Here is a 142,426-nt window from a genome sequence, read left to right as displayed (position 1 = left end):
TTTGCCTTTAGGCACCATACATGTTTCTGGACATGACGTGTAGGCAAATAAATTACTCAAACTCTTTACAGCGGCTTTAATTAATATTTGTATATTAACAATGGATCACGTGACAATGTGTAATGTGAGAGGGATCACTCTTAATGACAAACCCACAGAGAATTATCACCAGATGCAGTTAACCCTCTGCTCTACAGTTTCGTTTAATTGCTCACAACTTTGTTTGGGGTGGCAGTAGCTCAGTGTGTAGGGACTTGGCTTGGGAACTAGAGGGTTGCTGGTTCAAGTCCCACAGACCACAGAATATGGAGTAGAGACTGGTAGCTGGAGAGGTGCCAGTTTCACCTCCTGAGCACTGCAGGGCCAATCCTGCTCATGGCGCGCTGTTAACGTGGCAGGCCCATCACTCCACCATCTCTCACCCTGTTTGCATGTCCACATATTTCAGTGTGTGTGTGTATAAAAAAGAGTGAAAAGAACAATTTCCCCTTCTTCTTATTATTATTGTTTGGCTCTAACTGTTGATGACGCGGCAGCTGTTGTCAAAAACCCACTGTACACTACCTGCTCAGCACCTCAACAGCAGGCAGTGGAGCATTTAGCAGCTAAAGCACCAGATATTTCCCTAATGAGTTGGTGGAGACCAAATATTAGACTTACATCCACTGGGTGGCCAGAAACACGACTCCAAAAGAATGACAATGTTGTTCTGGATGTGTAAATAAGCAAGTGATTGCTAACAAGCCCTATCAACTTAAAAGGTGAGAACACAGTATCAGTGTTGTGTTCACTGCTTGTTTCTGAAAGAATATTGCAGGTTTAAGTTCATGCAGGCAAGCATAGTTGCACAAAAATGTGGACTATGATGAATAGTTATTCCACCATTTCTGGATTATTTTCTGAGATTCCCCCAAGAAATTGTTTAGCAGTTATATTAGCGATTATAAGTACACATGAACGGCCTACCTCTGCATAGCATTACTATAATTACCCAAAAATGAGACAATTAAACACAAATGAACAACAATAAATACAAAGAGTTATACGGACCCCACAACAAGTGCAACAAGCAACATTAGGCTACATAATTCAAATAACTGCCACTTAGCAGAATAAAACATCACCAAAAGCAGATAACACAGAGATGTAGTAACAATATAAACTCCACAGCAGTTGCAGCCACACACCCACATATTAAAGTAAAGAGAGCTGCACACTACCGCACAAACAATGCTATGTTGCTTGGCAATGTTGTTGCAGTACTCATCTGTCTGAATGCCATTCTGTGAGTCTTGCGCGCCACAAAGTCACCGGTCACACAGTTTAAGATTAAGGCAGATGCAACCTTTTTTTAACTATGCTGAGGTAATCATTGAGCTGACTTTGGAAAAATCTATGTTTTCATTGCATTATTTATGCTTTCTGAATTGTATATTTGGATTCGGGTACATCACCAAATGTTAGCAGGTGTATACTTTACTTCACCTCCACTGTAAAGCTGACAGTGGGTCTTGGGATAATTCAAATATTAAGGTGACTCTACTCAAGATTTTCTACCCTGATGAAAAAAGAAAATGACTTTGTTGCATCAACATCTAATGTACTGTACTCTTTCAGAAGCTTTAATCCAGATATATTAAAAAGTCCAGACCAGCTGAACCCTGTGCATATGTGTGTGTGTGATTAATCCTTCATGTTTGCACTGACAGCTACATGTTTCATAAAAGAGCAACAGATAAAAGCATTGAGGAAGGCTGTGTTGTTGTGAAGTCATGTTTTGTTCTGAAAATCTGGCAACTCTTCAGCCTGACCGCTGTCTACACCTCTCCCAGCTGAGAACACAGTAACACACTGACACACACACACACACACACACACACACACACACACACACACACACACACACACAGAGACACACACACACACACACACACACACACACACACACACACACACACACACACACACACACACACACGCACACTCACACACACTTGCTTTTAGAAAAGGTGTAATAAAACTTCCCTGTCAGTCTTTCATGTGTGAGGCTTAAGAGCTGTCACACTAACAGGAGGAAACCACCAAGGCTTGAAAGGCTCTCCACACTGAACAGAAATCAACACACAGCATGCACGGACGTGTGTTGGTGTGTGTGTGTGTGTGTTTGTGTGTCGGTGGGCAGAATATTCTCTGGTTTCATTGCTCAATAAGGTCACTTGATATATAAATATATATAAATATATATAAGACAGTGGTGAGGCTAAACAGCACCGACTGTTTGAGCTCTGCACGACACTATCAGTGTATCAAATTATCAGTTGCCTTAAAGCCATTTACATATCATATAGACACTGTTCATACAAGTCATAGACAGAGAAATCCCTAAAATTGCCATGATTCTTAGTTTTTAAAGGCCCCCCAGCCTTTTTTTTTATACCTTTGGTGGCGCTATAGTGGTTAGGGGTTAGGGTTACGCATGTTGTGCTCTACTAGCATGCACATGTATGTATGTGCTAAGTATACAGGATGACATGATTCACATTCCAGATGAATGCAAAGTGCAGTAATGCAAATGTGCAGTTCATGCAAGTCACAGTATTCCACTGACTGACAGCTGGTGGCAGTAACACGATTCAAAATGTAGAAATGCATCATCCTTTTCCAGGATGGAGAGGTGGTTGTATGGTTCAGGTCCCACTTGGTGATGCCTGAATTTGTTTCAGTGTTCTCCTTGATCCACATTCTTTACATATGTTTTATATTACATGTATCTGAAATTGTTACTGTGGTTTCTTCCACTTTTTCCCTGTTAAAAGGTTTACTTTGCCTGAATTGATGGTCTATAGACAGAGTGTGTTGTATGCTGTACAGATTGTAAAGTCCACTAGAGGCAAATTTTGCAATTTTATAAAATACTAATATAAAATGTTTTCATGACTTGACTTTGTTTTAATTGGCCATCCATCCTGTTTTGCTTATATGGGACATTTCATTTGATTATATATTGTATAAATCCATACAAATCAAAAAGAGACTCTCACCTATGTTTTATGTTATTACTCAGCCTTTTAAATTTATCCATCACACCAAACACAACTAAATCAACACATATATAGAGAGAGAGGGATGGAGAATGTCGGCAAACAGAATAAATGGAGGTTAAAAATGTTCAGAGGAGCACAGCACAGTCACACAATAGGAAGACCGAGCCACTAGATGCAAACCCACTTAGGATTGATCACAAATAGGAGATAATCAATTCAACTCCAATTGAATTCACATCAAGCAGAGGGGAAAGGCATTTCAACAGAGCAGCAGAGGCGTTCTTCTCCTCCACCATTGATGGTGTGTTTGACACACATTTGTCATGTCGAGACCTTGTGGAGAATTCCTACCGATTATTCAGTAAAAATCCATAGCTTCCTACTCCCCTGCTGTTTCTGGAAAATCTCTGCTGTAATTTCTTTCTTGTTGTTTCTCATCTGCAGGGCTTTGTCCTCTGTGCAGTGCAGAGTCACCTAGGATATTGGGTATTTATGATGACTAAAGTCTGTGTGGACTGAACAACACACACACACACACACACACACACACACACACACACACACACACACACACACACACACACACACACACACACAAACAGGCATCTCCCCCCTGATGAACACACAAACGCTGTTCCATTGATCCGCTAATCTAGTGGGGTGGGGAAGTGCAAGACTCTCATTTAGTTAAAATCATTACCCCACCCACAAGATAGATAAAGATAAAGGGATTTTAGAGAGAAAGGAAAAAACAGGGAGGTGGAAAGAGAGAGCAGGGAAGATGAGCTGACAGGAAAATATTAGAAACAGAGTGAGAGGTTGAAAATGAGGGATGAAGAGAGAGAAGAGCATGAAGGGCAATCCTAAAATTAGTTTTTGCAAATTCTGCTGCACAGGGCATCACTTTCTGTCTCTCTAAACTCTCCTGTCCTCTCTGCCTCTGTCCCTTTCTATCATTCACTAACTCACATCACACACACACACACACACACACGCTCATGCACACACACTGCAGAGAAGTGTTTTGCAGAGGGAAGTCTTTGCAGAGGTCGATAGCACTTGGCGAGTGATCTATCGACAGAGCGGGAGCGTGTGAGAGATGAGTTCAATATACTTCAATTTAGCTCCACTTGCTTTAATTACTTCCACCCTCTGTGTGTGTGTGTGTGTGTGTGTGTGTGTGTGTGTGTGTGTGTGTGTGTGTATGTATGTGTGTGTGTGTGTGTGTGTGTGTGTGTGTGTGTGTGTGTGTGTGTGTGTGTGTGTGTGTGTGTGTATGTGTGTGTGTGTGTGTGTACCCCCAGAGGCTGAGTGGTGTTAGACTACCCGTGAAGGCTGATAATAAAAATACAGCTTTGGCCATTATTGAATTCAGGGTCTGCTGAGTATTTAGGAGGGTCCCGGGGGTTATGAACCCTCAAGGTGTGAATTTATTTGAAGAATGTGGTACATTTTTGATCATTATGTCCATTTCATATTGTTTTGTGATTTATAATATTTTGTTGTAAAATAATGCATTTTTGCAGCTGCTAGAGTTCCTCCTGGGAATAAGGAAATGTGTCTCAGTTCAGGTGCTGTGGCTCAGGAGGTAGAGCAGGTAATCCACTGATCAGAAGGTTGTTTGTTCGATCCCTGGTTCCTCGTCCTACATGTCAAAGTGTCCTTGAGCAAGATACTGAGCTCCAGACTTTTTTGTTCAGGCAGGCGTTCTTAAGTTGTCCTTAGATTTTTCTAATTTCACTATGCACTTCAACTCCTCTTTTAGCTGTTTTTCTTAATGTATTTCATCACTTGTATTATTATTGGTTGCTGATTTTAATGTGTTATTGCCCTTAGTGTTTTTTGTTATTTTGTTTTTTTCTTAGTTTCTGTAGCACTTTGAGATTCTTTTATGAAAAGTGCTTTACAAATAAAATGTATTATTATTATTATTAAATTACCCCTGATGCTGTACCACCGGTTAATGTGTGTAAATGGGGATTAGTTTCTCTTTCTAGTGAGCAGTTGTATGGCACCACTGCGTTAATGTGACAAGTAATGTGAAGAGCTTTGAATGGTTGAACGACTAGAAAGGCGCTATAGAGGTGCAGTCCATTTACCATTTAGGTTCAGGCCGGCCTACCTAAATAAATAGCAGCTTTTTTTCTATTGTTGAGCCCAGAAGAGTTAATAATAATGAAACACACTAATTTCACTGACTTTATTGTAACCATTTAAGAAATCTGCAAAGTTTAAATTTCACAGTTAACAGTTACATAAATACAACATAAAATATGCTGTATTCAGAATATGTGCAGTATATGCACTGATTGTTCTTAACAGTATCTTTCACTGAATCTCTCAAACTTCCCTTCTGTCTTTACTGTAGAAGAATTTACCCCTCCCTCTCTCCCCCTGTCACCCTCTCCCTCCCTCTCTCCCCCTGTCACCCTCTCCCTCCCTATACCCTCTTTGTCTGACATGTTAATGGATGTTTCCGCTCCTATTAAGAATTTAAGAGTGAATTTGTCTGTGAATCTATACCATTGAGCGAAACATGTCCACCTTAAGCCACATGAATGATTTTACACCAGAAGGGTGGAGAACCACAGGGGAATAAGTGTCTGCTGTCTCATCTCTAATCCCTTCTTTTCCCTTCTATCGGTTCAGTTCCCAATGTCTCTTTCTCTGCACCTCTACAGATAAATGACAGGAAGTTTGGTCCAGACTGCAATATCTCAACAACTATTTATACAACTATTTATTTGATATTGAATTGTCATGAATGAATATTCTGACTTATGCTCTAGGGCCACCATCAGATCAAAGTTTTCACTCATCCTGTGGAATACCTCAACATCTAAGACTGATTAGCGCAACATGTTTACAGCCCCTGCTCTGTAGCTCTTCGTTAGGGTTAGGGTAAGAATGTCAGAGTAAGCCAATCAGAGGTAGAGTATGGCAGGTCATGACCATTATACCGGCCTAGTAGACAGCATTAAAAAAGGTTTTAAAAAAAGTAGTAAAGTAGTAAAGCACGCCTCTGCTTGATTTGATTGGCTGTCTGGGCCAAGTGTGACATTGACGACACTGACAGTGGGGTCAGTATGCATTTAAAGATTTGTCTACACATTTACAAATATTCCATTTCTGCCAATAGATCCTCATAAATGTTACACACCTTTAAAGGACATGTGGCTGCAGTAATTCTTTCTTACTTGACTGCTTTCTTTCCTTAGTCCTCATTTGACGTTCAGGAATAAGAACCCGGAGATTTCACACAGTACAACTAAAAGGAGGAAATTAACTTAAATTCCTTTAGTCTTCTATAGAAGATGTCCAGCTTCCGCTAACTTAGGTGGTTATTCTGCTTGATTTCATTGTCATAATGAGCATTTTCTTTTTTGAGCAAAAGTGTTTTTTTTGTAATCAGCTTCTGCCAAGATCACACATGCAGGTTCAACTGAGTTTTATGTTTACTTTATGTCCATGTGAACTGGCAAATGTGCATTATGGGGCACCCAGGAGCATGATTCAGTCAGCTAAATTAATTAAAGGTATAGTGTAGAAACTGTGGTTAAACCATTGATTGAATTATGAATTATGTCTTATGAGCTGGCACTGTTTTCTGACCTTAGGGCCAATGACATTATTGGCAACATCCATTGTAAACTAACAAAATACATTGTGATTGTCATTATCATCTAAGGAATACAGTTGTTTTTTAAACTCTTCATTCTCTGCCCAATTTAATTCCATGTTGTGTGTAATTTGTGGTTTGTGGATATGAGCTGAAGACAGTGGTTAGATGGGTATTTGACATGGAATCTGCACAGTGCCCTCTGCTCAACAACATGTGCACCGCCTGCTTCAGAACTGTTGTTGATAACAGGGTTGAAAATATGTGCACCGGTGTGAATCTTTCATCTGCAATATGTCAGGTAACACTCTTTCATTGAAAACAGACAGAAAGAAAACAGCATGAAGGTGTGGAGGTGCACATCAGTTAAACTTAGTTTATTTTAGCTTGTGATGTGGTTTGACTGTGTATTGTTGTGTCTCCTGAGATAATTTAACACTTATTTTGTCCGACTTCTTCACACTGTTTAGACTGTACTTTCTATCATTGCTACTCAAATACAGCTTTGCTAAAGTAATAGTTTGCATTTAAATTCACTATATAGTAGGTAGAGCATGTATCCAGGTTATTTTAAATGCTTAAAGAGGTACTGCACACTGTAAACTTATTATTACTATTACTAAGACTATGATATTATATGACTGTTCTGTGATGAAACACATCAATGCTGGTGTCGCGTGCTGGTATTGACAGATATTCTTCTTCCTACATTTATGAAAATCTGTATTTCATGGGTTGAAAATGCCTCAACACGCCATCTGCTGTTTTAAATCACCCTGAAACTTAGGCTAATGCTGACATTGAGTCGACGTTTGGTCATAAAAGTCATATATAAAAATCTTATCAGTGGAGGCTGGCCCACCTTCCCCAGGCAGTCCACTTTGAGTGGGAGTCTGTGAAACCGCCGAGCTCATTTTCAAGTATATGCAGATCGAGACGCATCATTGATAGGACTTCCTTCCTTTCTTCCTTTCGGTAGCTAAAGTGAAAATGACGTTATACTGCTGCAGAAAGTATGATTTTTTGGGTGATCTTTCCCTTCAACTTTGCCCATGATCATGAGCTTTCAAAAACAAAAAACAAAACACACATGGGTTACCTTTTTTAAGCTTGATTACATGTTTCAGTTCAGACATAATTAAATATCATGTATTTCAATTGTAGGATGCAACCCCAGGATACTGTACTTCTTATCTTTGGAATTTATAGGATATTCAATAGAATTTATGTTTTGTGGGTTTCAACAACGTGTTGCTGCACAACCAAGTTTCTTAAGATGGAGCCACTGGTGGGTACGTCAGAGGTTAAGTCATTTGTTAGTCAAACGATAGATGAGTTCATAGCTGTCTAATATGTCTAAGAATTTGGGAAGGATACTTTTTTGTGTGTGTCTGAATTCAACACAGCTGAGTCACTGCTAGCACCATTAATCTCACACACAGAGAGGTGATGACAGACAGTGTGCGTGTTGACGACTGCAGGAAGAACACCTGTGTGGACTCCGCTAGCCGTAGATACGTACCAGCAGAGATCACTGACTTCTACACCTGCCTGTTGGGAAAAACAAAACACACACACACACACACACACACACACACACACACACACACACAATTGTATGACACATGAAAGGGACAGTGGCTGAAAAGTGACTCTATAATATTACATTTAAATGGCCATATTTTTTTTACTTTTAATTATCAGCCATGCATTACATGACATTTTTAACTTCAAACTGATTTCAGCCTTGCTTTCATAAACAAAAAGTGCATTTAAAGCAATCTTGTATCCTTGGTAAAGCATAGAGACAAACATGAGAAGACATTTGAAATTTTTATGGAGCTTTATTTGACAGCACGTTGAGGAGACAGACAGGTCAAATTCAAGGATGATGTGATTCCCCCCCCCCCTTTTCCCCCATTTTTCTACTTCTTTTGCTCTGGTTATCTCTGCATGGACCATTACCTGCTGGATCCAACAGTGGAGATCTAACCAGTCGATGGAAAACCCCACAGAGGACAGACAGAGAGTGAAGAGAGGGGGTGGGAGCACAGCACTACACACACACTTCACACATCAGTCAGACAGCCCTCTAGTCAGGAGAACCCCTGGCTCACCTTCACACAGATTCACAGATCACACACACACACACACACACACACACACACACACACACACACACACACAATAGAAGTTGTGCTGACATGAATCTACGCATTCACTTTGACTCACATAAACATGCCTCCCCCTCCATGCAAACACACACACACACACTTCAAAGGAAGATTGTAACCTGACAGGACGGCAACACCAAGAACCCACATACAGCTTTTTTCCTAATTCTTCTTCTCAGAAACCCACCTGTTTCTTACAAACTTTCATGTCACACCTCTCTCTCTCTTTCCTTGTTGTAAGATCTCTCTTTCTCTCTCTCTCTCTCTCTCTGTGTCTGACATACACTCTCAGTATGCTGGTACTCAGGCACTGTCTGTCTGATGTTCTCGCCATCTCATCCTACACTGTATGCCCTTATCAGAGGATTATACACACACTGAACCATGTCTTAACTAGACACAATGTAGCCATGCTCCTGCCTGTACAACTGGGCAGATGTGAACCGCAGCGCTCTGTAATCTTATCTGAAACATGCGGCTGAGCTGATGAGCCTGTATGCTGGCACCGATCTATACATGGCAATATCTCCTTGATGTGAAATGCAGCTGGAGACATAAAACAGTTTAAGACAAATCTGACAGAACTGGTGTTTCCCCAGTGTAAGGCAAACATAGGCCAGTTGAAGGGTACAGTCTGATTCAGTACTGTATAATGTCAATCAGGCATTGCTGAGCCATTTTTGCTCTATTCCCCAGCATGCACACAGTAGGGGGTTCAAGCACGTACCTCACTCACGTAACCTTATAGAGCCTGTTAGAGCACTTAACCTGTGTTAAGTAGAACAAAGGTTACTGCACATTTTGTATGGGGTAAATTCCTACATCACACGTGGTCCCCAGGTAATTCTAGTCTTGTGCAAAGAGGGCTTAAGGTGTGCCAAGTTAGTTCAAAAGACTGACAAGTTACTGAGCTAGGGTTACTGAATTATGTTCAAGTTTCACTCCACTTTCAGAGTATTAGCTTAATCTGATTACACTAGAATTATTAGAATACTTACAAAAAGACACACACGCAGATTGATCAAACAATCTCACCTAAAGGCACATTTGGTAGCTCTTCTGTACCTTTTGATCATACAACAAAATTATCCTCAGCAGATCAAGTTTGTCCAGTTGTCATGGAATTAACTATTCTAGGCCCCGCCCAATAGTTACTGTTGGTACGCCTGTCATTCTGTCAGTTCTCGCACCTCACATGTGTAGTGTACAATGATACTGGGGGCAGATATAGCTATACCTAACAAAGGGTCATAAATGTTACACAGAACTAAACAACAGCAGGCTTTACAATTGTAGCCGGCAACCAGCTGAAATCACAAAAACAGCTGGCATATTTTATCACACCTGGCTAGCTTATTATTCCTTCATGAATTGGTGGAAAAAATAAGGGACTTAACTATGCCCTTGATGGACCTACATTATATCATACTAAAAGACTGAGGAGCTGGAGGCGGGTTGCAAAGAGGCTTGCAGAGGAAGCAGCTTGAAATAAGGTGACCTGCATGATATTTACCAGTTGGATGCTTGAAGGGAATCAACTGAACCATCGGCTGATGTGGGTTGTCTACTTTGTGGCCTGCCTGAGCTACGCTGTGCTCAATATTTAAGATCACACAGTTATTTAGTTCTGACATTAGGCCTCCTTTGATGCTTGGCTTACAGAAAAAAAACGTAGGTTAAACTTAACCCAGCATTACAAGAGAAAATGCTTTGAGGGTAGGAACTAACCAATGTTTTTGGCTAACTTAATGCTTAATGCTATGGCTGGGGTTCCTGAGTGTAAACTACCCAAATTAGAACAGACTTGCTTACAGTGGATGTGCCAATTCTGAAAGAGGCTTTTTGTAACCTGTAACCCCACAAAATAATGTAGTTAGCCAAAAATATGCTGCTCAGTAGTAACTCGTACGTAGTAATCTAGTTAGATGGACAAAAATGTGCATAAAACACACGGTTTACTTCCTCCTTATACGTGTTTTTGGTTTTAGAAAGGCTACAAAATAAGACATTACCCTCCAAACTCTTTGTATGGCTAATACTGACTCTTACTACAGCCGCATGCACACCGGTTCAAGATGTGGAGAAAGCTTGACAGACCTCATAGGCCTCATAAGGGTTGCTATCAAGGTGAAGGGTTTAGCAAACATTCCACATTTTTCCATTTTTTTAATAAAATGTTCATGAAATGATCTTAAGCTCCAGAACAGCTGCTAATTGGACCTTGAGGTGATAATGTTTCGTTAACTGCTCCAATAGGATTCAAAACAATTTTCCCACACCTCCTTCGGTCTTATAGTTTTCCCTGCTTTCTTTAGCCCTCCTCTTTCTGTATCTGTAGCTTTCTTTCTCTCACCCATGCCAGAGTGACATCTGGTAAATTCAGTCTCAGGTGTCATAAGAACAAGGAATGACTCACCCAAGACAGGCGGATGAAGAGAGAGATAAAGGAATGATAAAGGGGAGGATGAAAGAGTGTAGCGGTGCACTCGGCCTGCCAGTCACTTGTCTAATTGCAGTGTCTGTCAGAGGAAGCGCGTGCTGTCTCTTCACACGGATGACTTGTTGTTATTTTTTCTCCTCCTTTCCCATTACTCCCATCGCTCTGCCTATCTCTTAACTGAACCATACTCGGAACCATTTGTCATGTCTCTCTCTCATTCTTGCTTTTCTTATGTCTGTCTTTCTTCTTTCTTTCTTTCTTTCTTTCTTTGTGTGGCACATTGTTTAGGTAAATTAAATTAAATTTACACGGTGAAAGTTATACCATATGATGTTTCCATAATAACAGTGGAAACAAGAACCCACAAGAACCATTTGAAAATACAAAAATGCATGAAACAACTTTTTTTTTTAAAAGAAACTAAGCTTTTATTGTTATTGTTGGAGTAAAAACTAGGTGTCTCTCACTAAAAGAATTTAAGTAATGTAGAAGCAAGCTTGAAAAAGTTTGACCTGAAATTTTAATGTCAGATATGTAAAACATGGAGGCTTTTGTAGTTTAATGATTGTTATCAGTATGGTTGTTTAGCAGTTAAAGGTCCAGCGTGTAACATTTATGAGGATCTACTGGCGGAAATGAAAATAATACTAATAGGTATGTTTTGTGTGCAATCACCTAAAAATAAGAATTTTATTTTTGTTATCTTAGAATGAGCAGTTTTTATCTACACAGGGAACAGGTCCTCTTCCACAGAGTCCGCCATCTTGAACCGCCATTTTTCTGTAGCCCCGAAAGCACAAACCAAACACTGGCTGTAGATAGGGCCTCTCACGTCACCACAGTTTCTCCTACACACTTAGAAGGTGAGCTATATTCAGTTGGTTGCACCACTAGATGCCTTTAAATCCTACACACTCGTCTTTTAAAAAAACTGAGTCTCTTACGGGCTTCAGAGGTGTGTAACTGTAATAGTGCCTGGATTCTTGCTCCCTGGATGGCATCAACTGAAAATAAACTTTGCTACAAGGATTGGTTCATAAAATGGTCTTTAGGGGAGAGAAAGCGAAGCATGCAACCTAGCTATTTTTGTTTTTAGGCAGCCATTTTTGTGGTCCACAGTCCTTGTCAGCAACAGCAAAGCAGTCATTTAGGATAACTGTACAGACATTCCCATTTTTTATTATTTGCTTAATTAAGGCTGTTATCTCCCTGCACACAAGTTGCTTTAGTATTCCGACAAGGCTATTCTTGCAGTATGGAGAAATGAACAGCAAATAGTGTTAGCTACAGCAGCTCATATCTTGTCTTAACAATCTCTTGATGTTGCTGCATGTTGCCATCTGCAGCTGCAAGTGCAAATGGAAAGTCACAGGTTGCATTGTGTCAGCTGCTTTATATGAATCAGCCGTTGCAAATCTTGTGATATGCGCCAGCCAGTCATACTACTCAACATATGCTTGACTTTGAAGTCTTGAAGTACAAACAAGATGTGAAATAATTTGACTGTCTGGTTCTGTTTTTAACAGACTTTAGGGGCTTTGTCAACCAGGACGACAATGCAATTGTTGGTTTCTCAATAACATTATATGAAGGGTCTGCAATGTGCATGTCTGTGCTATTGGATGGATGTTAAAGGGGCACTACTCTGTGTAAGCAATTGAGACCATCAGCAAGAAAATTGGCTATTTCTTATTGTTCATACCTACCACAGATTCTGTCAAATTCCCCTTGAAATCAATGAAACGAGACTGTGGAAGTACTACCACTTTCATCCACAGGGGCTGGCAGAATCAACACATAATTCCTTGTTGCTGCTTTAATTCAGTGAATCAATAATGATTCCATTGGTCTTTTAACACCCACAATCTTTTGGGTGAGTTTACTTCTTTTTGCTCACAGAATCTCAAACTATATTTTGCTGTATATTATCATTTTCATTATTATTAATGGTATCAATGGTGTATTATTAGTGATCTTTGTCATGATCCAGCTATCAATAAGCCTGCACTTTTGCAGATTTGGGTTTAAGGACTTGTTGCTCTAACAACAGTTCCAGATTCATTTTAAACCAGCTTCAACTGAACTGATTTATGTCAAATCATCAACTTTTTAGTCTCAATAACTTAGTTACCCACATAGAGAACGGGACTCTGATTAACAGACTAATGGCAATGCACTGTGTTTGACTAGGAAAAGATAGTTTCATCACCGACGCATAAGACACAAGGCCATTTTACAGTTCAATGCTTTACCCCTTGAATCAGACTGTGAGAACAGAAAACAGCACTTTATACTATGACAACACAATAAATAAGAAAAATCTTTGGTGGCTTGTTCTGGATATTTTTTTATTTTATCTCATACCTGTAAAAATATATTCTCAAAATAAATAAATATATGAAATAAATATACTGTATGTCCTAGGAAACAAAAACTCATAAATAAAAATAAAATCTGAAAAAGGTTTGTAAAGGTGTCTTTGTCAGTCCCGTGCTCGTTGTTTGACTGCAGTCAGCTGGAGAACAACACAATTCCTTCACTGGTTTCTAGAACAAGTCTCTAGTTCCAACAGAACAACCAGTAAGACGTCCTCATAAATCTCCATTGGATCCGTACTTCTTCTCTTGTTCCTCATGCACTTTGTAGAAAAGTAATATTTTCTGAGCAGCATGTGTCTTTGGAGCAGTTTCAAAGGGAATCCATCCATGCCATCAGTCTGATACAGGTGATGCCCCAAGCTCTCAGACCTGTTTCCCAGGACAGACATGGCTGCTTTCCAGTGCATAAAACTACCTTTTTTTGTGTAAACCAGCCACACTGTACAGTGGATTATGCATTCTAATAAATCATTTACTTAGCAGCCACAGTAGTGTTTCAAATAAAATTAAAAGGCCTACTGAAAACATTGAAATTGACAAGACTCACCAGCCACAGCAGTGAAAAGCTAGTAGCAGCCAGATGTTAATCTCACCTATTAGTTCCCACACTTTTGTCCTCTTGCACATGCAGTTTGGACTAGCAGGTAGTCGTATTTATTTGGTGGAAACTCAAATGAAATTCATTATTTATCTGTTTGGCCACCAGGGCCTCTGCATAGGCCAATAAAAGGGCAATACTAGGGGCCCAGCTACCCTCTGTGTCTGTCACGGGGACTTCACATCTTCCACAGAAGATCCCTGATGCTGTTCAATCAAACTCCCCGGCTAGTCTGCTTCTGAGAGGGTCTGTTTTCTTCCTCCATGCCAGTGTTGATTTGGTGCACTTTTTATGATCCTGTTTTGTCCAGACCAACAAGATTTTCCGTCTTCCTCAAGAAGGGGCTAGGTCTAGGCGTGTTGGGTTGCTTTTCAGCTCAGAAAGGCTCTGACAAGGTCAAGGTAACCTCCCTTCAGTCTCAGCTCTGACCCAGTATGTCCCTGTACAGCTCCGGTACTCTATCCGGGTCTACAGGCCTCGGTAGGAAGTGAGTGAACCTCTGATGTCGCCTCGATCTCGTTCCATCACGGGACGTCCCGTCTTTGTTCAGAGCAACAAAGTAAAATGCACCTTTTTCTCCATGCCGGTAGATGTTGGACGAGTAGGTGTTGTACCAGTTTTCTTCAAATTGCTCCCTAAAAACACATTCTGCAGACAGCTTCTCCTGCAAGAAGAAAGACAAGCAGAGGAAAATATGAGTTTAGTGATGCAGAATGTGCCACCTGCTGGCCATGGCTTACACATCAGATATTTTGAGAATTAACTGTGTGTTGTAGCGTGTGCACAAGAGTGCGTGTACTCACCGATCCGTACAGATCTCCCTTGCTGTTCATGGCGAGGTAGAGGCCACTGTCCACCCCTCTGATGCTAACCAGTCCCACAGCCAGACTGATGAACTCCAAAATACCTGCACACACATATTACATTACTTTACATTACATTTACTTGGCAGACACTTTTGTTCAACATGACTTAAAATAAGCACATACAACATCATTAAAGCATTTGATAACACACACAAACATGATTTTAAATAACATCTTTTACGCATAGGATACAATAAGGCATCAGTCCTGCTAAGGTTTTTACCACAATATCCTACAATTATATGTATGTGTGAAATGATTTACATATAAATTAAAATAATAACATATAAAAACATATCTGAACAAAGTTAACAGTAAGACCAAAATCCACACCAGCTGACTCTGACAAGCAAGACTGAGTGTCTGGAATGGCCTCTGGCATGAAGTTAGGTCCAAGTCTCAAATGGAATGAATCAAGTGCCAGAAGTGCTACAGCCTTGCACTGCAGCACTAAAGGAAATCTCCAAGAGATCTACTTTTGATCTTCTGTAAGCCTCAGCTGTTTAACTTGATAACTGAAGATAAGCTAGTAAAAGTAAAGAAAGGCTTTCAATCTAATCTCAAAGAGGAAATGTGGTGGAAATGTGCAAACATAAAATACTCAAAGTGTCACACCTGGAAAGCTTATTTATCTTGAAATAAATTATGTTTCTCTGGACACATTACAGCACCCACTGGTAGTACCACAGTCTGTAGGGTACTACATATACTATCAGCACTGTCTGTTGTAGTAACCTGTGTGGCTGGAGTAGTATGGGTCATCATCATATGACATTAATGGTTTTTATGGTTATATAAATTGGGTGATTCAGTGGATGGAAATGGTGCAGCTATGTTCCCCTATGCTGTGAGCTGGAACCTCCATCACCTCTTCTCTCATTTATTTACCATTTAAATCAAATTACTCTTCACTAACTACACCAAAATTAAGACATTACCGTGAACTTTCTCCTGTTTTTAATCTGTCTGTGTGTGTCTGTTTTCCAGTCCCTCCACAATAAGGATACCTGTCAGTCTATGATCTTACAATAGAGCCTAGAGCAGAAATCTCACAATAGACTACTCTTACTAACCCAGACCTACAGGCTACCACTAATAATAATGATGACTATGTGTATAAATGTGAAGGGGTCTGTACCGAATCTGCTGTGGTCCTTCCTGGTGCCCTGCACGGTGCCGTCGGGACGGATCTCCAGGTGGAAGCCGGTCCTGCAGTAGAGCTGCCGCCGCCTCAGAATCCCCTTTAGATGGCTGAGGTCCGCCAGGCTCCGGGACAGCCTCTCCGCGGACACCAGGTGCTCCTGCTGATGCCCCTGTCCCCCCATCATCAGTCCGGTTGCCGAGTTATAGTCCACCGCCCCGGCTGGGGTGAGAACGAAATGAGAGCCGACGGCAGCCGGAGCGGCACCCGTGTGGCCAAAGCTGTCCAGAAATCCGTTAGCGAAGGTTCCAACCTCCGCCGCCGCCCCCATCACAGATAAGACACCCGATCCGGTTTACAGCACACAGGAGATCCAAGTCGAGGTCCAAGTAATGTGCAGAGAGAGTCTCGGTACGAGCCAGTGAGCAAGGGGTCAGCCCGAGAAGCGGAGAAAAAGAAAAGTTGGACGTGCGGGCGGAGAAAATCTCCAATGAGTGCGCGTTTTTGCGCAGTCACCAGCACCGTTAATTAGACTGTCATCTAATTGGGATTGAACTCCCGCGTTATCTGGATGTATGCAGGTATCCCCGGTTACAGCCGCCCGTGTCCCTTCTTCTCTCCTCTCTTCTGCTATTTATCCCTCTCTCCTGTCCTCTGCCCGCTCCCTCTCTCTCCTCTTCACCTCGGGATACTCCCCTTTGCTCCGGAGCACTTCAGGGTCTCTCTCTCTCTCTCTCTCTCTCTCTCTCTCTCTCTCTCTCTCTCTCTCTCTGTCTTTCTCTCTTCTCAATTCACTTCAGCCTTTTATTTCTGCGGTACCCTGTAGCTCTGTCAGCAGCAGTATGCAGCACAGTGAGAACAGTACTCACTGCACTCCTCATATAACGCACTGCTCCCTATGGAAATTCACCCCGAGTTGCCTTTTTATGCAAATGCGCCCCGATCTCCTCCCTTTATGGCTCATTTCTGTTCCCGTTTGAAATAGTGCCGATCCCTCTGCTCATAGTGCTCCTACATCACCTTTGATGTTCAGTTTCAGTGCAGAGAGCGCAGGGACTTGGAGAGGAAATTAAAAACTACTAATAAAAATTTGCCTGACAGGCTTATATTCCCCCGTTTCCCCTTGCAGCACAACGGCCTCACTGAAGCTCTTGTACAGTCGCAATGTCATACCGGTGCCGGTGGACACCTCAGCTGTTCTACATTGAACCGAGTCACAGGGGAGTGCGCAGCTCAACAGCAACTTGTGTGAAATAGACATAGACAGAAAGAGAGAGTGTGTGTATGTGTCAAACAGCATGAAAGTGATATTGCCATTACCCTAAACGCTTTACAACCACACGCCCCCATTTCGAAATGACTCAGGTGCGGCGGGAGAGAGAGGAAAGCCCCCATTTGCGTAATTTTCGCACTCTGTTGCTGTTGATTTATTGGCCCTGTTTTATGTAACCCAGCCGCACGTTTACAGCGCCGCACAGACACAAACACACACACAGACACACACACACACACACACACACACACACACACACACACACACACACACACACACACACACACACACAATCGTACCCCAGGACCCACACACACCTGTGCAAACGACATCACTTGACTGTCAATCCCTTCATTGATCTTTCCACGATGCTTTGAACAGCGCAGGAGCCCATATATCCTTAATTGTGGTCTTAAAAAGACGAATCAAAGACACAGATGCTTCAAAGTGCTGGGATCTTGTAAGGGGATCAGGCGAAAACAGCCAGAAGAAGGGAATATACCTGTTTGAACTGCGAGCTCAGATAATACCCCGACACTTGAAGGGCTTCGGAGAAAATAAGTAGCTGTTAATTCTTTATGTAAATAAACGGAGTTTGCTATTCATATCTTTTTATTGATCATGATTTCATCAATGATCATAATGACCGTTCACTGACCTGACTGACTGGTCATAATGTATTGCTCACTTTTAGATCTATAAGGAACCCCTTAAAGATTTTAAATTCAATTATGCTTTGTTGGCATTTTTAAAACTTATTTTACTAGGCCTAATAAAGGACTTGGACTTTTTCTTTTTCATTTTACCACTTTCTATATTTAAGCCATATAATTGGTTCAGCTCTGCGTTGCTTGACCATGAGGTCAAACAGCAGTTTAGGTTTGATTCTGTGCTTTTATTTGCACCGTGTCACAGAGGCCCATGTCCAGCCTATATGGCATTGATTTTGGCAGCCATATAGACACGCGCTCATGCGCACTCAAACGCACGCGCGCACACAGCTGCCCCCTCCCTTGGGAGCTGCGTTGATAAATGAGTTGAAGGTGCAGAGGTGTTTCTGTGTGTGTGTGTGTGTGTGTGTGTGTGTGTGTGTGTGTGTGTGTGTGTGTCGATTTCTCCAGCATGACAGGAGGACACTGGCATTGTGAGACAACCGTATTTATTTATTTATTTTTGCTGTTGTGTTGGTCTATTTGTATATATATATTGTTGTGGGTGTACATTGCTTATGAGCGTGTGTGTGTGTGTGTGTGTGTGTGTGTGTGTGTGTGTGTGTGTGTGTGTGACACACAGACAAACTGAGTGGGCATCTATGCGTGTGACGACCGTCCTTCTCCCTCTTTCCCTCGCTTCATTAGTATTTATGACCAGCGGGAAAAAAGGGAACTTTTTTTTTTTTTTAAAGGAGACAAGATCGATCGGGATCGCCTCCAGGCTGATCAGATCCTGATACATTGGATATCGACCTGGCCGAAATGAAGTCAACGACAATGCCACGCAATTTCCACGCAAGCTTACAAGGTGCAAGTAACCAGTTCCCAGGGTCACATGGTTTGCTTTAAAATATATTTTCTATAGGTTTACTGCTCTGTTTGTGACAGAGTGAAGCCAACCATGTAGCAGTCATGGAGGAGGAGCCTCCCAAGGGTTCTACCCCCCACCCCCACCCACCCACCCACACACACACACACACACACACACAGACACACACACACACACTCACTCACTCACTCACTCACACACACACACACACACACACACACACAAAGAAATTACAACCTAATCGAATGCCTGGGTAATGGAATAACTGAATAAGTAGCCTAGAGGTTATTAATGCAAGTGGTTTCCAAACCAGGGTCTGGGAACTCCAGGGGTCCTTGAGAGCAGGATTCAGAAGGCTCCTATCAATATATATACGTAATCTATATGGCAGTTAGGAAATGCATAAGCATATGAGATTTTTATGTTCCTAGATAAGTCCTGAGTTTAAAAATCAACCACAACAAAGGCTTTGTGCCTTATTAGACAAACTGTGGTGTGCAAGGTTGTTTCTGTTTGGAGATCTGTTACATGTAAATTATTTTAAGTATGTAAACAGTCAATGATGCATTTTCAAAGGTGTTAAATTAGCTGTCAAAATTGTGGGCAATCAACTTCTGAGGATTTGCTTTGCAGGTCAATTTTACATAAATTATTAAACATTTTTGTCTCTATTAGTTAACCAATTAGGGATCTCATTGTCATGATAGTCACCATAATAGGCTGATCTTGTTTGGCTTACAAACAATATAAAAATCAAAGCGACAAATGAAGGGCTTAATAGGTATATAATTGACCTTTTAAGGGTTTCATTCTACCAAGTGGGTTTTGGTAGTCATTGTTTGATCTGTTTTCAACTTTTGGCTAAATGGAGCTTATAGGTTGGGGTGAGCCACCTCACTTCATGTGTGAACAGGTGACAGGCCCATCTATTAGACTTCTCCCCTTTATTCTCTTAGCATCAAAGTCACAAGAAAAGCCCCATCAGTTTAACATTAGTCCTACATGTAAAGACTTAAATGAAGAGTTCAACTTTGATATTCGTTTGATATCTGCTCTCCATTGGCTCCTTTGATCCTGCACTTCCCACTGGAAATTTGATACCACACTGACCCTCAATGAAAAGAAGAAGATTGACAAATGTTGATATCATTGGCCACTTGTAATTTCCCCCATGTAAACTGAGATGTATTTCAAGTCTGTTCCAAGTTGTAGACTTGTTGTGAAATATCTGAGGTCATAGACTTAACAAATGTGGCTCTCTCTGACTGGTTTTGAATGTGATTTACCAGATTTTGCATGTGTGTCACAACATGCAGCCAGTTTGCCAGTTCCTCATGAGAGTAGCCTTGTGCAGTAGTAAAGTACATTTAATACAACTCTGGGGTGGTTCTTTACTTATTTACATTTTATGTTACTTTATACATTTGAGAAGAAAATGTGGTAGGCCTATGTCTAATCAGTTTATAAAATATAACCTAAGAGCAGCCTACAACAAAAGCTTCAGTTCCATCAACATGAAAATACAGCTAATGCAGTAACACATCAATAATAATATAATTAACAATAAGTCTGACAGGGGCATTCCTTCTGCTTACTGTGTGTTTTTACTTTTGATATTTAAGTGCAGATAATCATTTTGTAGGCCAATTTTACTAAAGTACACATATAATTAGTATTTTAAAACTATTTCATCCACCACTGGTAGTCAAATATGATCTCCAGTCGACAGACAGATTCGATGTATCAACTTTAAAGTCATCTCATATGAATTTTATTTTTACTGAATGTGATTGGTTAAACTCTATTAATGTAAACCGGGTGAACTGAGTCCACTGTTCAACTGACTGACTACATTCCTGTTTATAAATGACGTCGGTTTCAAATGAATCACTCACTCTCAGTCAGTGAAGCATCAGATCCTCTCTACTCAGTATGAGACTTTGCCCTCAGCCTCAGCACCAACACAATGACCGCACATCTCGCGATGACAGCGAGGAACCGCGATAGTTAATGCAAAGTTATAATCACAGCAGCGCAGCGGCAGCAGCAGCAGCAACAGCAGCAATGGCCGCTTTCCGCAGAGTGGCATCGCTGGCCGGTAAGCTATCCCTCTGGTCGGCGGCGAGAAACGAGCTCGTCGGCGGTCATACGGCCAGTGGAGGAAGGGCACGGAGGTGTCTGGCTGTCGGGATGTGTCTTGCAACGGGGGGAGCCGTGGCGCTTTACTTCTACAACGATATGACGAGCGGCGGAGGCAGGAAGAGGATGGCGGGTCACAGCATCAACGGTCTGCTGCCGTCCATCCCGACTGTTGTGGCCAAGGACAAGGTAGGAGGCTGGCTGACAATGGCGTCTGACTGGTAACAGTAACGAGTGACAGTGACACGTAGCGACTTGCTTGGTCGTTGGATAAAATGTGCTGTTTACAGTGTTTACATAGGGCCCTCGGTGGGACGGACTGGGGAGTGAAGACCACAGACCACTGAGAGAAAGGGCAGAGGGTACATTCGCGTCTCCTTCCGCGGACATTAGACCCACGTAGGCCCAGTCAGGCGGACCTACGTTACTTCTGTTTTGCAGCCATGGTGTTTGCTGGCGGTTAACATGTTTTCCTCTCGGGTGGATAAACTGTGTCATTCATTGCCAGCACGCCCAGTGGAAACACTTCGCTCACTGTTTGGCCGTCGGTCGGTGTGCGCGCGCAGATGCAGGAATGGCGCTCTCCGCTCGAGCTGGTGCTGAAATGACAACACGTTGATGATGTTACTGTCACCTGGATGCGTTCAGGACGTTTTGAACAGAGTAAGACTGTAGATAAACAATATTATCATTTATAAGTTTATTTCTACATAAAGGGAACCTGAATTTTAGTATGCAGCACTGCGTTGTAAAATGACAAATTACCTTGTTACTGAGTAGTTACTGGTTCCTGTAAGGACTAATTATTGAACGGCTTAACTTAGTAGTTCCTGTAGTTTTACTACTTAAGTTAAATGTTAAGTTACTTGAGAGCAGACAGCTGGATTCAGTGACCTAGAATCCAGTGGTGAGAGCAGTAGTCAGATCCTTTAGATCCTTTAGCAATACCACTAATTAAGGATTCAAAAGGTTTTACTTTACTACTTTTAGCAACAAAATGTACTTAAAGTATCGACAAGATATAATAATTACTCATTATACAGAGGGGATCTTTTTAAAAAAAGTTTCATTACATCATTATGTATTATATTATTGTGTTGTTATTATTATTAACACATTGAAATGTAAGCAGCATTTTAATGTTGCAGCTAGTGGAGCTAGAGCGAATCGTGACTACTATATACAGCTTTGGCATTTGTAAGATGATTAAATGTCTTGAATAAAAAAATATCTTGAAAGTAACAGTAGCCATCAAATAAATGTATTGTAGCAAAGAATACAATATATTTCTCTGAAATGTAGATGGTAGAGTAAAGTAACATTAAACTGATATAATTAAGTCCCTTAAAATTGTACTTAAAGACAGTACTGTACTTAGTTACTCTTAACCACTGCCAGTATCTAACAATTCTTTCAGAGTAGAGCTGAAACAATTAGGTCATTGATACTATAGAAGTAATTATTTATAGTGATTCTGCATACCATGTCAAAGTGACAAAAATGTTGTGTTTTGTTCACAACCCAAAGATATTCAGTTTACTGTCATAGAGGACGAAAGAAACCTGAAAATGAATATTTTACAGCTAATTTTGGATGATTACTGATGCTGATTTATGCACATACTTGATTTCAACCTTATTGCAGAGAAAATCAAGTCTCTCCTATACTGTAATTCACATATTATTATGCTCACTCTTATTGTGTTGACTCACTGACACACGCAGACATAAAATGTACATACCGGTTTTCCCCTTCAAACTGTAAAGTTCCTCATATTTTAACAGGCTTGGATGACGCTGTCCCTGAGACAATCCTGACAATAAACAGGGCAAATTTGACCTATTTCACAAGTTGCAAAACAAGTAAATAAGTGTTGTCTCTGTTCAAAGGGATCATGTGGAAGTAATGTCATTTTACAACTGTACAGCAATTAAAGCCAACTGAAATAACATTGATTATTATTAGCATTAACATTGATGCCTACATATGCTTTACAGCTCATTGCTTAAACTCAATGATATATTAACTGAATAAATGTATTAAAAAATAGGATGACAGATTGCAACTCAGGTAAGGCCATATCTGAAAAATACCTGTGACTAGGCATCGTATAGCGTGTGACTTAATGTAGTCTACAAATCCCGACCTCTTCAACAAAGACAAACAGATATCTGTCCAGAGCAGTACACTAAATTAGGTTCTGATTGATGCCTTTGGCCCTGGGGAGTTGTGGTCATATTTTTTTGGCTGTTTTTAAAGACTGGAGAAGAAGCTGCTGACAGCTCTGTTTCTCTTCATTTTTTTTTTACAAATCTATTGTAATGATCGGGATGACAGCTCTTAAGATGGGTTACTAAATTTTTATTGTGGATGGAATGACCGACACTGAGCAATCATTTCAAATAGCATCTCTTTCTGAAACTTTGACCTCCACACCACAGTCATGCTTGTCCCTCTTTTATGCTCACAGATGTGGTGACGTCATCTGGCTGGCACAGCATTATGCATTTAGCTTAATGGTATAATTCAAGCGTCATCGACCTGTCATATCGGAAGAAATTGCTGATCCAGGGTTTCAATTTGAAGCCTTTATTGGCCGATACCGATAACGTGCGTATATCCTCATGCATCCCTAATCAGTTATCAAAATTGATTAATTGACTAATTGTTGCAGCTCTAGTTTATGCATACCCTACCTTTACTTATTATCTGAACTGTGTGGCTTGTTCAGAAAATGTGCTTTTGTTAGAGTAATTTTGAGAGTAAAGTGAGAATGATATGTTTAATAAGATGCAGCTTCAGCCTACATATTTTGGGTCACTATTAGCTCTTCTTGACATTGATTGATTGATTGATCTTTTACACACTCTGGTTTTCTAAATGATTTATTTTAAAGGTCCAGTGTTTAACATTTAGGAGGATCTATTGACAGAAATTGAATATAATATTCCTAATCACCTGGAAATAAGAGCCATTGTGTTTTTGTTTCCTTAGAATCAGCCATTTTTATCTCCAGAGGGAGCGGGTCCTCTTCTACAGAGTCTGTCATGTTGAACCACCATGTTTCTACAGTAGCCCAGATCAGACAAACCAAACACTGGCTGTAGATAGGGCCTTTCAAGTTTTTCACAAGTTTTGCAGCAATCATAGTTTTTCCTGTTCTCATTCCCAGGCTGTTAAAAACATATGTGAGTGGTGTAGATGAAATAAAGATTGATAATTAAGGAATCATTCCTCAGTCAACTTAATGGCACAAATCCTACTAATCATTGTTGTGTACATATTAGTTACTACAGTAGTATTTTCCCCCTCAAGTAAAGGTGCATTATATTTAGCTGACATAAATATGTCATTAAAGAGTACTAACGTAACAGTAACAGCAGATCTTAGACAGTTAACTATTGAATTTGTATTAGGTATACATATCACCTGCTTTATGATCAGTAAGGGTAATCAAGTAATTTTTGTTATTTAGCTTTACAGTTGGGTATATGTAGATACAGTCTGGCCCGGCACTTTATTTAAGTAAATGAGCACACAAGTTAAAACTAAGTAGTAAATCAATCTAAAACTGTTGGTAAAAATGGCCTCCTGTAATGTAAAGTACTGTGTATTAAGGTTTTTAATGTAATGTTAGAGCTTGTGAACTGTTAGGTGTAGAATTACTGCCTGTTGGGACAAAGGATGAAGGAGTTAAAAAGCAGTAGAGCTAGCCCATAAGAAGACAAGCAGGCTTCCTGACTGGGGAACAAGTTTGCTAGATAGCACAACTTGTGAACAGGACAACTCCAGTGGGGAAAGGGAAAAACTACCATCTGTTACTCCGTAAAGGTAGCCTGTAGGGACTCTGAATAATTAGGTTGAAAGAAATTGGGCGCACTCACCTTCAGGGAAAGAGAACCAAGCCACAGTGAAACATAAGTTCTTACATGCTTGAAAATAAGGCAGTAAGGCAGTAAAAACAAGAAAACCATACAGCCAGGAAACAAAAGAGTGGGTCATTTGAGTCTCCAGAGACCTGGATTTGGGGGACTAGCTAGCAAGAACTACTTGCTCTTGGGAACAGGGATGAAGGGGCCCAGAAACGTGAGATGGACAGGACTCAGAGAAAAATCCTATCCAGATTTTGAATGGCATACAGAGTGACTTGATGTCTAGTTGGCTGATTGGGCTTTTATAGCCTTTAATAATTTAATGACAGCTGAAGAGTGACCGGAAAGAGGGGGGGGGGGGAGGGGGAGAGGGGATAACGTGCAGAAAAGGGCCAAAGGTTGGAATCGAATCCATAGTTTCCATGATCTATGACACAAGGATTCAGCCTCAGTACATGAGGCACCAGCTCTACCAGGTGAGCTATCAGGGCGCTTTCTGTTTTTGACTGTAATCCTTCCTCTGAACGACGAGTTTCTTTTTATGTGGAGCATCAGAAACCTTTCTTGGACACTTCTTAGGATTTTCCACCATAGGCTCCGCCATAGTTGCTGTAGCCTACTGTGTCGCTACGGTTGCTTCCCCCAGTCATTGCTGGTTGATGTAAAATGTATGACTACCAGTGCACCAGTACAGGAAAAGACCAGATTTAAAAACTCCAGTATACTGCTTAATCAGCATTATGTGAGCTCGGCAAGGGCTTGACTGTAACGGGCGGAAACTGAGGCGATGGAATAAATCCTGCAGGGAGAACACTGGGTTACCTGAGAGGAAAACACCTGGAGCATCTGCTATGAGTCAGGAGAATGAGACTAGGGGACAGAACAGGTTTATGACATTATAACTACACAAGAACATAATGTGCCGTACTGAATCTAATTTGAAATCACTGCCATTAATTATTTCTTTACATGTAGCTTACATTACTTTTAACATCATGTTGTAGCATGGTGTGTGAACCTAGCTGCCTTTGCAGAACTTTATAAACTTCATTCATTAGTGAGAGTCAAAGCCGTGGGCGTCTGTGCTCTTACACTTGATTACAGTGCATTCCTATGAAGCCGAGCACTCATCTCCTATTCATGCCTTCAAAAGCCCCCTTGGTGAACGCAGCATCAAAGCTTTATGAATGAATCTGTGTGCTCATTAGCATGTTAGCTGAGCTGAGCAGGAACCTCAGTGTGCTGGGCCCTGCAGCCAAACAGGTTTAAATTTGGAAACCTCTCTGCTAATTACGCAGCTTCGTGCACCACAATCTGTTGGCGTAGCAGCTCTCCTACACTGCAGCTAATCAAGTTGAAGCACTGGCTCCTCACAGGGGGAGAGAGAGATGCTAATCAAGTAGAAAGTAGTGACAAAGTATTTGTGTGTGTGTGTGTGTGTGTGTGTGTGTGTGTGTGTGTGTGTGTCTGTTCTCCTGTTATTGTACTGCGCCAGAGGTGCTGACTGTTTATAATCTCAGAGAGCTAAATGGAGAGAGTTGATGCCAAGAATAGATGGATCTCCTCATTATAGAGGTTCAAAAGCAGTGAAGAGGCACACACAGTTTAGATTCTGCTGTCTGTATAAGAGGCCACAGAGTTTTCTCTTCACACAAAGGTACCACAGCTGGTAGTCACATTCAAACTATAATGATTTGGGCAAATTAATACCTATCAAGATTATTTAAATGTTTTACACAAACCTTTACTTAACATATTATGTTATATACACATCATTGAATATGATATTTATATTGTGATTAATGCAGTAATATTGAAATTATGATTTGTCTCCTGTTGATAATTGTTTTGCTAATCTATTTTCAAATGGCTGCCACCTTAAAATATTTTCACTGAAAAAAATACCTAAAAAAATAAAAACCAACAAAAAGTAGTGTAGCTCATCAACAGGGCAACACAATCAATAACAGTGTATTTTGTTTTGCATTTTGTTTTTATGTCTGCAGGCACGTCCTTTTGACTTTGAGGATGGAGACGTGTACATGTCGTCCCATGAGCATCGCTTCCGCATGTTCAGCTCTGTGGAGTATGAAGGGCAGCTGTACATGACTCCACAGAACTTCATTGAGTCTGTCACCATGAGCGAACCAAGAAGTATGTTTGACAGACTCACACATCCATCCAGTTCAAAACTCTTACCTACCTTACATACCTAGAGTCAATTCTTTTTTCTGTTTGTATACTGTGAAGAGACCATGCTTTCCTGGGCATGAAGATTGTCACTTGTTAAAGCCATTTCAGTTTGATGTAGATATACAGTTATTTTCATTTTCTTGGTCCCATTTTCACCTGGCATGTCATGTGGCTAAAATCTGGATTGTATCTAGATTTTGATTGATTACATTTACACGTGACATTAAAATATTTGGCATTGCACATTCAATTTCTCTCTCCTTACAGTACAGACCTTGTTCTGCTGTTTCACCATCTGGCAATATCCATTTCACTGAACATTTGTGTGCTGGTTGGATCCAAATATTAAAGTAACATTTCTGTAGTGTTGTACACTTACATTTTGATGTAAATGCGTCTTTATGTGCCTTTGATAACAAACTAAATTAGATATATTTTTAGTTTGCTGATGGCCATCTCTGTTCTGAAATTGATTTCCCAATATGGATGTCAGTGCCCGGTGTAAAATAGATCCTTTTAAACTGAAACCAAGTTTTAAAACACTTTAAAATCCTGAGTTTAAACACTTCTTTGCTGTTTCTGTCAGCCTGCTGCCAGTTGTAACAGATTAGTCTCGGCCAGCCAGCCTCAAAGCAGATGGCTTTACAGCTATTGTTTAGTCTGAGATTAATGTTAGTCAGACACACGCACACACACACACGCACACACACACACACACACACACACACACACACACACACACACACACACACAGGCACACACATACACACATACTCACACACTCCTTGACTTGTCCACATTCCTTTTGCTCACATTTACCCTTTCTCTTAACCAATAAATATCTAAACCAGACACTTTACTTATTTTTTCCTTTATGACAGCTGGTTTAAAAATGTCCTTACAAGTTGAGGTTATCACAATACACACCGTCCAAAAAAGCTACCATTCCATTCTTCAGCGGTTATGTGATTGTATTGCGTGCAAACTGTGCACCTGTATGTGTGTGTTTACATCTACCCTGGCTCACTGACATACGATACAGCCGCACATACCCTCTCAGCAGCCGACATCCTCTAATGCCCCCTTTGAAGTTGAATTAGATGAACTTTGTTGTATAAAACAGAACAAAAGTAGTATGTGCTTTTACGGGGACATTCCACATACTACAAAGACAAGCACGGGGCACTTTAGACGGTACAAATGGGCCTGTGATGATGACAGTGTATATACAATGTGTGTATGTGTGTGTGTGTGTGTGTGTGTGTGTGTGTGTGTGTGTGTGTGTGTTGTGACTGTACCCGGCACATTAAGACCCATTTCTAGATCATACAGATGCTATCTGATCGAGCCCACCCAAACTCTCTTCTCCTCTTTCCTTCTTCTTCTCTCCTCTTTTGTCTTGTTCCCTTGCAGACAAGAGGCCCTGGAGGTCCCTGACCAAACAGGTGGGAGACACACTCTTATTGCTGCTTTCCTCTGCTCCTCCATGTTGCAGGCATCTGTTGCATGTTACGTCTGTTGCAAGCTTTGTGTATTTTGTGTCTGTACAAAGATAAAAAAATGATTTTGCTGTTTCTTCTTCCATGTAAATGTCACAGTTCTGCATGTAGCATTAATGCATGATTACAGATCATTATCAGATTCATTGACACTGAAAAGCAAAACGATTGCAAGCTTTTACTGACCTTTGTGCTTCCAGGCCTTTAAAACTTTAGATTCTGTTAGTGCACAAAACTTTGTTGTGTTACAATTTTCATTTTAAATGAATTAAATTTACTTTCTCTCAATGTGCATAAAAATAGAACATAAGTATATGAATGAGCAGCCTCCGAATCCATTCATTCAACCCTGCTTGACTCCCACAATAATATAGCTTTGATGTTGTCAGTAGGATTGATGGTAAGTTAAGATGTTGGCATTGACAGTGAAATACAGGAAATCAGTGCTATCACTATCACAATACAATCTTAAAGGTACCCTGTAGAGTTTTCTTGGAAAGAAACAGTTATATTTTCATTCAGTGTTTTTACCAGAAAAAAAAAAAACATTTTAGATACTAGAATAAATGGAATGTCAAGATGGATCATTTGTAGTGAACTGTTTCCTCCTTTTAATGGCATGCTGCCCACTTTCTCTTACTCTCTTTCTGTTTCTGTCTATGTAAAAGTCACATCAGACAACTCAAACTGTTTATGTGTGTGTGTGTGTGTGTGTGTGTGTGTGTGTGTGTGTGTGTGTGTGTCAGGAGCTGGAGAAGATTTTGACAGAAACTCCCCCAGTATGGAGAGGATCCTCCAAATTGTTCCGCAACCTGAGAGAACGAGGTCAGAGAGAGTACACGCATACACACACACACACACACACACACACACACACACACACACACACACTTGCATGCATACATGTGCAAACAAAAAAAACAGAAGCACCTTCAGTACCTTTGCACTCACTAATACAAACATACACAGCAAATAAGTAGCAGTCAGATAATAACAAGGTCAATGAATGTCGTTGGATTAGGATTTGGAGTTATTTATTTAGCCATTACAGTTTCATGTGTTAATATGAGGAGTAAGTGAGGAACAGTTCAATACATCTTACAGCATTTCTGCAGCCTTTCAGTGCACTGGTTTGTGTGCATGTATAACAGGTCTTACCTGCCGATGTGTGACTAAATAGCGCTTCTGAGCTTATGTGTGTGTGTGTGTGTGTCACTGTAGGTGTCTCTAATCCGGGGCTGGAGGCATGCTGTCCCTCCTTTCAGCCAAACAACCTGCTGAAAAAACTAAAAATAAACCTCTCCTCTCCTCTCCTCTCCTCTCTTCCCTTCATTGCATACAGGAACAGAAAAATTATACAGCACCAAAGAGAGAGAGGGAGAGAAGCTCCCCCTAATTAAAGCATTTGCTTCAGATGAGTGTGACATAGGAATCACACAGTCTGGGAGTGAGTCCTCGTAGTGATAACTACACACACACACACACACACATTGGGAGATGCGAAATATAACGCAGCCTCTCTTCCTCTACTGTGATAATGTTTTACATCTTGTAACTAGTTTGAGTTTTGCGTTTACACTTCAGGGACAAGTATCCAGGAGTGTTGCCTTCATCCTTTTTTTTAAATCAGAGAGATGGACAGAGAGAATGCAACGGCAAAAAATCTGAGAGGAAATGAAAAAAAAAATGGAGAGGAGGAGAAAGGGAGCATAAATAAAAGAAGAGGACGAGAAAGACATGAGCAGTGAGGGAGTGAAAAGGAGACATGTAAAGTCAGTGGAGTGTTAAGGAATGAATATAATCAGAAAAAACAAAGAGGGAGAAATAAAAGAGGAAAGAGAGAATGCTCTACCATACGCTACCATCCTCTTCATGGTAGGATGAAGACATTGCAGTTAAATACAGTGCATGTCTATTCAAATTGCTGGTTGCATATTGCCAAGACCACACACACACACACACACACACACACACACACACACACACACACACACCATTAGTATACTATTTTTTTTAACCTCTGAGCCATTAATTTGTTCGTTCACACATTCACATTTATTCAACTTTCTTATAATGCCGTCCTTCGTATAAGTCATGTGAATAAGCTGTTTAAATTGTTGTTGTGTGTTGTGTGTGCATGTGCGTGTGTGCGCTGATGTCAGGACATGCTCTCCTCTTCATACCATGACGAGCAAGGACAGTTAAAATCCTTGGGATGGCTTTGGATTTCTGAGAATGACAGAGCTATGTGTCAGACAAAGGAATGCATAGTGTTGAACATTGTTGACTGTGTGTGTGTGTGTGTGTGTGTGTGTGTGTGTGTGTGTGTGTGTGTGTGTGTGTGTGTGTGTGTGTGTGTGTGTGTGTGTTTGTGTGTGTGTGCGTGTCCGCCTGCGTGTGTGAATGGTAGCTGTGTGTTAGACAGTAATTTAATTACTTTAGTTTAGAAACATCAGATGTAATCAGAACTGTGAGGAGTTTATGGTTAGGTGATTATCATTATACCATACCATGCTGGGCATTTACATGACTACAGACTACAGATCATAGTAAATGTAAAAGCATGTTGTCAGCTGTCAGACATTTGTTCAGTTGTTGTATGAACATGCCTTACACAGTATAATGAGTTTATCTTTTAACTGTGTTAAAATATTTTTTTAGAACTAGAACAGTCCTATAACTTAGTGATACCAAATCCATGTTGTATTACTGTGTCATAGTTTTGATAAAGGTTCTTTTCTTCTTTTCTTTTATTTAGAAATTAGCATTATACGGCTCAAATATATATAGCTCTTTTGATAGTAAAGGTTGCTGACCCCTGCCCTAATGACAATTACTCTCTTGCATCAGTGTTGACCCACCTTTTTGCATGTCTTGTTTCATGTTGCTGAACGTATGTGAGTGTAAACATGTAGAATGTATTTTAGAAACCTGAGTAGTTTCACAGTGTATCTCCTGGTCTTTTCACAGCTCAGGCTACACAGAGAAAAAGAGAATTCAGTTCCAAACCAGCTCCTCTACACAAAGCAGTCGAGCATCAGGATAACACTAGGCTCACACTAGTCTTTAGCTGGTGTCATGTTCACCTACACACCAATACACACACACACACACACGGAAAGCAGTCTCCCGTAACACTCAAGCGAGTCACCCTGAACTATCTGAGCAATCAGGACAGAAAGCGAAAAAGAGGGAGACGGAGATGAGATGGAGCTACAAAGATTCCTAAATGGGCCTGAGGCAAGAAAGGATCATCTCCTAAAACATTTTTCACTTGCTTATCCAAACACAGACACATACACATGCACGCACCCCTCCCAGCCAGTGTCTTTACTTTGGACACTTGGGGTGTAGAAAAAGAAACTGTGTGTGGCCAAATGGCTGTTGGCAGCTCAGCTCCAGAAGACACATTTTAAGATGCTATCTTCATGAAAGGAAGGATTATCTGTGTTAGTGTGTGTGTGTGTGTGTGTGTGTGTGTGTGTGTGTGTGTGTGTGTGTGTGTGTGTGTGTGTGTGTGCTTGTGTGTGTGTGTGTGTGTGTGTGTGTGTCATGAGGCCCACGGTCTTTGAACATCTGTAAACATTGTGTGTGTGTGTGTGTGTGTGTTGAATATGACCTTTTCTTTAACTCTCTGTCTTGGTCTCATTACTAGGCATCATCTCATACACGGAGTACCTGTTCCTGCTCTGCATCCTGACAAGTGAGTCAGTTCAGTGTCTCTACACATCCTCCTTCACTTCATCTCATCTTCTACTTCCTTATTCCATCTCTCTCTCACTTTATCAGTATGCTGTGCTTATTTTGGTTAACAAGGCAACAAGGCTTAGCTAACAAGGCTAAGCTACATGATATGAACTATATTCAGGCCCACCCAGAACTTAACAAGAGGCAATTATGACACAAATCTGGTGGTTTTCCCCTTCCCCTTGGGGTAAGACAGCAATTGAGACAGAGAGAGACAAGAAGAAGAGGGAAAAATACCTCTACTTATAACCTTTCAAAACATAAATGTAGACAGGAATGTGAGACTTTTTTTCACCAAATACAATGAAAATTGCACATTTCCATGTCTTAGACTTTCTTACTGAGGTTTAAAGGACCAGCAAAGGCTAAACATATGTGTTCTGGTATTTCTAAAATAAAAACATAAAGTGACCCAAGTTTAAACTGTCAGATCAACAGCTATACCTGATCACTAACAAACGGGAAGAGTGATATAGACGAAAGTGTAGATCATAGTCCATATAGATTTCTACCTGTCCCATCTCCCTCCAGTCTTGCCTATATGCCACTTCATCCCATGCTATTTCTGGATTTAAAATGGACTTTCACACATGCACACACTCACCCTATGTGCTCTCCTCTCTGTTCTCCAGAGCCCCACGCTGGCTTTAAGATTGCTTTCAATATGTTTGATGCAGACGGCAACCAGATGGTGGACAAGAGGGAGTTCTTGGTGGTGAGTCTCTGATACTGAAAATCCATCCTATGAATGAATTTATATGTTACTATTTACTCCCATCGTGAAAGGTAATGGTTAGGATATTAAAGATATCGGTGATGATGGAAAATAGACAACAAAATGAGAAAAACAGGGTTGGACAGAGACAGTACGGTTCATGTTTTTATCGACTTTAAATTCCTGCTGCCTTAAGCTGAAGCAATTTTTTTTCACATTTTAAGCATTTAGAAGCTGATTTTTCAGTTTACTTTTTCTGAAGACAGCTTATTAAACAGCGAGTAGCCAAACTGCAATAGCATTTCTTTAGATTATACCCTATAAGGGCTACATGTGTCTTTCTTTCCCTGTGGGTTGGGACCAACAGATTTTCAATTGAAAACACTGCTGCAGGCAGGAAGTGATCAGAATCTCTGTGGAGACTGGCAAGAGTGAGCGATAATGGTCCTGTAGCAGTGGGCAGGTGTGGGGACAAAAAAGAACTCCCACATTGTGGTTTTGATAATAGGCATTTATATTACTGCTTTCTTTAATTCAGACTTTGCCAAAAATTACATCTGTAGTCAAAAGAATTTTATTTAAAAAAACCACAAATGAAGAACGTCAGTCACTAGAAAACCAATACTATCAATACTAAAATAGGAACACCGATAACTGTGCAGCAGTAATGTGATTTAGCATTGACTTACCCTTTACATATGTGACCAAGTCCTTTCGAAAGCCAAACTAGAAAACCAACACTCTCTAAATCATGTTGTCAAAAGGCTAGAATCACATCATAGACCAGCATGAAAGAGCAAGTGATTTTGTGAACTCAGTGAATGTTTGTACGTGTGAACATTTAAGCTTCAAACAGAGCTTTGAATTGTCAATGAGATCCTCATTCTGTCTCTCGTTACAGCTTCAGGAGATCTTCCGGAAGAAAAATGAGAAGAAAGGGAGGAAAGGAGATGCTGAGAAGTCAGCACAGTTGGTAAGAAAGTTGGTAATGGAAGACGAGGGTGTGTTTGTGTGTGAGGACAGGTACATTTGTATGGATGGATAATTCAGTCCTTTAGCTACTTACAATTAGTACAACAGTGAAAGGACCATGGATTATAAGTTTTTATGGATATGGACTTAAGTAATGCTGCTGTCATCAGTAGGGTAAACTTGAAATGCAAAGCACCCAAAATGTTCCGGTTTTACTGTTGAAAGTGGGAAGTTTCTCTGTGCTCATTGAAAATTTGATTTTTAAGGGGACTATGAGCATTATTTCGGACATCACAAATAGTTTGGAAGTCGGTCCTGGTCCAGCATGCAACTTATACAAGTGTGATGTAAAAACTTGAAGCCACCAGTGCACATACACTTTGATGAGGTAGACGGATTATATGGATTTTAATGTGGAAATTATACTTTTAAATTATATTTTTATTTTGCAGAAGAAATGTATAAGACATGCATTATTGTTCCAAGCAGACTATTTGTATATATGTCTTAATACGTGTTTAGACGGGATTTTTTAGGGTTACTGAGCAGCCATGAATATGTCAGACTGTATTGATATATTGATAACAACACATCATCGTCCAAGTTAATTATCATCTGCATTTAAGCAATTACTAAAGTCAGCTAAACCCTTCATGTAACCATATTTAAGTGCATGCTGCCTTGTCTTTTTGACAATGTGGTATCTCCTCTGTTTTTACTGTGACAGTTATCTGTACTGTGTACTTTGGATACACTCTTAAAAGAATTTGTCCTTTTCAACACTTCTGTTGTTGAAGTTCTGGAACAACACCGATCATTTTGATTTACTACACTGAATGGTAATTATGCATGTGGAATTAGAGGCAAATTATAAAGTGATCAGGCTGGGTGAATATTAGCTTTTTATTGGCTTATAAGTTGGTAATAAGTAAGAAGACATGTTAGTACAGAAATGCCAGAAAAGACTTCTAAAGGTGATTTATAGACACTAATGCACACATTTGTCCACCATAGAAACATGTTATTCACTGCATTACAAATTGTGGTCACAATTCCTAAGAAAAGATTTTCATTTTAGATGTTTGCCCACCTTTCGTCTGCAGGTAACAGGTCAATCATGGCCCTTCCTTATTACTTATTAAGAGACATTGGCAGATGACACACTGCACTCCAACCAAAGAAAATTAACGCTGACAAACCTGACAAACAAACACAAACACAAAATGTACTTTCCTGCAAGAACATATTGTTTTTCAGTTTTTTCACCTATACAGTCTTTATAGTTATACAACTTATAAAATCTTACAACTACATTTTATGGTAAAATGATGAATACATTTGTTGCTCAAACTACTTAATGTCTTAGTGTATCAGTCCTGGTAAAGCTTTGATAATAATATTTACTGTTAATTTGAATTAAGGTAAAGATAAATCTGAAAAAGAAAACTGTTACACTTTTCCTCACACACAGTTTCAGTAAACATCTCTGGGAATTGCAGTGCACAGTGTTGTAAAGTGTGTGTTGTTCTTAAACATAATCATAGATGTGTTGAAAATGGCACATCCCTCTGCTGAGTGTATCCACAGCCTCTTTCCTTGCATGTACTAACATGTCTTTTACCTTCTCTCCTCCTCCTCCTCCTCCTCCTCCTCCTCTCTGGCTGCATGCTCTGTCCTTCTTTTTCTCTTCCTCATGTCTCTCTCTGTGTGTTAGAGTATGCAGCTCTATGGATATCAGGTTGCCCCCATGAACAGCGTATGTATTCAAAACCATAACCCCTTAGTCTCCTTTCTGTTCTTGTTTAGGTGGTCAAAGAAATGGGTGGAAGTTTGAACAGAGTAACAGAGAGCTAGGTGTTTCTGTCAGCTGGGTAACGACGTGCTTCATGGTTTCATTTGAAAAAAACTTTATTAAGCAGCCATAGTAGACATTTTATTTTATTTCTGAATATCCAGAACCTCTTCTGAACATTGTGTTCATCTCTTCGAAACTGTCTTTATTTTTTAGAAAAGTATTTTACTCTTATTTTTTTATGGTAAAATGTTATACTTAGTGTGAAATGTAATTATACATGTTTAGAATTTTTCAAATATATTTATTCTCTTTCTTGCCAAGAGTTAATTTGAAGATCAATGGCACCCTCATATCAATCTAATGGTGCTATCCATTTGTCTCGTAAATCCCCCAGCCGAGTTGGAAAGTGTAAATCTCGCAGCTATCTTGCAACATTTTACCGAGACACACCCCCTTGTGGTCGTAATTTCAACCGTCCCACTCGGGGCTCCTCACAGTACACCGAGTTAAACGAGGGTGAACGTACGACCCGCAAAACAAAGATGGCAGCGCCCTTATTGAGATGTATTTTCTTTGTATTTGTACTATGTTGGTCGTTTTAATGTCGATATTAAATGCTCTTACACACTTGTTTACATTGCTGCTTTAGTCCGGTCACCAATTTAAGCATTGCACGGTGTTGCTGTGCGTGCAATACAATGTAAAGTTTTGTTTTCGAGCTGGTTTGCTAAACAGGCTAATGTAGCTAACAATAACACTAGCCTGCCACTGCCCCTGGTGGCCCCTGGTGGCCCCTGGAGGCCCCTGGTGGCCCCTGGTGGCTCCTGGTGGCCCCTGGTGGCTCGAGACAAACGCCACAGCACCTGTTGACATTGAAATAGGCGAAAATGGCAAAATATTATTGAAATGTAAGACTTGCAATAACGGAATTACTTGAAATGTTAGTGTTTCTGTAGAAAAACATTATTATTTCACATTGAGCTTGTTTAGATGAGCCACAAACAATAACAACACAGCTGCTGCACTGGTGGCGTCCATGTTCTTTCCGACTGGTAATGCCCAAAGACAACTGGAACGCTATAAGTGGTACAAGCCAGGCAATTACGTCACGTTCGCGCATCAGAGCAACTCGGGCGGGGGATTTACGAGACCAATGGATAGCACCATAAGGCCACAACCAGCAGTGCGTTAGCTTAGCCTAGCACAAAGACTGAGAGCAGACTGAGAGCAAGTTGGGGGGTTGTGTGTTGGAATATGTCTTGGCGGGACACTGACTTTCTGAAGCCTCTGCTCGTTGCCTGGCAACCTGACAGTGACTTATTTTTTAACTTTAGACAAAGGTAAGCTAGCTGTTTCCCCCCGCTACCAGTCTTTATGCTAAGCTAACCGTCACCTGGTTCTAGCTTATTTTTTACTGTACAGACATGAGAGTGGTATCAATTTTCTTATCTCTCAGCAAGAAAGCAAATAAAATAGAAGAAGAAAAACTAAATTAAAAAAGCTGAAAAAGCAGATTTATATTAGTAATTCTCACAAAAAAGATAATTACAGTTGTATGTTATAGAAGTTAAAGAGATATAACAATGGTTAGAGTGAGGGGAACAGGGATTATTGGGGATATAATAGGTTCATACAATAGGTGAGTTTCATTGCACCCAGATTCTCCAAATAATGAATCTCATGATGAAAAGTCCAGTTTCACAAGCGGCTGGATATCTGTCCCCGATTTTACTAATTTAGTATTTACTTTGGACTATTTTCCTTCACTCTGGCACGTTTGTTAGGTGTAAATGTCAATTATTTTGGGATACTTAGAGGACTCTGTGTAATACCCCTGTCACCCACTTTTGTGTCCTGATCTGGTCTTTGAAAAAGCTCTAACCCTGACCCAGTCCACCTGATCCTCTGTTGTCAATAAAATGTCCAAAGTAGACTCCTTGAAAGGATGGATGGACAGAGAGGATGAGAGGGATAGAGAAAGACTTCCTTCAAGACAGGGTGTCCATCTGTCAGGTCAGCTGAGTGATTGATCGAGGGATGATGGAAGAAGAGGAGTAATATATTTAAGGGGTCAGGAGAGATGAACTCTTACAAAAAGAGAATGATGTGATTTAGAATGACTGGAGGCACTCTCGAGCTCTAAACACAATCAGACACTGTTCAGTTTAGACTGTTTAAGGACACATGCTGTTTGTTTGGCAGTGTGTGTGGTGTGTGTGTGTGTGTGTGTGTGTGTGTGTTCTTGTTGATGTTACCGAGTTTGGTTAATGCTAAGAGAGCAGGAGATGTTTTATTGAAAGAAGCCAAGGCTGCAGACAGAAAGTTGCTTCTATTGTGTGAGCACATTCACATTTACATGATAAAGAAAGCTAACAGGTTACATATGTCTGCTGAGTGGTATGGCATCCACAATTAAACTGATTACTTTAAACAAATCAATCAAGAGAAGGATATATTATATTACATACAATGAAGACTAGCTTGTTCAACATAGTAATTAAATATTTGAGATTTGTACACATTCAACACTTAAATGCCTTCAATTATTTGCCCCTAATTCCCCCTTGAGATACAACTGTAGAGGTTGGCCCACCCTGAGTGGTAATGAATGTTTTCTAATGGAGATAGAGTAGTGTAGCAAGAGTTGTACTGTTCAATAACTGTAGCCTACCAGCCACTAGTCTCTATTCAGACTATGAGCTTTCCCCCTCTCTCTCTCTCTCTCTCTCTCTCTCTCTCTCTCTCTCTCTCTCTCTCTCTCTCTCTCTCTCTCTCTCTCTCAGACAGACACACACACACACACACACACACACACACACACACACACACACACACACACACACACAGAGGCACTCTTGGTCCTGTCAGTGTTGTGATGGATAGCTGCATTGTCACTGTGAAGTTAAGAGCGGTGCAGGGTCATGTTAAAATGGCTGCTGCTGCATTCTCCCTGGAGAGAGAGACAAGGTGGGTGGTCAGGATCTCAGCGCTGTGGTTGACTTTAATGAAGGCAGAATACACTCTAACAGGACCAGCTATCTTATGTGGCGTTTAGGACAGCACATACAGCGGGTAAAATAAGTATTGAACACGTCACCATTATTCTCAGTAAATATATTTCTAAAGATGCTATTGTCATGAAATTTTCACATGCAAAGTAATCAAACCATAGATGTCCATAAATTAAGTTATGTGTAATAATATGAAATGACACAGGGAAAAAGTATTGAACACATGACGAAAGGGAGGTGCAAAAAGGCATGAAAAGCCAAGACACCAGCTGAAATCTGTCAGTAATTAGAGAACAATCCTGCCACTTGTCAGTGCAAATTATATCAGCTGGTTCAGTCGCGACTGATGGCCTATAAAAAGGTGTCTCATCACCAAGGTGTCACACAAGAAATGTCTCATGATGGGTAAAACCAGCGAGCTCTCGCAAGACCTTTGCAACCTTATTGTTGCTAAACATACTGATGGCGTTGGTTACCGAAGGATTTCTAAACTTCTGAATGTTCCAGTGAGCACTGTTGGGGCAATAATCCGGAAGTGCAAAGAACATAATTTCACCATAAACCGGCCACGACTAGGTGCTCCTCAAGATTTCTGACAGAGGAGTGAAAAGAATTTTCAGAAGAGTTGTCCAAGAGCCAAGGACCACTTGTGGAGAGCTTCAGAAAGACCTGGAATCGCCATGGCCTGTATGCATGCTTCAAAGCGTGTTTAGAGTTTGCTGCACAACATTTAGACAAGCCTGTTAAATACTGGGAGACTATAATCTGGTCAGATGAGACCAAAATTCAACTCTTTGGATGCCGTAATAGACAGCATGTTTGGAGGTCAAATGGCAATGCTCATCACCCCAAAAACACCATACCAACAGTGAAGTTTGGAGGTGGGAACATCATGGTGTGGGGCTGTTTTTCAGCATACGGCACTGGCAAACTTCATATAATTGAAGGATGAATGGAAAAATGTACCGAGACGTTCTTGATAAAAATCTGCTGCCATCTACCAGGATGATGAAGATGAAATGACGGTGGACATTTCAGCAAGACAATGATCCCAAACACACAGCCAAGGAAACTCTCAGTTGGTTTCAGAGAAAGAAAATAAAGCTGCTAGAATGGCCCAGCCAATCACCTGACTTGAATCCAATAGAAAATCTATGGAAAGAACTAAAGATCAGAGTTCATAGAAGATGATTTGAAGACTGTTTGTGCAGAAGAATGAGCCAAAATCACACCTGAGCGATGCATGCGACTAGTTTCTCCATACAGGAGGCGTCTTGAAGCTGTCATTACCAACAAAGGCTTTTGTACAAGTATTAGATACATTTCAGTAAGCGTGTTCAATATTTTTTCCATATGTCATTCCATTTTATTTCACATAACTTTAATTTCTGAAATTATTTATTTTAGTTTCTTTGCATGTGTGGATTGCATGGGCTGTTACCGACATCTGGTGAAAATTTCATGACAATAGCACCTTTAGAAATATATTTACTGAGAAAATGGTGACGTGTTCAGTACTTATTTTACCCGCTGTATCATAAATAATCCTTATTCTTATGTTCACCAAAAGCACTGGAAGACATTAGATAATATATTTGTCTTTTGCTTTATCTGTGATGTACACGTTTTAAAATCTGACCCTTCCTCCCTTCATTCCTGTTGTGTTTGACACTAATGTGTTTTTATGCTTGGTGCTTATTACAGTGGATGGGGTGAATTTATAGTTATATAGTTAGTTATATAGTTATAGTTAAATCAAACATTACAAATGGATATTACCACTGTAAATTGTATTGATAACAGAACATGATTTCATTTAAATTTTGTTTCTCCCTAGTTATATTAGCTATTTCTTTCTTCTAATAAACAGCATTTCAGCAATGTAGGGTCAGCACATAATTTAGTGTTTACTATTTGTTCTCTATGATTTGGCAAAAAAGAATGGATGAGGTTTCCCTTATAAGGTAGATCCATGAATGTCAGAAGCCAGATCAGAATTATCTTATTTAAGTATTTACTATTTATGAATGCTGTATGTGACACTGTCCATGAATATGCAGTATATGTACTCTAAAACAAGAAAATTGACTTAATGTATGTATATATTGAGAATTGATAGAGTGATTACTGAAGGCTGAAGTTTACTTCCTGAAGTGGTTAAGTTGGAGGTGAACTGACCCTGGCCCTGCTTGACCGCTCCTACAGGTGCTAAAAAAAGACAGTCAGGAGTTTGTGGCGCGGAGTTACTGGGACGTTCTGAGGCGAGGCGCCAGTCAAGTCCTCTTTTCTGACCTGGCGGAGGTACACAGACTTAACTGTCCTCTGTCCCTACATCCCTCCATTTTTCATCCTTCACTTGTCCATCACAGTTCACTGTAGTTAGTGTTGATCCTCCAACTAGCCCCACAGATTCAGAATTATGTATTCAAGCTTGGCCAGAATAACACCAGTTTTATCCTCCAAAATAAAAGCATTACTTGTGAGTGAGCAAATAGGTGTTTGACCTTAATGTTTGACTTCTTAAGAAATCAGGCTTAGCTAATCTTCATATGGACCAAGATATTTTGTCGGACAAAAGAGAAGTAAGAACTAAAACTATTTGTCAGTATAGGGTTATTGTACAACGTTACGATCACCCTAACTCTTTTATTCTGGTTTGGCTTGATACTGATAATTTACATACAGTAGACTGAATTGCAATTTTTCTTTTTTCCTTTCTTCCCTAAAAAATTATATAACATATATTATATTTAGATCACTTAATATCTGCCATACTTGTATCTCACTTATATCTTTAGGGTGCAGAAACTAGTGTCAATCCATTCCTCCATTCCCTTTCTCCATGTGAAATCATTTCTGTTTGGATGAGCTCTACAAGATTCCTTGCACTAAACACAATATGTCCATCGGACTGATCTCTTCTAAAACTGAGAGAGTTGTAGGAAAATCTTTCTTGCGATAACTCGAGGCTCCTCCAAATGTTTGAAATGTCTTCTCCATTTCATTATGTCACAACCTCATTCCTGATGAACAAATATGATAAGGAGTTTTTTCTTCATATTTGTTCCTATTGATTATTGTTTCTAAATAATATAATATATTGTACTGATGTGACAATATTGATCAAATAATGCTAGTTAGATGATAGATATTGTACTGTCCGTATTCTAATAACCTGTTGTGTTTCTCGCCTGCCTTCTGTCATTTGGTCTCTTCATTATGCTTTTCTATGTGTATCTGTGCCTTGTTATCTGTGCTGTGTTGTGGCTAGTGTTTTAGCTTTGGTGTGAAATCATTCTCAGTTTAAACCACAACATGTTTAATGATACTGTTATAATGATAACAAGGCTGACTGCAGAGCACATACAAAAACCCTGCTCATTATAGCACCCCACACTTATACTGAGTCACATTGAATTTCTTTAATTTTAAGTACAGTAGTCTTTTGCTTCTGTACTTTGAATTACAGTAGTATATACATTTAGGCAAAAATGTGAAATGCATCACTCACTTCAGCAGTTAAGATCAAATGGTGACCTGAACTGCGGGTAGATAGTAGGTAATACCTCCAAACAACCCTCAAAAGCTTCTACTTCCAAGATTAGACATTTTAAATGTTGTTTATCACCTGTACTTTTAGACAGAATTAATGGAAAAAGAAGTATTCAGCCATGCAAGCAACTCTGTGAGGTTGTACGTCAGCATAGCGGCTAACATGCTCAAAATGATAATGCTAATATGCTGATATTTATCAGATCGAATTATCATTCACATTCAGATGTTCACTATCTTAGTTTAGTGTGTACAGTTGAGGCTGATGGCAATGCCATCAAACCAAAGTATTGGACAAATTTAAATGTTCAACTGATTATGGCGATGGATATAAAGTAAGAGAATCACCAAAGACAATCGTGTGGGGATTATCAATGTCAGAACCAAATTTCATTACAGTCCATCCAATAATTGCAAAGACATTTCACTAGAAAGGAAATGTAAACCTCGTAGTGGAGGAATGGTCGGAGGATCACCACAGTCAGTGGGATTCATCCTCTGGGGATCATGAAAAGTTCATTGCAATCCATTTAACAGTTGTTGAGATATTTTAGTCTGGACCAAAGTGGTGGACTGATAAACCAACAGGCCGACATCCCTATAGCCACGGCGTTAGCGTGAAAACAGACAAACAGGACTAAAATCAAAACATGAGGCGCCTCTTTAGCTTACCTGGTAGCAGCCTGAGTCAATTCCAGCCTGGGGCCCTTTGCTGTCATCCCCCCATCTCTTTCTCTACAGCTGTTCCTATCCAATACATACATTTTATTTTATTAAAATTAATAAAATAAAATATAAGTAAATAAAATCAAAGCATTTTTACACAGGTAACAATGCTGCTCATCTGTATAATCTCACATTTTGGCAAATGTTTCATTGGCTTGTTTGTGTGCAAGTCAAATAGTCTTTCTGATGCGTCTAACACAAAGTAAAGATGCTAGTAATGATTAATAACAGCTAACAGTGCTAGCAGGCTAGCTTCCTAATGACAGGCTATGTGCTGTGGTGGCAGCGGAAGCTGAGGTGGAGGTAATGACAGTGGAGCATAATGGGACTGACCTTGTATTTACACCAAGCAGCCTTTCATCTGCTGGGACGTCAGACGGACAGAACAGACGGATCAGACAGGGGGGAGGGTGGGGGGAGGGAAATAAAAGGAAGACAAACAGGTACATTAAAAGTGTGAGGGATTAAAAAAATTATAAGATGAAGTAAAATGAACAAAAAGTGAGACATGGTGTCACAATAAAAAAAAAAGGGATACATTAAAGAGAAGAGGAAACGTTGGAATTGTAACAAATCTGTAACCAGATCAGATAAGTTGAAAACCTGAGGGTGAAAAGAAAGGAAGAGATACAATCTGAGAGACAACAAACAGGTGAGAGAGGCCCCAAGAAGATGACACAGGTCAGCAGAGAGAACAAATGTTCAGGAACAAAGTGGGTGGGAAGAAAAGAAGTTCGGGAAGCACATTAAGGGGAAAAGAAAGAAGCAGGTTGTATTTAGAGAAAGATGTGTTTACTCAACAGATTAGTCACCATTATACCTCTTTGCCTTTGTCTGGAGAAGGAGGGACTGACTGACAGGCTGAGAAGGAGGGAGGGAAGGAAAGCGCAAATCACCTCTATGTTTGTCAGGTGAAGGAGGTACTGACGGGTAGTATGAGGAGAAAGGAAATCAGAGTAATCAGAGCAGGGGCAGGGTAAGAGGGAACAAAGTGATAGGAGAGGGAAAGAAAGAGAGAGAAGGTGGGAGATAGAGTTAGGAGGGGGAAAGGCAACCAGGTCGTGGGAAGGGAAGGGGAGGGTTAGCTGTTTGTACCCTGGAAGGTGTGACTGACTGACAGTCTGACTGACTTGACTGAGGGCCGACAATGAGCTCTTGCTCCGAGGTATTACTCACAGATAGGGAGGATGAGGAAGACCGTTTAGTGTTTACATCAGTAATTACTGTTTTTACCTTCAGCTTCATGATCAAAGTCTGTTAAAGCTCTCACACACAGAGAAGGACAAATAGACACACACATACACCAGGTGTTGGCTCGTGCCTTGTGGGCGTGGTAACCATTACGTCTTTACGAGGGTGATGAGCTCACACTGGTGCTGCCACACTTCCAGGAATTAGTGTTATGATCAGTTTGGCATTACGTCTACCCGGGTTTAGACTGATATGGCGTCTTAAAAGGGCTGATATTAAGACCAATATTTTTATTCAACCTTCTGATATAAGTCTTTTGAGTGAAATTACGCCACAGCATAATGAGAAGTTGCTTTAGATCAGACATCTAAAATAAGTAGCAGTAATAATAAGTAATGGTCATCTACTATTATCAAAACAATCAATAACTCTGGTAAGGAAGAAACCTCTATCATGTTCGATGTTGACAGTACTGACCAATGTCAAACAGTTATCAGATGCCAAGTCATAAAATGATAATGATTAAAGCTACACTTATTCATATTTTTTATAATAACAAAGGAGCACATCACTATCAACTCTGCAGTTTCATTCGCCTTGCTTTCAGCAGCAGGCAGCTGTTTTCACTGAAGAATCACAGATAAACCCACTGTACACTGTCTGTCCAGCACCAAACCGCAGACACACGGCAGCTAACTGATGTACACAGGGGAGCATTCAGCAGCGTAAGAGCGTCTGTTTCCCTTAGGGGTTTCTGGAGAACAAAACAGCTAAAAAGAGAGGGAATATTGGTGGCTACACACAACAACTCAAATGTATGTATGTTAACACATTCACCATAACAATCCTATAAGGTGATAATGTAGCAATGTTGCGTTTATAGTTAATTTTGCTGCACTCAAATGGCCAAAAAATACTTAATGCAGCTTATATATAATAACATATTCATATTAATAAAAGTTCATTAATATTAGATGTATAATATTAATTAAGAAGTAGTTTTTGTGGAGAATACTACAGTTGGTCTATAGCGTGCAGATGAAAAGACCACCTCTGGTTCAATACAGTATTTGATTTCATACATTTGCCATAGTGTATATCAAAATATAATTATTTATTTATCTGTCTCTTGTTTTCGTGTTCCTATCACTGGGAGAGCAAAACAAACAGTTTGAGATTATGAAAAGAATGAGAGGGATATGGATAAAGAAGGGAAGAGAGGCAGAGGCACACCACCTGGATGCTGTCTAGAAGCATGAACAGCCCATGTGTCATAAAGACACGGTAATGCGTCAGTTATAAGATAAAAGAGCAAAAGTATTTTTGTCCTGTTTGTCCGTAATCAGAGGCTTAATAAAAAGACACTCAAACAAGTGAGACATGTAAAAAAAGACACTGGAATGATAAGTCTGTAATTGTTTCAGTTTGTCTGTGTTTAGATGAAGTACTGGAAGACTAGACTGCAAAGTGAATCAGAAACAGACTCAATGTTGGGAGTCACACTAATGTTGGTGGTCCTAAAACAGCGTTTACTTTTAATGTTTGTTTCCCAGAAGACATTTTTATCCTGTGAATTACCGACCCGCATCCATTTTGTTTGGAATTTGGTTATTGCCTTAATCTACTGCATCTCAGCGTAGAGAATATTATTATAATGCAAACTCAGACCCACAGTCTGATTTGGCTAACTGCTTTGAATGCTTACATAATAGATTTTGCCAGTTGAGTTTTTTGTTTACTAATCATGGGGAAGGTATGATCAACAAGTTAGGAAAGAACAACAACATTTTTCTGCTTCATGAAATAGTTTTTATTTATCACAACATGTATCTCTATACCAGATGGTTTCACCCCTTCTGGCCCCTAAAAAGTATTCACATGAAACAGTCAAAGAATCGCTGTTGGCATGCAGTGCTCAGTGCAAAGAAATAAGGGCCTGAGTTGACTGTGTATTAAAGGTGGAAGCACTTCTCTGTCATATCATTTACATTTACAAACTAATGAACTCATTTGCTTATTGATAAAATGAATACACATCTCATGTCACAACAAACAACACAACAACTGCACTGGCAACATCTGTCACAGATGTGAACCTGTGTAGTTTGCCTAATGAACATCTTTTTTTATTTTTGTAAACCTGTTTCATCTTGTTTGACATTTGCTTCTTGTCCCACATTGGATTTTAGGATTTTACTCTTGAGGTAGAACCAAGAATGGCATCGTGGTGATGATTATAATGATGATGATGATGATGATGATGATGATGATGATGATGATGGAAATGGCATAAATGCTCTTACTCCTTAGAAGGACATGAGATTCCACCCAATCTGATGTCTGCATATACCTCAGCATGGCCATGAATTGGAAAGGGGGTTTGGCTGGGTGGGACATGGCAGGGAGAGAGACTAAAGATGGGCTTTGGACATCCTCTCTTTCTGCCCTGACGATGGCTGACAGTCACCTTTTTCTGAGCTAGATTTGTTAGCAAGCGTAAACATGTGAAATACACACTCAAGCACACTTTTCTTAAAGACTCATTAAACGTACCTGTGTCACCTTGTTTTGGTTAGGGATTAAACAATTATTAACCAACTGATTATAGCATGAGCAAACAAACATCCCAAAGCCCGCTGAAGGGGTTTCAAATGACCAGGATTCAGTAAATGTTCAATTTTAGACTGTGGAGGGAGGACAAAGGGGCAAAGAAAGGAGTAAAAATAGGAAAGAAAGATACGAAAATAAATAAATATTGCATATATGACACTGATTCTCGTATGTTGACGGAAAAAGGTGGACATGGCTCACATTCTCTGCATTTGTGCTTATTTGGGTTTTGTTTCTGTGCTGCTGTTGTGATTTGAGGTTCTGTGTGGGTGTGTCAATGTGGCATTTGCAGAGAAGTGCATGAGATGTGGTGGCTTTAATGTCCGTGTCTGTTTGGCAGCTTAGTGTTATGTATTTGTCTGTCTTGCCCTGAGTTGTTCTTCCAAATCTTGTCTCTTTCTGTTCTTGTCTTCCTGGTCAACACTTTGTCCTCCTTCCTATATTCTTGCTGACCCCCTGTCCACACCCTCCCTCCGCTCAGTGAATATTTGCATGACTCTGTTTTTCATTGTGTCTCTGTATCTTTATGTGTGCTTCTACCTGAACACTACTTGTGTCTTCACCAGACCAGTATGGGTCTGTATTTCATGCTGCTACAGCAACACCCGTCGCCGGTCTAGGCAGCATAGCCTACCTCTCATTTTATTTCCTGACTTTGACTGCTAAATGAAAATGGATGGAAACCTCTGTTCATTTTACCTGTCCATTTTTTCTGCACAAACTGTTTGAGAGTGAAATGTACTGAATCTGTTATATATCAAATAGATACTTTTTCCATTTAAGAGGTTTATCTTGTTTAACATAAATGTTATGGCTGCCTAGACTGGTATGTTTGATGTCATGATGGCTGCTGACTGTTCGTCTGAGCTGATTCTTACAGTTTGACGTTGCTCATTTGGCTCACGTTCTGCACACGTACGGCGGAAACCTGCTTCCTGCTAGCCATGTTGGTTTGAAGATGGACTCGTCCTGCCCACTGCTTCTCCTCCAACAACATTGCTTCATGTTATTAATTAGTCTCTCATTAATCCTCTCTCTTATTCCTGATGACTTGTAGCGAGCAGATGAGAGTATCACCATCGACACCACCCTACTGGTCCATTTCTTTGGGAAGAAAGGGAAGGCAGAGCTTACATTTGATGACTTCTACAGGTACTAAAATGCTATAAACAATATTAAAGGACCGGTGTGTACGATTTAGTGACATCTAGTGGCATCTCAACTAGTAACATGCTTTTTTGATAAATCTCTGAATAAAATCTCTTTCTCCTTCTTTTGCTTCCTTGCTGCTTTTCAGGTTTATGGATAACCTTCAAACAGAGGTTTTGGAAATTGAGTTTCTGACCTACTCTAAAGGGATGACCACCATCAGTGAAGAAGACTTTGCCAAAATCCTGCTGCGCTTCACCAACGTGGAGAACATCAGCGCCTACCTGGAGAATGTCCGTCAGTGTATACCTGACGAGAAGGTACACGCACGCAGTTCTTTACTAGAAGAGGAACGCACAGCAAATCAAACGCTGTGCAATAGACACAAAATACACAAACTCTATCTCATCCTATTTGTGTGTGGATGTAGCTGTTCAATATAATAAAAATTTTCTTCAGTTAATTAAAGTAAAAATATTGGGAAAATACAAAAGAGCTGCAGAAAAGCCAAAAGGGTGATAGTTAAGTGTGAAGTAGGTAGGATTTTGGATCGTTTATTTATCTTTATGTAACACCGGATACCTTTCCTTTTTCTATCTGTTTCATTTCTTCTTCCTGCTTTTTGGGCGCTCCCGCCTTCCAGCCGTCTAGATCGTCCATAATTTCCCACCCCTGTCTCTGCCTGAGGCTGTTGTGGCTTTCCACACTTCAGCGCTCCACTGCACGCACACACACACACACACACACACACACACACACACACACACACACACACGACTGCACTTCCACCTGTTCACCTACATGTGAATATCTATCTATCTATCTATCTATCTATCTATCTATCTATCTATCTATCTATTAGCATGTAGTTCTTATGCAACCCAACTCTATTTCTGTCCCTTCCTTCTTTCCTTTTCATGCTGTGGAAGAAGCAGGAGGTTGGTCTCTGCCTTGTACAATACACAACCTGCAGTTACAATCTGTCAGTCTGTCCTCCCTTAGTTAGTTCACCATCTTCTTTGTTTATCCATATCAGGGATGTCTAGGTTGAGATACACAGCTGCCTAGTTCTTTTTGTACATGTGTTTTTTAATCTGCATCTTTTCCTTTGCACCTGCAAAGACTGCATTTCCTTTGTCTCCGTTTATAGATTTTTTATTAATCCAACTGTAGGTTTGATCTTGATTCACAACAAAAAGCATGTGGCGGTTACAGCTACTTGTTGAATGGCTTAAGCATTATTACTGTATGCTGCTACTTTGGGGTTATGAAACACTGCAAGAAGGCTGCTGTTGAAATGCTACATATCATGAACACACAATCCTTTCATTAATGATCTTTTATGTCATTAATGGGACTATTTCATGGAATATCTGAGTTATTGATTGATAGTATGAGTTGCTTTTTTTAAGTTTTGATTGGTCAAGGTCCGTTTGAATGGCAGTATGTGCTGAAACACTCATTGCTCTTTTTCTGGTATTTCAGGGAATCACCTTTGATGAGTTCAGATCCTTCTTCCAGTTTCTGAACAACCTTGAGGACTTTGCCATTGCCATGCAGATGTACAATTTTGCATCTCGCTCCATTGGACAAGGTAGGAGGACAGCGGCGGCAGCTGGGGCCACCTGTGTGTCTTTCCTTCTAACTCGGTGTGCAACAAGTTGCCGAAATGATCAAAACTGTTTTCACTCTCTCCTACCAGATGAGTTTGCAAGAGCGGTGTATGTGGCCACTGGGCTGAAGCTGACACGTCACCTTGTACACACCATCTTCAAGATCTTTGACGTAGATCATGACGACCAGCTCTCCTATAAGGAGTTCATCGGTATAATGAAGGACCGTCTGCACAGGGGAGCCAGGGTGAGGAACCGAAAGAAACAGAAAGATTATTAGAAAGCTGGTTCAAACCCAGGTGATTCAGTTAAAGAACTCTATAACAACTAGACTGGCCTGCTCTTTAAAAGCTTGTTTTGATTTATTTTAAACAACAAAGGCTGTCCTCCTGCCACTGCAAACAACTCAAGTAAGCCAAAATCAACACAAGATATAATATCAAATGTGACATGTAAAGTAACATCTGCTGAATAGAATAGAATCCATATGTTACATTTAAACATATAAGGCTGATAAAAGATCTCAAATAAAATTTCAGTTAATAGGGATGAAAAAATCTAAATGTAAATTAAATCTTGCTGGTAAAAACTTCAATAAGTTCCTTGCAGTTGAATTACCTTGAGTGGTTCACAGTGTTGTTTCCAAGGAGGGATACTGCCATCTAGTGGTGTATTCTGGTACAATACAACAGCACAGAGTCTTCTTTACAGAACACAAGATGTCCGGTTGATATTAAAATGTGTCTGATATGCCACAACCATCACTAACATTGCACAACAGTGAACCTTCTGTACTTGTTAAATCGTTCTAGTTATGGTTGTATAGGCTTCTTTGAATGCTGTCCTGGCCTCACAGTCTTGGCTTATTAACAGTGTTCTCTCTCTCTTTCTCTCCACCTCTCCTGGCTTTACTTGCATCCTCAATCTCCTCTCTTTCTGCCACACTCACCTGTCATCCCAACCTCTCCTATGTTACAACACTCGTACTTTCTTCTTTCCCATCCATCACCACTATTCTATTTGGTGTCTGTTGTCATGCCTGCCTCCTTGTGTTTCCCCTTCTTTCTTTTCGTTTTTTCTCTGCCATGATGTCTATCTACTGACCTCTCAGGGCTATAAATCTGTGGAGCGTGCCACCTCTTTTAAATCCTGTCTGAAGAAGGAGCTAGCAAGCAGATAAGTACCACCAACAACCTATATTTTATATCTAGAGTTTGAGTCATTTTTTGAAGACATATTAATCTGGAAAGGAGCCACAATAATTCTCCTCACCTTACCTCTTTGACTTTAAACCACCTGGAATATGACTTTTATCAATAGCACCAGTGCTTGGTTAAATGCTCTTTCAATTCCCGCCATTGAATGTAACCTCTGATCTTCTACATGTATTTTAAAGGTAAAACAATAGTGGGGGGCAATAGCAAGGGGCAAAATGACTTTAAACTTCTCTAGTGCAACGCATTACAGCATGGGTAAATCTGAGTTACCTGAATAATTACTTTTTTCACTTTGATAGCCAAGTCTCTCTTCTGACTTCTGGCTCTCAACGTGACTGTGCCTCCCTTTTCTCTGTGTTTACCAGATGAAGGGCCGACACTACACCTCCTTCTCCAATTGTGTTCGCTCTGGGGCCAGAAGACAAGTGCACCAGCTCTGGAGGAGGTACAAGGAGAAGCCGTAGAGGAGGGGAGAGAAGGAAGGAAGAAGTCTGGTGATGGAATAAATTGAATTGAGCTCTGACTTTTAAAGTCAGTAGTCTGACTTAACAGCATTGTATTTTTTGAGGGCAGATCTCCAATGGACCTCCAAAACAGACAACTACAAGCATGACACAGCTGACCGCGCTCTGTATGCTAATAATGAGCAACATCATTCCTTTTTGGGTTCCTGTTTTCCCAGTCATTGTGATCTGATGTCAGTCATCCCAAGTACGTTTTACAGAGTATTAAAACAACAGAATTATACTAAAATATGACTGTAGTGTCAAAGCATGACTCCTCCCCAACAGTCAGTACTAACTAACTAATCATTATTTCTGTTTTGGATAAATCTGCATTTTTTTTTTAAATTAAGCTATAAAAAATATTATTGTGACCAGTCTGAAAATGCAAAGTACTAATTTTATAACATATTATATACATATAACTAAACAAGTGAACATTTTTGAAGTTCTTCCTACCAACCAGTACTTTCACTTAATGAATGACATTATCGATTACTCATAAAAAAATATAATATATGCTTGTTTTTAACTTTTTTCTGCACTACAAAGTGTAACTGAAAGAGCACAACAATAATAACAAAATCTATTTGATAATTATAACATTAAAAAATAACAGTAATGTAAAATAGTATATTAACATACAAAGGAACACTACAGTTTTAGAATTAAAGGAAGGCTTTGTGAATATGTTTTGTCCTCACATCATTTAAATAATTTCAGTCTTTTTTCACTTAATTTGAGTTTGATCTCATTTCGCCATTATAGTTGTTGCTTTTTATTGCACCGAGAGAGAGAGAGCACGTAAACACTATTAATACAGTTAGAAATGCTTTATTATCCTAATATTACTATGGCACTAGACAATGGAAGAGATTTCTTTTTTGTAATTTCAATATTTGACATCACTGAATCCTTAATGTTTTAACCTTTGTGTTAGTCTTAGTTGCATGTATGGCATATATACAGTATGTCTATATAGGACATAGATATCAACATAGGTGCCTTCTACCCATTCCTTATCTCATCTGAAAAATGTCACATAGGAAATCACTTTTCCAGCAAATAATTCAGCACCATGTAGCTTTTAATAACAACAGAACTTAAAAGATGTACTGTATGATTCACTGACCCTTCTTTAATGTCGTAATATATTTTTAATTGAATATTTGGACGTCTTGGGGTGAAATAAGGAATATATTTTGAATATATTGAAATGAAGGAAAAAGTCTATATGTGTAAGAAATTGCAGTTGTTTTTTTTCATAGTTAGTTTCCATAGAAGTTATTTCTCATAATATAAATGATCTCCATCGTGTTATCAATAATGGATGTTTGTCACATCAGTGGACCTGGTGAATGAATTTTCATGCATGAATAAACTATTTTAAGAGGACGTCTGTGGTTTTCACTGAGCATGCGCAATGAAACTCTTTCCGCGACTACTTTTTTAATTGACAGAAAGGGACCAATGAAGTTGTAGTACGTGTTTTGACTTTATGTTGGTCCTAATGAGACACCGAGACGAAGCTGGCTGTGGGGCAATTGAAGCACTTAGCTGACTTATTAGCGAGCTACTTAGCGTTAGCACACTGGATAGTAAAGTGAAAGGGATACCGGTGTGCCAGCTAAGTATCACCAGTTTTTCCTGATTCGTTTTCACAAGTTTGTTCATTATAATGTGTGTTTGGTGAAGTTTATCTGTGACGTTAGTTTATAGAGCTACAGACGTGTAAAAACTAACCCTAATCTCACCTGTCGTCGGTGGTTACAGTGATAGCTAGAAGAGACAGTCCACTTTTCTAATTAACTCACTGATATGTTGATGTAACGTTAAGTTGTCATAAGTTAGGAAGGCAAATGGTGATAGGGTATTTTCAACTGTAAACATAGCATACACTGGATAATTTAAAAGAAAAATACTCATCAAAACTGACCCCTCGTCGAAGAAATGTTAATGTTAACGTTATAATGAAAGGCTGCCCTCATGTGTCGTAACCTAGCAACTGCTCATAAAACGGCACCAGTGAAGACGTTCCCGTTATGGTAACTTACGTAAAATGACCACAGGGTTTGTCCGATATTCAACGTACCGAGACATTATCTGTAGGTAGACCACAAATGCGTGTTAGTTGTCGTCGTTTCAATTACTTAAGTTGATGCTCCAGAAACCCTCAAAGCAAAACGGGTCTGTTGTTAGGGTTGTAAACGGAACTGTCCTGCGGTGCCATGTTCCTGCCCGGAGCATTATTAACGCTGCATCGTTCAGAATGTATCTCGTAAAAACGGTTTGAAACTAAATTTAATTACTTTTAATACTTAAAACCTCGTCCCTTTTGGATTTATATTAACGTTAATTGTCCCAGCAGCCCGATCTGTTAAGGTGTTGAGTCGTACAAAACGTCAAAAAATGAGTAAAAAGAAATTAACGGACGTGCGTGACTCAAAGCGCAAAGCATTGTGGGTAATAAGAAGTTGAATTCTAACATTTAATGAACATCTCTGTTGTCGATTCAGACTAAAGTTGTGTTATTGTGACTTTGTTACGGTTATACTATGTTTACGTGTCATTATTTGGTCGTTTTGGTAATTTTGCCTCCGCACCCTGAGTGAGAACGGTAGTCCTGTGAATCACCTGCTGTATTCACCCTCAATCTCACTAAGACTATACTTTCAGGGATCATTTCTATAGTTTCTGACTTGAGAAATGTGTTTCTAAAGTGTTTGGTCTCGCTAACCACGATGATGAGTCGTGATATTTCCTTCTGAGCGTGAAGCTGACAGAGAATAATGATTCAGTTCATATGTTCTCTGTCATTGATGACCGTTCATTGTTTCCTAGAGGAGCATTGAGGAAGGGAATATGATCAGAGTGGTTTTCTACAACTTGGTTAAACAAAAAATGATATATTAGTGTAGTTGATATGTAATTAAAATAAAAAGGTAGGATTCCAGGTACTTCCATTTCACTATATTTTCTAACATTTTATACACAACATAATTATTAGTAAACATAGTTGACAGATGTATATATTGTAAATATGAGTAAAGTAATCATTGTGGTTTCAAAACTACCATTGTAAAAAAACAACAACTCTATTTTGAATATATATTGACGTAACTTGTGTATTTTTAAACATAAATTAATGACATAATAGTGTAGAGGTTCTGCCAATCAGAACATTTCTCTGCCTGGAATAATGCAGACTATATTGTACTATCCAAAACAAATGAGAAGAAAGATCCAATTTTACAGTGTCATTAATTTAAACTTGGTCTGTAATATTTCTTCTAGTTAGTGAGTAAAAGTAGTGTCTTAACTTTGACTAAATGTAATCATTGTAACTTTTTATAACTTTTCTTACTTTACTTAAAACCAAAGTTTTTCTCTATTTCAGTGCTGCCTTTCTCTCCTGTCTGTGTGCTCTCTTTATCACAGCGGTGCTCTCAGTCTTGCAGTGATTGGCTGTGCTATGCTGTCTCATTTACATAAACAGATATGACTGGAGGAGACAGCAGAGAGGAACCCTGAGTGAGAACGGTAGTCCTGTGAATGACCTGCTGTGTTCACCCTCAATCACATTAAGACTATACTTTCAGGGATCATTTCTATAGTTCCTGACTTGAGAAATGTGTTTCTAAAGTGTTTGGTCTCGCTAACCACGATGATGAGTCGTGATATTTCCTTCTGAGCGTGAAGCTGACAGAGAATAATGATTCAGTTCATATGTTCTCTGTCATTGATGACCGTTCATTGTTTCCTAGAGGAGCATTGAGGAAGGGAATATGTTCAGAGTGGTAGTTAATCATGTTAAAAAGTAAATCTGAACTGTTACATTATAATAGCAGGTATAGATCATGAAGGGGTGGTTAATGTTTAATCTTGATTTAATTACTTTTCAAACTTTGACTAAATGTAGTAATTGTAATTTTCTATATTTGTTCTTCTCTTGTATTACTGAAATGAACAATATGTAAAATATTTACTATATTAAAAAGATAAAATTACAGTAAACATGTTAAATTGAAATACTGTCTGCTCTGACAATAATTTTCTTTATGTTTTGTCCTGTGTGACTGCGCCTGTTTGGACAAACCGGGTTGCCAGGTATGAACCTAATGTCTGCGTGAACACAGCGAGCTGCAGCCATGGCAGCAATGAGAGTATCCGCAGAGATAATGTTGGAGTCTGTCCGACCTAAACAGCCTCTGCATCTGTATAAACCCATGACCAGAGACGTAGTCAAACATGGGTAAATGTTGGAGATACATTTGAAAGATGGAGACAGCTTTGTATCAGAAAGGACTTCAGGACTTATGTGGAGCTCGGGGTGGTGTGTCGGTGTGTGGAGATGTTTTTGCTGAACAGAACCGCTGTGAGACGTTAGTGAAAGCATTTTAATATTAGTTAAAATACGGTTTATTTCTCTGATTCACCGGCTGTGTTACCGGCGCTCTCTCTGCTCCTCAGTCCTCATCATTGACAGTATGGTCCTCATCATTGACAGTATATATATATATGGTCCTCACTCATTCAAACAAACCAAAGGAAACTTCTGGGGGTCGCTTTTTTGGAGCACAGACCGCAACCAGACACAGACGTGTACATGGAATAAACCAAGCGAGGACACAGTTAGGAGACTATTATAGTTTGGCCCGTGAACTGTGCCTGATAGCGCCAGTTTCACTCATATTGCATGCGGACTGTGGAGCAGTTGGACCGCTATCAGGCACACAGAGGAGTGTATGGGACGGACCGCCCTGTTTACTACCTCGACAGAAATATACAACAGAAACACAATTATGACTGTAGATTGACTCAATTGGCAAATGTGATTTATAGTATATAGAGTAACATAACTCATGCCCATCCCTAGCTGCTAGCTATTTATCTATGTTATCCTATATAAACCATCTGTAATCTAAAGTGTACAGACCAGCTGCTTTAAGTCAATGATTTTGTAGATGAATGTAACAACAAGCATATTTATTCATCAACACAGGAAGTCATAAACTAAGATGAAATGATCAACTTCATGGCAGAAAGGGTTTATGTTTATTTATTTTTCCAGGAGCTGTGGCTGGGACTGCTCACCATATGACAAAGGAACACAACATGACTGCATTAACACAATGGGACACAGTACTGGCTCATAGGAGGCTCATGAGGCTCTGACAGACATTATCAGGAACAAGCAATGGCTGAAGTGAGTTCATAAGTACCTGAACTCATTTGTGTGTTTGTTTTTGAACAATGAGAATAAAAAGCTAGATAAATGCCCATAACTGTATGTTTTCACAGATCTCCAGCTGATCTTGAGTCTGTGCAGAATCACACACTGATGTATGATTTAGCTCTGCAGCCTTTGAGGCCAGAACCCTGCTCACAGCCCTGGACTACAACGACCATAAGGACCAATCAGACCGGACGAAACCTGATGGAAGCAAACAGTGAGTTGGATTGTTTTTAGGCCATATTAAGGTGCTTGCTGCACAATATAATGTATCTTATTTATATAATCTAGTGGAGACCTAAAGAGGAGAGGGTGGTCTTATTCTCCACCTGTTTCTTTCCTACATCAACTCTTTGCTAAGAACTAGTCCACAGCACAGTACAACACCACAATTTCTGTCTAATTATTCTCAACGCTGCCGCCTTCCAGACAGACTGTCAGAGCCTCGAACCTGTAGCTACAGTCACTCTATAATCCTTTTGTTCTTTATTGTATTCAGTAACTGTTTATATCCATATTCTCACTTTCTGCATTACTTTTACAGTAAGGTCATTACATTGCCTTGAGTTATATTGTAAAACATTATGGTGAAAATTACTTGAATCTGGAAACTACAATAGCGAGTACTGAAATCTTTGATTACTATATTTTATTATTGTTGCTCTATTATTATTATAACTTTTATTGTTGCTATCATTAGTTTAGTCATATACTATGTACAATGGGTAGGTTTAAGACATTTTTCACTTATAACTATTGTAACTCGTGTTTTTCACGACCATTATCAATAACTCATCATTTCATTACAATGCTGTCTAATCCCTTTTGTGAGTATGGACATCTGCCTGTGTTGCTCTGTAAATAGGACATTTATACATGATTAATAAAGTAGTTGATGGCTTTTAATGTGATCCTTCTTTCATCAACTCATAACGCTCACCTTTACTGATGGGTTCATTTTAAAGTAATAATTATTACAGCATTATTTTAATAAATACCTCAACTACAAAAACAAACAATATGATATAAACATGAATCAGCTTAAACTCTAATTGTAATAATCGTCGGTATAACATTGATAATGTTTATTTTAAATGTACAAACAGTGAAGTGTTTTGATGACCTGATGATCTACAAAGGGAGAAGGTCTTGAACTGTAGGTTCAGTGTCCTCAACCTGGAAACCCAGGGGAGACAACTTGCTACAATGTTATGAATTTGGACTACAGTACCCATTTTAAACATGTGCTGTCAATCTTACAAATAGATCCTTTAAAACCAAAGTTTTTCTCTATCCCAGTGCTGCCTTTCTCTCCTGTCTGTGTGCTCTCTTTATCACAGCGGTGCTCTCAGAGTCTCGCAGTGATTGGCTGTGCTATGCTGTCTCATTTACATAAACACATATGACTGGAGGAGACAGAAAGAGGAGACAGCAGAGAGGAACCCTGAGTGAGAACGGTAGTCCTGTGAATGACCTGCTGTGTTCACCCTCAATCACACTAAGACTATACTTTCAGGGATCATTTCTATAGTTTCTGTCTTGAGAAATGTGTTTCTAAAGTGTTTGGTCTCGCTAACCACGATGATGAGTCGTGATATTTCCTTCTGAGCGTGAAGCTGACACAGAATAATGATTCAGTTCATATGTTCTCTGTCATTGATGACCGTTCATTGTTTCCCAGAGGAGCATTGAGGAAGGCAATATGATCAGAGTGGTAGCAGGAGATATTGTGAATAAATAAAGTGGTCAAAAAGAATTATTTCATGTTTAATCTAAACCTTTTCCACATTTAAAAAATGTGTCTGTTTAAAGTTTTATTGACTATAAACAATAATGAGTTACATTCCTGAGTTTGAAATGTATTCTGTGTTTTGTAAAAAAAATAATGAAAAAATATAAATTAATCTTAATAGGAAAGAATTGACACTATAATGACTGGTTAATATGGTTGCTTGGGGATTTTATAGATTTTATTAATTAGATTATATCAATTCTAAAAAAGTGTTAAAAAGATTAAGGTTTAGTGAGAAAACAACTATTATTAATTGATTAGTGATTTGACAGAGCAGTGATCACCAATGTTGTTAATCAGTTCATCATTTAGGTCATTTATCAAATAGATCAGTGGCCTAAAGTTGTCTCATGCAGCCTTTATTGTAAAAAAACAATAAGGCTTTACAGTATCATTAATGTTTATTGGGACATTAGCCATTATCAGATGGAGTTGTTCCTCTGATGTTCATGAGCTCTTCTCTAGTGAAAGAGCTCCGGGTATCACAGCAGAAAACTGAATTGGAAACAAAACAAGAAAAAACAATGTACACACTGAGGAGACCGTTCGTGGCGCCATCTTGTATTTTAATTTAAAACACTTAAATCAGTAATAATACTAAACCCTTTAATTTCTGGAATACCATCATTTCACATTATGTTTCATTTTCTCAATAAACAACCGAACCATGACAGTTGTGTCCATCTCAGTTATTAAAGTTAGAAATCATGAAGCCAGAGGAGCCATCCAACACAACTCTGAGCCGAACAATCTAAATGAGAAACGCTTCACGAATTTGCGTCATCCTTGCGCTTATCGATTTCAGAGGCTGTTACTGGCTCATGTACAAATGAAACAGGCCAATGGGGTTGTCTTGACCCGCACCCATTGGTCGGTTTCATTTAGCTGCTGTGCTGTGATTCGACAGCTCGTTGCATAACCCGCCTACCCCACAGCCATGTTCAGTGTCATTATCATTGAGCGGACGGACATGTAGGTAAGACCAACTTTATTGTTTGTAAAAGTATGTGCTACAGCGAAAAGGTAGCTTATATATTAGAAAATAATCAGTCAGCAGTGAAATAGCGAGCCAATTTAACGTTAGCGTGGCAAAGTTAAGCCTGTCAGTGTCATTCCTGATCGAGGTGAAATGTGTTATAAATGTGTAATAATATTCCGACTACTGGGTTTACTTGTTGAGACCTAGGATATTGTACTACTACTGTGTGGAGTCGAAATTTGAAGTTTAACTGTGCTTTAGATGCTGTTTAAAAACGTGATGAGCCAACTTGGCTCACACGACGCTGAAGTTGGCTTCCGATTTCCGAGGGGAAATTAACTTATTGTGCAGTGCGACTGTTTGTCCACTGATTGTCTGTTTTTTGTGACACTTCTTGATGTGAAAACGTTTTAGACAGTTTAGGTAAGACATCAGCTTTGCCTGACACCTACGATTGTATCTGTGAAACTTTTATTTTATTTGTGAAAATGCTAAAGGGGAGATTTCACCGTTTTTGTTTTACACCAAGACCTCATTAGACCAGTTCCGGATCAAAAACCACTGTACCTAGACCTCTCAAATCTGGACTGGATTGATGTACAGACCCTGAAGATTCATAAAAACACCGTTGAGGGAGGAGAGAGGTCGGCGCTGCGTTGATACAGTGCCCAGCTGCAGCACAGCTTCAACCAGCTGACCTCTTGGGCTCACGCTGGTCTACACTTAGACCGTGCCCAGGGAGTACACAGGTAAGTCAAAAATCTGTCTGAGGTGTCTGTCGTTTAACACCTGTCTCTGTGTGTCTCTGTGTGCCTCTGTGTGTGTCTCTCTCTCTCTGTGTGTGTGTGTGTGTCTGTGTGTCTGTGTGTCTGTGTACGCCCACAGGGGAACTCATTGGGGTGGAGTACCTGTTCTCCCAGACGGGCAGACAGGACCTGGACGATCCTGGCGCTCCAGGAGTGACTGATGAGGAGGAAGTGGGAGGGGGCAGTGATGGGGGGTTCGAGGAGATTCGTCTCCTCGAACAACACGGTGCTCTCCTTCAGTCCTCAAACCTTGATAAATTACCTTAATGATGAACTGATTAACAACATTGGTGATCAGTGCTCTGTCAAATCACTAATCAATTAATAATAGTTGTTTCCTCACTAAACCTTAATCTTTTTAACACCTTTTTAGAATTGATATAATCTAATTAATAAAATCTATAAAATCCCCAAGCAACCATATTAACTACTCATTGTAGTGCCAATTCTTTCCTATTAAGATTAATTTATATTTTACACAGAATACATTTCAAACTCAGGAATGTAACTCATTATTGTTTATAGTCAATAAAACTTTAAACAGACACATTTTTAAAATGTGGAAAAGGTTTAGATTAAACATGAAACATTTCTTTTTGACCACGTACTTTATTCACAATATCTCCTGCTACCACTCTGATCATATTCCCTTCCTCAATGCTCCTCTAGGAAACAATGAACGGTCATCAATGACAGAGAACATATGAACTGAATCATTATTCTGTGTCAGCTTCACGCTCAGAAGGAAATATCACGACTCATCATCGTGGTTAGCGAGACCAAACACTTTAGAAACACATTTCTCAAGTCAGAAACTATAGAAATGATCCCTGAAAGTATAGTCTTAATGTGATTGAGGGTGAACACAGCAGGTGATTCACAGGACTACCGTTCTCACTCAGGGTTGTTCTCTGCTGTCTCCTCCAGTTGCTGTGTGACAACATAACACGGCCAATCACTGTACTGACTGACTGACTGACTGTGACAGCACACAGATAGAGGAGAACAGCAGAACTGAGTGATGATTAAGAAAAAGCTTGTATCAAAGTAAAATACTCATTCCTCTCACTGACTGGAAGAAGAAAGGCTGTTAAAATCTCAATAAGCATTCATTTTACTATAAAGACTTATTTTTTATTTTACAATAAAGGCTGCATGAGATCATTTTAGGCCACTGATCTATTTGATAAATGATCTAAATGATTAACTGATTAACAACTTTGGTAATCACTGCTCTGTCAACCCACTAATCAATTATAGTTGTTCCCTCTCTAAACCTTAATCTCTTTAACCCTTTTTTTAAATTTAAATATAATCAAATTATTAAAATCTGCAATATAATAATGATGGCAGTGCGACACTGAAGCTGAACTACAACTCCATAGAACTACAGCTTTAAAGCTTGCTTTGTTGTGAAAAAAAAATCAAATGACATAAAACATCCGGCAACTGGTTCATTGCCTGAATGAATCAGCTGACTGGATCGCGTCCAATAAGGTGATTCACTGGCACTGCCTTGTCTCGATTCTGACAGGCGACAGGTTGAGACGGTTTGGAATTTGAGCACCTTTAACACTTTATAACCGCTCTAAACAATGCACAATTTATGGGTTGTAGTAGTAGGTGCGTTGTTGCTGTTGAGTTGGTATTGCGTTTGTATTGGATCATAATGGAGCCAGCCAAGAAGAGAGGTCGTTCTGACATGTGGGTCAAGTGGTTCAGCGATTCACCAAAGCTTAATTTGCCCATCACTACCATCAATAACAAGCACCACACACCTACATTAAAGTCTATGTCTTCTGTTAGAATAAAAATTATCTATGATATATTTAATATGTCTTTTTAATATAATTAACAAACAGACCTTAATAGGCCTTGTAGGTCAGGTCACAATGAACACCGAACCCCACCAGCGTGTCGTCCAGGCCCCTCGTGGTCTGGGGACTGCCCTCGACCATCCTACGCCTGTCGATGGCGTGGTTGTGCACCATGAGGGCATTCTGCTTACTACTGCCCCCTTTGTCTCTCTCTCCCTCGTGGGACACAATGATGTTCACGGCGTATCCCAAGTCGTTTCCGAGCAGCCACCGGAACGTCTGACGTGGTCCCCGTACTGATCGGTGGGGTCGCCTGCCTACTTCACCACCCTGTCCTTTGCCTCACAGCGCACCAGTTTGGGGTTCTTAAACTTAAGTGGCAGTGGCAGAGACCCCCTTCTGGTCGTGGGTAAAGGCCAGCGCCTCCTGAGAGGCCCGCAGGGTCAGGTTGGAGGTCGCTGGCTCAAAGCAGAAAACGGGCTGCATTTTCTAGAAAGACAAGAAATAAGATTTAAATCACTAATCTGCTAATACACATGCACTGTTTACATCCTACTAATAGTCTATTACTGTACACAGTAATACTGTGCCCATTCATTAACATACGTTAAACATCGGTTAAGGTTTAGTATTAAATAAATAAGTCAGTTAAATGGCCAGTTGACAGGGGGAAATAATGACAGTAATTATGATACTGAACAGTGTATATTACTGTTTGAGTGTGAAGCATGCAGTTAATAATGATTTAGTTCACTGTTTTTTGTCATTGATGATCACCTCTATCTGTGTGCTGTCACAGTCAGTCAGTCAGTACAGTGATTGGCTGTGTTATGTTGTCACACGGCAACTGGAGGAGACAGCAGAGAGGAACCCTGAGTGAGAACGGTAGTCCTGTGGATGACCTGCTGTGTTCACCCTCAATTGATTTAAGACTATACTTTCAGGGATTATTTCTATAGTTTCTGACTTGAGAAATGTGTTTCTAGAGTGTTTGGTGTCGTTAACCACCATGATGAGTCGTGATATTTCTTTCTGAGCGTGAAGCTGACACAGAATAATGATTCACTTCATGTGTTCTCTCTCATTGATGACCGTTCATTGTTTCCTAGAGGAGCAATGAGGAAGGGAATATGATCAGAGTGGTGTTGGTTGATATGTCAAAAAATTACATGAATTTAAATGAATCTTGCAATAAATAACATCATTTGCATGGAGTGATAATGTTGGGAAACCATGAATAGCGTGTTTAACATCGGTTAAGGTTTAGTATTGAATAAATAAGTCAATTAAATGGCCAGTTGACAGGGGGAAATAATGACATTAATTATGATACTGAACAGTGTATATTACTGTTTGAGTGTGAAGCATGCAGTTAATAATGATTTAGTTCACTGGTTTTTGTCATTGATGATCATTCTGAGTGTATTTTGATACTTGCATCCAGCAGGTTACCTTCTTTTCTGACTGGACGAGACACAGAAACTGGAGGAGGGTTTTGTTGGCAGAGAGGAACCCTGAGTGACATTAACTTTACAGTGAATGACCTGCTGTGTTCACCCTCCTTCACATTAAGACTATACTTTCAGGGATCATTTCTATAGTTTCTGACTTGAGAAATGTGTTTCTAAAGTGTTTGGTCTCGCTAACCACGATGATGAGTCGTGATGTTTCCTTCTGAGCGTGAAGCTGACAGAGAATAATGATTCAGTTCATATGTTCTCTGCCATTGATGACCGTTCATTGTTTCCTAGAGGAGCATTGAGGAAAGGAATATGATCAGAGTGGTTTTCTACAACTTGGTTAAATTAAAAATTATGATATATTAGTGTAGTTGATATAGAATTAAGATTAGAAGGTAGAATTCCAGTGTAACTTCCAGGTACTTCCATTTCACTATATTTTCTAACATTTTATACACAACATAATTATTAGTAAACATAGTTGACAGATGTATATATTGTAAATATGAGTAAAGTAATCATTGTGGTTTCAAAACTACCATTGTAAAAAAACAACAACTCTATTTTGAATATATATTGACGTAACTTGTGTATTTTTAAACATAAATTAATGACATAATAGTGTAGAGGTTCTGCCAATCAGAACATTTCTCTGCCTGGAATAATGCAGACTATATTGTACTATCCAAAACAAATGAGAAGAACGATCCAATTTTACAGTGTCATTAATGTAAACTTGGTCTGTAATATTTCTTCTAGTTAGTGAGTAAAAGTAGTGTCTTAACTTTGACTAAATGTAATCATTGTAACTTTTTATAACTTTTCTTACTTTACTTAAAACCAAAGTTTTTCTCTATTTCAGTGCTGCCTTTCTCTCCTGTCTGTGTGCTCTCTTTATCACAGCGGTGCTCTCAGTCTCGCAGTGATTGGCTGTGCTATGCTGTCTCATTTACATAAACAGATATGACTGGAGGAGACAGCAGAGAGGAACCCTGAGTGAGAACGGTAGTCCTGTGAATGACATGCTGTGTTCACCCTCAATCTCACTAAGACTATACTTTCAGGGATCATTTCTATAGTTTCTGACTTGAGAAATGTGTTTCTAAAGTGTTTGGTCTCGCTAACCACGATGATGAGTCGTGATATTTCCTTCTGAGCGTGAAGCTGACAGAGAATAATGATTCAGTTCATATGTTCTCTGTCATTGATGACCGTTCATTGTTTCCTAGAGGAGCATTGAGGAAGGGAATATGATCAGAGTGGTAGTTAATCATGTTAAAAAGTAAATCTGAACTGTTACATTATAATAGCAGGTATAGATCATGAAGGGGTGGTTAATGTTTAATCTTGATTTAATTACTTTTCAAACTTTGACTAAATGTGGTAATTGTAATTTTCTATATTTGTTCTTCTCTTATATTACTGAAATGAACAATATGTAAAATATTTACTATATTAAAAAGATAAAATTACAGTAAACATGTTAAATTGAAATACTGTCTGCTCTGACAATAATTTTCTTTATGTTTTGTCCTGTGTGACTGCGCCTGTTTGGACAAACCGGGTTGCCAGGTATGAACCTAATGTCTGCGTGAACACAGCGAGCTGCAGCCATGGCAGCAATGAGAGTATCCGCAGAGATAATGTTGGAGTCTGTCCGACCTAAACAGCCTCTGCATCTCCATGACCAGAGACGTAGTCAAACATGGGTAAATGTTGGAGATACATTTGAAAGATGGAGACAGCTTTGTATCAGAAAGGACTTCAGGACTTATGTGGAGCTCGGGGTGGTGTGTCGGTGTGTGGAGATGTTTTTGCTGAACAGAACCGCTGTGAGACGTTAGTGAAAGCATTTTAATATTAGTTAAAATACGGTTTATTTCTCTGATTCATCGGCTGTGTTACCGGCGCTCTCTCTGCTCCTCAGTCCTCATCATTGACAGTATGGTCCTCATCATTGACAGTATATATATATATGGTCCTCACTCATTCAAACAAACCAAAGGAAACTTCTGGGGGTCGCTTTTTTGGAGCACAGACCGCAACCAGACACAGACGTGTACATGGAATAAACCAAGCGAGGACACAGTTAGGAGACTATTATAGTTTGGCCCGTGAACTGTGCCTGATAGCACCAGTTTCACTCATATTGCATGCGGACTGTGGAGCAGTTGGACCGCTATCAGGCACACAGAGGAGTGTATGGGACGGACCGCCCTGTTTACTACCTTGACAGGAATATACAACAGAAACACAATTATGACTGTAGATTGACTCAATTGGCAAATGTGATTTATAGTATATAGAGTAACATAACTCATGCCCATCCCTAGCTGCTAGCTATTTATCTATGTTATCCTATAGAAACCATCTGTAATCTAAAGTGTACAGACCAGCTGCTTTTAGTCAATGATTTTGTAGATGAATGCAACAACAAGCATATTTATTCATCAACACAGGAAGTCATAAACTCAGATGAAATGATCAACTTCATGGCAGAAAGGGTTTATGTTTATTTATTTTTCCAGGAGCTGTGGCTGGGACTGCTCACCATATGACAAAGGAACACAACATGACTGCATTAACACAATGGGACACAGTACTGGCTCATAGGAGGCTCATGAGGCTCTGACAGACATTATCAGGAACAAGCAATGGCTGAAGTGAGTTCATAAGTACCTGAACTCATTTGTGTGTTTGTTTTTGAACAATGAGAATAAAAAGCTAGATAAATGCCCATGACTGTATGTTTTCACAGATCTCCAGCTGATCTTGAGTCTGTGCAGAATCACACACTGATGTATGATTTAGCTCTGCAGCCTTTGAGGCCAGAACCCTGCTCACAGCCCTGGACTACAACGACCATAAGGACCAATCAGACCGGACGAAACCTGATGGAAGCAAACAGTGAGTTGGATTGTTTTTAGGCCATATTAAGGTGCTTGCTGCACAATATAATGTATCTTATTTATATAATCTAGTGGAGACCTAAAGAGGAGAGGGTGGTCTTATTCTCCACCTGTTTCTTTCCTACATCAGCTCTTTGCTAAGAACTAGTCCACAGCACAGTACAACACCACAATTTCTGTCTAATTATTCTCAACGCTGCCGTCTTCCAGACAGACTGATGAACAGCAATTTCTACTGGAGTCAGAGCCTCGAACCTGTAGCTACAGTCACTCTATAATCCTTTTGTTCTTTATTGTATTCAGTAACTGTTTATATCCATATTCTCACTTTCTGCATTACTTTTACAGTAAGGTCATTACATTGCCTTGAGTTATATTGTAAAACATTATGGTGAAAATTACTTGAATCTGGAAACTACAATAGCGAGTACTGAAATCTTTGATTACTATATTTTATTATTGTTGCTCTATTATTATTATAACTTTTATTGTTGCTATCATTAGTTTAGTCATATACTATGTACAATGGGTAGGTTTAAGACATTTTTCACTTATGACTATTGTAACTCGTGTTTTTCACGACCATTATCAATAACTCATCATTTCATTACAATGCTGTCTAATCCCTTTTGTGAGTATGGACATCTGCCTGTGATGCTCTGTAAATAGGACATTTATACATGATTAATAAAGTAGTTGATGGCTTTTAATGTGATCCTTCTTTCATCAACTCATAACGCTCACCTTTACTGATGGGTTCATTTTAAAGTAATAATTATTACAGCATTATTTTAATAAATACCTCAACTACAAAAACAAACAATATGATATAAACATGAATCAGCTTAAACTCTAATTGTAATAATCGTCGGTATAACATTAATAATGTTTATTTTAAATGTACAAACAGTGAAGTGTTTTGATGACCTGATGATCTACAAAGGGAGAAGGTCTTGAACTGTAGGTTCAGTGTCCTCAACCTGGAAACCCAGGGGAGACAACTTGCTACAATGTTATGAATTTGGACTACAGTACCCATTTTAAACATGTGCTGTCAATCTTACAAATAGATCCTTTAAAACCAAAGTTTTTCTCTATCCCAGTGCTGCCTTTCTCTCCTGTCTGTGTGCTCTCTTTATCACAGCGGTGCTCTCAGAGTCTCGCAGTGATTGGCTGTGCTATGCTGTCTCATTTACATAAACAGATATGACTGGAGGAGACAGAAACTGGAGGAGACAGCAGAGAGGAACCCTGAGTGAGAACGGTAGTCCTGTGAATGACATGCTGTGTTCACCCTCAATCACACTAAGACTATACTTTCAGGGATCATTTCTATAGTTTCTGACTTGAGAAATGTGTTTCTAAAGTGTTTGGTCTCGCTAACCACGATGATGAGTCGTGATATTTCCTTCTGAGCGTGAAGCTGACAGAGAATAATGATTCAGTTCATATGTTCTCTGTCATTGATGACCGTTCATTGTTTCCTAGAGGAGCATTGAGGAAGGGAATATGATCAGAGTGGTAGCAGGAGATATTGTGAATAAATAAAGTGGTCAAAAAGAATTATTTCATGTTTAATCTAAACCTTTTCCACATTTAAAAAATGTGTCTGTTTAAAGTTTTATTGACTATAAACAATAATGAGTTACATTCCTGAGTTTGAAATGTATTCTGTGTTTTGTAAAAAAAATAATGAAAAAATATAAATGAATCTTAATAGGAAAGAATTGACACTACAATGAGTAGTTAATATGGTTGCTTGGGGATTTTATAGATTTTATTAATTAGATTATATCAATTCTAAAAAAGTGTTAAAAAGATTAAGGTTTAGTGAGAAAACAACTATTATTAATTGATTAGTGATTTGACAGAGCACTGATCACCAATGTTGTTAATCAGTTCATCATTTAGGTCATTTATCAAATAGATCAGTGGCCTAAAGTTGTCTCAGGCAGCCTTTATGGTAAAAAAACAATAAGACTTTACAGTATCATTAATGTTTATTGGGACATTAGCCATTATCAGATGGAGTTGTTCCTCTGATGTTCATGAGCTCTTCTCTAGTGAAAGAGCTCCGGGTATCACAGCAGAAAACTGAATTGGAAACAAAACAAGAAAAAACAATGTACACACTGAGGAGACCGTTCGTGGCGCCATCTTGTATTTTAATTTAAAACACTTAAATCAGTAATAATACTAAACCCTTTAATTTCTGGAATACCATCATTTCACATTATGTTTCATTTTCTCAATAAACAACCGAACCGTGACAGTTGTGTCCATCTCAGTTATTAAAGTTAGAAATCATGAAGCCAGAGGAGCCATCCAACACAACTCTGAGCCGAACAATCTAAATGAGAAACGCTTCACGAATTTGCGTCATCCTTGCGCCTATCGATTTCAGAGGCTGTTATTGGCTCATGTACAAATGAAACAGGCCAATGGGGTTGTCTTGACCCGCACCCATTGGTCGGTTTCATTTAGGTGCTGTGCTGTGATTCGACAGCTCGTTGCATAACCCGCCTACCCCACAGCCACGTTCAGTGTCATTATCATTGAGCGGACGGACATGTAGGTAAGACCAACTTTATTGTTTGTAAAAGTATGTGCTACAGCGAAAAGTTAGCTAATATATAAGAAAATAATCAGTCAGCAGTGAAATAGCGAGCCAATTTAACGTTAGCGTGGCAAAGTTAAGCCTGTCAGTGTCATTCCTGATCGAGGTGAAATGTGTTATAAATGTGTAATAATATTCCGACTACTGGGTTTACTTGTTGAGACCTAGGATATTGTACTGCTACTGTGTGGAGTCGAAATTTGAAGTTTAACTGTGCTTTAGATGCTGTTTAAAAACGTGATGAGCCAACTTGGCTCACACGACGCTGAAGTTGGCTTCCGATTCGGCACTTAAGGGGAAAGTTAAGGGGAAATTAACTTATTGTGCAGTGCGACTGTTTGTCCACTGATTGTCTGTTTTTTGTAACACTTCTTGATGTGAAAACGTTTTAGACAGTTTAGGTAAGACATCAGCTTTGCCTGTCACCTACGATTGTATCTGTGAAACTTTTATTTTATTTGTGAAAATGCTAAAGGGGAGATTTCACCGTTTTTGTTTTACACCAAGACCTCATTAGACCAGTTCCAGATCAAAAACCACTGTACCTAGACCTCTCAAAACTGGACTGGATTGATGTACAGACCCTGAAGATTCATAAAAACACCGTTGAGGGAGGAGAGAGGTCGGCGCTGCGTTGATACAGTGCCCAGCTGCAGCACAGCTTCAACCAGCTGACCTCTTGGGCTCACGCTGGTCTACACGTAGACCGTGCCCAGGGAGTACACAGGTAAGTCAAAAATCTGTCTGAGGTGTCTGTCGTTTAACACCTGTCTCTGTGTGTCTCTGTGTGCCTCTGTGTGTCTCTCTCTCTCTCTCTGTGTGTGTGTGTGTGTGTGTGTGTGTGTGTGTGTCTGTGTACGCCCACAGGGGAACTCATTGGGGTGGAGTACCTGTTCTCCCAGACGGGCAGACAGGACCTGGACGATCCTGACGCTCCAGGAGTGACTGATGAGGAGGAAGTGGGAGGGGGCAGTGATGGGGGGTTCGAGGAGATTCGTCTCCTCGAACAACACGGTGCTCTCCTTCAGTCCTCAAACCTTGATAAATGACCTAAATGATGAACTGATTAACAACATTGGTGATCACTGCTCTGTCAAATCACTAATCAATTAATAATAGTTGTTTCCTCACTAAACCTTAATCTTTTTAACACCTTTTTAGAATTGATATAATCTAATTAATAAAATCTATAAAATCCCCAAGCAACCATATTAACTACTCATTGTAGTGCCAATTCTTTCCTATTAAGATTAATTTATATTTTACACAGAATACATTTCAAACTCAGGAATGTAACTCATTATTGTTTTTAGTCAATAAAATTTTGAACAGACACATTTTTAAAATGTGGAAAAGGTTTAGATTAAACATGAAACATTTCTTTTTGACCACGTACTTTATTCACAATATCTCCTGCTACCACTCTGATCATATTCCCTTCCTCAATGCTCCTCTAGGAAACAATGAACGGTCATCAATGACAGAGAACATATGAACTGAATCATTATTCTGTGTCAGCTTCACGCTCAGAAGGAAATATCACGACTCATCATCGTGGTTAGCGAGACCAAACACTTTAGAAACACATTTCTCAAGTCAGAAACTATAGAAATGATCCCTGAAAGTATAGTCTTAATGTGATTGAGGGTGAACACAGCAGGTGATTCACAGGACTACCGTTCTCACTCAGGGTTCCTCTCTGCTGTCTCCTCCAGTTGCTGTGTGACAACATAACACGGCCAATCACTGTACTGACTGACTGACTGTGACAGCACACAGATAGAGGAGAACAGCAGAACTGAGTGATGATTAAGAAAAAGCTTGTATCAAAGTAAAATACTCATTCCTCTCACTGACTGGAAGAATAAAGGCTGTTAAAGTCTCAATAAACATTCATTTTACTATAAAGACTTATTTTTTATTTTATAATAAAGGCTTCATGAGATCATTTTAGGCCACTGATCTATTTGATAAATGATCTAAATGATTAACTGATTAACAACTTTGGTAATCACTGCTCTGTCAACCCACTAATCAATTAGTTATAGTTGTTCCCTCTCTAAACCTTAATCTCTTTAACCCTTTTTTAAATTCAAATATAATCAAATTATTAAAATCTGCAAAATAATAATGATGGCAGTGCGACAGTGAAGCTGAACTACAACTCCATAGAACTACAGCTCTAAAGCTTGCTTTGTTGCGAAAAAAATCAAATGACATAAAACATCCTGCAACTGGTTCATTGCCTGAATGAATCAGCTGACTGGATCGCGTCCAATAAGGTGATTCACTGGCACTGCCTTGTCTCGATTCTGACAGGCGACAGGTTGAGACGGTTTGGAATTTGAGCACCTTTAACACTTTATAACCGCTCTAAACAATGCATAATTTGTGGGTTGTAGTAGTAGGTGCGTTGTTGCTGTTGAGTTGTTGGTATTGCGTTTGTATTGGATCATAATGGAGCCAGCCAAGAAGAGAGGTCGTTCTGACATGTGGGTCAAGTGGTTCAGCGATTCACCAAAGCTTAATTTGCCCATCACTACCATCAATAACAAGCACCACACACCTACATTAAAGTCTATGTCTTCTGTTAGAATAAAAATGATCTATGATATATTTAATATGTCTTTTTAATATAATTAACAAACAGACCTTAATAGGCCTTGTAGGTCAGGTCACAATGAACACCGAACCCCACCAGCGTGTCGTCCAGGCCCCTCGTGGTCTGGGGACTGCCCTCGACCATCCTACGCCTGTCGATGGCGTGGTTGTGCACCATGAGGGCATTCTGCTTACTACTGCCCCCTTTGTCTCTCTCTCCCTCGTGGGACACAATGATGTTCACGGTGTATCCCAAGTCGTTTCCGAGCAGCCACCGGAACGTCTGACGTGGTCCCCGTACTGATCGGTGGGGTCGCCTGCCTACTTCACCACCCTGTCCTTTGCCTCACGGCGCACCAGTTTGGGGTTCTTAAACTTAAGTGGCAGTGGCAGAGACCCCCTTCTGGTCGTGGGTAAAGGCCAGCGCCTCCTGAGAGGCCCGCAGGGTCAGGTTGGAGGTCGCTGGCTCAAAGCAGAAAATGGGCTGCATTTTCTAGAAAGACAAGAAATAAGATTTAAATCACTAATCTGCTAATACACATGCACTGTTTACATCCTACTAATAGTCTATTACTGTACACAGTAATACTGTGCCCATTCATTAACATACATTAAACATCGGTTAAGGTTTTGTATTAAATAAATAAGTCAGTTAAATGGCCAGTTGACAGGGGGAAATAATGACAGTAATTATGATACTTAACAGTGTATATTACTGTTTGAGTGTGAAGCATGCAGTTAATAATGATTTAGTTCACTGTTTTTTGTCATTGATGATCACCTCTATCTGTGTGCTGTCACAGTCAGTCAGTCAGTACAGTGATTGGCTGTGTTATGTTGTCACACGGCAACTGGAGGAGACAGCAGAGAGGAACCCTGAGTGAGAACGGTAGTCCTGTGGATGACCTGCTGTGTTCACCCTCAATTGGTTTAAGACTATACTTTCAGGGATTATTTCTATAGTGTCTGACTTGAGAAATGTGTTTCTAGAGTGTTTGGTCTCGTTAACCACGATGATGAGTTGTGATATTTCTTTCTGAGCGTGAAGCTGACACAGAATAATGATTCACTTCATGTGTTCTCTGTCATTGATGACCGTTCATTGTTTCCTAGAGGAGCATTGAGGAAAGGAATATGATCAGAGTGGTGTTGGTTGATATGTCAAAAAATTACATTAACTTAAATGAATCTTGCAATAAATAACATCATTTGCATGGAGTGATAATGTTGGGAAACCATGAATAGCGTGTTTAACATCGGTTAAGGTTTAGTATTGAATAAATAAGTCAATTAAATGGTTAGTTGACAGGGGGAAATAATGACATTAATTATGATACTGAACAGTGTATATTACTGTTTGAGTGTGAAGCATGCAGTTAATAATGATTTAGTTCACTGGTTTTTGTCATTGATGATCATTCTGAGTGTATTTTGAGACTTGCATCCAGCAGGTTACCTTCTTTTCTGACTGGAGGAGACACAGAAACTGGAGGAGGGTTTTGTTGGCAGAGAGGAACCCTGAGTGACATTAACTTTACAGTGAATGACCTGCTGTGTTCACCCTCCTTCACATTAAGACTATACTTTCAGGGATCATTTCTATAGTTTCTGACTTGAGAAATGTGTTTCTAAAGTGTTTGGTCTCGCTAACCATGATGATGAGTCGTGATGTTTCCTTCTGAGCGTGAAGCTGACAGAGAATAATGATTTAGTTCATATGTTCTCTCTCATTGATGACCGTTCATTGTTTCCTAGAGGAGCATTGAGGAAGGGAATATCATCAGAGTCGTTTTCTACAACTTGGTTAAACAAAAAATGATATATTAGTGTAGTTGATATGTAATTAAAATAAAAAGGTAGGATTCCAGGTACTTCCATTTCACTATATTTTCTAACATTTTATACACAACATAATTATTAGTAAACATAGTTGACAGATGTATATATTGTAAATATGAGTAAAGTAATCATTTGGGTTTCAAAACTACCATTGTAAAAAAACAACAACTCTATTTTGAATATATATTGACGTAACTTGTGTATTTTTAAACATAAATTAATGACATAATAGTGAAGAAGTTCTGCCAATCAGAACATTTCTCTGCCTGGAATAATGCAGACTATATTGTACTATCCAAAACAAATGAGAAGAAAGATCCAATTTTACAGTGTCATTAATGTAAACTTGGTCTGTAATATTTCTTCTAGTTAGTGAGTAAAAGTAGTGTCTTAACTTTGACTAAATGTAATCATTGTAACTTTTTATAACTTTTCTTACTTTACTTAAAACCAAAGTTTTTCTCTATCCCAGTGCTGCCTTTCTCTCCTGTCTGTGTGCTCTCTTTATCACAGCGGTGCTCTCAGAGTCTTGCAGTGATTGGCTGTGCTATGCTGTCTCATTTACATAAACACATATGACTGGAGGAGACAGCAGAGAGGAACCCTGAGTGAGAACGGTAGTCCTGTGAATGACGTGCTGTGTTCACCCTCAATCTCACTAAGACTATACTTTCAGGGATCATTTCTGTAGTTTTTGACTTGAGAATTGTGTTTCTAAAGTGTTTGGTCTCACTAACCACGATGATGAGTTGTGATATTTCTTTCTGAGCGTAAAGCTGACAGAGAATAATGATTCAGTTCATATGTTCTCTGTCATTGATGACCGTTCATTGTTTCCTAGAGGAGCATTGAGGAAGGGAATATGATCAGAGTGGTGTTGGTTAATATGTCAAAAAATGACATTAATTGCAATGAATCTTATAATTTATTATGAATAATATGTAATATATTTTGCATGAAGTGATAATGTTGGCAAACCATGAATAGCCTGTTTAACATCGGTTAAGGTATAGTATTGAATAAATAAGTCAGTTAAATGGCCAGTTGACAGGGGGAAATAATGACAGTAATTATGATACTGAACAGTGTATATTACTGTTTGAGTGTGAAGCATGCAGTTAATAATGATTTAGTTCACTGGTTTTTGTCATTGATGATCATTCTCTGAGTGTATTTTGAGACTTGCATCCAGCAGGTTACCTTCTTTTCTGACTGGACGAGACACAGAAACTGGAGGAGGGTTTTGATGGCAGAGAGGAACCCTGAGTGACATTAACTTTACAGTGAATGACCTGCTGTGTTCACCTTCAATCACACTAAAACTATACTTTCAGGGGTCGTTTCTATAGTTTCTGACTTGAGAAATGTGTTTCTAAAGTGTTTGGTCTCGCTAACCACGATGATGAGTCGTGATATTTCCTTCTGAGCGTGAAACTAACAGAGAATAATGATTCAGTTCATATGTTCTCTGTCATTGATGACTGTTCATTGTTTTCTAGAGGAGCATTGAGGAAGGGAATATGATCAGAGTGGTAGCAGGAGATATTGTGAATAAATAAAGTGGTCAAAAAGAAATATTTCATGTTTAATCTAAACCTTTTCCACATTTTAGAAATGTGTCTGTTTAAAGTTTTATTGAGTATAAACAATAATGAGTTACATTCCTGAGTTTGAAATGTATTCTGTGTAAAATATAAATTAATCTTAATAGGAAAGAATTGGCACTACAATGAGTAGTTAATATGGTTGCTTGGGGATTTTATAGATTTTATTAATTAGATTATATCAATTCTAAAAAGGTGTTAAAAAGATTAAGGTTTAGTGAGGAAACAACTATTATTAATTGATTAGGGATTTGACAGAGCACTGATCACCAATGTTGTTAATCAGTTCATCATTTAGGTTATTTATTAAGGTTTGAGGACTGAAGGAGAGCACCGTGTTGTTCGAGGAGACGAATCTCCTCGAACCCCCCCATCACTGCCCCCTCCCACTTCCTCCTCATCAGTCACTCCTGGAGCGTCAGGATCGTCCAGGTCCTGTCTGCCCGTCTGGGAGAACAGGTACTCCACCCCAATGAGTTCCCCTGTGGGCGTACACAGACAGACACACACACACACACACACACACACACACACAGACACACACACACACACACACACACACACACACAGACACAGAGATACAGAGAGACACACAGAGACACACAGAGACAGGTGTTAAACGACAGACACCTCAGAAAGATTTATGACTTACCTGTGTACTCCCTGGGCACAGTCTAAGTGTAGACCAGCGTGAGCCCAAGAGGTCAGCTGGTCGAAGCTGTGCTGCAGCTGGGCACTGTATCAACGCAGCTCCGACCTCTCTCCTCCCTCAACGGTGTTTTTATGAAACTTCAGGGTCTGTACATCAATCCAGTCCAGTTTTGAGAGGTCTAGGTACAGTGAGTAATGAGGTCTTGGTGTAAAACAAAAATGGTGAAATCTCCCCTTTAGCATTTTCACAAATAAAATAAAAGTTTCACAGATACAATCGTAGGTGTCAGGCAAAGCTGATGTCTTACCTAAAATGCCTAAAACGTTTTCACATCAAGAAGTGTCACAAAAAACAGACAATCAGTGGACAAACAGTCGCACTGCACAATAAGTTAATTTCCCCTCGGAAATCGGAAGCCAACTTCAGCGTCGTGTGAGCCAAGTTGGCTCATCACGTTTTTAAACAGCATCTAAAGCACAGTTAAACTTCAAATTTCGACTCCACACAGTAGTAGTACAATATCCTAGGTCTCAACAAGTAAACCCAGTAGTCGGAATATTATTACACATTTATAACACATTTCACCTCGATCAGGAATGACACTGACAGGCTTAACTTTGCCACGCTAACGTTAAATTTTTTTTTTTTTTTTAAAATTCTCCCTCAATATAAACCTGAACGTGGCTGTGGGGTAGGCGGGTTATGCAACGAGCTGTCGAATCACAGCACAGCACCTAAACGAAACCGACCAATGGGTGCGGGTCAAGACAACCCCATTGGCCTGTTTCATTTGTACATGAGCCAATAACAGCCTCTGAAATCGAAAGGCGCAAGGATGACGCAAATTCGTGAAGCGTTCCTCATTTAGTTTGTTTGGCTCAGAGTTGTGTTGGATGGCTCCTCTGGCTTCATGATTTCTAACTTTAATAACTGAGATGGACACAACTGTCATGGTTCGGTTGTTTATTGAGAAAATGAAATATAATGTGAAATGATGGTATTCCAGAAATTAAAGGGTTTAGTATTATTACTGATTTAAGTGTTTTAAATTAAAATACAAGATGGCGCCACGAACGGTCTCCTCGGTGTGTACATTGTTTTTTCTTGTTTTGTTTGCAAATTCAGTTTTCTGCTGTGATACCCGGAGCTCTTTCACTAGAGAAGAGCTCATGAACATCAGGGGAACAACTCCATCTGATAATGGCTAATGTCCCAATAAACATTAATGATACTGTAAAGCCTTATTGTTTTTTTACCATAAAGGCTGCACGAGACAACTTTAGGCCACTGATCTATTTGATAAATGACCTAAATGATGAACTGATTAACAACATTGGTGATTAGTGCTCTGTCAAATCACTAATCAATTAATAATAGTTGTTTTCTCACTAAACCTTAATCTTTTTAACACTTTTTTAGAATTGATATAATCTAATTAATAAAATCTATAAAATCCCCAAGCAACCATATTAACCAGTCATTATAGTGCCAATTCTTTCCTATTAAGATTAATTTATATTTTTCATTATTTTTTTACAAAACACAGAATACATTTCAAACTCAGGAATGTAACTCATTGTTGTTTATAGTCAATAAAACTTTAAACAGACACATTTTTAAAATGTGGAAAAGGTTTAGATTAAAAATTTATTTTCTTTATTTATTCACAATATCTCCTGCTACCACTCTGATCATATTCCCTTCCTCAATGCTCCTCTAGGAAACAATGAACGGTCATCAATGACAGAGAACATATGAACTGAATCATTATTCTCTGTCAGCTTCACGCTCAGAAGGAAATATCACAACTCATCATCGTGGTTAGCGAGACCAAACACTTTAGAAACACATTTCTCAAGTCAGAAACTATAGAAATGATCCCTGAAAGTATAGTCTTAGTGTGATTGAAGGTGAACACAGCAGGTCATTCACTGTAAAGTTAATGTCACTCAGGGTTCCTCTCCGCCATCAAAACCCTCCTCCAGTTTCTGTGTCTCGTCCAGTCAGAAAAGAAGGTAACCTGCTGGATGCAAGTCTCAAAATACACTCAGAGAATGATCATCAATGACAAAAACCAGTGAACTAAATCATTATTAACTGCATGCTTCACACTCAAACAGTAATATACACTGTTCAGTATCATAATTACTGTCATTATTTCCCCCTGTCAACTGGCCATTTAATTGACTTAATTATTTAATACTGAACTTTAACCGATGTTAAACAGGCTATTCATGGTTTGCCAACATTATCACTTCATGCAAATTATGTTACTTATTATTCATAATTAATTTTAATTAATGTAATTTTTTGACATATCAACCAACACCACTCTGATCATATTCCCTTCCTCAACGATCCATTAAGGAACAATGAACGGTCATCAATGACAGAGAACATATGTACTGAATCGTTATTCTCTGTCAGCTTCACGCTCAGAAGGAAATATCACGACTCATCATCGTGGTTAGTGAGACCAAACACTTTAGAAACACATTTCTCAAATCAGAAACTATAGAAATGATCCCTGAAAGTATAGTCTTAGTGTGATTGAGGGTGAACACAGCAGCTCATTCACAGGACTACATTTCTCACTCAGGGTTCCTCTCTGCTGTCTCCTCCAGTCATATCTGTTTATGTAAATGAGACAGCATAGCACAGCCAATCACTGCGAGACTCTGAGAGCACCGCTGTGATAAAGAGAGCACACAGACAGGAGAGAAAGGCAGCACTGGGATAGAGAAAAACTTTGGTTTTAAAGGATCTATTTGTAAGATTGACGGCACATGTTTAAAATGGGTACTGTAGTCCAAATTCATAACATTGTAGCAAGTTGTCTCCCCTGGGTTTCCAGGTTGAGGACACTGAACCTACAGTTCAAGACCTTCTCCCTTTGTAGATCATCAGGTCATCAAAACACTTCACTGTTTGTACATTTAAAATAAACATTATTAATGTTATACCGACGATTATTACAATTAAAGTTTAAGCTGATTCATGTTTATATCATATTGTTTGTTTTTGTAGTTGAGGTATTTATTAAAATAATGCTGTAATAATTATTACTTTAAAATGAACCCATCAGTAAAGGTGAGCGTTATGAGTTGATGAAAGAAGGATCACATTAAAAGCCATCAACTACTTTATTAATCATGTATAAATGTCCTATTTACAGAGCAACACAGGCAGATGTCCATACTCACAAAAGGGATTAGACAGCATTGTAATGAAATGATGAGTTATTGATAATGGTCGTGAAAAACACGAGTTACAATAGTCATAAGTGAAAAATGTCTTAAACCTACCCATTGTACATAGTATATGACTAAACTAATGATAGCAACAATAAAAGTTATAATAATAAGAGAACAACAATAATAAAATATAGTAATCAAAGATTTCAGTACTCGCTATTGTAGTTTCCGGATTCAAGTAATTTTCAACATGTTTTACAATATAACTCAAGGCAATGTAATGACCTTACTGTAAAAGCAATGCAGAAAGTGAATATACAGATATAAACAGATACTGAATACTATTAAAGAACAAAAGGATTATAGATATGAAATATGAGTGAAACTGGTGCTATCAGGCACAGTTCACGGGCCAAACTATAATAGTCTCCTAACTGTGTCCTCGCTTGGTTTATTCCATGTACACGTCTGTGTCTGGTTGCGGTCTGTGCTCCAAAAAAGCGACCCCCAGAAGTTTCCTTTGGTTTGTTTGAATGAGTGAGGACCATATATATATATACTGTCAATGATGAGGACCATACTGTCAATGATGAGGACTGAGGAGCAGAGAGAGCGCCGGTAACACAGCCGGTGAATCAGAGAAATAAACCGTATTTTAACTAATATTAAAATGCTTTCACTAACGTCTCACAGCGGTTCTGTTCAGCAAAAACATCTCCACACACCGACACACCACCCCGAGCTCCACATAAGTCCTGAAGTCCTTTCTGATACAAAGCTGTCTCCGTCTTTCAAATGTATCTCCAACATTTACCCATGTTTGACTACGTCTCTGGTCATGGAGATGCAGAGGCTGTTTAGGTCGGACAGACTCCAACATTATCTCTGCGGATACTCTCATTGCTGCCATGGCTGCAGCTCGCTGTGTTCACGCAGACATTAGGTTCATACCTGGCAACCCGGTTTGTCCAAACAGGCGCAGTCACACAGGACAAAACATAAAGAAAATTATTGTCAGAGCAGACAGTATTTCAATTTAACATGTTTACTGTAATTTTATCTTTTTAATATAGTAAATATTTTACATATTGTTCATTTCAGTAATACAAGAGAAGAACAAATATAGAAAATTACAATTACTACATTTAGTCAAAGTTTGAAATACCAGTAAAAAGTAATTAAATCAAGACTAAACATTAACCACCCCTTCATGATCTCTACCTGCTATTATTTTGTAGCTGTTCAGATTTACTTTTTAACATGATTAACTACCACTCTGATCATATTCCCTTCCTCAATGCTCCTCTAGGAAACAATGAACGGTCATCAATGACAGAGAACATATGAACTGAATCAATACTCTCTATCAGCTTCACGCTCAGAAGGAAATATCACGACTCATCATCGTGGTTAGCGAGACCAAACACTTTAGAAACACATCTCAAGTCAGAAACTATAGAAATGATCCCTGAAAGTATAGTCTTAGTGTGATTGAAGGTGAACACAGCAGGCCATGCACTGTAAAGTTAATGTCACTCAGGGTTCCTCTCTGCCATCAAAACCCTCCTCCAGTTTCTGTGTCTCGTCCAGTCAGAAAAGAAGGTAACATGCCGGATGTAAGTCTCAAAATACACTCAGAATGATCATCAATGACAACACCCTCAACATATCAATACAAGGGAGGTCCGGAGAGGACTGAACTATATCTGCTAACAGAGGCAGTGGGAAGGCTGTAGTGTCTGGTGACCGAGATAGGGAAAATGAACTAAATTAGTTTTTTAACAGATTTGTTTCTGCTGCCCCTCCAACCAGAGTTTAGACCTCTCAGCAACTCATCCACGCCACTCCATCTGGACATCCCACACCCCTTCCTCCTCCTTCAGGGCAGCTGCCTCATATAAGGCAGTCAGCTCTCCCCCCATCTCCCTCAACAGGGAACACCTACAACTCCCCCCTCCAACCTCTGCCTAACAGCTCACCAGGTAAAGAAGGAACTGTGGAAGATCAAGGCAAGAAAGGCCACGGACCCGGATGGAATCAGCTCCAGACTGTTTAAAGATTGTGCAGATCAGCTCAGTGAAGTAGTTCTGCACATCTTCAAACTGAGCCTCAGTCTGGAGCGACTTCCAGTCCTGTGGAAAACTTCCTGTGTGGTTCCAGTACCAAAAACCATTTCAGACAGGTTGCCTTTACATCTCACCTGATGAAGACCATCATACTGAACCACTTGTGACCCCTAGTGAGCTCAGAGCTGGACCCCTGCAGTTTGCTTACCAGTTGGGCATTGGGGTGGATGATGACATTATTTACCTAATGCACATATAGGGTAGAGTGCTCGCTCCTTTTCTCTTCACCCTGTACACGTCAGACTTCAGACACAACACAAGCAACTGTCACCTGCAAAAGTTCTCTGATGATACTGCCATTGTCTGATGTGTATCAGAAGGGACTGACCAGGAATACCGGGAGATCATCGCTGACTTTGTCGTCTGGTGTAAGTCAAACCACTTTCACATTAATGCCAGCAAGACAAAGGAGATGGTTGTTGACTTCTGTAGGAAAGAACTCCAGCTTACACTGGTGAACATCCAGGGTTTGGACATTGAGATGGTGACAACTTACAAATACCTTACCAATGTTCACCTCCACAATTTTCAAGAATGGCCAAAGTTGTCTCCACCTGCTAAGGAGACTGAGGTCCTTCGGTGTGTGCAGGACACTGTTGAAGTCATTCTATGACACTGTGGTGACATCTACCATCCTATGTGCAGTAGTCTGTTGGGAAGCTGGTCAGGAAGGCTAGCTCTGTCCTGGGCTGCCCTCTAGACTCCATAGAAAAGGTGCGTGAGGGAAGGATGTTAGCCAAGCTGACGTCAATCCTGGACAACAGCTCTCAACCCCCGCATGAGACTGTGGGGTCCCTGAGCAGCTCCTTCAGCAACAGACTGCTGCACCCTCAGTGCAAGAAGGAACGCTAGCGCAGGTCCTTCATCCCAACATCTGTCAGACTCTTTAACTCAACAACCACATAATGTAGCACTGTTTTTCTCCGTAACATCTGTCAACTCTTAGCAGTCACTTCTTGCACTTTTTAATAGTACTGTACAGTTTCACATACATACATATATATAACTATAATTTCCTACATGCACATTATGTGCTGTGCGACGTTGTCTTATTTACACAAACACATATAATTGGACAAGACGCAGAAACTGGAGGAGACAGCAGAGAGGAACCCTGAGTGAGAACGGTAGTCCTGTGAATGACCTGCTGTGTTCACCCTCGATCACACTAAGACTATACTTTCAGGGATCATTTCTATAGTTTCTGACTTGAGAAATGTGTTTCTAAAGTGTTTGGTCTCGCTAACCACGATGATGAGTTGTGATATTTCCTTCTGAGCGTGAAGCTGACAGAGAATAATGATTCAGTTCATATGTTCTCTGTCATTGATGACCGTTCATTGTTTCCTAGAGGAGCATTGAGGAAGGGAATATGGTCAGAGTGGTAGCAGGAGATATTGTGAATAAATAAAGTGGTCAAAAAGTAACATTTCATATGTAATCTAAACCTTTTCCACATTTTAAAAATGTTTTGACTATAAACAATAATGAGTTACATTCCTGAGTTTGAAATGTATTCTGTGTTTTGTAAAAAAATAATGAAAAATATAAATTAATCTTAATAGGAAAGAATTGGCACTATAATGACTGGTTAATATGGTTGCTTGGGGATTTTATAGACTTTATTAATTAGATTATATCAATTCTAAAAAGGTGTTAAAAAGATTAGGGGTTAAGTGAGAAAACAACTATTATTAATTGATCAGTGATTTGACAAAGCACTGATCACCAGTGTTGTTAATCAGTTCATCATTAAGGTAATTTATCAAGGTTTGAGGACTGAAGGAGAGCACCGTGGTGTTCCAGGAGACGAATCTCCTCGACCCCCATCACTGCCCCCTCCCACTTCCTCCTCATCAGTCCCTCCTGGAGCGTCAGGATCGTCCAGGTCCTGTCTGCCCGTCTGGGAGAACAGGTACTCCATCCCAATGAGTTCCCCTGTGGGCGTACACAGACACAGACACACACACACACACACACACTCACACACACACACACACACAGACACAGAGATACAGAGAGACACACAGAGACACACAGAGACAGGTGTTAAACGACAGACACCTCAGACAGATTTATGACTTACCTGTGTACTCCCTGGGCACGGTCTAAGTGTAGACCAGCGTGAGCCCAAGAGGTCAGCTGGTCGAAGCTGTGCTGCAGCTGGGCACTGTATCAACGCAGTGCCGACCTCTCTCCTCCCTCAACGGTGTTTTTATGAATCTTCAGGGTCTGTACATCAATCCAGTCCAGTTTTGAGAGGTCTAGGTACAGTGGTTTTTGATCTGGAACTGGTCTAATGAGGTCTTGGTGTAAAACAGAAACGGTGAAATCTCCCCTTTAGCATTTTCACAAATAAAATAAAACTCACAGATACAATCGTAGGTGTCAGGCAAAGCTGATGTCTTACCTAAACTGTCTAAAACGTTTTCACATCAAGAAGTGTCACAAAAAACAGACAATCAGTGGACAAACAGTCGCACTGCACAATAAGGTAATTTCCCCTTAACTTTCCCCTTAAGTGCCGAATCGGAAGCCAACTTCAGCGTCGTGTGGGCCAAGTTGGCTCATCACGTTTTTAAACAGCATCTAAAGCACAGTTAAATCTGATCTATTTGATAAATGATCTAAATGATTAACTGATTAACAACTTTGGTAATCACTGCTCTGTCAACCCACTAATCAATTAGTTATAGTTGTTCCCTCTCTAAACCTTAATCTCTTTAACCCTTTTTTTAATTCAAATATAATCAAATTATTAAAATCTGCAAAATACTAATGATGGCAGTGCGACAGTGAAGCTTCAATACGTGCTTCAAACCCTAAACTACAACTCCATAGAACTACAGCTTTAAAGCTTGCTTTGTTGCGAAAAAAATCAATTGACATAAAACATCCTGCAACTGGTTCATTGCCTGAATGAATCAGCTGACTGGATCGCGTCCAATAAGGTGATTCACTGGCACTGCCTTGTCTCGATTCTGACAGGCGACAGGTTGAGACGGTTTGGAATTTGAGCACCTTTAACACTTTATAACCGCAATGCACAATTTGTGGGTTGTAGTAGTAGGTGCGTGGTTGCTGTTGAGTTGTTGGTATTGCGATTGTATTGGATCATAATGGAGCCAGCCGAGAAGAGAGGTCGATCTGACATGTGGGTCAAGTAGTTCAGCGATTCACCAAAGCTTAATTTGCCCATCACTACCATCAATAACAAGCACCACGCACCTACATTGAAATCTCTATGTCTTCTGTTAGAATAAAAATGATCTATGATATATTTAAGATGTCTTTTTAATATAATTAACAAACAGACCTTAATAGGCCTTGTAGGTCAGGTCACAATGAACACCGAACCCCACCAGCGTGTCGTCCAGGCCCCTCATGGTCTGGGGACTGCCCTCGACCATCCTACGCCTGTCGATGGCGTGGTTGTGCACCATGAGGGCATTCTGCTTACTACTGCCCCCTTTGTCTCTCTCTCCCTCATGGGACACAATGATGTTCACGGCGTATCCCATGTCGTTTCCGAGCAGCCACCAGAACGTCTGACGTGGTCCCTGTACTGATCGGTGGGGTCGCCTCCCTTCTTCACCACCCTTTCCTTTGCCTCACGGCACACCAGTCTGGGGTTCTTAAACTTAAGTGGCAGTGGCAGAGACCCCCTTCTGGTCGTGGGTAAAGGCCAGCGCCTCCTGAGAGGCCCGCAGGGTCAGGTTGGAGGTCGCTGGCTCAAAGCAGAAAACGGGCTGCATTTTCTAGAAAGACAAGAAATAAGATTTAAATCACTAATCTGCTAATACACATGCACTGTTTACATCCTACTAATAGTCTATTACTGTACACACTAATACTGTGCCCATTCATTAACATACATTAAACATCGGTTAAGGTTTAGTATTAAATAAATAAGTCAATTAGTCAATAAGTGTATATTACTGTTTGAGGGTGAAGCATGCAGTTAATAATGATTTAGTTCACTGTTTTTTGTCATTGATGATCACCTCTATCTGTGTGCTGTCACAGTCAGTCAGTCAGTACAGTGATTGGCTGTGTTATGTTGTCACACAGCAACTGGAGGAGACCGCAGAGAGGAACCCTGAGTGAGAACAATGGTCCTGTGGATGACCTGCTGTGTTCACCTTCAATCACATTAAGACTATACTTTCAGGGATCGTTCTATAGTTTCTGACTTGAGAAATGTGTTTCTAAAGTGTTTGGTCTCGCTAACCACGATGATGAGTCGTGATATTTCCTTCTGAGCGTGAAGCTGACAGAGAATAATGATTCAGTTCGTATGTTCTCTGTCATTGATGACCGTTCGTTGTTTCCTAGAGGAGCATTAAGGAAGGGAATATGATCAGAGTGGTAGCAGGAGATATGGTGCATAAATAAAGTGGTCAGAAAGAAATATTTCATGTTTAATCTAAACCTTTTCCACATTTTAAAAATGTGTCTGTTTAAAGTTTTATTGACTATAAAAAAAATAATGAGTTACTTTCCTGAGTTTGAAATGTATTCTGTGTTTTGTAAAAAGAAATTGTGAAAAATATAAATGAATCTTAATAGGAAAGAATGGGCACTATAATGAATAGTTAATATGGTTGCTTGGGGATTTCATAGATTTTATTAATTAGATTATATCAATTTTAAAAAGGTGTTAAAAAGATTAAGGTTTAGTGAGGAAACAACTATTATTGTTGTTAAACTATTAATGTTGTTAATCAGTTCATCATTTAGGTCATTTATCGAATAGATCAGTGGCTTAAAGTTGTCTCATGCAGCCTTTATTTTAGGAGGTGAGACGGGAAGGAGCCTCGGCACCCCGTTGTTTTAGACTGTCCATTTGAGGCCCATTGTCAGACACCTAGTCTCCAGGTAAACCTCAAAGGTTTCTTTGAACCTGACCCTGGTTTGACCCCTTGACCCTAGTTTTAAGTGAGGAGAGGGAATGATGTATTGTGTGACGGTAACTTGTGGGGATTTAGTGATATCAGGCACCTAGTCTAGATACCTAGTCTTCCCTATATTTATTTAATTTCTTAAAGGCAGAAAGAAGCAGGAGAAAGCATTGGTTTAAAAAAGAAAAGTTTATTTAAAATAAAAACAATTAAGACAACTATATACACAATATTTATTTAACAAACACAATTGAAAAAGTAAATACACTATACACAATATTTACAAATCCCTCCCTCCAAAATAAACACACAAATACATAATTGAGTCTGTGTTGTAAACCACACATGTACTTACCTGGGATGAAGCGGCAAAGGTGCAGGTGGAAAGATTCGAGGGAAGTGGAGCTTCACCCCGCCTTTGGTGAGCTCTCCCGTCTTGGTGTAGAGGTCCACTCCCGCAGGGTCCTGGATGCAGTCGAGGTGCCGGTGCTGCCTGCTCCAGATCTCCTCCATGCGGGCGCGGTTGATCAAAGGGACGCCCATGCTGTCTGTCATGTGCCAGAAGGTGTCGAGCACCTCTTGGACCAGCCGCTCCGTCTCCGCTGCACCCCTGGTGCGGCACCGGCAGTGACGGGCGAGCTCCTTGGCGGACAGCTTGACCTCCTGGGCGTCCCTCCTCTCGTCAGACTGCTTGGCCTCTTTCAGGCGGGACACATCTTCGGCGTCCCACTCAAAAATGGCAAAGGAAAGCCTCGCCATGAAGAGGCTGTAGAGCTGGTGGCTGTCGGTAGTCACCGCTCTGGCGAAACGCTGCATGAGGTGCTACACGTCAAGCCTGACAACAAGCTCGTGCCACTCGTGGAACAGCTGCGATGTTTTACACTGTCCCACGGTGGCACAGGTCCACGTACAAGACCTTTGGAGGGGCCTTTCTGGCTTCGCGGTATCATCGCATCAGTCCGGCCACCATGTGGACAAGTCCGTCCCCCTCAGCTGCGGTGACGACGGACATGAGCACCTGCCCGTACTCATTGCCGACGTTGGTGAAGCAAGCGGCCGTCCCAGCAGCACCGCCCACAAGCTTTTTGGTGATCTGTGTGACACAGCAACACAACAACAATTTAGACACATGACAAAACAAACATTACACGGTGGGGCAGCAGAGTTGGTACGCCCACATCCTGTATGGTACCCACAGGAAAAAGAGCCTCTGGAAAAAGGGGTGGGCTGTGGCGGGTGGCTGGGTGTAGAGGGGCCGGGCACCTGGTGGGTGCCACCACAGGCGGAGTTCAGATGTGAGGACACCCTGCGCGTTGGGTGCCCTCCTGAGCAGTGCCCGGCCCACCCAGTCGTGCTGCTCTTCGAGGAGCGTCAGCCTCCAGCCACGTGGTAGGAGCTGAAACACACAGCAGTGTCAGACCGTTAGTGTACTGAACCGAAGGTAACACAGACACACACACTACAACACAATAAGTCATCGCTGAGCATACCTGTGCGCCGGGGGCTGACCTCTTCCCACAGGTGTTCTCCTGAAGGGGACGTTCCGGTGGCTGGGAGAGAGAGAAGGGGGGCACGGCTGGTGGGGCATCCCTGCACGAGTCGACCTCCATGGCGTCAGCGAGCAGGGCGGCATGTGATGGTCAAGAAATAAGATTTAAATCACTAATCTGCAAATACACATGCACTGTTTACATCCTACTAATAGTCTATTACTGTACACAGTAATACTGTGCCCATTCATTAACATAACATTAAACATCAGGCGTCCTGTTAACACATTTAAACCATATTTACACTTCAAATTTCGACTCCACACAGTAGTAGTACAATATCCTAGGTCTCAACAAGTAAACCCAGTAGTCGGAATATTATTACACATTTATAACACATTTCACCTCGATCAGGAATGACACTGACAGGCTTAACTTTGCCAGCTAACGTTAAATTGGCTCGCTATTTCACTGCTAACTGATTATTTTCTAATATATAAGCTACCTTTTCGCTGAAGCACATACTTTTACAAACAATAAAGTTGGTCTTAGCTACATGTCCGTCCGCTCAATGATAATGACACTGAACGTGGCTGTGGGGTAGGCGAATCACAGCACAGCACCTAAATGAAACCGACCAATGGGTGCGGGTCGTGACAACCCCATTGGTCTGTTTCATTTGTACATGAGCCAATAACAGCCTCTGAAATCGATAGGCGCAAGGATGACGCAAATTCGTGAAGCGTTCCTCATTTAGTTTGTTTGGCTCAGAGTTGTGTTGGATGGCTCCTCTGGCTTCATGATTTCTAACTTTAATAACTGAGATGGACACAACTGTCACGGTTCGGTTGTTTATTGAGAAAATTAAACATAATGTGAAATGATGGTATTCAAGAAATTAAAGGGTTTAGTATTATTACTGATTTAAGTGTTTTAAATTAAAATACAAGATGGCGCCACGAACGGTCTCCTTGGTGTGTACATTGGTTTTTTTTTTGTTTTGTTTGCAAATTCAGTTTTCTGCTGTGATACCCGGAGCTCTTTCACTAGAGAAGAGCTCATGAACATCAGGGGAACAACTCCATCTGATAATGGCTAATGTCCCAATAAACATTAATGATACTGTAAAGCCTTATTGTTTTTTTACAATAAAGGCTGCACGAGACAACTTTAGGCCACTGATCTATTTGATAAATGACCTAAATGATGAACTGATTAACAACATTGGTGATCACTGCTCTGTCAAATCACTAATCAATTAATAATAGTTGTTTTCTCACTAAACCTTAATCTTTTTAACACCTCTTTAGAATTGATATAATCTAATTAATAAAATCTATAAAATCCCCAAGCAACCATATTAACTAGTCATTATAGTGTCAATTCTTTCCTATTAAGATTCATTTATATTTTTCATTATTTTTTTACAAAACACAGAACACATTTCAAACTCAGGAATGTAACTCATTATGTTTATAGTCAATAAAACTTTAAACAGACACATTTTTAAAATGTGGAAAAGATTTAGATTGCATATGAAATGTTACTTTTTGACCACTTTATTTATTCACAATATCTCCTGCTACCACTCTGATCATATTCCCTTCCTCAATGCTCCTCTAGGAAACAATGAACGGTCATCAATGACAGAGAACATATGAACTGTATCATTATTCTCTGTCAGCTTCACGCTCAGAAGGAAATATCACGACTCATCATCGTGGTAAGCGAGACCAAACACTTTAGAAACACACTTCTCAAGTCAGAAACTATAGAAATGATCCCTGAAAGTATAGTCTTAGTGTGATTGAGGGTGAACACAGCAGGTCATCCACGGGACCATTGTTCTCACTCAGGGTTCCTCTCTGCTGTCTCCTCCAGTTGCTGTGTGACAACATAACACAGCCAATCACTGTACTGACTGACTGACTGTGACAGCACACAGATAGAGGGGATCATCAATGACAAAAAACAGTGAACTAAATCATTATTAACTGCATGCTTCACACTCAAACAGTAATATACACTGTTAAGTATCATAATTACTGTCATTATTTCCCCCTGTCAACTGGCCATTTAACTGACTTATTTATTTAATACTAAACCTTAACCGATGTTAAATGTATGTTAATGAATGGGCACAGTATTACTGTGTACAGTAATAGACTATTAGTAGGATGTAAACAGTGCATGTGTATTAGCAGATTAGTGATTTAAATCTTATTTCTTGTCTTTCTAGAAAATGCAGCCCATTTTCTGCTTTGAGCCAGCGACCTCCAACCTGACCCTGCGGGCCTCTCAGGAGGCGCTGGCCTTTACCCGCGACCAGAAGGGGGTCTCTGCCACTGCCACTTAAGGTTAAGAACCCCAGACTGGTGCGCCGTGAGGCAAAGGACAGGGTGGTGAAGTAGGCAGGCGACCCCACCGATCAGTACAGGGACCACGTCAGACGTCAGACGTTCCGGTGGCTGCTCGGAAACGATGTGGGATACGCCGTGAACATCATTGTGTCCCATGAGGGAGAGAGAGACAAAGGGGGCAGTAGTAAGCAGAATGCCCTCGTGGTGCACAACCACGCCATCGACAGGCGTAGGATGGTCGAGGGCAGTCCCCAGACCACGAGGGGCCTGGACGACACGCTGGTGGGGTTCGGTGTTCATTGTGACCTGACCTACAAGGCCTGTTAAGGTCTGTTTGTTAATTATATTAAAAAGACATATTAAATATATCATAGATCATTTTTATTCTAACAGAAGACATAGAGACTTTAATGTAGGTGTGTGGTGCTTATTATTGATGGTAGTGATGGGCAAATTAAGCTTTGGTGAATCGCTGAACCACTTGACCCACATGTCAGAACGACCTCTCTTCTTGGCTGGCTCCATTATGATCCAATACAAACGCAATACCAACAACTCAACAGCAACAACGCACTTACAACTATAACCCACAAATTGTGCATTGTTTAGAGCGGTTACAAAGTGTTAAAGGTGCTCAAATTCCAAACCATCTCAATCTGACCTCAGAATCTACAAGGAGTCCAGTGAATCACCTTATTGGACGCGATCCAGTCAGCTGATTCATTCACGCAATGAACCAGTTGCAGGATGTTTTATGTCAATTGATTTTTTTCGCAACAAAGCAAGCTTTAAATCTGTAGTTCTATGGAGTTGTATTTCAGCTTCAGTGTCGCACTGCCATCATTAGTATTTTGCAGATTTTAATAATTTGATTATATTTAAATTAAAAAAAGGGTTAAAGAGATTAAGGTTTAGAGAGGGAACAACTATAACTAATTGATTAGTGGGTTGACAGAGCAGTGATTACCAAAGTTGTTAATCAGTTAATCATTTAGATAATTTATCAAATAGATCAGTGGCCTAAAATGATCTCATGAAGCCTTTATTATAAAATAAAAAATAAGTCTTTATAGTAAAATGAATGTTTATTGAGACTTTAACAGCCTTTATTCTTCCAGTCAGTGAGAGGAATGAGTATTTTACTTTGATACAAGCTTTTTCTTAATCATCACTCAGTTCTGCTGTTCTCCTCTATCTGTGTGCTGTCACAGTCAGTCAGTCAGTAGAGTGATTGGCTGTGTTATGTTGTCACACAGCAACTGGAGGAGACAGCAGAGAGGAACCCTGAGTGAGAACAATGGTCCTGTGGATGACCTGCTGTGTTCACCCTCAATCACACTAAGACTATACTTTCAGGGATCATTTCTATAGTTTCTGACTTGAGAAATGTGTTTCTAAAGTGTTTGGTCTCGCTAACCACGATGATGAGTCGTGATATTTCCTTCTGAGCGTGAAGCTGACAGAGAATAATGATTCAGTTCATATGTTCTCTGTCATTGATGACCGTTCCTTGTTTCCTAGAGGAGCATTGAGGAAGGGAATATGATCAGAGTGGTGTTGGTTGGTATGTCAAAAAATAACAGTAATTGCAATGAATCTTATAATTTATTATGAATAATAAGTAATATAATTTACATGAAGTGATAATGTTGGGAAACCATGAATAGCCTGTTTAACATCGGTTAAGGTATAGTATTGAATAAATAAGTCAATTAAATGGCCAGTTGACAGGGGGAAATAATGACAGTAATTATGATACTGAACAGTGTATATTACTGTTTGAGTGTGAAGCATGCAGTTAATAATGATTTAGTTCACTGGTTTTTGTCATTCATGATCATTCTCTGAGTGTATTTTGAGACTTACATCCAGCAGGTTACCTTCTTTTCTGAATGGACGAGACACAGAAACTGGAGGAGGGTTTTGATGGCAGAGAGGAACCCTGAGTGACATTAACTTTACAGTGAATGACCTGCTGTGTTCACCTTCAATCACATTAAGACTATACTTTCAGGGATCATTTCTATAGTTTCTGACTTGAGAAATGTGTTTCTAAAGTGTTTGGTCTCACTAACCACGATGATGAGTCGTGATATTTCCTTCTGAGCGTGAAGCTGACAGAGAATAATGATTCAGTTCATATGTTCTCTGTCATTGATGACCGTTCATTGTTTCCTAGAGGAGCATTGAGAAAGGGAATATGGTCAGAGTGGTAGCAGGAGATATTGTGAATAAATAAAGTGGTCAAAAAGTAACTTTTCATATGTAATCTAAACCTTTTCCACATTTTAAAAATGTGTCTGTTTTATTGACTATAAACAATAATGAGTTACATTCCTGAGTTTGAAATGTATTCTGTGTTTTGTAAAAAAATTATGAAAAATATAAATTAATCTTAATAGGAAAGAATTGGCACTATAATGACTGGTTAATATGGTTGCTCGGGGATTTTATAGATTTTATTAATTAGATTATATCAATTCTAAAAAGGTGTTAAAAAGATTAGGGGTTAAGTGAGAAAACAACTATTATTAATTGATTAGTGATTTGACAAAGCACTGATCACCAGTGTTGTTAATCAGTTCATCATTTAGGTCATTTATCAAGGTTTGAGGACTGAAGGAGAGCACCGTGGTGTTCGAGAAGATGAATCTCCTCTGGCTCCTCTTCTTCCTCGAACCCCCCATCACTGCCCCCTCCCACTTCCTCCTCATCAGTCCCTCCTGGAGCGTCAGGATCGTCCAGGTCCTGTCTGCCCGTCTGGGAGAACAGGTACTCCATCCCAATGAGTTCCCCTGTGGGCGTACACACACACACACACACACGCACACAGAGAGAGAGAGAGAGACACACAGAGACACACAGAGACAGGTGTTAAACGACAGACACCTCAGACAGATTTATGACTTACCTGTGTACTCTAAGTGTAGACCAGCGTGAGCCCAAGAGGTCAGCTGGTCGAAGCTGTGCTGCAACTGGGCACTGTAGCAACGCAGCGCCGACCTCTCTCCTCCCTTGACTGTGTTTTTATGAATCTTCAGGGTCTGTACATCAATCCAGTCCAGTTTTGAGAGGTCTAGGTACAGTGGTTTTTGATCTGGAACTGGTCTAATGAGGTCTTGGTGTAAAACAAAAACGGTGAAATCTCCCCTTTAGCGTTTTCACAAATAAAATAAAAGTTTCACAGATACAATCGTAGGTGTCAGGCAAAGCTGATGTCTTACCTAAAATGTCTAAAACGTTTTCACATCAAGAAGTGTCACAAAAAACAGACAATCACCCTTAACTTTCCCCTTAAGTGCCGAATCGGAAGCCAACTTCAGCGTTGTGCGAGCCAAGTTGGCTCATCACGTTTTTAAACAGCATCTGAAGCACAATTAAACTTTAAATTTCGACTCCACACAGTAGTAGTACAATATCCTAGGTCTCAACAGCACAGCACCTAAATGAAACAGACCAATGGGTGCGGGTCAAGACAACCCCATTGGCCTGTTTCATTTGTAGATGAGCCAATAACAGCTTCTGAAATCGATAGGCGCAAGGATGATGCAAATTCGTGAAGCGTTCCTCATTTAGTTTGTTTGGCTCAGAGTTGTGTTGGATGGCTCCTCTGGCTTCATGATTTCTAACTTTAATAACTGAGATGGACGCAACTGTCATGGTTCGGTTGTTTATTGAGAAAATGTAACATAATGTGAAATGATGGTATTCAAGAAATTAAAGGGTTTAGTATTATTACTGATTTAAGTGTTTTAAATTAAAATACAAGATGGCGCCACAAACGGTCTCCTTGGTGTGTACATTGTTTTTTCTTGTTTTGTTTGCAAATTCAGATTTCTGCTGTGATACCCGGAGCTCTTTCACTAGAGAAGAGCTCATGAACATCAGGGGAACAACTCCATCTGATAATGGCTAATGTCCCAATAAACATTAATGATACTGTAAAGTCTTATTGTTTTTTTACCATAAAGGCTGCATGAGACAACTTTAGGCCACTGATCTATTTGATAAATGACCTAAATGATGAACTGATTAACAACATTGGTGATCACTGCTCTGTCAAATCACTAATCAATTAATAATAGTTGTTTCCTCACTAAACCTTAATCTTTTTAACACTTTTTTAGAATTTATATAGTCTAATTAATAAAATCTATAAAATCCCCAAGCAACCATATTAACCAGTCATTATAGTGCCAATTCTTTCCTACTAAGATTAATTTATATTTTTCATTATTTTTTTACAAAACACAGAGTACATTTCAAACTCAGGAATGTAACTCATTGTTGTTTATAGTCAATAAAACTTTAAACAGACACATTTTTTAAATGTGGAAAAGGTTTAGATTAAACACAAAATATTTCTGTTTGACCACTTTATTTATTCACAATATCTCCTGCTACCACTCTGATCATATTCCCTTCCTCAATGCTCCTCTAGGAAACAATGAACGGTCATCAATGACAGAGAACATATGAACTGAATCATTATTCTCTATCAGCTTCACGCTCAGAAGGAAATATCACGACTCATCATCGTGGTTAGTGAGACCAAACACTTTAGAAACACATTTCTCAAGTCAGAAACTATAGAAATGATCCCTGAAAGTATAGTCTTAGTGTGATTGAGGGTGAACACAGCAGGTCATTCACAGGACTACCGTTCTCACTCAGGGTTCCTCTCTGCTGTCTCCTCCGGTTGCTGTGTGACAACATAACACAGCCAATCACTCTACTGACTGACTGACTGACTGTGACAGCACACAGATAGAGGAGAACAGCAGAACTGAGTGATGATTAAGAAAAAGCTTGTATCAAAGTAAAATACTCATTCCTCTCACTGACTGGAAGAATAAAGGCTGTTAAAGTCTCAATAAACATTCATTTTACTAGAAAGACTTATTTTTTATTTTACAATAAAGGCTGCATGAGATCATTTTAGGCCACTGATCTATTTGATAAATGATCTAAATGATTAACTGATTAACAACTTTGGTAATCACTGCTCTGTCAACCCACTAATCAATTAGTTATAGTTGTTCCCTCTCTAAACCTTAATCTCTTTAACCCTTTTTTAAATTCAAATATAATCAAATTATTAAAATCTGCAAAATAATAATGATGGCAGTGCGACAGTGAAGCTGAACTACAACTCCATAGAACTACAGCTTTAAAGCTTGCTTTGTTGCGAAAAAAATCAAATGACATAAAACATCCTGCAACTGGTTCATTGCCTGAATGAATCAGCTGACTGGATCGCGTCCAATAAGGTGATTCACTGGCACTGCCTTGTCTCGATTCTGACAGGCGACAGGTTGAGACGGTTTGGAATTTGAGCACCTTTAACACTTTATAACCGCAATGCACAATTTGTGGGTTGTAGTAGTAGGTGCGTTGTTGCTGTTGAGTTGTTGGTATTGCGTTTGTATTGGATCATAATGGAGCCAGCCAAGAAGAGAGGTCGTTCTGACATGTGGGTCAAGTGGTTCAGCGATTCACCAAAGCTTAATTTGCCCATCACTACCATCAATAATAAGCACCACGCACCTACATTAAAGTCTCTATGTCTTCTGTTAGAATAAAAATGATCTATGATATATTTAATATGTCTTTTTAATATAATTAACAAACAGACCTTAACAGGCCTTGTAGGTCAGGTCACAATGAACACCGAACCCCACCAGCGTGTCGTCCAGGCCCCTCATGGTCTGGGGACTGCCCTCGACCATCCTACGCCTGTCGATGGCGTGGTTGTGCACCATGAGGGCATTCTGCTTACTACTGCCCCTTTGTCTCTCTCTCCCTCATGGGACACAATGATGTTCACGGTGTATCCCATGTCGTTTCCGAGCAGCCACCGGAACGTCTGACGTGGTCCCTGTACTGATCGGTGGGGTGGCCTCCCTTCTTCACCACCCTGTCCTTTGCCTCACGGCGCACCAGTCTGGGGTTCTTAACCTTAAGTGGCAGTGGCAGAGACCCCCTTCTGGTCGCGGGTAAAGGCCAGCGCCTCCTGAGAGGCCCGCAGGGTCAGGTTGGAGGTCGCTGGCTCAAAGCAGAAAATGGGCTGCATTTTCTAGAAAGACAAGAAATAAGATTTAAATCACTAATCTGCTAATACACATGCACTGTTTACATCCTACTAATAGTCTATTACTGTACACAGTAATACTGTGCCCATTCATTAACATACATTAAACATCGGTTAAGGTTTAGTATTAAATAAATAAGTCAGTTAAATGGCCAGTTGACAGGGGGAAATAATGACAGTAATTATGATACTTAACAGTGTATATTACTGTTTGAGTGTGAAGCATGCAGTTAATAATGATTTAGTTCACTGTTTTTTGTCATTGATGATCACCTCTATCTGTGTGCTGTCACAGTCAGTCAGTCAGTACAGTGATTGGCTGTGTTATGTTGTCACACAGCAACTGGAGGAGACAGCAGAGAGGAACCCTGAGTGAGAACGGTAGTCTTGTGAATGACCTGCTGTGTTCACCCTCAATCACACTAAGACTATACTTTCAGGGATCATTTCTACAGTTTCTGACTTGAGAAATGTGTTTCTAAAGTGTTTGGTCTCGCTAACCACGATGATGAGTCGTGATATTTCCTTCTGAGCATGAAGCTGATAGAGAATAATGATACAGTTCATGTTCTGTGTCATTGATGACTGTTCATTGTTTCCTAGAGGAGCATTGAGGAAGGGAATATGATCAGAGTGGTGTTGGTTGGTATGTCAAAAAATAACAGTAATTGCAATGAATCTTATAATTTATTATGAATATTAAGTAATATAATTTGCATGAAGTGATAATGTTGGGAAACCATGAATAGCCTGTTTAACATCGGTTAAGGTTTAGTATTAAATAAATAAGTCAATTAAATGGCCAGTTGACAGGGGGAAATAATGACAGTAATTATGATACTGAACAGTGTATATTACTGTTTGAGTGTGAAGCATGCAGTTAATAATGATTTAGTTCACTGGTTTTTGTCATTGATGATCATTCTCTGAGTGTATTTTGAGACTTGCATCCAGCAGGTTACCTTCTTTTCTGAATGGACGAGACACAGAAACTGGAGGAGGGTTTTGATGGCAGAGAGGAACCCTGAGTGACATTAACTTTACAGTGAATGACCTGCTGTGTCACCTTCAATCACACTAAGACTATACTTTCAGGGATCATTTCTATAGTTTCTGACTTGAGAAATGTGTTTCTAAAGTGTTTGGTCTCGCTAACCACGATGATGAGTCGTGATATTTCCTTCTGAGCGTGAAGCTGACAGAGAATAATGATTCAGTTCATATGTTCTCTGTCATTGATGACCGTTCATTGTTTTCCTAGAGGAGCATTGAGGAAGGGAATATGATCAGAGTGGTAGCAGGAGATATTGTGAATAAATAAAGTGGTCAAAAAGAAATATTTCATTTTTAATCTAAACCTTTTCCACATTTTAAAAATGTGTCTGTTTAAAGTTTTATTGACTATAAACAATAATGAGTAACATTCCTGAGTTTGAAATGTATTCTGTGTTTTGTAAAAATAATGAAAAATATAAATTAATCTTAGTAGGAAAGAATTGACACTATAATGACTAGTTAATATGGTTGCTTGGGGATTTTATAGATTTTATTAATTAGATTATATCCATTTTAGAAAGGTGTTAAAAAGATTAAGGTTTAGTGAGGAAACAACTATTATTAATTGATTAGTGATTTGACAGAGCAGTGATCACCAATGTTGTTAATCAGTTCATCATTTATCAAATAGATCAGTGGCCTAAAGTTGTCTCATGCAGCCTTTATTGTAAAAAAACAATAAGGCTTTGAAGTATTATTAATGTTTATTGGGACATTAGCCATTATCAGATGGAGTTGTTCCCCTGATGTTCATGAGCTCTTCTCTAGTGAAAGAGCTCCGGGTATCACAGCAGAAAACTGAATTTGCAAACAAAACAAGAAAAAACAATGTACACACCGAGGAGACCGTTCATGGCGCCATCTTGTATTTTAATTTAAAACACTTAAATCAGTAATAATACTAAACCCTTGAATTTCTGGAATACCATCATTTCACATTATGTTTCATTTTCTCAATAAATAACCGAACCGTGACAGTTGTGTCCATCTCAGTTATTAAAGTTAGAAATCCTGAAGCCAGAGGAGCCATTCAACACAACTCTGAGCCAAACAAACTAAATAAGGACTGCTTCAAGAATTTGTGTGTCATTCTTTTTTTTTCTTCAGAAACTTTATTAAGTCAACATGGTGCAATACAAATCAACACATCAACAAAACGCTGCCGGGGGCTACAACAATACAGAGGCAAGCTTTCATATAAAAACACTGTAAAGTGTACATAAATTCAAAGTTTTTACAGCTTTCATATTGATGATTTGATTTTTTTCAATATTGTAATTACAAAATAAAAGGAAATTTAGGCCTCTTAATTTAGAGAAAATAAAGTTTGGTATGAAGTTCCAAATTGAAGAGGGGTTCTTGATGAATTGTTTTAGCCAATTAATTTTGAATGTATTATTCAAAGTGTGAAAGTCTAAAAAGTGAAGACCACCCTTATCATATGAATTATTATTACTGATTTATGTAATGGTTTTTGTTTCGCCATACAAAGTTAAATAGCATCTTATCAATGTTTTTTGAGAACTTTTTATTAACATCAAGAGATAAAGCAGCATATGTAAGACGGGATAGTCCCTCAGCTTTGGTTAGCAAAATTCTGTCTCTCAATGACAAATCTCTCTGCAGCCAATATTTATCAAATTCCCAAACTGTCAAAGTGCAATAAGTGTAAACATCTCACACACTCACACACACACACACACACACACACACACACACACACACACACACACACACTCTAATCCCTTTAGCTTTCACGTTGTCTGCCTGGAGTTTACCTTGTTTTTGGAATGACTCCAGAAGTGATTCCTGACAGCTCCTTTTATCTTTCTGCCCTCTAGCTAAAAAAATCCTTGTGCTCTTTCGTGTGGTGCTTTTTTAAATGTTTGATTGTGTTCCTAGCGTTGTATGATGCGAGGGAGCTTCTGCCTCTCTGAATCACGGCTGTGCTAGCTGGCTGCAAACTGCGGAATGGATTTCCTGAGCGGGGGCGTGTCTCATAACCTCCGTTCAGGAAATCCATTCCACAGTTTGCAGCCAGCTGCAGACTGGCCGGCAGGGATCACTTGTGGAGTCATTTCAGCAGACAACGTTAAAGCGCAGACATAGCTCATGGATCATATCTCCGCAGGTTGGATCGGGAAATTCCGATCCGTGAATTACGCCAGTATCGGTCCGATGCCGATACTGGATCGGATCGGCCCCATCCCTAATCCAGTGTTAAACAATCTCCACATGAAGTAGATAATATCAGTAGAAAGTGGCTTCATTTATTCTGCTCTTAAATTATAGAAAAAAGAAATTAAGGGGGAGAAAATGAAAAAGAGTCTTTCAATTACAAAAAGTAAATTTTACATTTCTAATTTCTTTCCTTGTCCCCCATCACTGTAGTAATGAGCCACAGTCTATGTCATATTGTCTTGAATTCAGAGATAGATCTTCAGCATCCCCCAGCAGACTTCACGAACAGTTACAAGTAGCCTATGTGCAATAGTGCAAAAGGGTGATGTCCACACAAAATATAATAATCATCTTGGAGGATATCATGAACAGTCTTGTGTGTGAGATGTAAAAGTAGAGGATGATGTAGTTTTTTAAGTGTGGGGAGCCGCACCAGTGGGTGAAGTGGTCATCTGGGATCGATCAAGTTGCTCTGGACGTACCTCTTTTCCATCAATGATGACACAGGTACCTGCAATATGTGCTTTCTTTCCTTCTTTCTTTGCAGCTTCAATCATGGGCCACAACTTGTTTTGCATTGCTTTGTCATCAGCAGTTAAATCTTCAGCGAACCTCAGCTTATTATTTTTGAGGTATTCACAGAAGGTTTCTTGTAGATCTATTTGTGAAGTGGATAATAGTTGTTTCCTCACTAAACCTTAATCTTTTTAACACCTTTTTAAAATTGATATAATCTAATTAATAAAATCTATAAAATCCCCAAGCAACCATATTAACTATTCATTATAGTGCCAATTCTTTCCTATTAAGATTAATTTATATATTTTTTTTTTTACAAAACAGAATACATTTCAAACTCAGGAATGTAACTCATTATTGTTTATAGTCAATAAAACTTTAAACAGACACATTTTTAAAATGTGGAAAAGGTTTAGATTTAATATGAAATATTTCTTTTTGACCACTTTATTTACTCACAATATCTCCTGCTACCACTCTGATCATATTCCCTTCCTCAATGCTCCTCTAGGAAACAATGAACGGTCATCAATGACAGAGAACATATGAACTGTATCATTATTCTCTGTCAGCTTCACGCTCAGAAGGAAATATCACGACTCATCATCGTGGTTAGCGAGACCAAACACTTTAGAAACACATTTCTCAAGTCAAAAACTATAGAAATGATCCCTGAAAGTATAGTCTTAATTCAATTGAGGGTGAACACAGCAGGTCATTCACAGGACTACCGTTCTCACTCAGGGTTCCTCTCTGCTGTCTCCTCCAGTTGCTGTGTGACAACATAACACAGCCAATCACTGTACTGACTGACTGACTGTGACAGCACACAGATAGAGGTGATCATCAATGACAAAAAACAGTGAACTAAATCATTATTAACTGCATGCTTCACACTCATACAGTAATATACACTTATTGACTAATTGACTTATTTATTTAATACTAAACCTTAACCGATGTTTAATGTATGTTAATGAATGGGCACAGTATTACTGTGTACAGTAATAGACTATTAGTAGGATGTAAACAGTGCATGTGTATTAGCAGATTAGTGATTTAAATCTTATTTCTTGTCTTTCTAGAAAATGCAGCCCGTTTTCTGCTTTGAGCCAGCGACCCCCAACCTGACCCTCCGGGCCTCTCAGGAGGCGCTGGCCTTTACCCGCGACCAGAACGGGGTCTCTGCCACTGCCACTTAAGGTTAAGAACCCCAGACTGGTGTGCCGTGAGGCAAAGGACAGGGTGGTGAAGAAGGGAGGCGACCCCACCGATCAGTACAGGGACCACGTCAGACGTTCTGGTGGCTGCTCGGAAACGACATGGGATACACCGTGAACATCATTGTGTCCCATGAGGGAGAGAGAGACAAAGGGGCAGTAGTAAGCAGAATGCCCTCATGGTGCACAACCACGCCATCGACAGGCGTAGGATGGTCGAGGGCAGTCCCCAGACCACGAGGGGCCTGGACGACACGCTGGTGGGGTCCGGTGTTCATTGTGACCTGACCTACAAGGCCTGTTAAGGTCTATTTGTTAATTATATTAAAAAGACATATTAAATATATCATAGATCATTTTTATTCTAACAGAAGACATAGAGACTTTAATGTAGGTGCGTGGTGCTTGTTATTGATGGTAGTAATGGGCAAATTAAGCTTTGGTGAATCGCTGAACCACTTGACCCACATATCAGAACGCCCATTATGATCCAATACAAACGCAATACCAACAACTCAACAGCAACCACGCACCTACTACTACAACCCACAAATTGTGCATTGTTTAGAGCGGTTATAAAGTGTTAAAGGTGCTCAAATTCCAAACCGTCTCAACCTGTCGCCTGTCAGAATCGAGACAAGGCAGTGCCAGTGAATCACCTTATTGGACGTGATCCAGTCAGCTGATTCATTCAGGCAATGAACCAGTTGCAGGATGTTTTATGTCATTTGATTTTTTTCGCAACAAAGCAAGCTTTAAAGCTGTAGTTCTATGGAGTTGTAGTTCAGGGTTTGAAGCATGTATTGAAGCTTCACTGTCGCACTGCCATCATTAGTATTTTGCAGATTTTAATAATTTGATTATATTTGAATTTAAAAAAGGGTTAAAGAGATTAAGGTTTAGAGAGGGAACAACTATAACTAATTGATTAGTGGGTTGACAGAGCAGTGATTACCAAAGTTGTTAATCAGTTAATCATTTAGATCATTTATCAAATAGATCAGTGGCCTAAAATGATCTCATGCAGCCTTTATTGTAAAATAAAAAATAAGTCTTTATAGTAAAATGAATGTTTATTGAGACTTTAACAGCCTTTCTTCTTCCAGTCAGTGAGAGGAATGAGTATTTTACTTTGATACAAGCTTTTTCTTAATCATCACTCAGTTCTGCTGTTCTCCTCTATCTGTGTGCTGTCACAGTCAGTCAGCCAGTAGAGTGATTGGCTGTGTTATGTTGTCACACAGCAACTGGAGGAGACAGCAGAGAGGAACCCTGAGTGAGAACGGTAGTCCTGTGAATGACCTGCTGTGTTCACCCTCAATCTCACTAAGACTATACTTTCAGGGATCATTTCTATAGTTTCTGACTTGAGAAATGTGTTTCTAAAGTGTTTGGTCTCGCTAACCACGATGATGAGTTGTGATATTTTCTTCTGAGCGTGAAGCTGACAGAGAATAATGATTCAGTTCATATGTTCTCTGTCATTGATGACCGTTCATTGTTTCCTAGTGGAGCATTGAGGAAGGGAATATGATCAGAGTGGTAGCAGGAGATGTTGTGAGTAAATTAAGTGGTCAAAAAGAAATATTTCATGTTTAATCTAAACCTTTTTTACATTTTAAAAATGTGTCTGTTTAAAGTTTTATTGACTATAAACATAATGAGTTACATTCCTGAGTTTGAAATGTGTTCTGTGTTTTGTAAAAAATAAAAATATAAATGAATCTTAGTAGGAAAGAATTGGCACTGTAATGACTAGTTAATATGGTTGCTTGGGGATTTTATAGATTTTATTAATTAGATTATATCAATTTTAAAAAGGTGTTAAAAAGATTAAGGTTTAGTAAGGAAACAACTATTATTAATTGATTAGTGATTTGACAGAGCAGTGATCACCAATGTTGTTAATCAGTTCATCATTTAGGTCATTTATCAAGGTTTGAGGACTGAAGGAGAGCACCGTGGTGTTCGAGGAGACAAATCTCCTCTGGCTCCTCTTCCCCCTCGAACCCCCCATCACTGCCCCTTCCCACTTCCTCCTCATCAGTCCCTCCTGGAGCGTCAGGATCGTCCAGGTCCTGTCTCCCCTTCTGGGAGAACAGGTACTCCACCCCAATGAATTCCCCTGTGGGCGTACACACACACAGACACACACACACACACATAGAGAGAGAGACACACAGAGACACACAGAGACAGGTGTTAAACGACAGACACCTCAGACAGATTTATGACTTACCTGTGTACTCCCTGGGCACGGTGTAAGTGTCGACCAGTGTGAGCCCAAGATGTCAGCTGGTCGAAACTGTGCTGCAGCTGGGCACTGTAGCAACGCAGCGCCGACCTCTCTCCTTCCTCGACTGTGTTTTTATGAATCTTCAGGGTCTGTACATCAATCCAGTCCAGATTTGAGAGGTCTAGGTACAGTGGTTTTTGATCTGGAACTGGTCTAATGAGGTCTTGGTGTAAAACAAAAATAGTGAAATCTCCCCTTTAGCATTTTCACAAATAAAATAAAAGTTTCACAGATACAATCGTAGGTGTCAGGCAAAGCTGATGTCTTACCTAAAATGTCTAAAACGTTTTCACATCAAGAAGTGTCACAAAAAACAGACAATCAGTGGACAAACAGTCGCACTGCACAATAAGTTAATTTCCCCTTAACTTTCCCCTTAAGTGCCGAATCGGAAGCCAACTTCAGCGTCGTGTGAGCCAAGTTGGCTCATCACGTTTTTAAACAGCATCTAAAGCACAGTTAAACTTCAAATTTCGACTCCACACAGTAGTAGTACAATATCCTAGGTCTCAACAAGTAAACCCAGTAGTCGGAATATTATTACACATTTATAACACATTTCACCTCGATCAGGAATGACACTGACAGGCTTAACTTTGCCACGCTAACGTTAAATTGGCTCGCTATTTCACTGCTAACTGATTATTTTCTAATATATAAGCTACCTTTTCGCTGAAGCACATACTTTTACAAACAATAAAGTTGGTCTTAGCTACATGTCCGTCCGCTCAATGATAATGACACTGAACGTGGCTGTGGGGTAGGCGGGTCATGCGGTGAGCTGTCGAATCACAGCACAGCACCTAAATGAAACTGACCAATGGGTGTGGGTCAAGACAACCCCATTGGCCTGTTTCATTTGTACATGAGCCAATAACAGCCTCTGAAATCGATAGGCGCAAGGATGACGCAAATTCGTGAAGCGTTCCTCATTTAGTTTGTTTGGGTCAGCGTTATGTTGGATGGCTCCTCTAGCTTTATGATTTCTAACTTTAATAACTGAGATGGACACAACTGTCATGGTTCGGTTGTTTATTGAGAAAATTAAACCTAATGTGAAATGATGGTATTCCAGAAATTAAAGGGTTTAGTATTATTACTGATTTAAGTGTTTTAAATTAAAATACAAGATGGCGCCACGAACGGTCTCCTCGGTGTGTACATTGTTTTTTCTTGTTTTGTTTGCAAATTCAGTTTTCTGCTGTGATACCCGGAGCTCTTTCACTAGAGAAGAGCTCATGAACATCAGGGGAACAACTCCATCTGATAATGGCTAATGTCCCAATAAACATTAATGATACTGTAAAGCCTTATTGTTTTTTTACAATAAAGGCTGCACGAGACAACTTTAGGCCACTGATCTATTTGATAAATGACCTAAATGATGAACTGATTAACAACATTGGTGATCACTTCTCTGTCAAATCACTAATCAATTAATAATAGTTGTTTTCTCACTAAACCTTAATCTTTTTAACACCTTTTTAAAATTGATATAATCTAATTAATAAAATCGTTTCTCCAAACATGTTTATTATTTTAGGTAGTTATTATCACGATAATCCATGTTCAAGAGTCCATTTCCCCTGATGATATGGTTTTTATTCGTTATTTGACACTATAAACACACAGTGAGCTCCTCAAGCTTTTATTTTGGTACTTCCGGTTACCGGCATTTTGAATTTGCATATTAGTTAAATATTTAGTTTCACCCGAAACATTTAGATTTAACATTTAGATTTAACATTTAGATTTAGATTTAGCATTTAGATTTAACGTTTAACATTTTGGTGTAACATTTAATATTTGGATTTAACTATTTAAAATATCTCTTAAGTTGACAAATATTATTGTATGGGCAAAAAAGTGATCCTCAAAAATTCATACCAGTTTTTTAAACATTGTTTGAAGCTAAATGTGACAAAATGTTGCTGTTATTTTCAGCGTGAGCCACTTTACAAACGGCACCCCACAGAGAATGATCATCAATGACAAAAACCAGTGAACTAAATCATTATTAACTGCATGCTTCACACTCAAACAGTAATATACACTGTTCAGTATCATAATTACTGTCATCATTTCCCCCTGTCAACTGGCCATTTAATTGACTTATTTATTCAATACTAAACCTTAACCGATGTTAAACAGGCTATTCATGGTTTGCCAACATTATCACTTCATGCAAATTATGTTATTTAGTGCAAGATTCATTTAAGTTAAGTTTAAGTAATTTTTTGACATATCAACCAACACCACTCTGATCATATTCCCTTCCTCAATGCTCCACTAGGAAACAATGAACGGTCATCAATGACAGAGAATATATGAACTGAATCATTATTCTCTGTCAGCTTCACGCTCAGAAGGAAATATCACGACTCATCATCGTGGTTAGTGAGACCAAACACTTTAGAAACACATTTCTCAAATCAGAAACTATAGAAATGATCCCTGAAAGTATAGTCTTAGTGTGATTGAGGGTGAACACAGCAGGTCATTCACAGGACCACATTTCTCACTCAGGGTTCCTCTCTGCTGTCTCCTCCAGTTTCTGTCTCCTCCAGTCATATCTGTTTATGTAAATGAGACAGCATAGCACAGCCAATCACTGCAAGACTCTGAGAGCACCGCGGTGATAAAGAGAGCACACAGACAGGAGAGAAAGGCAGCACTGGGATAGAGAAAAACTTTGTGGATTTAAAGGATCTATTTGTAAGATTGACAGCACATGTTTAAAATGGGTACTGTAGTCCAAATACATAACATTGTCGCAAGTTGTCTCCCCTGGGTTTCCAGGTTGAGGACACTGAACCTACAGTTCAAGACCTTCTCCCTTTGTAGATCATCAGGTCATCAAAACACTTCACTGTTTGTACATTTAAAATAAACATTATTAATGTTATACCGACGATTATTACAATTAAAGTTTAAGCTGATTCATGTTTATATCATATTGTTTGTTTTTGTAGTTGAGGTATTTATTAAAATAATGCTGTAATAATTATTACTTTAAAATGAACCCATCAGTAAAGGTGAGCGTTATGAGTTGATGAAAGAAGGATCACATTAAAAGCCATCAACTACTTTATTAATCATGTATAAATGTCCTATTTACAGAGCAACACAGGCAGATGTCCATACTCACAAAAGGGATTAGACAGCATTGTAATGAAATGATGAGTTATTGATAATGGTCGTGAAAAACACGAGTTACAATAGTTATAAGTGAAAAATGCCTCTGATGATGAGTTTATCACTTCCTGTGTTGATGAATAAATATGTTTGTTGTTGCATTCATCTACAAAATCATTTACTAAAATATCTATCTATCTGGAAGCTGGGGCCACAAAGTTAAGGCAAGAGATGTTAATAAGGTCTACAGGCTAGACGAACACAGTGGTGGAGGTGATGGGGTGATTTGATTTGATTTGATTTGATATGATTGGATTGGAAGGTGTCCCACCGGGCAGCACAGGAGACCCATCAAACTATGTAACTCATGCCTGCTTTGTTGCAGTATGGGCATCAGTGTATGGAAGGCTGCAGAGGTTTTACTGAACTCGCTAACACCTGTGTATCCCAAATTATTATCTGTATTTCTTATATGAATTCAGCTTTTGCTGAAAAAACAGGAATGCATTATGAGAATTCTCATAATAACAAACAACAATGTATATGGATACAAAAATAATACAATAAGATATGAAAAATAATAAAAATTAATAAAATTACCAATGGTCTACTACAATAATATGATTTTAATAAAGTATTCAATAAGTAGAGTCAGTTTTGTTTTGGAGGTTCAGAAAGGTAAGATTTATATGGAAGGAAATCATCAAAACATATTTTTAAAAGACTGTCCCTTTTTGTTTTTAATCACATACAGTGTATTTAAATTAATAAATGTTTTGTTTAAGTTAGCTTTAAGGATTTTTTTATCATGAAAACTACAAAAACAGGAAGTTACGCTTGACGCAACGTGCGTGACGCAATACGTAAATAAGTTGATCAAGCTGCTGCTGCTTACTCGAAAGGTTGTTTTCTTCCTTCAGCTATAAACATCTCTCGCGTTAATAATACTAATGACAATGCTAAACTTCCACCGAAACTGTCGGATATAAAACGGAACTGACATTTAATCGGACACACGAGGAGATGCCCTCTGACTCTGTAACGTAACTACACAGTGAGCCTCGTGAGGACAACAACCCCAGCCGTCAGTCAGCTAACAGTTAGCCACACACATCTCCACACTGTGAGCTGTCTCACTTTCTCTTCCACCTCGTCTCCGTCTGTCGTCGCCCTTTAGATCCTGTCACCAAGTTCAGTCCGTGGTTTTCGCCAGGAGAGGATGAACTGGCTTTTCCCCCTGTCCAAAGGCTCCGGACCTCTCCCTCCTCTGAACAGCCTACAGCAGCAGAGACAGCGGCAGATCGAGTCACTGAAAGCCGCTCACCCCAGGTACCGTGAACGGACCGTGAACGGACCCTGCTGCTGGACATTAGCTGGTTAACACTCACGTTATTGTGTTATGTTTGTGTTCTACTATGTGGTCAATGTTTCCTGCCCATGTCACTGGCGTTAAATAACTCGTTGTTGGAGTTTACACCGTACTGTCGGTGGTTTACACTGGTGTTTACTTAGCATAGCATAGCCACCTGGCTCACAGTTAAAGGCACAAGAAGAAATAACGTATAGCCTCATTTTTCGCACACATTTGTCCCCGCAATTGTGTAAATTTGTCCAAATGTCACAATATTGTACGGGAACCCTCAAGCAGAGCTTTGACAGTGTTGTCGATGAGCGGCTAATGTTTGCTAACCTTTCCTTCTAGCTAGCTAACGAGCTAAACGTGATTTTCCAGGGCGCTGTGTTTGTTAGCTCTGTTAGCTAATCAATTCAGCTAGTGACAGTTCCAGTGTCTATTTTTAGGATTGATGACACAAGTTGTAGCTGGCCTGACCATGTCCTGTGATCATTCCAGTGTTTACCGATTTGTCACGCATGTAGTTTGAGGAAGCGCTAGCTAATTAGATGTAGAGATTAAAGTATTAGCCTTTGTTTACTTTACTGGATTTGCAGAGGTCCAGTGTGCTGTATGTATGCTGCTCATGGCGTGGAAAGTGAAAGGAAAATTCATGCTGTTTAAAGATTGTGTACAGCAGTGGGTATAAGGCCAGGGCTTCTTGATATGCAGCTTTCAACAGGCCTTATGGGACTTACTGTATGTGTAAATGACTTGTTGTTAGGCCTACTGTGTAAGGCTTAACAATCCAATATTCATTTTGGGACCAATATCTACATAACTAGTTATTGAATGTACTTCCAACTGCCATAAACTCTTCAAAGTGCAGTGAAACAGTATAGCATTACAGGTATTGCATACACTAATAGTAAGTAAATGTCACTGGTGAAACAGACATGTGGTGGTAATGCAATGAGACTACTACTGTCTGTGCCCAGTGTTTATCTCACTATTTATTAGATATTGTCAAATATATATTGTTAAGTAAAACGTTTATATTTTACACATATTGTCTTACTAGTACCACCTACAAAATCACCTATGAATAGTGTAACACTTTTGTAAATGCTATTTCTTGTTGTGCCATAACATTAACACATGTTCATTTCAGTAAAGCCTTTTACAAATTGTAATGAATCTGTGAGGAAATTGAATTATCAGGACAAATCTATAAGAACAGCAACTTGCCAATCTACCATCAACACATTGCCTTTACCAATGCCTGGAAAGTAGTGTTATGCTTCACTATACACTGATGTATTGTTTTGTTAAGAAGTAGAGTTATTGGGTGAGGATAGACATTAAAGGACTCTCTTTGTTAATGTATCACTCTCTCCATCCTCACAGAGTTTTAATAAGCATTGATAGAAGATAAATACTATGTTTTCTGAATGTGCTGATTGTGACTACAGATGCCAGATTAATGACAATCCTGTGTTACTGTTTCAGCCTTGCAGAGATCCAGAAAGATGTGGAATACAGAATACCATTCACAGTCAACAACTCCACCATTAATGTTAACATGTGAGTACATCTTTACCCATCCAGTCACAGTGTCAGAGTATCAAAAGCATGCAGTGGGCTGACTTCACTGTCACTGGCGTGGATGAAAATCTGACTTCAGTTAGAAAACAAATCAAACACATGATACACTTGTTATTTTTTTCATAGCCAAAAAAATTGAATCGTAATTGCACCGCTGTTGTAGGTGATTAAAAGTTTTATTCCCCTGTATTGTATTTTTGGTTTCAAACACACATATGGACATGCATTAATCACATTACAAGGATTTAAATATGTTTGATTAACAACTTAGAAATTGCAGCAGTAGTGTAGAGTCTTAGAAGAAGAGTCGACCCCAGCATTCGACCGATTTAAACTAAATCCAGAGGACTACTAACATTACACCAGAAACTACATATTTATTTGTCATCTTTTCACAAGGAAACGAAGAAAAACAGGAAAAGCTAGAAAAGGCACCTTGCAACTAAAACAACATATCTCACTGGCTTTACACATCATAAATTAGTCAAATGTTGTATGCTCATGAGAGCTGTTAGTCAAAACCTTTACCACATTTTACCCTCCAGTGGTGGCTCTCAGTTTTATCACTTGCTATGCTTCAGAGAAGATGGGGCCAAAAGGGACAAATAAATACTACCACCAAAATACCTTTTTACAGTATTAATATTTATCACATATTTTATATCTTATTATATATCCTGTTGCTGAGATTCCTGAAAAATGAACTTATCATACTTTTTCTTCTCTTCCCTCTAGTCTGCTGCCTCCTCAGTTCCCGCAGGAGAAGCCGGTGGTTAGTGTCTACCCCCCTGTTGGTCATCATTTAGTCGACAGCAATAATGGTACCATGATCACTAGCCCCCTCATCACTAATGTAAGTAGTTTTTTAGTTTTGTTGTTTTTCCAGATCTACGATATGATACATTAAAGAAAGCCACCATCAGCTGGATAGATAGCATTGGCGTATGCTAATGTGCATACTAAAACAGGGGGTCTGTTTTTTTCCTCTTCTGTTGGCAAATAGTCGATAGTAGTACTGTGATTATGTGATGTAATTAAAACAGTGGTAGAAGTGGGCTGAAATTATTTTGACCTCTGACCCTCATAGTCTTTCTTGCTGTGCTTTTACCCTGTTGCTCTCAATAACCTTATTTCATGGTGTCCTCACTTGTTAATAGAGACCCAGGAAATAAAACCCAGCACAGGGACATTATTGCTGTTGCAGCTGTATGTTTGCGTGAAAGAAACGGTCATTACTCATAGCTGTATCCAAGATAATCGAATCTCACATCTGACTAAAAGTGAAACTGAATTGAGTAAGTCAAAGTAAGGGGAGGGGGTTTCCACAGCCCTGCAGTAGGTTTTGCAGGAGTAAGGCATATGTGTGCTCTCTCAGTACAGAGCCCTGTCCTCTCACTGCGTCCTCAGTCCAAATGCTCTGTTTGACCTGGAAAAATAAGTTCATGATATGATGTTAACATGAAACAAAGAGTTAATTTTATCATCTCTTGTGTCTATCATTCCATCATTATACAGTTTATACTGTATACAGTACTGTCATCTCTGTCAGTCAGGCATTTGTTTGACCCCTCGAAATCCCAGCCACTGTCTCTAATTTCTGTACCAAAACCAGGATAAAGTCGTTCTTGTTTCGTTCTGAAACAAGATGTATTGTTTAGATGCACAGAACATAAACGGCATACTCATAAAACCAGATCATAACAGAGATACTAGTGTGCATGTAAACATATTCATAAGATATATCGCCCTAAGTTCAAAGCAGAGATAAAAGGGAAAATCTGATTACTGTCCAGATGGATGTAAACTTGGGGTTTTCCAGTAATCAAGTAAATGCCTTGTCATGATTCCTCCCAATAAGCTGGTTTCTCGTGTTCATGCAAACGTGTAGGTCAACTGTAGCAACATGAACAACTTCTTTCCTGTTTAGTTTAACTTCTTTTGTTAGTTCATGCTGCTGTTTTATATATTTATAAGCTCATGTTACGTCCTGTATGTTGTAGTTTGGGATGCACTCAGATCTGGGAAAGGTCATTCAGAGTCTCCTGGACGAGTTCTGGAAGAGTCCTCCTGCCTTGATGTCCAGTGGCGCTGCTGGCTTCCCATAGTGAGTGTTCTCTTACATTGTGGACATTTTTCTCTCAGCACCAGCGTGTACAAAATGATTTCCTCTTAAAAATACATTTGATATGTTTGTTATCCTTTAGTGAAATAATCTTATTCCCTCCCATGTTTAACACAGCAGTATGTACAAGCAGACAGGAATCGCTCCTTACCCCTCTCAGGCTTTCCACTATGGTGCTCGACACATGGGCCCCAGTCACACAGCGCCTGCTGGTCCAGGCCCAGCTCCGTCTCCAGCTCCCATGCCGCACCCAGGGGTCGATAGTGCCCATGGGCCCCCTCGAGCTCCAGCCCCATATGGACTGATTTCTGACCTGCCACTGCCTGTTCCTACTGGAGACTCACAGGTACACTGATAATGGATACTGCACACAAGTAGGACGGTAACACCATGACGGACCATGATGAGCTGTACGGTTTTAAAGAAGTGAAGTAAATATATACATGAAGTATTAGCTTGTAAACTGCTTTTCATGAATTAACCCAGTGGAGCTTTCACCAGCTGTGGTGCTTTGAAAAGAAAATGTCAAATGAACCATTTACAGTTTACAAACTATCAGGCTCACAAACAGATGTACAATGTCTCAGACATTGACACAGATAATTCAGGAAGGAAAGAGGCTGGTTTACAGTTAAATTAGTTATTGTTGCCTGTAACTGATTGATTGGGTTCAGATAAATCTTGACATAGAGGTAAATTCTTTAAAGAATGTGACTTGCTCATAATACCGCTGTCTGTTTCAGGCTGGACTGAACGGACACATGTACAAGATGCCTGAGATTCCTGAGTCTTTTCCTGAACTCTGTGACATGAAGTAAAGTATTCCAAAATATCATCAACTTATCTTTTATTATCAATCCAGTGTTTACGCAGGTTATATACATGTATGTTTTAGATAAGAACACATTCTTTTGTACCCATAATTAATGCCTTTGTACTCTTGTTTTCTTACCTCCTGCTGTACATCTGCCTACATCCACCACCTTCTGCTGTGCCCCTTCCTAGTCTGACCCAGTTGTCAGAAATGTCTGAAAATGAGGATGTCTTACTGGAGTTCTTTGTGAGTTTGCCACAGCTCAAACAGGTCACCAGTGATAAAGAAGAGCTTGTCACCAATATAGTGGACATGGCTAGTAAGTTCCTCTTCTGCCCCTGGACTGAAGGTCTTGATTGGTCAATCATGAAAGAGATGTTTAAATTTAGTTGATTTGTGCGTTTGTCATTTACAGAGAAAAACCTTCAAATGGAGCCACAGCTGGAAGGAAAAAGACAAGAAATGCTCTATAAGGTCAGATATTGCTTCTGATCTTTTGTTCTCTCTCTCTCAAACACATTCATGCAATTGTCTAGCAGCTTATGATGCGTGTTTCTGTCTGTTGACAGTACGAACAGCTGACTCAGATGAAGTCGGCCTTTGAGACGAGGATGCAGAGACAGCATGAACTCAGTGAGGTAAGAGGCTCCTCGCACTGGTTTGATTGATAATAGGTTTTGAGTGCAGATGCATTTTCTGGGTTACGTCCTGGTTTTGGGTTTTATTTTTACCATTTTAATGACTCAAAACTGAACATTTAGGTTGTTCTTTGAATTGTAGTAGCCCAAACAAATCAAGTTTTAGTCCTTTTAAGAGTACATAAAGAAAAAGCTGAAGATCGGCTTCAGTCCAGACTGAACTAGCGACCATGTGTCAAAATCTGTCTCCTACTATGCATAAGTTTTGAGACTCCTTTTCTGTTGTTAGATAGGCTCATGCTCTCCATGCCAGTTAACCATACTACTGTTGAAGAAAGAAAGAAGTCTGAGACCACGTTACTTTGTCAAAAAAAAAAAAAAAAAAAAAAACTAAGAGGAGAAAATATTGAAGAAACCAACCCAAACATGCTTGAACATGTCTTTCAACACTGCTAAGCATTTCTGTCCCTGTTTTGTTACTTGTGTTTTGTCCCCCACCAGAGTTGCAGCCTTAGTACTCTACAGGCTCGGTTAAAAGTTGCAGCCCACCAGGCTGAAGAGGAGTCTGAGGAGACGGCTGAAAACTTTCTGGAGGGACGCACAGACATCGACGAATTCCTGAGCAGCTTCATGGAGAAGAGAACGGTGAGAAACCAGAAGTGCAATATTTGTGCAAAAATCATCATGGTATAGTGTCTTTTTTGAGTCTGAATGTAATCAGAAGTGTAGTATGTGATATTTTAAGGAGTATTAACTGTTTGTTTGTTATTCCACAGCTTTGCCACAGCAGAAGGGCCAAAGAAGAAAAGTTGCAACAGTCCATCAACACACATGGACCGTTTCCTACCAGCCACTAGAACACAAGGTACACCACACACATCACCAGGTTACAGTCACTAAACATAATGAACTGTAACACCCAGACAGTCATTTGTCTCTTTGCGGAGGGAAGCTGGTGGTTCTCAGCTGACTGTTTCACAACAGGCCACCCTCGTGGTTTTGTTCCCTCCTTTCATTTTTATCAGAGAAAAACAGTTTGTCACGGTCATCCTTTCATTCTGCTTATTACGTCTTACTTTTGGTCCTCAGGTTTGGTGTTTTCTCAGCCAACTGCTGCCAATTAAAAAGGATAAAGACATTTGAGGGGATGAAAAGCACACTGAGTCAACAATGGGCACTTTGGAGAAATAGGAAGATGCTGACAGCAATGGTGATGGTGGGTTAAAAAAAAAAAAAAGCCCACTGGCCCGATCTGCGCTAAATAAAACAGTTGAAGTTGGATGGAGAAGCTGTCGAGTCACCACAAGAGGCCAAAACTGGGAGAATGAGTGACACATGCCTAGCTTGCACATGCTGTTTGTTCTGTTTTGACTTGACAGTGATGACAAAGTGTTTTGTTTGACATCGCTCAATAACAGCAGCACCTGCATCCAATCAGAGTGATTGGTGATGTGAACACATTTGGAAGAAAGTACAAATTGTTTAGGACAGTATTCCCAATCTTACACTTTACCATGCAGTGAGCAAGTAAGTGTCACTATGAAATAATTGTTAAAATGCTAATCTTGGTGTCTGTACTACTCTGAGATCATTATCAAGTCCTTGCTTTGTAATCGTATAAAGATCCCAGTCTTACTGGACAGACAGACAGAGCTACTTTCACGCGGCAGATCTCCTGTTTACATTGGAAAGGTTGTTCTAGACATTTACATCACACTCAGCACTGGCATTGTCACTTTAACAAGTCAAGAGAAGCTCTCCAACAAAAACGAAGCTGAGGACGGAGCAGTGTTAAAATCTGACTTTGGACAGTGGTTGGTCCTTTATCAAGTGATGGGTTACCCCTTCGTATGTCTTGAACGCAACCTCAATATCAGTGTGTTTGCACAAACATTAATAATTCGATTATACTTGACAACACAATCATCTGATTCTCATTACATTGTTAACACCATAAGCGAGTACTGTACGGCAAAATCAGAGTCGACGTAATCCAAATAACAGACCTGGTTACTGTTCAGTTCTTTTGAATATCTGTATTAGGTTTGTGGACGTCTAGTAACATGTTTTCTGGAGGTTGACACAAAGTATTCAGACAATGACCAGTTTAACAAACCAGTGATGTAAACTGAGGTAACATCAGAGTACTGTAAACCACGTTAACAGTAACAAATTATTACCCTTACTCTGTGCTTTTTACATGAATCGAGTTATTTGTGTACATGTAAACATACTGATCACAGTGAGCAACATTATGGTAATCCGGACATTTTCTGGCCCCATTTGAACTTGAAACTTTTGATGAAGAGCCTCAGAAGGTTTGGGATAATGTTGGGGAATATTAGGTTAAATGCTGCAGTAAAACTCGATGACATTGGATACTGTATTTAAATAATGTTAATAATAGGCTATATTGTAATCAAAGACTCAGACACACCTTGTATTATATGTTCTTATTTAATTTGTTAGAGTAATAAAGCATTTAGAATAAATCTTGTTTGCTTTACTTGCTGTAACTCTGGATGCATTCTTCATTATAACACACTTCACAGCCCGTTCTCATTCCCAGGTCGTCAAATACAGACACGAGCAGTGTTCAGTTGCTGCTAGATTCTACTAAATCCTGCACACTGAACCAACAAATAGAGGATGTATTGTTGCCTCGAGTTACACCGTTTCTCAGCATCAATAGTCACTTTTTAAAAAGTGAATTTACATAGATTACAATGACTGTTAAAGTCATATTCAGTTGAGTTAATAAGCAGTGTATTATTACAATGAATAGTTAAAAGTTAAAACATACAGTAAAGTTAAAAATGACTATGCCTCTAACAGGAGTGCCCAAGTATCTGCTGTAAATCCATTCAATCTGTTCAACACAAGCTTGTGTGAGGTTTAATAGAGACAGGAGGTGTAGAAGCACACAATGCACAAAGGGCTGATGGGAAAATACTCATACAGGCACTTTTCACACTGCATATTCTTGCCCCGCTAAGTGCAATGTGGAAAGCCCTCTACTCAGCAGGTTGTATTGTGGTTAAAACAAAAAAAAAAAAGCCAGGCCAACACAACAGAAGCCACTAAGCTTGACCTCATCAACCTAACTAACAACTGGATGCTGTTAACAAAACATTATCTCTAGCCAATATAAAAGTTTTAACGCTTTATCAAGAGCCCCACAGTTCTGTCACCACTCCTTATTCACATCCACCCATCAGCAGCAGATCATCAGATTTAATGGTGTGAGGTTTATATTGTAATGAGTATAAGCATTGGTGAAGTGACACTCACAGTACCAGTGTGTTGTTCAGTGTTTGGAGAGAAGTTGTCTTTACAGTGTGGCATGGTGCACACGTGACCTCCCCTCCGGAGCAGCAGGTGGCGGTAAATCACCACACGAGCTACAGCTACCGGAAATCGACAAGGAGGAGGAGAAGAGGACGCATAAGGAGGAAGAGGAGGAGAACAACACCGGAGGCGCGCACCGGCGGAGAGAAGCTGCTAAGTTTTTACACAACTTATTTAAAACGTAAGAAGCTCGTTTCCATTAATTATTAAACTTTGACGGCCGTAAAACTAAACCGCAAAGAGGTCGACCGTTAACCGTTGGCGCAGGTTACCAGGCAACGGTTGGCTGTGTTACGGTTTGCTAAGTTTTCGATATACAAAGTAAACAGATTCAACTTAAGTTGTCCACTAATGTATTGACCCATGCTCTTCACTATGGTCTTTATCTCCATGGAAACACTTCAGTGTTTGGTGGGTAACTTTAGGCCCTTTGTCTGTGGCTGTGTGCAGTGAGTGACGATGTGATTGTTGGGGTTTAACAGTGCTTTTACTTTAACAGCCATTGTTCTCCATATATTGTAGGTTGGAGACTGTATAAGCATCTGTGCTTCTGTGTGTGTAGATCAGTCCAGAAACATGACACGACAGATGGGAGACAGCCATCGAAGGTTCCTGCAGACCATGATGGCAAATGGCATCGTTGATGAACAAGGGGCAAAGTCACTGTACCAGTATTGTTGTGAAACCCACCACAGTGAGTCATTTTATATTCGTTACTGATGTTATTAATCCAGAATAACTCAAGAGTTTATCAGGAGACAGGGTTCGTATAGCAAGAGGAGAATTATGTCTCTAAACAAAAGCAAAAGTATTTAGATTATTTTCACCTTTGTAGTTCATGTGAATGTTTCCATCATCATTTCCAATAACTATACTTTCTTTGTCTTTGTTTGCAGCACAGCACGCCCCTGACAAACTGGATGATTTCATTGACACCATCAACTCAAGGCTGCAGCCCATGTTCATGCAGATAAGAAAGGGGATGTCTGAAGACACTGGTCACCAGTACTATGCCTTGGTTAGTGGGTGTTTACCCTCATCAGTATCTCAAAGTCACAAGATTTTGTTTGTAGAGTGGAAGGTAGCAAGAACCTGTATGCTGACAGTACACAGTTATATGGACGTGAAGCACAACTCTGTCTCAAAAGAAGCTTGTATTCGGAAGCATAAGTCCAACATTCACAAAGACTCAACTTAATCAAGGAAAACGAATAATGGTCTTTCAGATTTGTCAATTTATTATAAAGTATTTGACCAATTAAAATATTTAGATCTAAAAATACATATCCAAGTCTGTGGTTGTTGAGCTCATCATTTTTACACAAATAGCTGCTGTATTTTGGCTGTTGGATCTGTTTGAGAACCACATTATGTTGTGATAGTGTGATAGAATAGTTGCAAATTGATAAACAGATTGATAAACCTATAATGTCTGAAGAAAATTCAGCCACTTGAAGACATTGTTAACCTCTGTTTCACTTTAATCCTGTCCAGGTAAACATGGCTGAGACTGACGTCACAAGGATGTCATCAGATTATTCTGACAATGAGCTGGAGCTGTTCGTGAAAACAGTGAGTTAACTTCAGGACTTCCTGCAGGTCTTCCTGCAGGAAGTCCTGCAAAGCAACATTTATAACAGCATAGCTATTGCACGTTTTCAATTTTATACAAAGGTGGGGCTCTAAGTGAGCTGAAAAATAGAAAGCCCTGTACATTATAATGCAATCCAGGACAAGAGTTTAATAATAAAATAATACGTCTGTGTGTATATCAGACGACACATCGTACCACCACTCAATGTATAACTTCACTGTAAGAAGAAAAAGTAGCGAGCAGACAGAGCTGCTGCTAGGAGAACCTTCGGTCAGATGCACAAATTTACTACTATTAACATCCATAACATGCACAAGAAAACAATTTTCTATTGTATTTTAGTTCTAAAATACCTATTTCTGGTAATGGGTCATGTGTCAGCAGTAATCAGTGTACTTCTTGAAAACCTGCTTTTCCCCACTAGAAAGTGTGTCATGACTAACTGGAGATGTTCTGATTCAGATGGACCTGATTGTGGGCTCTGAGAACGGTAAGGCCTCCTCCACTGACATTCTGAACAGCGTTGACAGCCTGACCACCAAAAAGTTGAAGAAGAGTGAGACGGAGCACCTCTTGAACAGACTCGTGCATGACAAATGGCTGAATGAGGTAAAATACTTTCAAAACTAATTTCAACTCATGGTCACTTTTTGTTATGAGAGACACTTTCATGAAGCAAGTTCAGATTATTCAGGCTATCTGTGCTACCGGCTGCTGACTAGAGCTTCATATTTACATTACAGATGTGTAAGTGGTATTTACAATCTCCTCTAACTCTCAGCAGAAAGGGGATAAGAGTAATTCCCAACATTCCCAGTTAACAGTGGTGATGGTGATTATCAACTTGTGTTAACTATGAATTGTCTAAATAAACCTTGCACAGTGGGTTGTGCACATTCGCCTTTAAGAGGTGCAATGTGTAACAAAACCAATCACATTTAACAACAACAGTTCAAATGTGTGTTTAATGGTGGATGAAAATAGAACTGAAGCATGCAAATGTTTTGTGATTTAGTGAGGTGAAATTAAAATGTACGTAGCTTTCTCAGGTTTGTTTCTAAACACAGCCTTTGCTCGATCAAATCATGGAGAAGTAAAACACATCAACACGATCAATCATTCTGCATTAATCTAGAACATCGTAGTACATTTTCAAAGCAATTTAAATCACAGTACCAGTTCTTGCTCCCACTTTGTTGCTTTATTTAACTGATTTCTGTTCATTGATTCAGAAACGGGGTGAATACACTTTGTCCATCAGATGTATCATTGAGATGGAACCGTTTATCCGTGCAATGTATCAGGACCAGGTCAAAGTGTGCCACATCTGTCACAACATCGCGTTCCAGGTATATGTTAATATTTCTCTGTTGTGCATTTTCATTGTCGCCCTGTGATAAATAACCAGTTCTGTCATCTAGAAACTTTTGGGTACTAATTTCATTAAATCACTACTTTAAATTAGAAATGCTGTGCCTCACTGATGAGTTCTATATTTTATTTGAAGGTACTACTATAGTACCAACTATAGTTACATGATTATATTTGTAATTCTTAATTATCCATAGTTCTGTAATTGAAAGGCATACTATAAAAGTCTGAAATCAGATGTTTTCATTAAATAAATAAAATAAAATAATTGTACTATTTTAAGCTTTCTGGAGATGAGCATCTTGAGCTACAAAAGTAATTATAGTGTGAAGAAATCAACTCACACAGAATTGCTCTTGAGTAACTACATTAATATAAATGACCAGGAATTCACCTTTTTAATGATTTAATGTGTTTCTGCAGTGCAAACAGATACAGCACTTCTTTCTGTCAGCTTCAGTTTTTCCTTCTGTGTCATGTTGAGTTGTTGCAGCTGCGTTGCCTTTGGATTGACATTGGTTACCTTTGTAGATGGTGGATTTATTTCTATGTTCTCAATGATATTTCTCACTGTATTAATCTGATCTGATTTTTCAGTGTCAAATCTGCGAGAATCCCACATGTGGCATAAAAATACACAACCCATGTGTGGCCAGATACTTTAAAGGAAGAGCAGAGCCGCGGTGTCCAGCATGTGATGACTTTTGGCCACATGAAATCCCTGGTATGTATTGTTTATTTACAGTAATTACAGTTATACACATTTACCCCTCATCCTAAGAACATCTTTAACATACTTTAACTACCAATTGGGACCCCTGAGGACCCCAAGGATAAACTATTATAAGAAACAACCATCATTACAAAATGTTCACTTATTTCTTCCTCAAAATGTTATTATTTATGTAATTATTGTTATCTGAAACATAAACAAAAACATTTATTATATTGGCTTAAAAGAAACAAGACAGAGAACATGAGGAAATCTGTGCCTGCTGCATCTGTTTCCTTTAAAATGATCCCTACCCCCTGATACTTGTGTGACACTTAAAATTAGGACCCATGGCACACATGAACTCAGTAAATTGACCCATCTATTAAAACTGCAGAGGTGGAATTGGGTGCTTTTGACTAGTGTCCTCCAGGACCCCATTACACTGGTATTTTAAAAAAGGACAAAACAGAAAACGATGATTTGAAGTCATGAGGAGCAAATTGATATAAGTAATGAAAAATTGTAATTGTAAAATAAAGCACCTGTGAGATATGACAGAAAGTATACCTCTGGGGTCTGCGGGTAGCTCAGTCAGTAGCATGAGGTTTAACATCTGACCGCTCTGGCTCAAATAAGTTCCTGCTTTTATACACCTAAACAATGCTTTGTTGCCAGGATGCTTTGCTTTTCAAAAATCACATTTTGTTCTTTTATTTTAATTCAGAATTCTGTGGTACAATATACTGATTTACTACTTGAATTGTCTAAATTGTTTATATAAGATAAAGGCATAATAGCTTTGGATGTATTACAATGAATATAATGAAAATGAATGGCAATTGACTTGAACAAGAAAACACTGTTTGCTTGTATGTTTCATATATTTTTTGTTGTGTCCATTACAGAAGTCAGACGACCCCACTCTCAGTCCAGAAGATGAGGACTTCAGCATCAAATGTGTTTGTTTGTTTGTTAAAATTGTTCAGTATTTTAAACATAGCTTTGTGTTAATATAAATGTCTTTATGGTTATTTTTACAACAATAAATATGAATATGTTTCTATGAAATGTCTGTTTTCTTTACACAAAATTATCATAAAAAAACAAAACAATTCTTGTTCTTATTTTGTTCACAATATATCGCCATCGGACTGTTTGTTTCCTTCCAGATTGTTCCTTTCTAAATGCCGTGTTGCTGCTGAATGCTTACATGTATAATTTGCATGTTACCTTGATAAACCTGTTTTTAAACGGAATAGCGGACAACAATGACGATGACATACCAACTTAAGACAATGCTTCACATTTACATGTGAGGTAAAGCAGCGCTCACTATTAGAGCTATAATCATTATTCTAGAGAAAGATATGTTTCAGTCTTTGCTGCTAAATTCCAAACTGTCTTCTGTTCTCCTCTGATGACAGTATTTGTCACAAAGTCCTCAACAACATAAGGAACATATCACCTGTCAGGAGCTTACCAGATCATTAAAAGTATACAGTTGCAGTATAGTGACTGAAAGATTGTATGTATGCAAAAGTAAATCTTGTTTAGTAAAGTTATTATTACACCAGGGCTGCAAATAACTAATACTACTGACTAACTATTTTCATTTTCATTGAATAGTCTAGTAATAAAATGCAAGAAAAATATGCTATCTGTTGTTATTTGTCACTGTAATGCAAAACAAAGAACGTCAGACAATTCTCACATTTAAGAGGCTATTGCTTTATAAATGATAATTATTTAACCAATCATACATACAGTCTGATTTTTGCTACACTATCACTTTCTTGCAAGGTGAAAAAGGTGACTTTAAAGTATATTAGCCTGCGAGGAGTCCTGCTTTAGTATCTTCAGGGTCACAATGAACTTGATAGCTTTTCTGAACCACGGATAAAAAAAAGCATATATGAGTGGGTTCAAACAAGAATTAAAGTACAACAGCCAGGACACAATGGCCCACGACGAAGCATTGTTTGACATGTCCTGTCCTGCCAGAGAGGGGTAGTAATACGGACAGAAAGTCATCAAAAACACCATTATGACAATACCAAGAGTTCTGGCTGCTTTTTTCTCAGATTTCTTTGCAGTGACTGTAACTGTACCGGCTGCAACAACTGTAATATGAGACCGCATTGCACGAGCCTGAGACACCGCCACAATAAACACTCTCATGTACAGAGCGAGGATGACCGAGCAGGGGCCGATAAACGTGAACACAAGGTCGACGGTTCCAGAGATGTTGTTAATCACCACCACACACTCCCCATAGCAGGAGTTGTGTCTGTCTGACTGCCTGAGGTGGTCCTTTAAAATGAGCCCGTTGTAGAGAATCGAGCATGCCCAGCACAGACACACAGACACCTCGACTCTGCTGCGAGTAATTTTGTTGGAGTACTGCAGAGGATGACAAATAGCTACATAGCGGTCGATCGATATGAGCACCATGTTCCCCACAGAGGCTGAGGTGAGGGTGAAGCCGATAATGTAAGACAGACCGCACATGAGGTCGCCCAGCAGCCAGCAGGTTTCTATGAACCGCACCATCTCCACCGGCATCACCAGCAGCCCCACGAGCAGGTCTGAGGTGGCCAGGGAGAGCAGGAGCAGGTTGGTGGGGGTGTGAAGCTGTCTGAAGTGGGAGATGGAGATGATGACCAGCAGGTTGAGAGCTACCGTGAGCACAGCGATGCAGGAGAGTAGTGTGTGAAGGAGGACGGCCTCAGAGTGAGGACGCATTAAACCCCTGCAGGATGAGTTTGGGAGCTGAGGGTAGCAGAGATCGGCTCCCTCCAGGCCGTCCATCATCCAACACCGAGGGTAGGTGATGACCTGAACCTGCTGAGCTCCAGCAGCTCTCTGCTTGTACAAGACATAGTGCAGCTCACTTATCTCCTCTTCAACTCCCCAGCCATCGTCTTCATTGTCCGCCTATTCCTTATTTCTCCTCATCTCTGCTCTTCTTCACCGCTCTCTTGCTTATTCCACCCTCCCTCCCCCCTTTCAATCCCACTGTTACATGATGCAACTGATGGGAAACTTTTCTCTGAGATGTAAAGCTTTGGTGAAACTTTTGTTGAAGTCACGTAAAAACCTCCTTGAAGCCTTGAGGGGATCAGTGTCTGCTATCTGCACATCAACAGATATGAATTACAGACAGAGACAGCAGTGGTTAACTTCTTTGTAAGGACATATGACTCTCAGGCACCCATTTGAAACTGCTGTTGTGTGCAAAAAGATGTGCAAGCACAAAACCATTGTGGTAAAACTGAGGGCTATTCTGGAAATAATGAGTCCCATTGCGCTTTGTGATGGTAGTATACCCAGGTTTGGTCTCTGAACTCTGGATTTCTGGCCTTTAAAAGTGCTGCATTTTACATTTTCCCTGTTATTCACGTATGCCCACACTCAGATGGTGACTAAGCTATCATACAAGGTGTTGGTCTTAGCTTCAGGAGCAGTTCAGTGTTCACTGTTTTGCTCCACTACACTAAAGCGTGGACAGGACTGAACTGACAACCCTGCAATCAATGGATGACCCATTCTACCTCCCAAGCCACAGTTAATGGAGCAGCTTGGCTCTACTTGCTCTTTTTACACTGGATTTGATAAATGTCAACCAATTCAACCTACCTTTCCTTCAGGTAGTTGGGAGTCCTGGATACCTCATGGACTGGGTCCTGCATCCTCATTCTGTGTGCACTAAAACAGGTTGGATAAAGGTGGTTTATACTACCGCTATCACCACTTAAGTTTTGCTGACCTTACCTCAGCTGCAAGGGTGTCTTAAATTCACTCGAAAGCAGCCCGAACGTCTCTCCTTTGTGTGTCAAGGATGCTGCATTGGACAGAAGAAGAGATGGGGAGGTTGACCACTCAGTAGTCTACATTAGGTGGAGCAGCATTACAACACCGTACTGATGGACTGTTTTCAGTATTTCCATGGCCCATGTACAAAGATGTAGAGGAAGTGGTGCTCTACTTGTTGATTAGTATTGTGTTTTTGCAGTTTATGTATCTGGTGCAGCAGAGGTGGTCAAGTCACAGCTGCAAGTGAATAGTAATAAGGGCGGGTATCTGTTTGCAGAGATGGTGTGACCTCAGGACCATGATGACTTGTACAAAGATGTCAGTCCAGAAATACAGTGACCAAACAGAAATAGCACAGTTTACTGCTCTGCTGGTTGTTTGGTTAGGATGTGGGCTTCAGTTTGGGTTATAGTATTTTCCCATCACCCCGCTGTGTTTGCTTCTGCAGCTGTGTGTACAAGCTTTTTCCACAGAAGACATTTCTACGTGCTTGTCACGGTGGGAACAGCCCAGGTTTAAATAATAACATTAATGATGGCTGAATGCCATTCAGCAGCTTCAGTTTCAGGGTCCTGGTATTGTGCATGATGGCTCACTGTCTGCGACACTTTAACTGAGACACTGTAAATGTTATCAGCCCAGTCAAAATGTCTGTTCATGAAAAAGGCAGATTGAGTTGATTTAATAGAGCAGAAGAAATATTAGAATATGTTAATACTCCCATCAGTGTAAATACATCTGTTTATACTTTATATGTATGACCTTTAACCATTAATTTGTGTCACCTATCTTTACTGTAATGGTGATATACAGAAATATGCAGTCTCTCTAAAACAGTTGCCATGAAAATAAATTTCAGTTTGTAGTATATGTGCCTTTAAGCTGGTGTATATGAATCTAAGTTGTAGTGGTGCAAACCTTTACTTGGCTCTGAGGAATCATCTTGTTCTGAGTTATTAACTTTATTCTGACACACTTTCACCTCCCTTTCAGACCGTTTCTGAGCCCCTTATTATTCGTATTTAATCATTGGATTGCAGGAGGTTGAATTTACTAATGTATCTTTGTGAGTTTCCCTTTAATTTGACATTTGAATTATTTTCTGCTCAGCTGTAGCTCCTTACTTTTCACAAACAAGTGCATTTGTGTTTTCTGCCCCAGCTGGGGTCATGGCTCACATGTGTAAAGGGGATATGGTTGCATCATGTGTTGATGTTAAAGTGTGCTTATTAACACCTTCGACTAGAATTCAGTTGTGGTTTAACCTGTTATTGACATTATTACAAGGTGTGAACGTGTCCCTCTGGTTTGTTTGTTCTATGTTGAATCTAATGTATCCTCTGAGGTACTGAAGAGTTTGATGAGTTTGTTGTTCCTAAATAATAAACTTAACTCATTCTACACAGTGTTTTTCAATATTAATTTAAAAAGTGTCAGATTTTATTACTACCATTTTGTATGTTTTTACCACACTACATTATTCTAATGAATGTAATTACTGCCTGTTTTGCAGGATTAGGTTTTGCATCAACAATCTCTATTAATGGATAATTGAATACATATTTTATTTGACAAGTGAATATGTCATCCTTTTGTCTAGTGTTCTTTTACTCAGCTCATTATTTGATTAAAGGCTTCTTCTTTCATTGCTGTCATGAGTGGCTTTTTGTTGTTCAGAGCTTAGCGTACCTGTCCCAGAACTGAAAGTACACATATACCTCAAATTTAAGGAATCAAAACTGAGCCATAGATTACACTTTTGCTGAATTTTTCTTGGCATTTTCTTTTGGTTACATTCAACAACATAGAAAGCAGGCTTTATGACCTTCTTTATGTAGACCATCTTAAGATGTCTACATTTATTGTGAGTTTCCTGCTTTCAAAAAGAAGATTCATCCTGGTTTCAGAAGCACTATTGAAATGTTTTCCTGTCCTCGACTCTGTTAAACCTTTTAATGAGATCTGGGTTTAAAATCAGTGAGCCTCATTTGACAATACTTTCCTATTTATCAGAACTGTTTATACTCTTCCAGACTTTGCACATCTTCACGACAACCCAGTAAACACTTGCTGAAATGACTGGTCCTAGTTGAACAGTACAATCTGTCTCTATATGAACCGTAGTACATAATAACTTCATTTGAAATGAATAGGTAATTCATTATTACCTCATATGTCAATTTTATCCCTGATGTAGGCAATGACTCTTTATCAGATTGGTAGCAATGGCTGCATCCTTTGTTAATAATTTCATTATTTAACAACTTGTCTTATATCTTAGTTTAGATTAAGAGATGTTTTGCTGAGACATAATTTATTAAATGCATTTATTATTAAAAAATAATGTCCTTATCACTTATATCTGAATCTTAAACAAAACATTAACTCATAATTGACATCTTCTAATTTATAGGCTATGTTAGAATTCAAAATCATTTACTCCCTGCAACTGTTCTTGTTGTAACATTCAACATTTATTTATGTTAATTTTAACATCAATAGACTATTCATCATCATTGAATGTCCAATTGTCTAATAAATGCAAAAAATGCATCAGATCCCTGATGTGCTGCTGCCATCTGTTGATGATGAATAACAACTGATCCACAGTCGCACTGTGAATGTGAAACTTTGAGCTCTGTCGCAGCTCATCAGTCCAGTAACCAAACTGCAGTGACAGAAAGCCTCTCTGCTGTTGGCCTCAGCCTCTACTGGAGAGGATGTTTATCCAATCAGACACTAGATGGCGCTGTTGGTAAAGCAGTTCACACTCATTTAAAATACTTCAGTAATGACTTATGACACTCTTCGTCAAAAAGAGACCCAGTTTATAAACTTGCATGAAAAAGACATTCTGCTGTATGAACACCGGTTTATGTTTGATACTTTATATTACTTTACCCAGACTATCCCTAACAATGTATTGTACTGAGAGGCCTGTCCTGGTTACATTTACAAGAATACAGTCAGTAACTGCTGCTCACATTATGTGGTGAATTACAAAATGCACAGCAGACAGAAAACCAATCAGTTATTAGATTTATTAGGTGAAAATATATTGTTATATAAAACATACTTGAAAAATGTATCCCAAATTAATGGATTCTCTGATAAAGTACAATGACTCTTTTTGTAGTGATTTTGTTAAGAAAATAAAAAAAATTAATAATACTGTAATGACTCACTAATAGACAATCCATATTATTTCCCACTTTACATACATAAATATTTTGAAATCTATTTATTACCATACATCTTCTCTATATTTCAGGCATTTCACTGATGTTGTTACTGATATTCAAATACATTTTGTGTGCTATAAAATAAGCCCTTATTCCCAATCCCAAATATAAGAGAAACAACAGCCACTGTGGCCTTGGTTTCTAATATGAGTGTGATCATACTGTGTGAGTGGATGCTGAGAAGGAAACAGAACCAAACTGGGACAGATGGGATATTTTTAGAGAGCGTGGATGGGTTAAATTCCTCAGTGGGAAGAGGGCGATGTTGTTCAGAATATGAGTTTTCAGTTGAGGAGGGAAGACACGGACAGTCGTTGCTCCGTTGAGCCAGAGAGAGAGAAGAGAAGAAATGATTGAAGGTCGGAGGGCAGAGGATAGCTGAGCGACCAGTACAGGAGCTACTGTGTGAAGGAGCTACAGTGTCTTATGTATCCCTATATCAAGGTTGGAGACATTGTGCCTTAAGTTGCCTTCATTTACTGTACGATTCACTGGCCATTACAGATGTGGCCTGAATGAAGGTTTGAGTTTAACTATAGTATGTGTTTGTTTTCTGTACAGTCTCTAAGTCTTTCCTGTTAAATGAAGTGAGAATCTTTAAAGACAAGGAGCAGTGGGCATTGTGATAAGACTGAGATTACAATCAGTAAATTCGTGAATCGGCCTGCTCTCAAAGGAAATCTGTAATTATTTGTAAAAAAAATGTATGTTTAAGAGCTGATGAGGAGCAGACATGTGGACTTATTAAAATAAAGTAATGACCAAAACTTCACCTCAAACTTAACTTAACAACATCAAACTAAATTAAATTTGTATTTAAGTCAATCATACAAAATTACCAATTAGTAATTATATTAAAATGCATGGTCTTCATACATTAGGGTTAATGGCTGTGAGATAACATTGGAGACACAAGGAAGCTCTGTGTTTCTATTGTTAATGGTGAGTACTATCGTCTGTTCGTCCTTTTACTTTAACCACATTGTCTCTGCTCTGCCTCAAATAAAACGACACAAAAGCTTTGAATCCAAAGTGCTGCTGAGCGAGAGAGAAGTTCAGTAGGAGCTTACTCTGTTTATATTGTGTTTTCTGTAGGTTATAATATAAAACCTGATCTTATGATCAAAGGAATCCAGTTCAATAATTTCACCAGTTACAAAAAGATACAAAACATTTGTATTTGTTTTATTTTTGGTTTTGCAGACCTGATTCTTCTTTTCACTTCATATGTTGGTCTCTCCCTCGACCGTCAAATGTCAAAACTCACTTTGCCAATTTGAACTAATTTACTACAAAATACAAAGTAGTTTTGGTGCTCTTGGGTAGCTGTAGCAGATTTTTTCCTTTATAGTACTTCCTAGGAAAACTTTTTAGACCTCTAAAACTAGGAAGTTACTAAAAGGTCCTTAAACTACAATTAATGACCATTTGACTCCAATGAACTGTTTTTTTAAATGTCTCTTTAAGGAACAAATATGACAAATACATTTGTTCCCCATTTAAAATATAAAAAAGAATAATATAATATAATTTAAAAAAAACAAACAAATAAAAAATACATTTCACAAGCTGTGGCAACCTGTACAATCAGTGTATTAATATAAAGAACTGATTAATGAGTGGACTAATCGTGAAGTAAGAATATATATTTAAAATACCAGTTTTGAATTTGTGAAATTTTCAAATCATCAGAAAGTGACAAAGGTTTATAAACATACAGATCTGTACACATACACAAACAAACATGCCCACACATTAACACGGCTGGTTTCACCCCGTTTTTCTTCCATACACCGTGGCCTAATTGATTCTCATTTTAATTATGTTGACCCAGACTCCGTCTCTCTTCTTCACTGACAACAAAACCAGCGCAGGCCGGCAGTCTGCCTCTCACACTGTGAGGATGACACCTCTGTCTCCTTACAGAGGAACGAGTGGAGGATCCACTTTGAAGTCACTCCCCCGCAAAGGAAAGGTCAAAATAATAAATGTAGGCCCAATTGATGGGTTGGCAGGGGGGCGCGGGGGGTTTCAGTGCTGATTTTTGGACGAGTGCTCCCCTAAAGGCATAATGAATTCATACAGTCAGCCACGGCCAAAGAGGAAAACAGCATGGGTCCTCTTTCCATGAAAAGGTTGATCTAAATCTGCAGACGAGCCTGGCTCCTTCTTCCCACTCATTCTCCAACACATTAGACTCTGCTCTCTCTCTCTCTTTCTCTCTCAAACATACGCTTGTTTCACACACACACACACACACACACACACACACACACACACACACACACACACGTATGAGTAAATACACTCAAAAGTATCTCTGTCTTTCTCTTTGACACACACCTCTGCATATGCATCACCTTCACTGAGAGAGTTGAACCGCATCACCATGGATCAAAAACCCCTCAGTAAGCTGCTCCACCTAACTCTTCCTCACAGCAAGACGCCTTTGATTCAAGAGTCAATAACCCAGAAATACACAAATGCTTGAATATGTCTTTGAAGATTCCTCAGGTCATCTGGGTCACAGGATATCTGTTAGTAGGTCAAAAGCAACTGAGCTACACCGAGTCTGCTGGCCTTTGACCTTCTGTCATTACAAACTCAAACTTTATTTTAAATTGTAGTGAAATTATTTTTTAAATAGTAAAAACATCAATGTAAAAATACTCTTTATGCTACTTAGGAGAAAGTACAAATGTATTATCAGGAAATTTACTTGAAGTATCAAGAGTAAAAGTGCTTATTATGCAGAATGTATTGATGCATGAGGAGACTTTTTAACTATTGGAAAGAGGAAATGTCATCTTATTTATATGTTAATCATATGTTTTGTATGTTAAATCTTATTCTGTAAAGTACCCAGGCAACACTTTGCTGTTCAGTCCCCCTGTAACATTTCTAAGCAGTATGTGATAATAATGTATAACACACTATAAAGTAGTTGTAAGCAGATATAAGTGTTTATTACGGTATTATTAACTATTATTAACTCTTATTAAATATAAAATGTTTTTTAATATGAGAAGATTAGTTGTTTACACGTGCTGTACATCAATACACACTTTAAAATGTACTTACATCTGCTCACAAATACATTATAGTGAGTTATAAACCATTTATTAAATGTTTACTGATTATAAATGCCCAAAGAGGAGGAGTGTTACTGTAGCCTGCAGTCAAATAAATGTAGGCTAGTGTAGTAAAAACCAGAAAAGGTCCCTCTGTAGTGGAGTAGAAGTAAGAATAAATGGAAATATTCCAGTTGAGTTGGCTAGAAGTAGGCTACCTCAAAATTACACTTGAGTAAATGTACTTTAGTTACTTTCCCCCACTGTCATTATCTATTATTAAGTCATATAAGGTTTCTCATTATAATGCCTTACAGGATCCTTTTTTTCATCCCACTGGCGGCGATGGCCTTCCATAAACAGGCCTGGTGCTGTCCTACAGTGTGGAAAATGTTATTTCTAACTTACACACACACATTAAGAGAAAATCTAAGGGAAACACTGAGAAATCTAGATGATTAACTCAGTTTGAACTTTACAAAATGTAAGACAATTATGAACAAACCCCAAAATAATTCTAAACACAGAATAAGTTGTTGCGTTTGCCAGTATATTTTTAGTTTGGGTAGACCATACATGATCCATTTGCATAATTAGATATGGCTCACTACTACTAACCTACAATTTATGTTCTTCGTTTCAGTTGCCTCCTTGGCTTTCTGTTTTATCGATCCTATCAGTCTTGTGTGTCCATGTTTTAAATGCAAAGCGCGCCTAAATTCTTTGCGGCTGCTATAACTGTGTGGTTTATAATTCAGACTCCGTGACAAAACCAGACCCCAAGGCCCTGTTTTATTTTTTATTTTTTTTACCACACTGATGACAAACACTCAGATAAACCGAGATATGATTATTTTCCACAGACGAAACGCAATTTCCTGATCAGCCACAATCCCTGTGAGGGAGCCGCGTTAAGATGCGCATTCACACTGAGCTGCTGCCAGTTCTGCTCCGGAGGACGGAGCCGCTCCAGGCTCAATTACATGCGCAGTCCTGCCGTGAATCACACATCACCACGGCAACCGGCGTTCACACCGAGCCCCCGTCAGCAGCATCAGTGGGGTCCGAGCCCATCCACAGGAGAGCACCGAAAAACCACAGTAAGTTTATATCCTCTCTTCTACGTTCACATTTCTGAGAGTATCCGTTCATTTGTGCATTAGACAGATGTGTGTTTGCGGGTACAGAGAGCCTGGACCGCCGCGGATCCACACAGGAGGGATATTTCTTCCCGTCATCAAGTGATTCAGTGTAGGTAATTCATTTATGCGCTTTAGGGGGAATGAATGGACCAGCATCACGTCCGTATTCGCAGGTTATCATATGGGACTGTATGTCTCTGAATTCCGTTGTAATTTAAATTAAACATTACATAAGGCTACAATTAATACGCATCTATTGATTGTCCCATGTACGTTAATTAAACCCGTAACTCATTAAAAACAAGCCACGTTATGTAGAAAATGTACAGTGTGAGATTTAGGATCACACGAGTTAAACGGCGTCCGATGGCTATAATGATACTTAATTCAGATCCATAATTAAACAGAAATGAGTTGTTTTCTCTCAGTCTCATGTGTGGCTGTAGTATCTCTGCTCTCTGGTCACACAGCCTGTATATCCTGTCGCAGCTGTCCTCAATGCAGCAAGTTAGGATATGCATGAGCAGTGAACCCTGAACAACTTGAGGGACATTAAACAGCCCACTCTTACCTATGTCTTCACCTTAGAAAGCTGCGTCTTCCCTGTCCTGCTAGTGGATAAATATGTTAATCTGTGATGATGAATTAAACTGTACAATCCTGCCATCATTCTTTTTGCAGAGGGTAAAAATGTTAAAAGATGTCATGTGCAGCTCTTATGGAGCTGCTGGATGTGTTGCCTGCCAGAGTGTGGGAACACTGAGTGTTTGACAGCAACAACCGGCTCATTTGTTAATCACAGATTTCTGGATGATTCATCGTACCCACACTTCACTCCAACTGTGGGGAGGAAAAATGGTGGTCAGCACAGATGACCACTTTAGCCACCCACTCACCGCTGTAGCATACTGTAATATTCTTCTCCTATATCCTTTTTTTTTTTCACTTGACAAAAGCTGCTTCAAATTTAGAAAAACATAGGATTCTGCCTCAGAAGAAACATATTATAAAAAATATATAAAAACATATTTTACAGGTGATTATTTTGCACCAGTATTGATTGGTTTGTGGTCCTGATCTGCTGTTAAAAAAGACCAAAGGTCCAGAATTTGTTTGGTTTTTACATTTTTTTCAAATGTTTAATGAGAGCAGCCACTTAATGACAGTAGGTACATACTTTAGAGTGTCATTTATTCACAGTGGATGTGTCTGGCGGCTGTAGTTAATGATCCTTTATTTTCATTATCAAAAACACATTTCCTGTGCATCAGGGATATCTCCTGCAGCATAAACACTGTGGCTCTTTGCCTCCTGCTGTGTATCATCATTGTGAGTCACTGGCGTCAGCGGGGCCCGTGGGGTCCTTGGCTGAGGGAAGGTGTTGTGTTGCACTGTGTGAATGAGATAAGTGGATCCTCACCTCTTCCCTCCACATTTAGATGATCATTTGATCGAGGAGAGAAAATATAATCCTTATCAGAGCAGAGAGGTGTTTGGCGCCGCGTTGGTGGCGCGTTAGATTTACACGTCGATTACAAACACTAAAGATAAGAGCTGTGAGGAAGAGATGGGGCTGAGATATACAAGATTAATCATACACAGTAGTTATGAAACATGTTTACTCGAGACTGTTGGGTTGGATAAACAGAAGGAAAGAAGGCTTCACTGTGAGGATGGTTGGAAAAACAGAAGCCTGAGGTTATTTAATTATGCCCCCAATTTAAGTCCCATAATTATAATTAGACTTACCATAACCTCATAGCATAATTTAATTATTAAAAGAATAGTTGGACTGAAACACATTTGGGGAACACACTTATTCACATTCAAGCTGAGAGTTAGATGAGAAGATTAATATCATTCTCATATTTGTATATTACGCTACTGCGAGAAGTCAGTTAGCTTAGCTTAGCTTAGCTTAGCATAAAGACTGGAAACAGGGGGGGACAGCTAGCCTGGCTCTGTCCAAATCTAACAAAAAACACATACCAGCACCTCGAAAACCCACTAAGTTTAGTTACCCATACAGAAACCTGAAGTGTAAGAATCATATCATGTGGTTTTACGGGGGTTGCGTGCCCGACTATGTCTTGGCTCTGAGTAGTTGCCTGGCAACGAGCAGGAAGGAAGTTACTGCTCCCAGCCAAGAAATAATCTGACACATAACCTAACCAACTGTAAAACACTGAGTAGTTGTTTCACTTTGGTTTTTATAAGGATACACATTTACTCACAGATTATGTTTTCAAATGATGTATTTATAGTCTTTTATTTGATCTGACAAGCTAACAAAGTTAGCAACAAAGGTTGTACTTTAGCACCGCGGTTCTTTGAGCTAAATGCTAACCTCAACATGCTAACATACTCTCAATGACAATGCTAACATGCTGATGTTTAGCAGGTAAAATGTTTACCCTGTTCACCATCTTAGTAGTGTTAACATGCTCACATTTGCTAATTAGCACTGAAACTGAGGCTGATGGGCATGTCATTCATTTTTCAGGTACTTACCAAAATATTGGACAAATATTAATTTTTACGCGATGATGGTGACCTGATGATCAACAAAGTTATTACAGTTCATGGGGGAAATTAATTGCTGTTCGAGATTCCACTAAAAGAACATAAATGCCTACCTCATGGTGGCGCTAGAGTAAAAGTCAGGGGATTGAAGGTCATTAGGATTCATCCTCTGGGCACCATACCATGTCCTGTTTTTCCTTATTACACTGTCATCTTCTCCACCTTCTTTGGTATCCTGGCCGGAGCTACAAGCAGCGCTGTCACATTTGGTTACAAAGCACAGAGTCTGAGTCAGTCTGACCCGAGTTTTGTGTCTCTGCTCTCCAGATCTGTCCGGGCATTTTCAGGCAGCTGAGCAGCCATGGTGAAGCTGGGCAGCAATCTGTCTGATAAGCTGGAGAAGCAGCCCTCTGCGGACGACGGCTTTGATAACATCCCCCTCATTACACCCCTGGAGGTCAGCCAGCTCCAGCAGCCGTTCGCAGACAAGGTAAGTACGGCCTATTAGGATTGTTTGTGTGTCTGTTTATGTGCCTGCCAACTTATGTTTATTTTTCTCTAAAATTCTGCCGACCACAACAAACCATGCATTACAGCATTAGAGATATATCCACCAGATTACGAATGGCTGCAGAACACATTAATGTGGGTGTACTTATGCATAAGCCCCAACACTGAGACTGTTGTATTTACACCCCTTACCTGCTGTCCCAGGTTAAAACCTTGGCATTAGCCCACGCAATGCAAGCACCTCTTTGAATGCATAATGCAAGAAGAAAGCCCACACAATCATATTGTGGTTGGATGATGCACTCAGCAGCACAGGATGTTCCACAGATGTTGCTGAAATATTAACATAAAACACACTTTGTGGCTCCCAAATGTCTTTTTAAGGCATCAATTAAAACTGGCAGCTTTTGCAAATGATGCTTGTGTATTTTTAGTAATGCAAAATAGTATTTTCAGTGGATAAAGGAATACTGAACCTGTGCTGAACACTGGGGACAACCTCATCCTTCAACCAAACAAATAATGGCTAACTTCTCCAATGATGGGTGCATTGTTTCTGCTGCAGGTCATTGTGAAGACGTCAACACAATATCAGCTGCAGCAGAAGAAGAAGAACAAACTGTATGTGCCCGGTATCAAGAAGCTGAATATCAACTTCTACAGTGATGTTTCAGATAAAGCTAAGGTACAACAACAGCCTGATGTCTGGAAATCGGCAAACGTTTTCATGAAGTCTGGTCATTTTCTATATTTTTCTTATTGTCAACAAATCCTGTGAAAAGACAAAGAGCCATAGAACTCACCTGTAGTCATGCCTTGTTGTAGTTTGAAATATTGTCAACATATATTGTTAATAGTTTTGTATTATGGGAAAACATTAGAAATGCTCCTTTTCGTCTCATCTGGCCGGAGGGGTGTTTCGGTGCCTGTGTTTGATTGACAGCAGCTGGCAGACTTCCAGAGTGCCGGTGTTACACTGTAGGGAATAAAGTAAACAAATCTCAACCGTAACCATAGCTACATGTGATGGGCAGACAGCATGTTGTTTGTGTTGAAGAGCGAGAACCACACCAGCATATAACCGGACTCAAGTGACAAATAGGTACCTTTAGATGTTGTTTAATGTGCTGCAGCTGAGTAGCTAATTAGCTATCTAGCCTGCAGTGCATTCTTCCCCAGTGAATGTCTGTTTGAACGGTGCAGGACAAGACATGTGTTCATGTTTGTAAGTTAGATAAGGAGGAGACTTTAGTAGGAAAGATATGGGTTGTTTTTCAGTCTGTTGCTCCTGTGTTGTGTAGTGGGCTGCTGTCTGACTCAGTGTTACATCTTCCTTTATGCAAGACTTGATTGAACGCAATGCAGTGATGATGCAAATGAAATTTAACTTCAGTTGAAAACATCGAGCCAAACCATGCTGATCATATGCTCCTTCATATACAAATACTCACAAGAGCACCAAATGTGTATTAATCCACTGATGAAAATAGTCCTCAATAATCCCTCTATTCTCCTGTTTGAATACTACAGTGCCCAGCTCTTAGGAAATTATTTAGCCTTTTCTTAAATGAAATGTTTTATTTGTTACCTGTTTTTTAATGTTTACTTCATCAGTAGCAACCAATGGGTTGGGGCCACAGACCGGGAGGAAAGTCAGAAAGTACTGAGCGAACTTGTTGACAATAACAAAAATATATTGTCAGGCTTATCCTTTAAGAACTGATTAAATTTTTTGCTGAAGTGCTTTATAAATGTGTGTGTGTCTGTGTGTGTGTTACTCAGATCACAGGTCTCATCCTCATCACTTTGGCCTTTCTGACCAGCCTGCTCCTCCTGCTCATGTACAAAGCCATGTGGTATGATCAACTTACCTGCCCAGAGGGTTTCATCCTTAAGGTAGGCAGTACACACACATGCATGCACACATGCACACATACACACATACACACACACACACACACACACACACACACACACACACACACACACACACACACACACACACACACAGATGTATAAACATAGATTTATATGATTTATTTACAAGAAAACCTAAATATCTTGGCCACTTTCTCCCTTAATATAGCAAAGACCGGCAGAAGCAGCTCATCAGAGTCTTGTTCTTGGATATCACAGACGTCTTATTGCATTACCCAGGCCAAAGTAGTCTGTGCGACACCCACTCAGAGGGTACTTACACAGTCTACAATGCAGCTGGTGCTTTGTTTCTCGACACACCCTCACATCACTCACTTCAGGAGGATTCTCTGAAAACTGGAGCTGGAAACCCAAACTCATTATCTCCCAACAACACCTTGGAGGCATCGCGTAGGGAACCAGTGCTGCTACGCATGTTAGTTAAAGAGCCTGTCTCGCAGAAGAAAATGAGAGAGTGGGAGAGACAGAGGGAAAGGGAGGGAGAGAGCTTGCTTTCTGGTCAGGCAGAGATTGGGACGCCCGCCTGTGAATCGGAGGGGTCTTTAATTAGGGCTGAGCGTGACTAAACTGTGATTAAAGGCTTAACAGTGAGGGGGGAAGCAAGGAAGGGAAGGGGGTAGGGGGGCAGGGGGACCTTCCGGCAAGGCTTTTGAAGTTTTTGCCGGTTACAGTTGCTTTCAGCATTTTTTCCTGCTAATGCGTTGTTGGAGACATAAAAAGAGGAGCGAGGATGGAGGAGGAGGGAGGCGTAGTCACTGCTGTGCTTTTGAGAGGTTCGACTTCTCTCTTCGAGGGAAGGTCAGGTAGTGGATCCTCCGACGGGAAACACTTGCAGGGTCATCACAAACTCAGTGGGCTCTCACCAAAACATAACATTAACAGGATGCACGTTCAGTTTGTTTGATTTAATTCAGCCGCGCTGTCTCGAACACAGCTTGACTCTCCTCACAGACAAGTCAGAGTGAGTTTCAAGATGTTGCAAAAGGATGCTTTCTCCTTAAGTAAAGGCTCGTCCTTAATGCACTTCTCTGGTCACAGCTGAGCCTGGCAACCACGGTGTATTGGTACTGTAAATCTTTAACTATGTTTGTGCGTTAGGATGAAGAAAATCTTTTTATAGGAGGCATTTTAACTTCCTTAACCTGATTTGTAGAAATATTTGCGGCGCATGTTAGTGAAAGAAAAACTCTCTTTGTACTGTCCCTCTTCCATTTCTCTCCCACTGCTGCAGAGTGAATGTTCTCACCTTGTTGTTTATTCTTCTCTGTGGATTGTGGTCCCTGATTTTCTGTGATGTGTCCAAACCCTGCACTTTCCTCATTCTTCGCCTTGAAAAACTGCAGTTTGACAGAATAATCTCAACTCAAGGTCAATTCACTTTAAAGTTGACAATGAGCTAATTACATCTGCTGATGAATACTGTGAGGTGTGGTGAAAACCCCAGAAAAAATGCTAGTACAGTCGATGGACCTTGAGTTAGGACTCTTTTTTCTAATCTTTTATTTGTTGTGCACCACGTGTCCAACCCTGTATAATTCCCATGATTTTGTCAGTTAAAGTAACAGTTGTTGTCTGTTGTCGCTGTACACGGTAGTCTTGTTGTGATGTAATTACACATTTACTTGACCAACCATGATTGTCCACACTGCTAGCGCCAGCTGAAAGTACTGCGATTCATCATTCCTGAGCAGGGCGGAAATTTAGATTCAGGAACGTTTCACTACAGGGACAATCTCTACAACCTTTGCAAACCTTTGTTAATAAACAAACGTTATTAATATTTGTCAGATCAAATGAATAAACATTAGGATCGTTGCTGTGTCAGAATAAGACGATTTAAGGGTTGTAATCTTCTCTTGTGGGGCTACCAGGTGGGAACACTCCACTGTAGCAAACATGTTTTGACTCATTTTAGTGCCCGACATTAGCAACCTTGCATATAGCAATTCATTTGCAATGTCATTTGGCAAATGACAACACTGGTTTAGGATTGGTAAGATGTGGCAAAATAATAAATGACTAAATAAAGTCAAATTCATCGGTTCATCATCTCTTTTCATTGACAACCTTTCAGTGTTTGCTGTCCTCACTCATCATTGCCAAGAGGCAAATCCAGTCACAACAGCCCTGCACAGATCACTGATAGGCAGTTTCCCAAGTAACAGTCAAGGGACATTATTAAAGATTTACTAATTGGCATAAACAAACATTCCCAGTGTGGTCAGTTTATTTTTTATTGTGAATTAGAAAATGGTCAGCCACAAGTCGCCCTATTGCAGGCCAAAAAAGTTGAGTATGACTGCTCTACCAGTGACATGACTTTTCCAGTCCAATAAGATACAGCAGTCACACTCATCTATAATTAATTGACCCATCAGCAAATACAGTAAAATAAAAACAAGATGAAATGTTAAGAAGACTTCACCCTATGGGATCATTTCCAGCGGTTTCACCTTTCTTCAACAGAGACTCAATAAATAAATGCATCCTTTCAGTTACATCAATCATTATTAATAGAAATGATATGTCATATTGTAGCACTTTTTCACCTTAATGGAAACAAAGATATTTTTGTCTTTCTGTTGTAACAGCAGAAGCACTGCACCCCGGCAGCTCTGGAGATGTATTACACAGAGCAGCAGCAGCAGCAGCAGCAGCAGCAGCAGGAGCCAGGCCTCCACGGCGGCACCAACACTGGGCTGTATGCCGCCCTGAGCCACCTCAACCAGGTCCAGAGGACTGGGCCTGAGCTGCCACCACCCTGGTTACCAGTCATCAGCGCCCTGAAGGAAGCTGAACTGGCCAAACAAAGCAGTGAGCCGCTGAAAGGAGTGCTTGAGGGAGAGGAGTGAAGGGGCTGATGGAAATGCAGGTGTTAAGAGGAGAAAGTGATGATGATGAGGTAGCGTAGGTTTATTTTTTGACTGTGCGTGTGTTGAGGATTTTCTTTCTCCCTTCCCTCATATCCATTAAACCACTTACTGGTGCTTCAAAACCTTAAAGGTGTCTGAATATCTACTGAAAAATTCAATCAGCAAAGTAAAACAGTAAAACAGTTTGCTCAACTTCAATCCAGTTATTATGTTAATATTTAATCCAAACTAATACCCAACTGCAGTGGTGGTGTGTGCGTGTGCGTGTGCGTGTGCGTGTGCGTGTGCGTGCGTGTGTGTGTGTGTGTGGTGAGTTGTTGAGGTTAGAGGCAGGAATGTTATTAAAGTGTTGGAGAATGTGCCTGATTTTTACAGTGTTACTGAGTCAAGTTTAAGCCATCTGCATTCTGTGTGTGTATACACACATGTAAATAATGTACGCTGTAAATGCTCTCATGCATATGAGCATGTGCTGTATGCGTTTTTGCATTCATGTGCACTGTGTGTGTGTGTGTGTGTGTGTGTGTGTGTGGTGTGTGTGTGTGTGTGTGTGTGTGTGTGTGCATACATTTGTGTACTAGTCTGAGAAAGTTGGAGGTGAGAGGAATGTGAGAGCGAAGTGAAGATAACAAGTTTTTAATGAGATAACTGTGTTTCTCCTCATCACTCTGTCTTATCTCGCTGTCTGTTCATTTAGTTTTAGAGGAGAACATATGAAATCATCAGTGCACGTGCTCACAGGTTAACAGGTTAACCATTAAGACAAGGAACCATAATTGACCATTTTAATTTTGGCTCAAATTAGTTGGTTCCTCATCTTATTATCTCAAGACTGTAAATTGCAGTTCTGTGTCCTCGATTAAACCACAGACTCTCACAGCGGCTTTGGAAAGTATCAAAAATCTCAAACTGTAATCTCTGAAAAATTGAATTAAAAAAATCTCTGAAACTGAAAAGTTTTTTTCATTATGGGTTATTGTGTGTAGAATTAATTGGCAAAAAAATTAATTAAATCTATTATGAATTTAATCTATAACACAATAGTGTGCAGGAAGAAACAGGCCACTGTACAGTTCTTCATTTGAATACTATGTTACATTATAATGTGAGCTACTTACTGTAATTATAGATAAAACTTTTAAAGAGCTTTTAAATTATAACTACAAAGAATCTTAATTTCAATAAAACTGTATGTGAACTGATTGTAAAAACTGAGTTTTGTTACTAAATGTTGTTTTTGCCTCATGTTGCTGTAAGTATTGTGTAATGCGCCTGTAAATGAACATGTACAGGGTTAACTTATGATGATCCGTATATGAATGTATGAAGTAGCTGCTCTATTCATGCAGTAGATGAAGTTAGTGCTTATAATCTACTACCTAAAAGCTTCTATTGTCTTCACATGTTTCTATTTATTTAATTAACAGTAAAAGTTATTGAACAGTATTTATGTGTATATTATTTGTTGTTCTTTCAATGCTAAAGTTGGGTTTGTTAAGTATGAAGAGTTCTTTTCCAATTCATTTAACTTTTTTTTCTTTAAAAATGGATGAACAAATATTGTTTTTCTTAAACTGTCATTAGAAAATTACCCACAATCCTCCAAAACCTCCCAATCTTATATTTTGTCAAAATGATCTGCTATCACTCATTTTGAGCTACCTTTTCTCTTTGTCTTTCTCGAAAACATCACTTGTGGAGATCTTATTTTGGAACAAAACTCTTCATGTGAGTAGGATGAAGGTGAGATCACAGCACAGCTTGTTCCTTTGGGTCCAATGTGTCAAACATTTACATCAGACACCCATCTGCTCTGATGTCGCAGGTCCAACAGAAATAAATGACTGAAGTGTTGAGTTCTCTCATTCACAACTGTTGATGTAGATTCATTGCTTCGAATGACCTGAACTAAAGTATTGGTGGTTAACAGAAGACAGTCATCACATGTTTTAGCCTACAGGAAACAAACTGATCTTTATAGTTTGTGAGCTCATCAAACGTCTTTCTATGTCAACTCTGTGAAGTAACTAACTTGTCAGATAGATACAGTACAAGTACATTTACTCAAGTACTTCAGTACAATTCTGAGTTACTTTTATTTCATGCTACTTTCTACATTTGAAGTAAATTAATACCACGCAGTTACACACTTACATTTACACAGTGATGGGAGACGCACTCATGTCCTTTACTTAAGTAAAAATAACAATATCACACTTTGAAAGTAATCCATTACAATTGAATGTCCTGAGTTCACATCTAACTTGAGTAAAGTACACAAAATGTACTTCAATGACCAAATGTAAATTGCTTGTATTATTATATCTGACCATATTTTCATAAAAGCTTTTACATGTAAGTAGTATTTTAATGTTGTAGATAAGTTTGGTTGGACATGATATTTTATTATACTTTTTAATCTGTAAAGTAGAGTGAATACGCTCAAAGTGGAACACTTTCTGATATAATTCATTTTAAATAATGATCCAAATGTCTTAGCCCCTCATATGATACTATTTTAAATAGCTTACAAGCTCTACTGTCCTATACAGAATCAAAAAGACAGAAACATTAAACACTATATGGATGACTCAAACACACATTGACCCCAAATTACATTTTTCCAGGTGTAATACTGTCAAACTGGGACACTTAACACATTTGATACATAAATAATTACATACATAAAGATTAAATTATGAATTTGTAAATGATAAATTATAATTCATCATTACATCCCATAACAAGATATATAAGAATTACAAACTATACGTTAGTTACAGAATACAATATTTCCCAGTAAAATGTAGTGGTGAAATATCCTATAAAGTAACTTTAATACTCCAGTAAAGCACATAATTGTACCTAATCACTGTACTTGAGTAAATGTAGTTAATGTTATTTTCCATCACTGCATTTATTCAACAGCTATGTACATTGTGATAATTGTACTTTACCTATTAAGATAGAGATTACAACATAAAATATGATTTGTTGCTGTATTCAGTTACCTAACGTTATATAAAGTAAATGCTGCTTACACATCAAAGCAGCAATAATAAAAATACGTCACTTGAAAACAGACCATGAGAGGGAAAAATGATGAAATGATAAGAGATCTCTGTGAACTGGGTTTCTAAAATCCTCATGAACTGCAATTCCGCTGCTGAGCTGCACAAAACTAATAACTCTTCTTTAATCACCTGAACTTCTTTTTACCTTGATTTTTTTCTTCACCCTTCAAATAAAGTGATATGTCATACTGAGAAGTTACTCATCATACTCCATTACTTCATGATTAGGTTATTATTATGTAG

General features: G+C 39.4%; 6 protein-coding genes and 27 non-coding genes across 47 annotated transcripts; 22 read left to right on the top strand and 11 right to left on the bottom strand.

Moving 5' to 3' along the window:
- Positions 1–13,619: 13,619 nt before the first annotated feature.
- LOC127354888 (fibroblast growth factor 20-like) lies at positions 13,620–17,101 on the bottom strand. The gene is made up of 3 exons (XM_051385186.1): positions 16,258–17,101; positions 15,057–15,160; positions 13,620–14,917 (listed from the first exon to the last, which is right to left on the bottom strand). The coding sequence occupies exons 1-3, from the start codon at positions 16,589–16,591 to the stop codon at positions 14,672–14,674; spliced, it is 684 nt and encodes a 227-aa protein (XP_051241146.1). The 5' UTR covers positions 16,592–17,101; the 3' UTR covers positions 13,620–14,671.
- A 3,987-nt stretch (positions 17,102–21,088) lies between these two features.
- Positions 21,089–68,096, top strand: micu3a (mitochondrial calcium uptake family, member 3a). Of its 10 annotated transcripts, XR_007881637.1 has the most exons (19): positions 21,089–21,403; positions 27,093–27,240; positions 28,693–28,724; positions 29,525–29,603; positions 30,121–30,225; positions 32,434–32,481; positions 33,158–33,240; positions 34,142–34,213; positions 35,927–35,968; positions 41,224–41,319; positions 48,155–48,249; positions 48,395–48,566; positions 49,732–49,840; positions 49,949–50,106; positions 51,442–55,119; positions 65,239–65,505; positions 66,195–66,329; positions 66,425–66,573; positions 67,780–68,096. XR_007881637.1 is itself a non-coding variant. In XM_051385168.1 (16 exons), the coding sequence occupies exons 1-16, from the start codon at positions 21,140–21,142 to the stop codon at positions 51,443–51,445; spliced, it is 1,575 nt and encodes a 524-aa protein (XP_051241128.1). In that variant the 5' UTR covers positions 21,090–21,139; the 3' UTR covers positions 51,446–54,458. The 10 variants fall into 10 exon arrangements, 9 of the variants coding, with proteins under 9 accessions (XP_051241127.1, XP_051241129.1, XP_051241130.1 ...); XM_051385168.1 differs by lacking the exons at positions 65,239–65,505; positions 66,195–66,329; positions 66,425–66,573; positions 67,780–68,096 and adding an exon at positions 50,971–51,035 and having other exon boundaries at positions 21,090–21,403; positions 51,439–54,458; XM_051385167.1 differs by lacking the exons at positions 65,239–65,505; positions 66,195–66,329; positions 66,425–66,573; positions 67,780–68,096 and having other exon boundaries at positions 51,442–55,384.
- On the top strand, positions 54,240–54,455 carry LOC127355650 (small nucleolar RNA U3). Its single transcript, XR_007881797.1, has one exon. It is a non-coding gene; the product is annotated as a small nucleolar RNA U3 (small nucleolar RNA).
- On the top strand, positions 55,163–55,378 carry LOC127355660 (small nucleolar RNA U3). The gene has a single exon (XR_007881807.1). It is a non-coding gene; the product is annotated as a small nucleolar RNA U3 (small nucleolar RNA).
- LOC127355656 (small nucleolar RNA U3) lies at positions 58,313–58,528 on the top strand. The gene has a single exon (XR_007881803.1). It is a non-coding gene; the product is annotated as a small nucleolar RNA U3 (small nucleolar RNA).
- LOC127355652 (small nucleolar RNA U3) lies at positions 61,020–61,235 on the bottom strand. Its single transcript, XR_007881799.1, has one exon. It is a non-coding gene; the product is annotated as a small nucleolar RNA U3 (small nucleolar RNA).
- LOC127355673 (small nucleolar RNA U3) lies at positions 63,135–63,350 on the top strand. Its single transcript, XR_007881820.1, has one exon. It is a non-coding gene; the product is annotated as a small nucleolar RNA U3 (small nucleolar RNA).
- LOC127355669 (small nucleolar RNA U3) lies at positions 63,777–63,992 on the top strand. Its single transcript, XR_007881816.1, has one exon. It is a non-coding gene; the product is annotated as a small nucleolar RNA U3 (small nucleolar RNA).
- Positions 64,715–64,930, top strand: LOC127355649 (small nucleolar RNA U3). Its single transcript, XR_007881796.1, has one exon. It is a non-coding gene; the product is annotated as a small nucleolar RNA U3 (small nucleolar RNA).
- LOC127355648 (small nucleolar RNA U3) lies at positions 67,883–68,098 on the top strand. Its single transcript, XR_007881795.1, has one exon. It is a non-coding gene; the product is annotated as a small nucleolar RNA U3 (small nucleolar RNA).
- Positions 68,099–70,610: 2,512 nt separating this feature from the next.
- On the bottom strand, positions 70,611–70,826 carry LOC127355651 (small nucleolar RNA U3). The gene has a single exon (XR_007881798.1). It is a non-coding gene; the product is annotated as a small nucleolar RNA U3 (small nucleolar RNA).
- A 1,899-nt stretch (positions 70,827–72,725) lies between these two features.
- LOC127355662 (small nucleolar RNA U3) lies at positions 72,726–72,941 on the top strand. The gene has a single exon (XR_007881809.1). It is a non-coding gene; the product is annotated as a small nucleolar RNA U3 (small nucleolar RNA).
- Positions 72,942–73,367: 426 nt separating this feature from the next.
- On the top strand, positions 73,368–73,583 carry LOC127355674 (small nucleolar RNA U3). The gene has a single exon (XR_007881821.1). It is a non-coding gene; the product is annotated as a small nucleolar RNA U3 (small nucleolar RNA).
- Positions 73,584–74,292: 709 nt separating this feature from the next.
- Positions 74,293–74,508, top strand: LOC127355664 (small nucleolar RNA U3). Its single transcript, XR_007881811.1, has one exon. It is a non-coding gene; the product is annotated as a small nucleolar RNA U3 (small nucleolar RNA).
- A 442-nt stretch (positions 74,509–74,950) lies between these two features.
- LOC127355675 (small nucleolar RNA U3) lies at positions 74,951–75,166 on the top strand. The gene has a single exon (XR_007881822.1). It is a non-coding gene; the product is annotated as a small nucleolar RNA U3 (small nucleolar RNA).
- Positions 75,167–77,569: 2,403 nt separating this feature from the next.
- On the bottom strand, positions 77,570–77,785 carry LOC127355683 (small nucleolar RNA U3). The gene has a single exon (XR_007881829.1). It is a non-coding gene; the product is annotated as a small nucleolar RNA U3 (small nucleolar RNA).
- Positions 77,786–78,215: 430 nt separating this feature from the next.
- LOC127355668 (small nucleolar RNA U3) lies at positions 78,216–78,431 on the bottom strand. The gene has a single exon (XR_007881815.1). It is a non-coding gene; the product is annotated as a small nucleolar RNA U3 (small nucleolar RNA).
- A 1,921-nt stretch (positions 78,432–80,352) lies between these two features.
- LOC127355661 (small nucleolar RNA U3) lies at positions 80,353–80,566 on the bottom strand. The gene has a single exon (XR_007881808.1). It is a non-coding gene; the product is annotated as a small nucleolar RNA U3 (small nucleolar RNA).
- A 1,812-nt stretch (positions 80,567–82,378) lies between these two features.
- Positions 82,379–82,594, top strand: LOC127355647 (small nucleolar RNA U3). Its single transcript, XR_007881794.1, has one exon. It is a non-coding gene; the product is annotated as a small nucleolar RNA U3 (small nucleolar RNA).
- A 2,769-nt stretch (positions 82,595–85,363) lies between these two features.
- Positions 85,364–85,578, top strand: LOC127355672 (small nucleolar RNA U3). The gene has a single exon (XR_007881819.1). It is a non-coding gene; the product is annotated as a small nucleolar RNA U3 (small nucleolar RNA).
- Positions 85,579–89,183: 3,605 nt separating this feature from the next.
- LOC127355663 (small nucleolar RNA U3) lies at positions 89,184–89,399 on the bottom strand. Its single transcript, XR_007881810.1, has one exon. It is a non-coding gene; the product is annotated as a small nucleolar RNA U3 (small nucleolar RNA).
- A 1,900-nt stretch (positions 89,400–91,299) lies between these two features.
- On the top strand, positions 91,300–91,515 carry LOC127355654 (small nucleolar RNA U3). Its single transcript, XR_007881801.1, has one exon. It is a non-coding gene; the product is annotated as a small nucleolar RNA U3 (small nucleolar RNA).
- Positions 91,516–91,957: 442 nt separating this feature from the next.
- LOC127355665 (small nucleolar RNA U3) lies at positions 91,958–92,173 on the top strand. Its single transcript, XR_007881812.1, has one exon. It is a non-coding gene; the product is annotated as a small nucleolar RNA U3 (small nucleolar RNA).
- Positions 92,174–94,361: 2,188 nt separating this feature from the next.
- On the bottom strand, positions 94,362–94,577 carry LOC127355658 (small nucleolar RNA U3). Its single transcript, XR_007881805.1, has one exon. It is a non-coding gene; the product is annotated as a small nucleolar RNA U3 (small nucleolar RNA).
- Positions 94,578–96,474: 1,897 nt separating this feature from the next.
- LOC127355670 (small nucleolar RNA U3) lies at positions 96,475–96,688 on the top strand. Its single transcript, XR_007881817.1, has one exon. It is a non-coding gene; the product is annotated as a small nucleolar RNA U3 (small nucleolar RNA).
- A 441-nt stretch (positions 96,689–97,129) lies between these two features.
- Positions 97,130–97,346, top strand: LOC127355655 (small nucleolar RNA U3). Its single transcript, XR_007881802.1, has one exon. It is a non-coding gene; the product is annotated as a small nucleolar RNA U3 (small nucleolar RNA).
- Positions 97,347–100,278: 2,932 nt separating this feature from the next.
- LOC127355659 (small nucleolar RNA U3) lies at positions 100,279–100,494 on the bottom strand. The gene has a single exon (XR_007881806.1). It is a non-coding gene; the product is annotated as a small nucleolar RNA U3 (small nucleolar RNA).
- A 1,860-nt stretch (positions 100,495–102,354) lies between these two features.
- LOC127355653 (small nucleolar RNA U3) lies at positions 102,355–102,570 on the top strand. Its single transcript, XR_007881800.1, has one exon. It is a non-coding gene; the product is annotated as a small nucleolar RNA U3 (small nucleolar RNA).
- Positions 102,571–105,576: 3,006 nt separating this feature from the next.
- On the bottom strand, positions 105,577–105,792 carry LOC127355657 (small nucleolar RNA U3). The gene has a single exon (XR_007881804.1). It is a non-coding gene; the product is annotated as a small nucleolar RNA U3 (small nucleolar RNA).
- A 1,515-nt stretch (positions 105,793–107,307) lies between these two features.
- On the top strand, positions 107,308–115,461 carry vps37a (VPS37A subunit of ESCRT-I). 2 transcript variants are annotated; one of them, XM_051384911.1, is made up of 12 exons: positions 107,308–107,786; positions 109,300–109,374; positions 110,131–110,248; positions 111,396–111,499; positions 111,638–111,863; positions 112,261–112,331; positions 112,523–112,650; positions 112,747–112,805; positions 112,901–112,969; positions 113,471–113,614; positions 113,746–113,834; positions 114,059–115,461. In XM_051384911.1, exons 1-11 carry the CDS (start codon positions 107,677–107,679, stop codon positions 113,824–113,826), a joined length of 1,185 nt encoding a protein of 394 aa, XP_051240871.1. In that variant the 5' UTR covers positions 107,308–107,676; the 3' UTR covers positions 113,827–113,834; positions 114,059–115,461. The 2 variants fall into 2 exon arrangements, with proteins under 2 accessions (XP_051240871.1, XP_051240870.1); XM_051384910.1 differs by having other exon boundaries at positions 111,635–111,863.
- An 827-nt stretch (positions 115,462–116,288) lies between these two features.
- nsmce1 (NSE1 homolog, SMC5-SMC6 complex component) lies at positions 116,289–121,065 on the top strand. Of its 4 annotated transcripts, none has more exons than XM_051384917.1 (8): positions 116,289–116,498; positions 116,840–117,011; positions 117,214–117,335; positions 117,812–117,889; positions 118,374–118,520; positions 119,144–119,260; positions 119,880–120,006; positions 120,903–121,065. In XM_051384917.1, exons 2-8 carry the CDS (start codon positions 116,894–116,896, stop codon positions 120,935–120,937), a joined length of 744 nt encoding a protein of 247 aa, XP_051240877.1. In that variant the 5' UTR covers positions 116,289–116,498; positions 116,840–116,893; the 3' UTR covers positions 120,938–121,065. The 4 variants fall into 4 exon arrangements, with proteins under 4 accessions (XP_051240877.1, XP_051240874.1, XP_051240873.1 ...); XM_051384914.1 differs by having other exon boundaries at positions 116,302–116,498; positions 116,880–117,011; XM_051384913.1 differs by lacking the exon at positions 116,289–116,498 and adding an exon at positions 116,509–116,728.
- Positions 121,066–121,169: 104 nt separating this feature from the next.
- LOC127354762 (trace amine-associated receptor 3-like) lies at positions 121,170–122,915 on the bottom strand. The gene has a single exon (XM_051384912.1). The coding sequence runs from the start codon at positions 122,806–122,808 to the stop codon at positions 121,813–121,815; it is 996 nt and encodes a 331-aa protein (XP_051240872.1). The 5' UTR covers positions 122,809–122,915; the 3' UTR covers positions 121,170–121,812.
- Positions 122,916–127,393: 4,478 nt separating this feature from the next.
- On the top strand, positions 127,394–140,981 carry caly (calcyon neuron-specific vesicular protein). Of its 2 annotated transcripts, none has more exons than XM_051385407.1 (6): positions 127,394–127,496; positions 130,987–131,223; positions 134,116–134,278; positions 134,864–134,983; positions 136,081–136,194; positions 138,831–140,981. In XM_051385407.1, exons 3-6 carry the CDS (start codon positions 134,150–134,152, stop codon positions 139,086–139,088), a joined length of 621 nt encoding a protein of 206 aa, XP_051241367.1. In that variant the 5' UTR covers positions 127,394–127,496; positions 130,987–131,223; positions 134,116–134,149; the 3' UTR covers positions 139,089–140,981. The 2 variants fall into 2 exon arrangements, with proteins under 2 accessions (XP_051241367.1, XP_051241366.1); XM_051385406.1 differs by having other exon boundaries at positions 127,399–127,496; positions 138,828–140,981.
- Positions 140,982–142,426: the final 1,445 nt, after the last annotated feature.

This window comes from Dicentrarchus labrax, unplaced genomic scaffold, assembly GCF_905237075.1.
Source record: "Dicentrarchus labrax unplaced genomic scaffold, dlabrax2021, whole genome shotgun sequence".
NCBI classification, from domain to species: Eukaryota; Metazoa; Chordata; class Actinopteri; family Moronidae; genus Dicentrarchus; species Dicentrarchus labrax.
The sequence above is the reverse complement of the archived record's forward strand: the minus strand, read 5'-3'. Positions and strand labels throughout refer to the sequence as shown.

Coding starts and splice junctions, on each gene's coding strand:
- caly (XM_051385406.1), top strand. CDS start 134,150: ATGGTGAAGCTGGGCAGCAATCTGTCTGATAAGCTGGAGAAGCAGCCC. Junction 134,984..136,080: donor ATGTTTCAGATAAAGCTAAG/GTACAACAACAG, acceptor TGTGTTACTCAG/ATCACAGGTCTCATCCTCAT. Junction 136,195..138,827: donor CAGAGGGTTTCATCCTTAAG/GTAGGCAGTACA, acceptor CTGTTGTAACAG/CAGAAGCACTGCACCCCGGC.
- micu3a (XM_051385167.1), top strand. CDS start 21,140: ATGGCCGCTTTCCGCAGAGTGGCATCGCTGGCCGGTAAGCTATCCCTC. Junction 29,604..30,120: donor CCGCAACCTGAGAGAACGAG/GTCAGAGAGAGT, acceptor CATTGCATACAG/GAACAGAAAAATTATACAGC. Junction 50,107..51,441: donor GTCTGCACAGGGGAGCCAGG/GTGAGGAACCGA, acceptor TGTGTTTACCAG/ATGAAGGGCCGACACTACAC.
- vps37a (XM_051384910.1), top strand. CDS start 107,677: ATGAACTGGCTTTTCCCCCTGTCCAAAGGCTCCGGACCTCTCCCTCCT. Junction 111,864..112,260: donor TTCCTACTGGAGACTCACAG/GTACACTGATAA, acceptor TGTCTGTTTCAG/GCTGGACTGAACGGACACAT. Junction 112,651..112,746: donor CAATATAGTGGACATGGCTA/GTAAGTTCCTCT, acceptor TGTCATTTACAG/AGAAAAACCTTCAAATGGAG.
- LOC127354762 (XM_051384912.1), bottom strand. CDS start 122,808: ATGATGGACGGCCTGGAGGGAGCCGATCTCTGCTACCCTCAGCTCCCA.
- nsmce1 (XM_051384913.1), top strand. CDS start 116,681: ATGCTCTTCACTATGGTCTTTATCTCCATGGAAACACTTCAGTGTTTG. Junction 118,521..119,143: donor ATGACAAATGGCTGAATGAG/GTAAAATACTTT, acceptor TCATTGATTCAG/AAACGGGGTGAATACACTTT. Junction 119,261..119,879: donor GTCACAACATCGCGTTCCAG/GTATATGTTAAT, acceptor CTGATTTTTCAG/TGTCAAATCTGCGAGAATCC.
- LOC127354888 (XM_051385186.1), bottom strand. CDS start 16,591: ATGGGGGCGGCGGCGGAGGTTGGAACCTTCGCTAACGGATTTCTGGAC. Junction 15,161..16,257: donor GAAGGACCACAGCAGATTCG/GTACAGACCCCT, acceptor ATGTGTGTGCAG/GTATTTTGGAGTTCATCAGT. Junction 14,918..15,056: donor AGGGAGATCTGTACGGATCG/GTGAGTACACGC, acceptor TTCTTCTTGCAG/GAGAAGCTGTCTGCAGAATG.